At 37.2% G+C, this 144,179-nt stretch overlaps 1 protein-coding gene across 1 annotated transcript; it reads left to right on the plus strand.

The window, feature by feature from the left end:
• The first annotated feature begins 28,452 nt into the window (after positions 1 to 28,452).
• Positions 28,453 to 86,804, plus strand: RFX6 (regulatory factor X6). Its single transcript, XM_049875558.1, has 19 exons — positions 28,453 to 28,672; positions 28,990 to 29,146; positions 32,216 to 32,339; positions 34,041 to 34,102; positions 45,861 to 45,938; positions 47,542 to 47,569; positions 62,540 to 62,647; positions 66,123 to 66,200; positions 66,317 to 66,430; positions 69,671 to 69,720; positions 72,321 to 72,480; positions 73,355 to 73,499; positions 75,418 to 75,527; positions 76,440 to 76,557; positions 78,016 to 78,138; positions 80,153 to 80,359; positions 81,975 to 82,487; positions 83,337 to 83,549; positions 86,623 to 86,804. The coding sequence occupies exons 1-19, from the start codon at positions 28,453 to 28,455 to the stop codon at positions 86,802 to 86,804; spliced, it is 2,790 nt and encodes a 929-aa protein (XP_049731515.1).
• The last annotated feature ends 57,375 nt before the right edge of the window (positions 86,805 to 144,179 follow it).

A 144,179-nucleotide genomic window follows, 5' to 3' on the forward strand; every position in this document is an offset into this window, starting at 1 on the left:
ATTGATACAAAATGAGTCAATTGAATGAATTTCTCTTTTCAATTTTTGATGTGCATAGACACAGCCCAAGTTAACCACTTAGCTCTCTTTTCCCCATAGTAAGTAAGTAAAGCAGAATTTATAAAAGAACTCATTTTTTCTTCAGAAATTTGAAATTGTCTTCCTTATATCCCCATATTCCCTAATAGGACATTCTACACAGAACAGATGCTTAAATTGTTGCGAAATCTATTCCTTCTTACCCATGTTGCTGAGTTGGGCTCAAAGCTGAGGAAACAAAGATTTTCTTTTACTCTGCAAATGTTGATACTAGAGTATTTGAGGTCTTTTTGTATTTGATTTTGGCTTAAATATCACTTCCTCAGAGAACTAACTCATTTCCTTCACAGTTTTTTTTTTATCAATATCTGCTGCTTTAGTTGTTTGTTTACTGCCCATCTCCTCCATTATATTGTAAAGCTCTATAAAGATAAGAGATTATGTGCATATATTTACTAGCATATATCTAGCAGCAGTTATAAAATCAAAAGATGTATTGCATTGGGAAAACCTGCTGCAAAAAACCTCCTTAAAGTTTTAAAATACAAAGATATCACTTTGATGACTACAGTGTGTCTGATCCTAGCCATGGTTTTTTTCAATTGCCTCATATGCATGTGAACACTGGACAGTGAAAAACGGAGACAGAAGAAGAATTAATACATTCTAACTGTGATGATGGAGAAGAATGGTGAATACACTAACTGCCAGAAGGAATAAATCAGCCTTAGAAGAAATACGAACAGAATGCTCCTTAGAAGCGAAGATGATGAGACTTTGGCTCTCTTACTTTGGATGCATTAAAAAAAAAATTGGATGCATTAGGAAAGATCAATTGCTAGAAAAGGATATAATGTGTGGTAGAGTAGAGGGCCAGTGAAAATAATGGAAACCCTCAATGAGATGAATTGACACAATAGCCATAACAATGGACTCAAATATACCAATAACCACAAAGATGGCAGAGGACTGATGTTTCATTCTGCTATACATAAGGTCACCATGAGTCAGAGCCAAGTCAGTGACAACTAACAACAAATCCAGTGTTTTATGCAGTTCCTAGGACACAGTAGACACTCAATAACTTATTGACTAAATGAGTACATTGGAAGATCATGGAAATGGGTAATTACAGCTGAGACTGCCCTTCTTACCTCCGTTATTATGACTTTGATACCTGGAGGAACTCTAAAACCTGAACACTTATGAAGACTACTCAGAAGCTAAAAGCAAAACCCCAAATTCACATAGGTTTTTTTCTGGTTTGTGAAGTCTGAATGAGAACTTGTTTGGGGAATGAATGACACCTACTTCCCTGTTTACTCATTTTCTGGTCTTCTCTTCTAATGAGCAATGTAGTGAGCACCTGGCTGAGTGTAGGCCCAACAGACTGCTCACTACCTCCTTGTTATTTGTTTACCATAGACATACCCCACCAGGTTCACAGTTCATGTTGTGAGTGTGGTATATTTGTGTTTTAAGGATAAATAATTTTTTATATGTGCTACATATGCAGCTCTTAGGCTTAGTTCAGTAGCTAGAAACAGGCCACGGAGAATGATAAGTAATTAGGCAACAAGCTCAGAAACTCTGTCATAGGAATGGGCTATCGGTGAACAGATTGCAAAGAGATTGCTCAGGAATAGGAGTACTTTTTTTTACAGGTTTCTACATCAATATAAGCAAAACTAAGAGGTGGGTAATTTGGAGTGGAAAATAGGACATGTGTGAGAGAGAAGATCAGGCCTTCTTTGAGAGTCTAGACAATCTATGGATTTAATCCCTCAAACAAAGGCAGACAACTATGTTTAGACCAGGTTGGTGAATTATTGCAGATCTGGCTGCTTTGGTTGGCAAGCAATCATTGAGTTGCCCTCAAAAGCTTACTTGTAGAAGAGATAATAGAGCTATTGAAAGCAGAGAAAACCTCTGTCTTTTGAATGAAAAAGACAGTGTAACAGATAACTAATTAAAAAAAAAGATAACAAATCTACCAATGCCAGTTGTATAGAACCCTGACTGGTTAGATTCTTCAATTGACAAGTAGTTTAATAGTTTAATTTAGCACTTTGATCAATTTGTCCTCAAATACTCTACAAGCACACACGCACATACACATCCATATACATACATTTATAATCTTTCAATTTTGTAAAGTAGAAGAGGGGAGCTGGAAACAAGAAATGAGATTGAATCATAAATACACTTGTGGTAAGGTGTTATCAAAATACTACCCATGACATGCTGATTATGGATCACTTCCGTGCTTTGAGGAAGTATAGAGAGAACTCAGATCATTTATATTTACAATTCTATTCAGAGGCTTGTTTTACTAAATTTGCCTCAGAGAATTATCTGACAACTGATAATTTCATTTGCCTGTAGATGTTTTATTTTCTTGGGGAAGAGGAATATTGAATTATGCCTATGTTGTTGTTAAGTGCTGTCCAATTGGTTCCAACTCATAGTGGCCCCAAGCACAAGAGTACTAAACACTGCCTGGTTCTGTACCATCCTCACAATTGTTGCTGTGTTTGAGCCCATTGTTGCAGCCACTATGTCAATCCTTGTTGAGGGTCTTCCTCTTTTTTGTTACCCTCCACTTTACCAAGTATGATGTTCTTCTATAGGGACTCATCCCTCCTGATAACAAGTCCAAAGTCAGTGAGATAAAGTCTTGCCATCCTCACTTCTAAGGAGCATCCTGACTCTACTTCTTCCAAGAGAGTCCATGATATATTCAGTATTCTTCAGCAACACCATAATTCAAAGGCATCAATTCTTCTTCAGTCTTCCTTATTCATTGTCCAGCTTTCCCATGCATATGAAGTGATTGAAAATACCATGGCTTGGGATCAGCTGCACCTTAGTCCCTAAAGTGACATCTATGCTTTTTAATACTTTAAAGAGGCCTTGAAGCAGATTTGCCCAATGCAATGCATCATTTGATTTCTTGACTGCTGCTTCCATGGTCATTGATTGTGGGTCCAAGTAAAATGAAACCCTTGACAATTTCAATCTTTTCTCTGTTTATCATGATGTTGTTTATTGGTTCAGTTGTGAGGATTTTTGTTTTCTTTATGTTAAGGTTAAAATATGCTAATAGTATGTTCATTTCTGTAACAAGTACTCATTGAATATCTGTGGTGTTTCTTGAGGGTATCTTTTTGTATAGCTTTTTTCAGCATTTGCTCTAGGGATTACATTATATATATGTAACTTACCACAGTTTTCTGGTGTCATCATATCAATTCGAGCATAGAAATCTCCCTTGCTGTTACATAATTTTAACCCCCTTTCTAATTGTCTTAAATATTTACTCTATATACATTTAAAATGATACCACATGGTGCTATTTTTGCTTCTATTGTCAACCATAATTTAGGTAACTCTGGGAACAGAAGAAAAAAAAATTTTTTTAACCCATATTTTTACTCTTCCTGTTGTTCTTTCTTCCCTGATATTTCAAGATTCTTTCTTTTAACATTTCCTTTTAACTTAAAGAACTTCCTTTCGGAGGCAAGGCCAAGATGGCAGAGTGGTCGGGTGCTTCCTGTGTTCCCTCTCACAACAAAGACCCCAAAAAACAAGTGAACCAATTATATATGACAGTCTGGGAGCCCTAAACATCAAGGGCAAAGTTGAGGAGTCAGACTGAGTGTCAGGGGGAGGGAGAGATGGCTCAGAAGCAGCAAGGAGTTGCCAGAACCTGACCTGGTGGGAACTGATGCCCCACAGGCTGGATCTGTTAGCACGAGTGTGGTGAAGCAAGGAGTGGCATTTGGAAAGAGCTTTCCACATTGAGAGACTCGAAACAGTGGAGAGTCCACTCAAGACTCCAAAGTCAGCAAAAGACTGCACCCAATCAGCAAAAGATAATTAAGTGTGTCTAATCTACCATGTGGATCAAAAAACACTCCTTTGGGAAAAAACTTTCCCATTTACTTGACCCATTCCGGCTCTGCACTATGTCCTGAGCCAGCTTTAGTGATTGCAGCTTTCCCTGGCTGAAAATAGAACCTGTTGTACACACTGACCCATACTCCCAGCCTTGGAAAAGGATCAAATTAGCAAAAGGGAAAAAATAATCTGCCAGCTCCCCTAAGCTGGGAACTCAGGGCAGAATAATTTCTTGGCCTAGGCACAGGCATAAAGGGTCCACGGGCTTTGAATACCTTTCACCCCTACGTAGACCTGTGTGGGCTCATTTCAACAGCACAGGCCCTCATTAGCACAGTACAACAGGATATGTACCTGAAGCCTAACTTCAACTGTTTCAGCTATATGGTGGAGAGGCAGGTCCGTGACATTTCACACCTCTCTGCCTATTAAGAAGTTTCCTCATCTACCCAGATCAGGGGCCTAAGGACTGGTGGCTCCACCCACACTGCTTAACTACCCATGACAGGGACCAAAGGATAAGCGGTACCTCCAACACAGAATTGGGTGCCCATGGTCCGGCTGCAAAACCCACCCACTTACTCGCTCTAGAGGAGAGGGACACACTTTCCTCACAGACACTCATGGGCAGTTGTCAATCCACTGCCTTGCTCAGCACATGGACACTACTGTAGCCAGATACCTGTGCCTACACCAACCACCCCTGCTCATCAAAGACTTGTACGTGAGAGCCTTCACCACACACTTGGTAACCGACTCCCTGGACACCTGAGCTAAATCCATACAAGAAAAGTAATTGGACTCCTGGGCTCATATACCTAGTAATAGCCCTAACCACCTGGCGACAAGATGTTAGAGCTTCAAAGGCACCAATAATCAAACTAGCTCACTCAAGCAGCCTATTTGGGCATATCAAAACAAAACAACAAAAAAAAAAAGAAGCTAGGACACAGTAAACAAACATAAAATAAATAAATACAATAACTTATTGATGGCTTGGGGACAATAGTCAATATAAAATTGCATAAAAAGGCACACCATGGTGGTTTCAGCAAGCTAAAAACAAAGAATCAAGAAATCTTGATCAGGCAAAATGCAGAACAAGCCAAGGAAAACACAGACAAAGCATTAGAGGAACTTAAGATTAGAAAAGAGCATAATGACAAATTTAATAGGCTTCAAGAATCCATAGAGAGACAGTAAACAGATAATACAGAAGATTAACAATAAAATTTCAGAATTAGACAACTCCGTAGAAAGTCACAGGAGCAGAATTGAGGAAATGGAAGTCAGAATTAGTGAGATTGAAGATAAAGCACTTGCCACCAACATATTTGAGGAAAAATCAGATAAAAAAATTAAAAAAAAATGAAGAAACCCTAAGAATGATGTGGGACTCTATCAAGAAGAATAACCTATGAGTGATTGGAATACCAGAACAGGGAGGGAGAACAGAAAATACAGAGAGAATTGTTGAAGACTTGTTGGCAGAAATCTTCTGTGATATTGTGAAAGATGAGAAGATATCTATCTAAGATGCTTACCGAACCCCACACAAGGTAGATCCCAAAAGAAAGTCACCAAGACATATTATAATCAAACTTGCCAAAACCAAAGATAGAGAAATTTAAGACTGGCTAGGGATAAACAAAAAGTCACCTACAAAGGATTGTCAATAAGACTAAGCTTGTACTACTCAGCAGAAACTATGCAGCCAAAAAGGCAATGGAATGACAAGTATAAAGCCTTGAAGGAAAAAAAATTCCTGCCAAGAATTATATATTCAGCAAAACTGTCTCTCAGATATGACGGTGAAATTAGGACCTTTCCAGACAAACACAAGTTTAGGGAATTTGCAAAAAAAAAAAAAAAAAAAAAACCCAAAATTACAAGAAATACTAAAGGGAGTCCTTCGGTTAGAAAGTCAGAGGACGTTATTGTCTGGTTGCCATTCTTAAGGGAAATGCTTTCAGACTTTCTCCATTTAGGATGATGTTGGCTGTTGGCTTTGTATAAATGCCCTTTATTCTGTTAAGGAATTTCCTTTTTATTCCTATTTTGCTGAGAGTTTTTATTATGAATGGGTGTTGGACTTTTTCAAATGCCTTTTCTGCATTAATTGATAAGATCATGTGGTTGTTGTCTTTTATTTATGTGGTGGATTACATTGGTTGTTTTTCTAATGTTGAACCATCCCTGCATACCTAGTATGAATCCCACTTGGTCATGGTGAATTATTTTTTTGGTATGTTGTTGAATTTTACTGGCTAGAATTCTGTTGAATATTTTTGCGTCTAAACCCATGAGGTTTATTGGTCTGCAATTTTCTTTTTTTTTTGTGGTGTCTTTACCTGGTTTTGGTATCAGGGTTATGCGCTGGCTTCATAGAATCAGTTTGGGAGTATTCCATCCTTTTTTTTCTATGCTTTGAAATGCCTTTCGTAGTGGTGGTGTTAACTCTTCTCTGAAAGTCTGGTAGAATTCTCCAGTGAAGCCATTGGGGCCGAGGTTTTTTTTTTTTTTTTTTTTGGAATATTTAATTACCTTTTCAATCTGTTTTTTTGCTATAGGTTTATTTAGTTGTTCTACCTCTGTTTGTGTTAGTTTGGGTAGGTAGTGTGTTTCTAGAAATTTGTCTATTTCCTCCAGGTTTTAAAATTTGTTGAAGTACAATTTTTCAGAGTATTCTGATTCTTTTAATTTCATTTGGGTCTGCTGTGATATTGCCTGTCTCATTTCTTATTCAGGTTATTTGCTTCCTCTCCTGTTTTTCTTTTGTCACTTTGGCCAATGGTTTATCAGTTTTGTTTATCTTTTCAAAGAACCAGCTCTTAATCTTGTTGACGCTTTCAATAGTTTTTCTGTTTTCTATTTCATTTAATTCTGCTCTAATTTTTATTATTTCTTTCTTCTGGTGCCCAAGGGATTCTTTTGGTGCTCTCTTTCTATTTTTTTTTTTTTCTATTTGTTCAAGGTGAAGGGATAATTTTTTGATTTGGGCCCTTTCTTCTCTTTGGACGTGTGAATTTATTGCTGAGCACTGTTTTTGCTATGTCCCAAAGGTTCTGGTAAAAAGTGTCTTCATTGTCATTTGATTTGTCTCAACCCACCTGGAGCAAAGGAAAATGAAGAACACCAAGAACACAAGGAAAATATTAGCCCAAGAGACAGAAAGGGCTACATAAACCAGAGACTCCCTCCGCCTTAGACTGGAAGAACTAGATGATGCCTGGCTACCACTAATCACTGACTTGATGGGGAACACAACAGAGAATCCCTGATGGAGCAGGAGAAAAGTGGGATGCAGAACTCAAATTCTAGTGAAAACACCAGACTTAATGGTCTGACTGAGACTGGAGTGACCCCAGAGGGCATGGCCCCTGGACTGTCTGTTAGCCCAGAACTAAAACCATTCCCGAAGCCAACTCTTCAGACAAAGCTCAGACTGGACTATGAGACATAAAATGATACTGGTGAGGAGTGTGATTTTAGCTCAAGTAGACACATGAGACTATGTGGCCGGCTCCTGTCCGGAGGCTAGATGAGAAAGCAAAGGGGGCAGGAGCTGGTTGAATGGCCATGGGAAATACAGGGTGGGGAGGAGAAGTGTGCTGTCACATTGTAGGGAGAGCAACTAGGGTCACATAACAATGTGTGTGAGTTTTTGTATGAGAAACTGACTTAGATTGTAAGCTTTCATTTAAAGCATGATTAAAAAAAAAAGTGGGAAGTGGACAAGCATGCTGCCACAGCCATGTCTGTCCGAGTCCAAGGATTACAGAATAGGTAAGAGTGGGAAAATGGACAAGCATACTGCTAGAGCTGAGGAACGTCACAGAATCATCAGTATATATTAACATTACAAATTGGCAAAACCATTGAAAGTTTCACCTTTTCACTGATTGGCAAAAAACTGCTAGATCAAAATGACTCTACATTTTGAATCATCTTTCTTAATAATCATTGGTACATGTTTCAGTAACGACAGTCAGAAGGGTCTTCACTGGTCCAAAAACTTTTCTATTCACTAAATGCAAATAGAAAAAGAAAAAAAGAGCTTCCTTTAGACTTATTATTTTTTTTTTTAGGATAGGTCTGCTGGAGATAAATTTCCTTCAACTAGAATATCTTGATTTTCTTTTCCTACCCAAAAGATATTTTCACTAGTATAGAATTCTGGGTTGACAGTTCTTCTTTTTTTCAGCACTTGGACAATATCGTGCCAGTTCTTGTTCAGAAGTGGAAGCCAGTACTTCTGTTTTAATACATGGTGCATGGTACTGTATCAGTTTCCTATCTCTCTGTGATTTCTACAATACTTGAATTCCTTGAGGTTTTTTTATTCAAGTTTACAGTTCCCAAATGTCATGTACAATGTTTGGCCAATACTAGGTATACCACAATTTTTAGGACAAATTGCTCTTAAATCAATTATATTCTGATACTTAAGTAGTATTCTATTCTTGCTTTGCCCAAAAAATTCATGTTATCAGCCCCCTAGTAATGACCAATTTTGATTCAAAATAACTTTTCTATTGAGAGATGTATTTCTATGAGACAAATACAATTTATACTTTATGAAAGGAAAAGAAGGGTGAATTTTTGTTTCTGCTTTATTCAGTAGAAAAATCACCAACTCTAAAAAATTTTTTTTTTCCTTTATCACTTTCCATCCACAGATTCACCAAGGACGGTGAAGCAGATTCAGGAAGCCAGATAACTAGGTGTTAGAGATTATAATTTGAAGTAGAGAAAAAGTTCAAGAAAATTCTATTTAATTTTTTGATATTTTTTGTACAATATTAAATTTATCTAGTATATTTAGATAAAGTGGGATGAAGATGAAATGCAAGCTGCTTACTTATCTTTTCTCCCACTAAATATGTAAATATTATTTTTAATGAGTGAGGCTGAAATATTTAATTTGAACTTCAAAAGATTTTGGTTCTCTGTCTTTAGCTAACAATAACAGGCTATATACATATTGAGAAATACGAAAGATAAAAGCATTTCCCCATTTGTCTTCAAAGGGAGTAAAAGGAAAAACAGAAAAAGAATAGTAATTGGTATTTTTCAACTTTTGAACCCTGTTACTATCTCTTACTTAGTGTACTTTTACATTTCAATTTTATGACTAGTTTAAAACCACTATAAGAACTAGAAAGAAATTTGCTTTCGTAAATACAAGATGATGAAAGCATTTTCTTGTGATCATGAAGTAAGCAAAAACTTAACTCCACTGTAAAAAATTTGTATATTCCAGGATATACGAGAAGAGCAAAACCGATGAGTTACAATTTCAGTGAATGACAGAATACTATCAGAAAAGAAGCTTCTGAAGACTTCTTAGTTTTGGTGCCAGGAAAATCTGATTAGAACAGTTTATGAGTGCCACTAGAGAAAAGGAGCCCTGGTGGTGCAGTGGTGAAGAACTTGGCTGCTAACCAAAAGGTCAGCGGTTCAAATCTACCAGCCACTCCTGGAAACCCTATGGGGCAGTTCTACGATGCCCTATAGGGTTGCTATGAGTCAGAATCAGCTTGACAAGGGGTTTACTAAAGAAAAGACAAAGAATTAAAATTGCTGGGATTACCCAGGATTGCCCAAACTGTTCTTTAATGTATTATAGCTTCCCTTTGATAAGAAAAGGTTTTTTGTGTTTAAGATGGGAAACACTGGGTTAAACTAAGTTGTCAGATGTGTTCTTTCTGTCTGTCTTTCTCTGTGTCTCTGTCTCTGTCTTTCTGAATCTAGCTTCTCAGCCTTTATTTAACTTTCCGAGAGAGGGATATAGCCTGGAGCATTTTCCAAACCTAGAACGTGAAATATGCTGCCATTGTTTCTCCAATTGTTACTTTCGACTTTATGGGCTGCTGCTTCTCACAGAGGCATAATCATGCTGGGCAAACATTTCACAATCCTATTTTCCAAAGTATCTTTAACTTTTTCAGTGTCCAGGGGACAAAAAGGGTATTTTTTAAAACTAGCTTTTTATTGTGGATTATAATTTAATGGCATTGTGGTTAAGGAATATGATCTATATAGTACTGATTTAAAAAAAATTAGTAAGACTTCCTTTGTGATCTAGTACACGGTTAATTTTTGCAAAAAGCCTACATATTAAAAATGACGTAAACTCTCTTTTTGTCAAGCATAAAGATATATATGATCAGGCTTATAAATATTCTTTATTTTTACCATTGTTTTCGCTTGAGCTATCAGTTTTTGATAGAGGTATGTTAAAATCTCCCATAAGGATCCTTGGTGGAGCAATGGTTAAGTGCTCTGCTGCTAACCAAAAAGTCAGCAATAGGAACCCACCAGCTGCTCCACAGGAGAAAGATGTGGCAGACTGCTTTCATAAAGACTTACAGCCTTGGAAACCCTATGGGGCAGTTCTATTCTGACCTATAGAGTCGCTGTAAGTCAGACCAATTCGATTCGACTGGCAGTGGGTATGCTAAAATCTCCCATAGTTGCCCTGGTCTTACAAAGTACTCATGTCTACATCAAAAAAAACAAAACAAAGCAAACCAAACCACTTGCCATGGAGCTGGTTCTGACTCATGGTGACCTCATGCATTCTGAGTAGAACTGCATTCCGTAGGGTTTTTAAGGCTGTAAACTTTCAGAATCAGATTGCCGGGACTTTCTTCCAAGGTACGTCTGGGTAGGTTCAAAACACCAACCTTTCAGATAGCCATTGAGCACTTAAACATTTGTGACAGGCAGGGCACTCATGTCTAGAATATATTAAAAAAAAAAAAAGAAAGAAAGAAAAAACCTCTTACAAATCAACTAGGAAAAAAAAAAAAAGACAACCCACTAGAAAAATGGACAAAAGGCACTTCACAAAGGAGAATAGTTACAGAATCCCTAAACGTATTAAAAGAGGCATGACTACATTCACAGAAATGTAAATTAAAACCATGAACTCCTCAGAATGGTTAAAATACAAAAAAGTCTTGACAAGGATGTGAAGCAGTGAGAACTCTTATACACTGATGGTGGGAGTATAAATTGCTATAGTACTGGAAAAACTGCCAGGATCTGCTAAAGCTGAACAAGTACATACCACATTACCCAATAATTTCACTCCTGGGAAAATCCCCAAGACAAGTGCACATATAACTTCACTAGATGACATGTACAAGGATATTTATAGCAGCTCTAATTGTAAGAGTAAAAAATTGGGAACAACTCAAATGTCCATCAACAGCAGAATAGAATACGTACTTAAATTGTGGTGTGTCCACCCATGCAAACTACACCTACCTACATGCAACAACTGTTTGCAGCTCATAACATAAAGTTGAGTGAAAGAAACCAGGCACAAAAAAAGCTTAGTATATTATTCTACTTATATGAAGTTTAAAAGCAAGTAAAATGAATCTGTAGTTAGAATTAAGAATAATGTTTTCCCTTGGGTAGGAGTAACTGAAAGGAGTCCTGGTGGTGCAGTGGTTAAGTGTTCAGCTGCTAATCAAGAGGTCGGCAGTTCAAATCCACCAGCTGCTCCTTGGAAACCCTATGGGGCAGCTGGAGCAAAGGGGGCTTCTACAGCGCTGGTGATGTCCTGGGTCTTGATCTGGATAGTGAGTATAGGGTCATGTTCAATATATGAAAACTCACTGACTCATGTACTTATAATTTATTTACCTATATGTGTGTGTGTTATACATGGAAAAATTGTGTTAAAAATAAAACCTTCTACTATCGTGGATTTGTTAATGTCACACTGAACGTATGCCGGTTTTTGGTGTATATATTTCCAGCTACATTACTAGGTGTGCACATAAATGTTCGTGAGAGTAATATATCTTTTGCGGATTTTTCATTTTATCCCTCTTAATGTGTTTTGCCTTAAATTCTATTTTGTTTGACCCTAAAATTTACTAAAATTATACCAGTAGCACAATCAATCATTTTTATAGTAATTCTGAGGCCTTTATAAAGTGATTTATACTTGCTACTTTATTTCTTGGAGACTCTGTCCATCAAAAGTTATGTAGCAAAATAGGGCAGATGTTTATCTACAGGCCTGATTTTTTTTTTTTTTGGAGGTGGGTAGAGGGCAGTCAGGAATAAGGCCTGCAATATCCTAGAAAAATATTATTCAACATCCCCACCTACTGGTAACCCTAAACAATGGTATTATTTAATTAGTGAAAGAGATGGAAGTTCCTTGTTTAAAAGATATAAAGTACTACTAATAATGATAATGACTAATGTGTATTGTATTGAACACTTACTTCATGTTACAGACCCTTCCAAGAGCTTCATGTTATGCTGGATCACAGAACAATAAGTTATATTTTGTTTGAGCCAATATGACCTAAGGAAGAAATAATTTTCAGCATTATCAGTAAGGAAGAGAACAAATGGTTCTCTCAATACAAAGCAGAATCTTGGGTCTACCTTCTCTTATGCCTAGATTATTGCAACAGTCTGCTAAATTGCCTCTATACCTCTAGTTTGTCCCCAGTCCAGTCCATCATGCACTGTGACATTAATCTTCTCAGGGGGATAAAAAGAAATGAGTTTCTGAATAGAATTTTAAAAAATAGGTTTAAAGCTGAAATAATAGTCTTGAAAGCCAAGACTTCCAGTTGCTAGAGTTGGACTCATAAGAGAAAGGATTTAAAAGTGAAGCCCGGAAGGTAGCAGGGCATGACATATAAATGTTAGGTATATGGTAAGTGCTGTTTTTTAAATGCAATAAATTTATTAATTTCTATACTGAGTATTAAGTACTAATTATGATCAAAGTGCTGTATACTATTAATGATTTAGATATTGATAAATGCTTTGCATTTAATCTTTCACACCCAAGGAAATTTGCACCTCAGTTCTAGCTCAGCTACAGGATTGAACGTGCTGTTATTCCACCATGTGTTTTTTCCAATCATGTGAAATTCTACCCTTTCTGTTAATCTTGATTATTTCCTGTAGATCTTGAATCTGTATTCAGGTTATTTCAGACTGCTAGGATTTGCTTCTCTATTTCCTTTTCTCTCATTCTCCCTATTCTCATCAGCATTTGGCACAGGTGAACACGAGGTTCACATCTCTGTGTTTGTCATCAATCCGCTGTGCAGATGAGGCAATTTTGTTATGTCAGACTAACAACAACAACAAAAAAAACAGTGGCGCTCCAGTGGATTCCAACTCATAGTGACCCTATAGGACAATGCAGAACTGCCACATAGGGTTTCCAAGGAGGGATGGTGGATTCGAACTGCCGATCTTTTGGTTAGCAGGGGAGCTCTTAACCACTGCAGTCAGGTTGGCAGCCTGTTTTCTCAGCAAGCCTGGATTTATCCTGTCACTGCCAAGAATTATGTAAATCCCTGACACAGAGGGACTTCACTTCCCGCAGGGTCTTCTACAAAGTTACCTACACACAGAACACTCTGTACCTATTGCTCTCTGAACGAAGCAGTGCAGACATGGTATTCTTCCATCCCCCGATGCAATAAATCTTAATAAAATACAGGAAGGCCATGATTCTGAAAAAGTCATATACAATCTTAACTTTTATGTTAAATGTTTAATTTCATTCTCTCTGGCACAATTTCATCGTCTCTTCCACAATGTTTCATGAGTGCTAATTCTTCTAGCTTAGACAGCTTACACGCATTCACATCAAAGTGGATGATGAAATAATTTGAATGTGAACATATGCCTACTTTTGGCACAATGGAATTACTTTTCTCTCTGTAGGCTTGTAATTATCAATATACCTGAGCGGAGTTAGAACAGAAATCAATCCTTACCATGACACTGATTCTACTAAAATTCTTATTTTTACCTTAATCACTTCCTGCCTCAACTATTGCAATTTCCATTTTTATGGTCTTCCTCAATTCTTTTATTTCTAATATTAAGTGAATGTTGAAAGCAGCTGACAATTCATAGAGTAATTTGATGGAGAATTTTCCATTAGTTTAATTTTCCTTATATAGTCAACCAGCAATTCATATAATGACCTTGATAATTTACCTAATAACTCTGCAGGGACCAGTTGACATTTATGTCTCCCATGCGCTCCTTCAAAATTAAGTCATAGTTATAGACAGATAATCAACTACCCTTTTGATGTGATTTAAGTTATAGATCAGTAGTTGTAATAGCTATGCTGTAAGGATGAAGGCGCTATTTATTCACTTCATAAAATCGAAGCTTAGTTCACATTTACTGCAAGCCTATGAACAGGCTTAATATGGTTTTACATCTGATTTTATATTGCCCTATTTGTCAATGAGTTAAGTTTCTGGAAATATGAGTAAGCAGAAATTCAAATAGATCAGCCCAAAATGTGCAATCATATGTAATTATTTGCTTTCCATGGTAGTACAAATGTTATTACAGTTTACTTTTAGCAGTGTGCCATTTAATTGTCTTAAAAATTGATACAATTTTCAGTTACATGTTTCCTGATTTATTTTGCAATATTTTGAAGTATCCAACTAATGCTGAAAGATAGAATATTGCTGAAATTCAACATAGTTTTATATATTGAATCAATTCAGCAGAGTTTGATACATTGAATTTGATATATATGTATGTATATATGTGTGTGTATATACCTATATACATGTCACACATATATATCCACATTTTAGTACAATCAGAATTTAGGAAAGTGATCAATAGGACTTTTATTTGTAATATTATCATTTGATATTTTTAGTAACACTTTGATTTTATAAAATATGATAGCAAAGCTGTCTTAACTTCTCTGTCTCTGATTTACTCCTCCCCTCCCCTTTGTTCTTTTTAACCTGGAAAGCTTTTTTTTTTTTTTTTTTTGTAAGCTGCCAATGTGATCAACAATTTTCATTTAAAGATAACAGGGAGCTCTTTTTGGCACCTTTCTATACATTTTGCACTTATATCTTTTCTCATTTTATATAGACTAATTCAAATTCTCTTAAAATTTTACTTCCTGACATCATAGACTGCTAACTGAAAAGACAACACAGGAAATTGTAAGTACTTTCTGATATAGTATCTATTAAAATATTTTATTCAAATGTAAATCAAATACAGTGATCAAGAAAAATATTCTACATGAAATGTCATATAATTTAGCAGTATTCACTGACCTACTGTGAAAATAAAGTATCCCTTATCTCTCCTAGTGACTTCCTGGTATTGATCCCCCACTCTGCAAAGTAGGAAAGGCAAAACCAGCACTGAAGAATTGCTAAGAGCGTGTGGTGATGCACACACAAAGAGAGAATGATGGATGTTTTCTGGAGCAGTTTCCCAACGGGATGTCCCCCAGGGGAGTGATTATTATTGATCCACTCAGTAGTTTTTGGGATGTCCAGGGTCTCTGGACTGCTTACAGCTGGCGGTAAGCAGACTCATCTGTTTACCCCGGTATGTTGTATAAAACATTAGCATTTCCTACATGTGCTGTGATATGAAGAACGAGGAAAGCACTTCTGAGACTACTGAGGGAATGTGATCACTCATTCCTCAACCTGCCCCTTCCTGCTCTCTTTCCTCCTTTCCTTTAGCCCACTCTTCCACATTATTCTTATAATAAATTGTAGAAAGAGCCAATAATAAATTGTAACCCTGCTGAAGGCATCCTTTATTTTAATTCAAAGACTCTATACTCTGGTTTAGGCTGGGACACATTCTCCTCCCTCACCTTTTCCAAAAGCCACTTTTCCTTGTCTTGATGTGAGAAATTATGACACTATATTGGTAAAATTCATTTCCTGCATTAATTCCCTAGTTTTGAGGTGGGAATCTGTGTACTTCACAAGGACCCCTAGTAATTCTGTTTCAGATGGTCCAACTTCAAGAAGCACTGTTTTAATCCTTGAATTAGAAATAACCAACCACCTCTTCTTTTGATCTAATCCTGACTTACTTATTACATTATTCTATTGTTATTTATCCTCTACTGGCACCTTAAAGCAATGTATTATTGAAAGAGTAGTGTTTACTCAGCTCCTCCATTTGATAAATGGTTTCATAAGGATGATATATTGGGCTCAAAAGCTTTCGAACAGAATGAGGGATGAGGAATAAATGCATTGTACACACAGCCTTAGAACCACAGCTTGGAGTTAGTAGGCATAGTTGTCCATTTGATGGGGTGACATTTTACAAAACTAGTGATTTAAACAAAACTAATTTTGTTTAGCTTTGAGGAAATTACACAAGTTCTGAAAAGAGTTATTGATTTCAATAATACATTAAAAAGCAATGTATTTCATCAAAACTATTAGAGATTATTATGATATACAACAAAGTGATTACAATCAGCATAGTCACGTCAGTTTTACAAAATACAAAAAATTGGAAGGTTGAGAAAAAAGGAAAGCTACAGTTGTAAATATTCATGGGGCAAAGATTCTAAGTGTAGAATGTGTTTCACACCTGAGCAAAGATATAGAGAAGTACATGGAGAGGAAAACAGATTTATAGCCAGCTATTGGTCACAAGAAATTGATCACAACAATTTTATGACAAATCATGTGGGTTGCCTTACATTTTAGCTGAACTAATTTCTTCTATATTGTCCATGATCATAGATAAAACATGACAAAAATGTATGCTTATAAGATACTTAATTTTCATTACCTGCCTTGTTATTATAGGGATATTTAGACTAAAAATTATTCTGCTTTTTCCGGTTTCTGCTAAATGAGCACCAATATGGCACAAAGCAATTTATTGTCCTCATCTTGCAGATTTCACATTGTGTTTTACAATTAAATGTTTAATAAAATAGCATATCTTGTTATATAAATTATTTCATTGAATAATAGGCACTTCCACCCCGAGGTCACTAGGGAAGCATGTTGTGAATATTATACTGTAACTAAGAAGTTAGAAAGTGAAGAAGTGTTTGTTTAGCTCTCAAATATGCCTAATTAATTACCGGGGATTAGGGTTCATACTTCGAACGTCTTAATCTCTTTACACAGTAAAGTGTGTCTCTGTGTGGGTACCTCATTTCAGAGAAGCAACTGCAGAATTCTCTCGGTTTGGAGGTAGAAGGAGAGCTCTACCTGTGAAAAATTACATTTTACCCACAGTCAGAAACTTCAGGGAGTGTTTTACAGGGTAAAACAACTAGGGTACCCCAGTTGTTTCTCCACAAAATGAGATGTGTATGTCCATATGTGTATAACCACTTACTCACATGTGTTCTATAAAAAAAAATTAAATAGAAGATAAAATATACACAGTCTACATACAGACAAACTTGTAGGGTAACAATTACCTTTTATTTACTGTTTTTGTATGTATTATAGCATTTGATCTTTATATGAAACCTTGGAAGTAAATTTTATTTTTCAAAATCTCCCTCCCCTTTGAGTTTTATTTTTTCTCATCTAAAAAAAAGCAAATAAAAGACAAAAAATTTCCCAGCACTTACTCTCCAAACTGCTTTCCTCACTAGGTATTCCTATCTCTAAAGTACAACCAGTTATTGTGACATGCAAGGTTATAGCCAAATGCATTATCATATTAGTGTTTTCTGCATAACAAATTAAATGTTAGTGACTTACTTCAACTGTCATTTGTTAGCACATGGTTCTATGGGTCAGCAATTTGGGCTGGGTTCAACTGAGCTGGTTTTCACCTGGGTTCACTCATGAGACTACACTCAACTGGCAGGCGAGCTGGAGGCTGGTTATTGTAGAATGACTTCATTCACATCAGTCACGTGTCTGGAAATTTGTTCTGATTATTGATTAGTTCTGGCTGTTACGTGGGGCAATGGGTTTGACATGTCTCCAGCAGGCTAGTCTGGACTTAGTCACAGGATCAGCAAGAGAAGTGCAGACCCAATGCACAAGTGCCTTTCAAAGCACCACTTGCACTTTGTTATTACATGGCCAAGCTCAGAACCAATACAGGACGGGATTACACAAGATCTTGGATGGAGGATGCATGAATTATCAGGGGCTGTGTTAATTTTCTAGAGCAGCTTTAGCAGTTACCACAGATTGGGTAGTTTAAAATAACAGAAACGTATTGTCTCACAGTTCTGAAGACTAGAAGTCTGAATTCAGGGTGTCAGCAGGATGTACTGTTTCTGAAGGCTCCAGAGGATGATTCTCCCTTGTCACTTCGGTTTTTGGTAGCCACAGGCATTCCTTGGCTTGTGGCGGCATGACTCCAACCTCTGCCTTTGTTTTCACATTGTTCTTTTTCTTCTATGCCTGTCTTCTCCTTATAACGACACCAGTCATACTAGAATAAAATCCAGATAACCAAACCCATTGCTGTCGAGTTGATGCTGACTCATAGCGACCCTATAGGACAGAGTAGAACTGCCCCATACGGTTTCCAAGGAGCCCCTGGTGGATTCGAACTGCCAGCCTTTTGGTTAGCAGCCATAGCTCTTAACCACTACACTACCAGGGTTTCCATACTGGATTAAGGCCCACCCTAATGACCTCATTTACTGTATATATTTATTACAACATTCTATAAGAAAGAGTTCTCAAATACACATAAAGCTGCACATTATTTCCTTTTGTGCACTGACCAACCTAATCTATTTTCTTTTCTTCACTATTGCAAGCATACAGTTGATTTTATATTAATAATAAAAAAAAAAAGACCAATAGGTTACCTCTTATTGGAATGGAAAGAAAGGTAAGTAGTTATCTATATATGAAGGATAAAGTTGCTGGAGATGAAGTGGCCATCTATGATGCATCAACTGGTCTCAACCCTCCTGGAGCACAGGAGAATGAAGAACACCAAAGACACAAGGTAAATATGAGCCTAAGAGACAGAAGGGGCCACATAAACCAGAGACTCCATCAGCCTGAGACTGAAAGAACTAGATGGTGCTCGGCTACCACCAATGACTGCCCTGACAGGTAACACAACAGAGAATGCCTGATGGAGTAGGAGAGCAGTGGGATGCAGACCTCAAATTCTAGTAAAAAGACCAGACTTAGTAGTCTAACTGAGAGTGGAAGGACCCCAGAGGCACAGCCCCTGGACCCTCTGTTAGCCCAAGACTGGAACCATTCCCGAAGCCAACTCTTCAGATAGGGATTGGACTGGACTATAAGACAGAAAATGATACTGGTGAGTAGTGAGCTGCTTGGCTCAAGCAGACACATGAGACTATGTGAGGAGCTCCTGCCTGGAGGCGAGATGAGAAGGCAGAGGGGCACAGGAGCTGGTTGAATCGACACAAGGAATACATAGTGGAGAGGAGGAGTATGCTGTCACTTTAGGGGGAGAGCAGCTGGGGTTACACAGCAAGGTGTGTATAAGTTTTTGAATGACAGACTGACTTGAATTGTAAACTTTCACTTAAAACAAAACAAAAAAAAAGTTGCTGGAGATGCTGGATGTTGAGGTTCAATGAAATAATTTTCAATGAAGAGTAGAGTGATTTTATTATAATTTAAGAAAGTAACATTAAAATATTTTAAATGCACTCTTAATTTTTTAACAGTAGCATTATAACGAAACCCTTTATCTTTCAAAGTTTGAAAATAGTTTATGTGTATATATGCACCCCTAAAACCAAAACCAAACCAAATTATTGCAGTTGAGTCGATTCTGACTCATAGCAACTGGACAGAACAGAATAGAACTGCCCCATAGGGTTTCCAAGGAGCAGCTGGAGGATTTGAACTGCAGACCTTTTGGTTAGCGGCCAAGCTCTTAACCACTACGCCACCACAGCTCCACATATGCACCCCTAGAATAATGTAAATCTCTTTCATTAACTAACAACCACTGGTCAACTTTAACTAAAGATAAAAAAACTTATTCTTTTAAAATTTTATTTTGAAACAATTTCAATCTATAGAAAAGAAAACAGAGTAATGCAACAAACACCTCTGTACTCTTTTAAAACAGCACATCAATAAGGAAGGAACATGTTCAAATCAGTCATTCATTTAGGGTTGATAGTATGGAGCGTTACAAGGGAAAAAGAACATCTTCTCAGTGACCTGCAGAAAATCCAATGAGATGTTTAAACCCGGAATGTGTCTCAGCAGCACACTCTGTCTACAGGGACACTTGTGGTTCAGAGCTGAATTCTTAGCTCCATGCCCAATTCAAGCTGAAGCCTGTGCCCTGGATGTAAGACCTGTGTCTGTCTTTGGAATGATAATGCTAAGAGAGGTAGCTGTTCCTGATGGAAGTGTCTGGTAACAACATTTAGTAGTGATTCTGAGTCAGAATCTACCCGAAGGCATACAATAACACAACAAATAGTTGAGTTCTGCAGTCCCTGCGTGGTGCAAATGGTTAAGCACTTGGCTACTAACTGAAAGGTTGGCAGTTCGAGTCCCCAGAAAAGCCTTGGAAGAAAGGCCTATGTCTGAAAAACCAGCAACTGAAAACCCTGTGGAGCACAGTTCTTTTCTGATACACAAGAAGTCTCTGTGAGTCAGAATGGACTCGATGACAATAGGCTTATAGTGAGTTGTGGTACAGAGGTCAGAACAACTAGCTGAGTAATTATTTTATGTAAAAGTATTTATTTCCCTTGAAAATTCCTGAAAACTTCAACCTGGGAGATAACTTATCCCTTCTGTGCAAGACCTACTTGTTTGTCACCAGGCAATGCAGATTTTTTCTTTAAATAATATTCGTATCTGCCACTCACCCCATTACCAAGCACACACACCCTGTGTGGCCCCTGATCACTGCCCAGATGGAGTCTGGCTACAGATTCCTAGAAAACATCTTTCCTGGACGTTTCCCAAAACAATTTACTTTTTACGTTGATTTTCAGTTATGGGAAAAAAGAAGGCTTCTGCCCATGTGGAGCCTGGGGCCATCAACTTGATCTTCTAAGTTCTAACCAAATGGGTAGGATATATTTTCTTTTTTAATTGACTCCCACACCTCTCCCGACCATTTCTTGACTCTTCTTTTTCTTTCTCTCTACTCTTCATTCTGTTTCCCGTTATTTTTATCTCATTCTACATTCAGTGAGGACAGAAAAAATTAACATATGGCACAGCCAAAATTGAGGGAGGAAGAACTTAGACGTGAAGAAGAAATGGAGACATAATTAATTAAAATTTACAGGTCAATAGCAAAACTGATAGCTCATATTTTAAGAAGGACAAACCTAGGAAGTTTATCCAGATTTTGTAAATTTCCTTCACAGCAAAGTCTTAGATTAAGTAGTAATTCTTACTTGGTAAAGGAGTCATAGTGTCATGGTGGTCAAAGTGCTAAGGTGCTAACCAAAAGGTTGGCTGTTTGAACACACCAACCACTCCATGGGAGAAAGATGTGTCAGTCTTCTCCTGTAAAGAGTTACAGCTTTGCAAACACTATGGGGCAGTTCTACTCTGTTCTATAGGGCCACTATGAGTTGGAATCAACTCGATGGCAATGGGTTTTGGGTTTGGTCTTACATGGTAAGAATATAATAGAGGCTTACGTTGTTTCTTTATAACCTGACACATTTATTTATTCTGTGTTTATTTTCATTGAAATAAAGTTCATAGAACATTAATTCTCCAGTGTACAATTTGGTGGTTTTAGTACAGTCACAGTGCAACCATCATCTCCATCTAATTCCAGGACATATTTTTTTATCATTCAAGAGACTGAACAGACAATGGGCATTTGGGTTGTATCTACTTTTTGGCTATTATGAGTAATTTTTCTGTGAACATTTGTGTACACATTTTTGTGTTAACATGTGTTTCTAGTTCTCTTGGGTATATATCTAAAGCCTGTAGTCATCGAGTGGATCCCAACTCATAGAGACTTTATAGGACAGAGAAGAACTTCCCGGTAGGGTTTCCAAGGAGTGACAGGTAGATTCAAACTGCCTACCTTTTGGTTAGCAGCAGTAGCTCTTAACCACTTACCACTAGGGTTCCTGGGTGTGTACTTAGGAGAGCAATTTGCTAGGGTATGTAGTAACTCTAGGTATAACTTTTTAAGAAACTGCCAGTGTTCCGCAGTGGCTGAACTATTTTACATTCCCAGCAGCAATGTACAAGGGTTCCAATTTTCCCACAGCTTCACCAGAGCTTCTTAAATTTAACTGTTTTTTATTTTAGCCATACACATGGGGTCGCCATGAGTCCGAACTAACAAAAACACTGGATGCATAGTGGTATCTCATTGTGATTTTAATTTGGCTTTCCCTAATGATTAACAAAGGAGCATTAGTGGTGCAGTGGTTAAGCTCTTGGCTGTTAATGGAAAGGTTGGTGATTCAAACTCATCAGCCACTCCACAGGAAAAAGATGTGGCAGTCTGCTTCTGTAAAGATTTACAGCCTTGGAAATCCCATGAGGCAGTTCTCCTCTGTCCTATAGGGTCGCTTTGGGTTGGAGTCGACTTGACAGCAACAGTTTTTTTTTTTTTTTTTAAATTACTAATGATATTGAGCACCTTTTCATGTGCTTGTTGGCCATTTGTATATCTTCTTTGAAATAATTTCTATTTTTAGCCTTTTGGCCATTTCTTAATTGGGTTATCTTTTTATTGTTGAATTTAAGAATTTTTTATATATCCCAAATATATGATATGCAAATATTTCTCCCATTCTGTGTGTGGATTGTCTTTTTATTGACAGAGTTTTCTTCTATTGATTTCAGATGTCTCTTCTGTTGAGTGTTTTTTATCATGAAAGTGTAGTAGACTTTATATAGTACTTTTCCTGTGTCTATTGAGATGATTAGGAGATTTTTATTTTTCTCTTCATCCTACTAATATGGGGTACTACTGGGTGCTGGGTACTGGGACACTGATTTTTGTATGTTGACACACCCTTACATTCTTGGAATAAATCCAACTAGTGATGGCGTATAAATATTTTAATGTGCTGCTGGACCTAGTTTGCAAGCATTTTATTGAGGACATTTGCATTTGTATTCATAAGGGGTATTGGTCTGTAGTATTCTTTCTTGTGTTGGCTTTGGTATCAGATTGATACAGGCTTTGTAGAATGAATTAAGAAGTATTCCCTCCTCTTCTATTTTTTGGAAGCATTTGCAAAGGACTAGAGTGTGAATTCTTCTTTAAACATTTGGTAGAATTAACCAGTGAAACTATCTGGTCCTGAACTTTTTTTTGTTGGAAATATTTTGATTACATTAGATTAGATTAGGTGCCATCAAGTGGATTTTGACTCATATTGACCACACGACAGAATAGAGCTGCCCCATAAGGTTTTCTAAGCTCTAATCTTTACAGGAGCAGATTGCCGGGTCTTTCTCCCTCAGAGCCACTGTGTGGGTTTGAACCATCAACCTTTCAGTTAGCAGCTGAGTGCTTAACTGTTTGTGCCACCAGGCTCCTTAGTGTTTTGTGTTTTGATTACTTGGTCAATTTCTTTCTTTTTCATCAGTCTAGTCAGATTTTCTATTTTTTCTTTAGTCAGTTTTGGTAGTTTGTGTGTTTCTAGAAATTTGTTCATTTTTTCCTCATTTTTTCTGGGTTATCTAATTTCATAATATTTGCTTATAATTCTTTTTATTTCTGTCAGGTCAGAAATAATGGCCTTGCTTTCATTCCTGATTTCAGTTGTATCCTCTCGCTCTCTTTTTTTTGTCGCTCTAGCTAAAAGTTTATCAATTTTGTTAATCTTTTCAAAGAATCAACTTTGGGTTTTGTCTGTTGTTTTTCTATTGTCTGTTTCATTCATTTCTGCTCTCATTTTCATTATTTCCTTCCTTTCTACCAGGTAGGGTTTAGTTTGCTCTTCTTTTCTAGTTTCTTAAGGTAGAAGATTAGTTTATTGATTTGTCTTTTTTTTAACGTATGCATTCACAGTTATAAATTTCACTTGAGCTTTAGCTGCATCAAAAAAGTTTTGCTATGTTATGCTTTCATTTTCTTCCATGTCAAAGTATTTTCTAATTTTCTTTATGATTTCTTCATTGTCTCATTGGTTCTTTAGGAAGGTATTGTTTAATTTTCACATAAATTTGTGGATTTTCCAGTTTTTCTTCATTATTGGTTTCTAATTTCATCCTATCACGTTTAGAGGACACACATTGCATGATTTTAATCTTTTTATGTTTATTGAGACTTGTTTTGTGGCCTAACATATGGTGCATCCTAGAGAATGTTCCATGTGTCCTTGAGAAGAATGTGCGTTCTATTGATGCTGGGTGGTATACTGGGTTGAATAGTGTCCCCCCAAATTATGTGCACTTATAACCTCAGAATATAACCTTATTTGGAAATAAGGTCTTTGTAGTTGTACCCTGTTTTACGCAAATGATGCACACCTTCTAAGTTTTTTTGCCAACGATACCCCTCCCCCCAGCTATTTTTGTAAGTGTCGCTAGGCTAATTTTTTTTTAACATGTTGTTGTAAAAAACATTAACATAGTGTGCTTTCAAAATACCTCACAGCAGGAGGGTGAGTTGGCAAACAATTGTAGAAGGTTTGCTTTATTTATGTAAAAACATGTCAATTAGTTAAGATGAGGAAATAGTGGGTTAGGACAGACTGAAATCCAATGACCAGTGTTCTTATAAAAAAAGAGACATATTGACACAGCTGTCACACAGAATGGAGACGGCCATGTGAACACCAGGGGTAGAAATTGGACTGATGCAGCTACAACCCAAGGAATGCCAAGGATTGCTGGCAACTGCCAGAAGCTAGAAAGAGGCAAGGAAGGATTCTTCCCCAGCAACCCTCAAAGGGTGTATGGCCCTGCCAACACCTCCAGAACTGTGAGAGAATGAATTCCTGTTGTTTTAAGTACCCGTTTTGTGGTAATTTGTTACAGCGGCCCTAGAAAACTAATAAAAGTGGAGTGTTCTAGAAATGTCTATTAGGTCTAGTTGGTTTATAGTGTTTAGGTCTATTTCCTTGCTGATCTTCAGTCTAATTGCTCCATCCATTATTGAAAGTGGAATATTGACATCTCCAATTATTATTATTGAATTATTTATTTCTCTCTTCAAGTCTGTCAGTATTTGCTTCATATATTTTGGGGCTTTGTTGTTAGTTGTGAAACCTGACTTTACTTTTATTTGGAAGGAGAGGCAACATGAAAACTATTAACAGAAGGCAGAATATGAAGAACTTGTATTAGCAAAGTAAACTTAATGAGCAGAAAAAGCAATCAGGGGAAATATTCACTTCCATAGCAGAAAATTTCCTAGTATATGATCACTCCAGATCATGCCAATCCCAGAAATAGCCTAGGCAGGAGAAAAATGTTTCTCAGAACCCTTTTGCAGTGAAAGAGAGAAAATTTCTTTACTTGCTTATAAGAACTAAAAGGGACCTAAAGAGTCGGAATAAAAATATTAGTCACTTTCTGAGGGTTTACTCTTTTCCAGGTACTGCGCTAGATTTTTCCTTATAACGTTTCATTTAATCCTCACATCAACCCTATAAGGTGGTGTCTCATGTTAGAAGAATTTAAATTAAGTATTCGTATACAAGGGTGATTTTCAAAGTAAAATTTCCCAGAAGAAACAGGTAAGGGGTTAGCAGGACAGGGAAGGAAAAGAAACCAAGTGAGAATGAGATTTTAGGAATGGTCCAGCAAAGGAAGATTTCAGCCTAGTCATACAGAGCCGCCCTGAAGATTTACCTACCATGAAGCCAGGGAGATGAGTTTTTATTCGCCCTAACCATTAGTTATTGGATAATGGCTACTCAGGGAATATATAAACTCTTAAACACTAGAGGTGTCTTTGCTTATGAGCAAAGGTGGTCTGGTAGCCAATGACACTTCCTCCAAAGGTTCAGGTGCTCTCAGGTAGTGGTGTTGGGCTGGTTACTGGAAACAAAACGAGACAGAGGTAGGGGGAGGGGTACTCAGAAAAGGTGTGAGGGATCAAGGGGATCTGGGTAGAGCACCCACAAAGTCTTCTACAGCTAGGTACTTTTTTTTTTTCTTTCCTGTTTAAAAGGAAACTTAGGCACAGAAAGGCTAAATACGAAGAGTCACACAGCATGAATTCACGTGTATCTGACATCAAAGTCTTTTTCCTTTCCCCTTTAATGTGGTGACTTTAGTCATCAAGATACTATCATTTAGGAACTTCCGAGAATCTCCTTTTTCAGATGGCATTGTGCTTTGTTTCTTAAAACAGAATCGACTTAGTCAGATGTTCTTTACTTGGGATCTGTCAAACTGTATGCTGATTTTTTTATGGATGTACATGGATGAGAGGATTCATGCTTACACTAATTTCTCAAAAGGAATACACACACACACGCTTAAATAGGGCCACTATACATATAAAGGACTACTATTTTAAAAGACCAATGTCCATATTTACCTACTCAGCACTTTATCACTGTAATTTCTCTACAAAATATTTGAGCACAATTTGAGCAAAATATTTGAGCACAAATTCATTATAGTAATCACAAATGGCAATTTGGAATTATGATAGTACCACCCTCCCCCTGCCCAGTACTGCTTTCGCTGCATTCCGTAAGTTTGAAAGTTGGCATTAATTCTTCTTTAAACATTTGGTAGAATTCACCAGTGGGGTCATCTTGCCCTGGGCTTTTTTTATGCCAGAAGCCTTTTTTTTTTCTTTTTACTAGCATAATTATTTTACTTGTTATAGGTCTAGTCAGATTTTGTGTTACATAATAGAAGCATGAAGAACTTTACATGTCATTTTGTTAGGCACATGGTTCACTTAAAATTAAGGCAAAAATATTCACTTACAGACTTAAATAATCTTGTTTGTGTTTCCATTGATCAATTCAGTTGGATAATGGCCAGATATGCACTTAGTGTCTGTATGACTTACACACACACACACACACACACACACACACACACACGGTCAAACTGGGTGGGTATCAAGTGGTCAGTATTTTTAAAAATTGAAAAAGAGATCCCAGTAATTTGTCTGACTTCTTTCTTCTGGCTGTGTGATGTAAAAATACAGTCCTCTGTGTGCACACAGTTAATCAACAGGACTTCTATTATTGAAGAGTCTGGGGGGGAATATTCTAGACTTTGGTATTGTAGAGCTAAGCCATATGGACTGGGAAGGCTTGGAGGCTTTCAGGGGACAGGTATGCAAAGTTGTCCTAGTGGGGTATAGCCTCAGAGTTTGCCGTGTGTGCTGGAGGTACCAGTTAAGGAGGAAACTGATGACAGAGAAGTGATACCTTTCCCAATGAGTGGTGCTAAAAAAAATGGGAGAGATTCAGATACACCTATAATTTTCATTGCTTAGGCAAGGTAATGGAGCCCTGGTGACAAAGTGGTAAGCATCTGGCTGCTAACGGAAAGGCAGCTCACTGGAAACCCTACAGGGCAATTCTACTCTGTCCTACAGGGTTGCTTTAAGTAGGATTTCTCCAGCATTCTTTTTTTTTAAGGCAAGATAACCCTTTTTGACTGTATTACTCCTACCAGTAACTCACCCTCAGCTACCCTTGGGTCGCATTTGGTTTTCCCAGATTAAGTTTCAGTGTAATCTAACTTAATATTAAATTCAAGAGTGATTTCTCCCAATAGAGAATGACAACGTGGTTGTAGTGAGGCAGTGTGAACAAAAGCAGGGTTTTTGCTTTTCCTGGAAAGCCACTGTGCATATAGTAAGCACAGGGCATATTTGACAAAGGAACAAAGGATGAAAGGAAGAGATTTTGTAGCAGTTAGTCAACACCAACTCCAAGTCTGTCCACTGCTCTCCCTTAGAGACCACAAGTTATCACATGACTCTTGCCATTATGGCTTGGAAATTCATTGAGATTTCATTTCAACAAACGTCCGTTGCACTACACGTTTTAATCAGAGAACACTGTAAATGGGAGCCAGTGCAAGTTTTCCTCCAAGCCCAGGGCCAGACGCCCAAGGACTGCAAGGTCCATGTGTACCAGGAAACTGTACCCTGTGCCTGCGACTAGGGCAGTCTTGCAGGTGTGTGATGCAATGGGGTCTGTCCTCAAGCCACTGGGAAGAGGTCCAACCAGACCTTAGGCTTATTTTGGGAATAAAATAAACCTGTCCATGCTGCTCAAAATGTGAGCGGTAGTCTGGGGGCTCAACGCCCGCTTCCCCGGAGGCTCACGGTGCCAAGTTTGCCAGCCGAATGCGTCATTTCTGTCTCAAGAGTAGAGATGGGGACAGGTGCATCTGTCCTTCCCCGAAAGGAGAGTGGAGTTGTCTGGGAAACAAGGACCTTGGATGTGAAAAGTGTCCTCGGTCCCAGCGCAAGATGAGAGAAAGAGGAAGGAGAGGAAAGGGGTGTGGGATATGGGGCTCCATTGCTCGGGGCGTGACTGGGGCGCAGGTGAGGAAGTGAGTTCTGAGTTGAGCATCTGCCGGGACAGTGGGCTGGTGGAGAGAGGCAGTTGGTCCCTTCTCGGCCCACCTCGGCCCCGGGCCGTTCTGAGTCGTAGCTGCACTCGGCGTACCTGCGCGACGCCCCCGGCTCGGGAGCCTCCAGCCTCCTCCCTCGCCCCGGCTGCAACAGGTCCCCAGCCCCGCCCCGCCCCGCCCCACCCGGGGCTCGGGGCTCCCGGCTCCCGGGGAGCCGGCCCAGCGGCGGGTGCGGAGGTCTCTGGCGGCCAGAAGGATGGCCAAGGTCCCGGAGCTGGAATGTTCTTTCCTGCAGACGCAGCCTTCGCCCCAAGTTTCCCCTGAGATCCAGGAGTGTTGTGTGCAGCTACTGAGCAAGGGCTTGCTCGCCTACCCGGAGCAAAGGGTGTACCTGACGGCTGGGGCGCAGCCTGGGGGCCCGCTGGGCGGCGAGGAGAAAGAGGAAGATCCAGAGTTGCTGGTAGGAGTTAAATCAGGTGAGTGCTCCGCTCCCTCCGGGGATGTGATCGAGACAGGAATATACCCTAAGAAGAGCGTCCAGTAAGAAAAATAAACACACCTCAAACACACACATATATGTAGAATGTCCAGAGCTTTGTGTTTCCCTGGGAAAATGTCAACTAGAAGCTGTGAAATTTAGGGGATTTCGCAGAGCTGTTTCCACATCCCTTGGCCACCCTGTTTGACCCAAACTCAAAAAACACTTTTTTTTTTTTACCCAAAGGTATATTAAAGTTTACTTAACTGATTTTATATTCTGCTTTTCTTTATCATCCTTTTAACTTGCAAACAGAAATGCATTTAAGCAATGGTAACTTTTCCTCTGAAGAAGAGGATGCGGACAGTCACGACAGCAAACCCAACGAAGCCGATCAACACCTCTCTCAGAAGAAAACCATTACTCAGATTATGAAGGATAAAAAGAAGCAGACTCAGCTCACGCTGCAGTGGTAAGACTCTCCCCGCGGAAGGCTACGGGGATACATTTAAGCACCTGCTGAGCTTTAAAAGCCACTGTCTCTCAGTTGCTTTTCCTAATTCGCTTCTCCCTCAAACTTTTTTGGAAATTATACACATTTTTTTTCACTGAATATTTGGTATACAGACAGATTCTGGTATTGGTCAAAAATGATATGCACTGTAAATAAACGTGTTACTTTGTTCATTAGTGACTGAAGCCACGATTTCTTCAAATATAAGCAATAATGAATGTTTTTATCATCACTTTTTTGCTTAACATGTAATCATTTGGTCCTTGTATGTTTGATATTTGGCAGCTTGTGTGTTTATAGAACATGGTTTTTAAAATAACTCTAAAGGAGGGTTGATCTTAACTTTAACATTGCCTTTATTATAAGAGGGCAAATTAAAAATAGTGTATTGGCCATAAGATGAAATATATTTGAATTAGAAGACATAGAGAAATCATGTAAGATATCACTATTAACTAGATAAATGTTCAACTGTTTTGTAGCACATGTCATATATGTTTTTTTTTTAATAGTAAATATCACAAATTGGATTTTGTGGCAAATTCTTGAAAACCAAGAATTTATCAATAGGCTCTGTACATATAGAGAACGTTTTAAAGGATTGATCTAAAAGTAACAAGGACTTAAAAAAATAACATTAAGCTTCCCTCAATGTGTGAAGAAACAGGAGTATAAATGTCCTCCTAAATTCCAAATAGTAAACAAATCAATAAAAAGCGTTATTTACTTAGTTATAATCTGCTTGTATGTAAAATATGATCTAAATCTTAGAAAATACAATAGAAATAAAAAGTAGTATCCAAAAAACTAGTAAATTTTATTTTTATGTATTTAAACATTGAATTATAATTTACATAATCTAAATTTTTATGATTTTATAATTCAACTCTTTCAAATATTTGAACTATAAACTATTCCTCTATAGCTATAGCTTATCTGTTGAAGTTGGTAACATGCTTACTAGTTAAAAATACATGACAGCAGTAAATTAACTAACTATCTGAAATATTTAGGACACAACTCTCTATAGGATAATGGGATAAAAGTGTTTTGATTTCAGATATATTACAAAGGTGTTTCAAAATGATCACTTCCATTTTTTCAGTTCAAACTGAGTGAGTGGAAACAATCTTGAGTGTTTATTTTATAAATATGCATACATTAAGATTAAAGAAAAACTGCCATACCCAACATTAAAGTTCTACCTATGTCTAGGATTACTCAGTATTTTGAAGGTAAAGACAGTGCCTACTACAATACCAGAAAAGCCAAGTGAAAAGTGGGTGTTATGTGTGTGCCATTAAAATATAAGTTTTAAGTAGTTCACAGTTTTTAGTGATTTTTATGCTTTTTGAAACTATACAATTCTGTCAGTTTTGTTTGAATTTTCTACACTCTTAAAAATATGTGTTTAACATTAAAAAAAACATAAAGTGAATTATTTGTATTTTGAGAATTTTCTTAAATCCCTTGAGGTAATAGATTATCTCTGGGATGTTAAAAGTTAGAAATGAAAATCAGAATGAAAAATCTGATTGATTAACCCTAATTTTCAGTATCAGTTATAGGTTTAGTTTCATGTATGCAAACTGATTTTATGTTTTAAAATACTAGATGGTACTGGTTTCTAATGCTTTACCTGCTCAGAGAACATTTTCTTCAGCTTTTATCTCATGCACATTGGAAACATGTTAAATCAGAATTCTTGTGGGTTCCACCCAATTTTAATGAATGTGTACTCTATATGTCATTGTTTCTGTATTTTATTCATTTTGATTTTACTATACATAAGCTATAAGTAAGTTTTATCCCAAATTAACTACTGAATTATTAGAAAAGCGGGGAATAGAATCTAGGAGTTCTGATTTCTAGGTTGATTGCTGTTCAGGTACTTGTAATACGTCAATATATATTTATTGCATTTATATAAAGTGCATTTAATTGCAGTTGCAGACATCTAGATTAAATGGAGTTATCTTTAAATGTTCAAATTCTTTGATATTCATAACAGAGTTGAAGATATATACGTCATGTTTGGAGGTATCTATGAAGCATTACATGTATGTTTCAAATATGCAAGATGTCTTAGATAATTATAGTATTGATCACAGTAAAAATGTGAAGGGATAGAAGCAGACCAAAATGAGTTTACCATATGTATTTTGAAAATAATGGAACGTCAGTAGGACAGTAGTTAAGCATTGGGCTGCTAACCAAAAGGTTGGCAGTTTGAATCCACCAGCCGCTCCTTGGAAAGCCTGTGGGGGATCGACTCAACAGCAATGGGTTTTTTGTTGAAAATAAATACATCAATACCTTTCCTAACTACTTGGGGCTCAGTACTTGTTTGTGAATGAAAGAGAGTGTAGGCAGTTGATAGTCTGAAGCCTGGCAGCCCTTTTGTGTTGACGATATTGAGTTCTTTAGAAACACTAAAAAAACACTATCATCTTTAATTTCATCATTCACGGTTCTGTATTACAGAGCAAACCATGATGAAGAGTGAGGACTTACACAGAAGTAAGCCCTAATATTTGGGATGCTGACCAGGCAGAAGTGATTTTATGTGAGCCACAATATTTTAACTTCACTAATTGAAATTCAGGTGGTCCTGGGTGGTGCAAACAGTTAAGCACTTGACTGCTAACCTAAAGGTCAGCAGTTTGAACTCACCCAGAGGCACCTCGAAAGAAAAGCCCACCATTCTGCTTCTAAAAGGTCACAGCCTTGAAAACCCTATGGAATGAAGTTCAACAGTACAACATGGGTTCTCTGAGTTGGGATCAACTCAATAGTAACTAGTTTAGTTTTGGTTTTTGCTTTAGTAGAAATTCATTGTGAGTTCTTGTGCTTCTAATATTAATGCTTGTGATCCAATTTGTAGTAATATCCAGAATAGAGGAAGTTTATTCATGAACTCATTTGTATAGAGTCTGGATTCAAAATGGGCATTAAATCAATATGAAAGGAGAAAGGGAAGGAGAAACAAAGAAAAGGTTAGACTTAATTTTTTGCCTTTTTTCTTAGGCTTGAAGAGAATTATATTGTATGTGAAGGAGTTTGCTTACCACGGTGCATCCTTTATGCACATTATTTAGATTTCTGCAGGAAAGAGAAATTGGAGCCAGCCTGTGCGGCCACTTTTGGAAAGGTAAATGACACATAGTGGTTATGCCATCTTATAACCAAAGTCATGTGAGGCAAACAGTATAGAAACAGACCCATCCATTCATGTTCTCTTACATAATATTAAAATATTTGTTTCTCAAGAATAAATGAAATCTCTTAAGAGCTGTGCTTGGAGCTGCTAAATGTTTATACCTAGATTTTGAATATTACAAACCCAGCTATCAGAAGATTTAACATGATCTTAAAGCAAACCTCACTTGAGTAGTGGCATGTCCCTTCAAAGAGAGATGCATTAAAAGGCATAGTATGGCCTCGTGTTAGGAAGCAAATTAAGTGGAGGCAATGTACCTTGTTAATGCAATTAGCGATTACCTTTATTTAGCTAGTCTAAGTGTATGAGTGTATGAGATTTTCGATCAATTTTTAGTCTATTATTTAAAGAATTCTCTTAATTCTCCATTTCACTCTAAGTATCCTTACACCTCAAACTTCCAAGATTTTGTAATGGGATTGATTAAATTTCTCCTATTGAAAAACACTCCATTATACCCAACCTGTATGGTTAGGATGTAAATCTATAGAATTGACTATACTATACTTGTACATATTGATTTCATTTGAGAATCAGAAAAGAATATAAATTTCCTGGAGAAGTCTTGTTCATGTGAGATTCTGGTCAATATTCTGTTGTCTGAGGACATCCTAGGGACAGCCTAGAAAAACTGTAGAAGCTTGGGTCTCAAATACTGCATCTCATGTAGACTGAAATCCAAATTCTAACCTGTAGAGGGACTCATTGTCCAGAAGATAATGAATGCTATGGTCCAGATTTCAATTTTTTTTTTCTTTAATTAAATAACTAAGAAAATCTGACTGTCTATGGGAGGCAGTATAATATGGTTCATGGCAGTCAAGCAATCTAGGTTCTAGCCTAGACTGTTACTAATATGTTGTGAGCCCTTTTGAGAAGCACTTAACCTCTTTGAAACTCAGTTCACTCACTCTATAAAATGAGGAGGTTGAAATTAAGGAAGTCGAGCTTCTAATGCCCATATTAGCATTATCATTTTATGAGAACATCTTATGGTTGTAATTCTTAATTGAGGGGGTCAAGAGATACCCTGAGACTCTAATAAAAATTGTAGATAGAGCCAGTCTCCAGGAAATTAACACGTACATTAGGTTTTCCATGAACTCCTTTGAAGTTCATGTATAGATCTCCCCAGGTCTGAATATAAAACTCCTGTTTTATATAGAAGACATTTTTGTCCTTTAATCAGATCCTAATTTTTAAAAAAATTACAGAAGGGATAATACCAAAGAAAAAAATTTATATCATTATTGTGGAGATCCAGTAAAGCAGAGAAAGGGCTAGGAAAGGATTGTGGATGAATCTCTGGATGGTATTATTAAAAAGAAGCTCAAATCTTCTCACTAAGTGCACAAATAATGTAATAACTGCTTTGGTAGCAAAATCAAGCAATGCACATAGTATTACTATCTGCCCTGGAAATTGAGACAAGGGTAATAGAACATACCAATCAAAAAAGGACTTCCTTGCCTCCGCTGAGGCATCACCTGTCAATATGTACATGATATTACTTTTTCCAGACTAAATGTTTGCCGGCAGTTCAACCTTCACTTTCCTGAAGTATTGATTATGAGTGGATTGCAATAGAATGACATCTTTTTCAAAAACTGAAGTAATTGACTTTCTTTTTAGACAATTCGCCAGAAATTTCCCCTCCTAACTACAAGACGACTTGGAACAAGAGGCCATTCAAAGTAAGACCCATTGATGAACACATAATCAAATCTGTCCTTACACATGAGAATTGACACAAATGTAAAACACGCATTGACTTTATCAGTAAAAGATCAGTTGGATAAAACCAGGTATTATCTTCTCGATGAGCCAGACTTCTACCAACTGTAAGAACAAAAAAGAAAAGTGGATTTTAGAGCAATGATGAGAAAGCAAAATTTATACAGAAAAATCATAATCATAAAACATTATTTTTTCTGCTGAAATACCCTAAATAAATCGTTTTTATAATCATAAAGCCACTACCAAAGTCACCATCATCATGAAAGGAAAATATATATGGCTAATTAAGTGACAAAACAGAATCCACAATATTCCTAAGGAGCTGGGCCAAAGCCATGGAGTTGAAGAGCTATGAGTTGAAAGGAAGTGCCTTAGCACAGTTCAGGTTCTTGCTGTAGTTTCCTTTCCTAGGTAATAATTTCTTAATATTACCTTCTTTTCCGTTAAAGAAAATGACCTTTTATCTTTGGTCCTGTCAATGTAAATATAAGCATAAACTATCATATATTCTCTCTTGCTATCTTTAGTTTCTCTTTTGTGGCAATCTCTGTACAATGCCCAGTTTATAGGTTCTTGTCCATCAATTATTTCCCCTGTCCACTGCCTCTTCAGTTCCTCTTTTCCCTCTGCCTACAAGCATACTCTTCTATATCAAAAAAAAAACAAAAAACAAAAAAACCTCAAACCCACTTGAAAAAGTAGCTATTTGCTCAATCCCCCGACCACTGACCACTTTGCTCTTTCCTGGTCCATTTCTTTACCTGAGCAAAACTACTATAGCTCATTTTTACTGTTCCTCTTCCTTGGCACCTGTCTAGCATTTGAACCTGTTGATAATACCCTCTTAAAGTAATTAAATGAATAAAATTTCCCCTATGGCTTCTCTGTCCCAGCACTGTCCAGGTTCTCTTCCCTCTTCTAGTTCCTTTGCTAGTTTTTTCACTGTCTCCTTCTGCCCTGATATCTAGTCCAGCACTGTCCAATTGAAATATAATGCAGCCACATGTTTAAATCAGAATTTTTCTGCTGTTGGGTCGATTCTGACTCATAGTGACCCAATAGGACAAAGTAGAACTGCCCCATAGGTTTCCCAAGGCTGAAACCTTTACTGAAGCAGGCTGCCATATCTTTTTCCTGCAGAGCAGCTGGTGGGTTCAAACTGCTGACTTCTTAGCAGCCGAACTTTTTAACCACTGCACCAACAGGGCTCCTTAGTAGCTATATTAAGGAAGTAAAAAGAAACAGGTGAAATTAATTTTAATACTATGTTTTATTTAACCAAGCATATCTAAAATATTATTTTACCATGTAACCAATATATAAATTATTAATGAGATATTTTACATTCTTTTTTCATACTAAGTTTTTGAGATCCAGTGTACATTTTACATTTATAGCACATCTCAATTCAGATTAACCACGTTTCAAGTGTCCAGTACCTACGAGTGGGTAGTAGCTACCCTCCTGGATAGCACAACTCTAGTTCCTTGCCAATAAATAGGTCCTACTTTTTGAATTCTGTTGAATGTATCTCTTCTCATTCCTATCTTCATAACCTAGCCTTGACTTTCTTTTCATTCCATTCTACGGAAGTTTTCCAAGTTGATCTTCTAAGGTTCAGATTCAATCATATCTCGCTCCTGCTTAGTTACTTTCACTGGCTCATAATTTCTAGTAATTAAAGACAAACTTTTCTCACCTTGACATTCAAGGTCACTATGATTTAAAAAAAAAAAAAAAATTTTTTTTCCTTATGATTTAGTCCCAATCCATTTCCTATCTTATCATTTACTCCTCCTCATTAATCAGCATGTAGCATATGCTCTTGCCAAATTATTCCCCCAGGACCCTTTGTTTCATTCTCAACTGTCATTCTTTTGCTCTGTCTGTCTCCCTCCTATATAACATTGAAATCTTAGCCATTTGACAAGAATGTTTTATGAAATTCCTCTTCTTTTAAGTCTTTTCCTAGTCTCTTGATTTATTGTAGGCTCTTTCTTTGTACCCTCATAGTAGTTTGTTGGTACCTGTCTTAATGTGAAATTAACTTATCTCCTGCCCCCTAGAGATAATAAGCATTTTGAGGATAGAGGCTGTCTTGTGCATTTTCATGTCCTTTCTCTTGTCTGGTATATATAAGATTATCAATCGCTACTTACTTAGTTGATTTTGATGCTAACAGAATTGTGGCCAGGGAGGAAGAAATAAAATGCTAGATTGAAAAAGACAAAATTAGTCCTTGCCTTCCAAATCAGCTTTGTTTCAAAATTGACTCATCTTAACTGACTGATTTCTACTGAGTTTGATTCCCACTGAATTGTGTAGGTAGAGAAGAGAGCAGATAGGGTTCGAGGTAAACAGATAGTGGAAAAAGAGGCAAAGCAATGGAGGGAAATCCTCTTCACAGGATCAACAAAGGGGCGGTGGGCAGACTGCAGGGAAAGTCATTTAATCCTTGAAGGAGCCTTTAGGATTACAGATGAATCATTAACCCTGTCCATTGTGACACACTGAGGATCTAGTGTTCAGGCTTATGTGAGAACATGTGGTGACTTCAGGCAATTTGATATCTAAGAGCCATAGATATGCCCAAAAGTGAAACATTAATAATTCTTTGAATTTTTTCTGCCTTAATGATATGCTATTTTCTTTTTATTACTTGACTATTAGATTTTTGGTATTTTGATATTATGGGGGAAAAGACATCCTCCATATGTAAACTAAGTATGTTGTAGGATATAGTAAGATATAGAATTTGTGTTTCTTATAATGGATAATATTTTGATGTAAATATTAATAGCAAGGTGGCTTTCCTGCTTTTATCTTGAAAGATAATATATCAAAAGGCATCATAGCTTCATGATTAAGAGCATGGGATTTGAAGCTGAACAAATTTGAACTTGAATTCCATACTTCCCTATAAAGCCCTATGACACTGGACGAATCACCCAGCTTCACATCAGTAAAGTGGATATGTAATACCTATCTCACAGGATTATTGTGAGAATTAAGTGAGATAAAACATGAGAATGAATGGAGAGATGAATATGTTTTCAACTTCACTACCTTAATAATATGAACTTAATCATTCAACACATCAAGATTTATCTGGCTGTAAAGCTTGTACGTTATGAGCTAGTAAAACCTAATTCTTCCTGGTATCAGTCATATCAACAAAATAATTATTTAATTGAAAAATATTTTTGAGGTACACGTTTTAGATTGAACTGATTAAACAATTTTTAAAATTATTACTATATCATATTTTTCTTCAAAAAGCTAATACCATTTCTCAACCCTCAAGCATATTTTTAATTATTTTATATTTATTTAAAGATACTTATATTTTATGTAAAAGTAAATTTGCAACACAAACACAATTGTGCTTTCTGTCTTTTCAATTTTTCTCCTAACCATTTCTCTATGTTGGTGTATCATCTGTATAATGATCATTTATACTGGCTGTTTAATATTTTCAAAAATTTATATTTTATGAAATGTACTTTTATGTATGTAGAAATAAAAAAGGAACAATTAAATGAGACAAATAATAAATGAAGAAGCAACATATCTTGGAGAATCAGGAATTCACAACTTCTCCCAATTTTACTAGTAATTTTGCAAAACTTGTTTTATTGCCCTTGGAGTATTTAGTACAGTACCCTAAACATACTGTTGCTAAGTATTTACTGAATTGTTTAAAAAAAAAATGAATTTGTATTAATGTATTTTAACTTCATTGGATGGTATATTAAGATATATTAGTATTCTATAACTGTTCAGATGAAGGTTAAAGAATGAGTTCTCAATTTTTGCAAAATTCTCATAGAATAGTTATTACACGTCCAATCATTTCAGTTGGGGCTCTCAGATAGAATTTCCTTTTAGATTATGATTGACTCAAAAAGTTCTTCCATATTCTGGGCACAAGATTGCACCACTCTTTCTAAAACTATTGTTAGATGCCTTGGGGCTCATGGAAGAATTAAAAAAAAAAAAAAAAACCCATTGCCGCAGAGTGATTCCAACTCATAGCAACCCTGTAGGACAGAGTAGAACTGCCCCATAGAGTTTCCAAGGAGTGCCTGGTGGATTTGAACTGCCAACCTTTTGGTTAGCAGCTGTAGCTCTTAACCACTACACCACCAGTGTTTCCAATAGCATGCTCCAAATTTTACTTGTTCATGTACGAAATCCAGAAGATTGGAAAACAGTGATCTATAGGACAAAGATATGGTCATTTGGGTCTAAAGGTTATGAATGGATTCTGTGTGTGTTATCAAGTTCTGTTTCCCTAAGCTCTGATCCATCCGGGCATTGTAATGATCAATCCTCACAGCATTCACCTTGTGCAGGCGTCAATTCTTTTCCTTGTTAAAAAGTGGAAAGTGAAAAAAATTTAACTAAATAAAATGAGCCAAAAAGTGTATTCATCCGAAAGGAAGAGATAAAATATTTAAAACAAACAGACGTACTAAAAGCATAAAAATCTAAATGGTTAGACCCACCACCTAGGACCAGATATCATCCACTGTCAAAACTAAAAACAATTAAAAATGAAATAATTTGTTTCCAGTGGCTAGCCCAGTGTTTCACATAGGAAGCCACTGCCGCTGATGGTTACAGATGAAAGTCTCTGAAGGTTACCATGTTGGGTCAGAACACCTCACCCTAGAGGGCCTAACCTAAGTGTGTTTTGGGTACATTCAGTTTGCAGGTGGCATTGACAGCTCAGCTCCCCATCCCTTCTCTCACTTTTACCTTCTCCTTCCTGCCAAAAAAACCAACAGTCCCAATGGCAGACTTCGTACATTCTCATAACCAAGCTAAAAACTGGCTTTGCTTTTGTGTTTCTTCTTTTTCCCCCCTTTAATTTAGCACCAATGCCAAAATATACATTTAAATTTTTTTCTGCATAATATTTTTTAAATTTAGGTTTTGAGTAAATAAAAATGAAACATTTAATAGTAAAACAGTATATCTAATAAAAAGTAAATCTTACATATTTCATGGTTACAGATGATGTTAAGTATAATCAACCCATTCAGATTTATATTGATGTACAAAGTATGGTGCTAAACAGTGTCTAAGATGCCAGGAACTGCAAGGTAGGGTAGCTGCTATTAAAAAACAGTCACTGTTAATTGTCATTTATTTAACAAGCATTTTACTGAGTGTCCAGGTGCTGGTGAGATCCTAGGGATACAATAGTGAGAAAAAAAGCCTGTATCCCGTTCATGCTCAGAATAGCTCAGCAGAATAAGAGAGAACACAATTCAGCCCACCTAGTAGAGTTCATGTACATGGAAGACTGATTTGAAGTTACATTTTAATTTCTTGTAGACTTTGATCAGTTAAATCTTAGTTTTTAAACATGATGGACAAAAGCTATTATCTTATTTATTAGTAGTGATTTAGTGGGTTAATAAAACTGATATGGCAGCTGCTCTTATCATAGCAAGTTATTGCAAGTCCCTGAGCAGCTTAATCCCATCATTTCCTTATCAGTTATCATTCGTGTAGTGTAAACTAACATCAGGGCTACTAGCTCAGTGGAACATATGTTTCAGGAATTCTGTATGGTGCCTGAAATGGAAAAGAAGAAATATAGGTGCAGGTATAAATTGGTCAGCAAATGAAGAAAAGTATTAGACACAAGGTAAATATTTTAGTTGTAAAAAAGAGCAGCAATAATTTCATTTGTCCTATTAAAAGTCTCGTATTTTATAACATATTCACTTTAAAATGTTGACACACATTAATTATTCCACTTTGTTCCAAAATCATAAATGATATCTGTCACTTGACATAGGCTCAGGACTGTCGATGCTAATGAATAAACACAGTTGTGTTAGGTAATCGCAAAGGCTACTATCATGAGGCAAATAATATCTTAGAGAAATTAGCTACTAACACCCAGGATTTTTGAGCATTTATCATACATCTTATTTAATAAAAATGGGTGACTAATCAAATAGGAAGAAAGAACTGTGATGTGTTTGGGAATCTTTATTCAGATTAACCTACGAGGTAGGCATTAGGTAATGGTATATGAGTTAAACAATTGGCCATCCCACATAAGGCAAACCTTACTTTTTATTTAACATGTACCAGCATTTGTCCTTATTATAACATAATATTTTTGGAAAATATTTCCTAGCAAGACTTACAGTAGGGAAATATATTAGCAATAAAAAATACAACGAAATATTCCAAGTCAGATGAAAAATAAATGTGTATGTTGCATGAAATCACTCTCCCCAGTTTTATGAGGTGTGTCTTTAGCTGCCAGGAAGGCAGAGAGCTGCTCATTTATTAACTCTTCTCTGTTCTCAAAGACACTAATTCATCACTCAGATGATAACATGTATCTAGTAAGACTAACAGAAGGATTAAGGGGAAAGATGATTTCATTGGTTTTAGGAGAAACTGGATATGAAATGTGCTAACTTAGTACAGTCGTCATCACAAATCATTAAATTTGTATTCCTAGGAACAGTCTTTCTGCCTAAATACACTGACTTCATGCCCTTTATATGCATTGTTTTTATGTACATGGAATTTTGTAACCAAAAGATCTGCAGTTTGAGCCCACCAGCCACTCCTTGGAAACCGTATGGGGCAGTTCTACTCTGTCCTATAGGGTCGCTATGAGTCAGAATGGATTCAACTGCAACAAAAAATTTTTTTTTCTAATCTTTTATTTACAGCCTGTGGTGGTCACTGAAAATATTTGGCTTTAAGAGGATTTTTATCAGTTTCTGAATTCCTAGCAGAAGAACACATTGAATCCTCCAATAAAAGCTTGAGGACTTTTTCTTTACAGTAATTTTAAGGGGGAATACAATGAAGAAAAAGATAAAATCCCGTTCCTCCAAATCTTATAGTTTAGTAGGGGAGGCAAGCTAGGTCCACACATTCCAATGATACAAGGGATAAAACTACAGAGGTAAATGACCAAGAGAGAAGTGAAGGGACAGAGAGATTAGTTTTCCTGGAGAGACCAGGCAGAACGTCATGCATTAAAGCTATGCTTTGAGAGGTGGGTAAGAAATTAGGACATGAAAGAACAAGGGCATTCTCAATGGAGAGTTCAACAAGATAAACAAGCACCCGGGTGAGAAAGCCCAAGTTATTTACGGAGAGTGAGTAATCCTAATAGTAATAGATAAGGTGATACAGTGCTTGTAGTAGATTTCTTTGCATCATGTTAAGCAAGAGATACTTTATCATCTACCAGATTTAAAATTGGGTTGATATGTTTATGAAGACTACGTGCATGCCCTTAATTGACAACTTCTTGTTTATAAAGTTTTTTTTAGGGCACATTGTTATTTTTAACTTCTTTTCATGTTGTTCATTCATTTTTTCATGCTTATGGATTTCCAGTTATAGAAAGCACATAGTCTAGAGGGAGGAATGTCAGATATGAAACGTCCAGATCAGTGGCGTAGTACATCTTAATGATTTATGTCAATTGTTAATGCTTACTGTGATTCATGCTGAACTAGAAGAGAGAGTGTATGTGCGTGAGTGCAAACGTATTTTAACTGTATTTCACTTGAGGGTTCCTAATTGTAAAAAATTGAGAAATAACATTGCATATATATACACATAAATATATATGTACATATTTGCATCTTGAGTATGGAGGCAACATGGTCTGTTGAAATAAAGAGTGCTCTGCAGAGCTTGCAGGTCTGGGTTTGAATCTTACCTCTGCCATTTACTAGCTGGGTGGTCTTTGGCAAATCACATGACCTCTTTGACCCTCTGCTTTGATTGAAGCAGAGATGAAACTTGTAGGCTGCTGTAGAAATTTGAGATCATATAAAAATAAAGTTCTTGGCATATAATAGGTGCTCAATGAATGTAACTATTTCTATCTGTTATTACCTGCTTCAATTATAAAAAAAAAAGCACATATTAATTTAGTATTGCAATTTTTTCTCTGCATGCTTTCCTCTCCCACAAGACAGTCAACTCCTCGAAGGCAGAGACCCTCTCCTACCTCTCTCTGAATCCTTAGCACTTAGTACAGAGTAAGCACTGAATAGATATTTGAAAAAACAAAAGAGAGGATGCCCTTCCACTGGTTCCCTATAGGTTAGGATTGGTTTGTAAGACTGAATTGATAGAATATGCTCAACTACACTGACATATCTGTATTAAGAGATATTGCCAATGGTATTTCTGATTTGTAGTGCCTAATGTAGCTGCCCTGGTCACTTTCCTTGAGTGTCAGTGTGTTTCTGGGTTGACAGTGTCATTTACATTTGACCTATGAATGAAACACATACATTGCTGAATGTAGATATAAGAGTTTGAATGTAGGTAAAGGCACTAAATACTTTTATTTTAAAAGATATTCTACCCTAATGATTTAAAAATAAACAAAAAAAAAACCAAACCCATTGCCGTTGAGTCAGTTCCGACTCATAACAACCCTATAGGACAGAGAAGAACTGCCCATAGGGTTTCCAATGAGCTGCTGGTGGATTTGAACTGGAAACCTTTTGGTTAGCAGCTGAATGCTTAACCACTGTGCTACCAGGGTTCCAATGATTTAGAGGGAGAGGGCAAAACAACAGTCATTTTATAAAAATAAGGAACAAATGAATTGTGTAATAAAAAATAGCCTCTTTAAAAGCCATGAGAAGTACATATTAAAAAAAAAAAAAATTAGCCAATCCACATTAACCATTATTTCCTGAGTCCTAAAGAATGGTGCATTTAAAAATGTTATCATTAGGTGGTTTTAAAACTAGAAGTAAAAGTGTATCAGCGCTGGATACACATTTAATGTGGTTGCTGCTTTATTATTAGTAGGTGGCCTTTTTTGGTTCATGAGACCATAAAGTAGGGTGGAATTCAGAACACATGTTCTTGACTTGATTTTCCATGTCTGTTTTGTTCATCATTGTATTGACACCTAGCAGAGTGCTTAAGACATAGCATACACCCTAGTTAATATTTGTTGGGTTCATGGTCTTCTTTTTGATCTACTTCATGATTTTTGTCTACCACCTGTCAAGGCAATGTAGCATCTTCTCAGTCTGAATGGCAAATCACTTTACCATGTATACCATATTATTTAAATATTAAAAAAAGGATTCGGGATGAGAAACAAGAAAAGTTATTATAAATGATTATCAACTTTTAAAGCAATACGGAACATATATTGATTCAGCAAATGGCTAAAATGCCGTTACATAAACTATAAAATCTATAGAACAAACAAAAAACTTTACAAAAGGACATTAAATTGCAATATCTTTTTATTGCAATACATCCCTCCTATTCTCAAACATCACTTGTTTTACTTCTGCTAATAAAAAAAATTCCTTTGGTATCTTAGTTCTAAAAGCTAATAAAGGGAATATTAATAATTATTTCAGACTCTAAGGTTCATTAACTAATTCTTCTAATATACTTGTTTGAATATCATCTAAAGCTGCTAATTTTTTTCATGGTTTTTAGGTATTTTCCTTATCTATTTCTTTACTATAGCTGTTTTTGATAAGATCTTTATGGCTTAAATAAGCTTTCCTCTTTTACTTTGTAATTAGAGACATAAATCAGTTCAATATTTTGGAGTTTCCATAGGTTTTATATTTCCTTCATTTCTTATTTTGTTTCTCTACATCTTAGAGGTTCTTCTTCCTCATTTACCACAGGATTTTTTTTCTGTAATATAAAAATGGAGGAAGCCCTGGTGTAGTGGTTAAGTGCTACAGCTGCTAACCAAGAAGTCAGCAGTTTGAATCCACCAGGTGCTCCTTGGAAACCCTATGGCGGCACTTTTACTCTGTCCTATAGGGTCGCTATGAGCCAGAATCAACTCGATGGCAATGGGTCAATGGGTATAAAAATGGAGCAGTTATGAGGCTCATCTGTTCAGGTTAATAGACTATTGTTATCTTTCTACCAAAGTTGAGTATATGAAAACTTGTTCCCAGTCTGCCACAATCATAAAACATCTTCATTTATCTTGATCAGCCCCATTACTGTTTCTCACATGTAAGGACTCTTTCTGAAAACGTTCCTTGTTATGATAGGTATTTTTTTAATATTTAAAAATATGTGTATATCAAATATATCCCTCTCCATCTTGAATGTCTTAGGGTCATTAGAGGCACTTCTCTGCCACATTATTGCGCTTAGAACCTGGCAGAAGAGAGCCAGTGTCTGGGCCTTGTACTTAGAGGGTTCTGTCCCAGCTGCTAACCTCTCTGTGAGGCAAGGAGATCATAACCTGAGTGAATGCGTCCACCCAAAGCCCACATCTTCCTTTTAGACCACTTCCCAGTTCCAGGCCTGTGGGGCCCTGGAATTCCCTGTCCAAACAGCCCCAGGCTTGCTCCAACAGCCCTGTGATGCTTAGAAATGAAAATTTAAAATATAGCTAGACTGGAAACTCCATCAGTAACTTTTATTTCATTCCCTTCTTAAAAAACAAACAAATAAACTGTTGCTGCCAAGTTGATTCCGACTCATAGTCATAGGACAGAGTAGAACTACCCCACAGAGTTTCCAAGGAGCTGTTGATAGATTTGAACTGCCAACCTTTTTGGTTAACAGCCAAGCTCTTAACCACTGAGGATCTTAGATGAGTGTAAATTAAAGGGTAGGTAGGTAGTGGTATGATTACGGTGGGTGGGAGAGTGGGGACTGACCACTGAAAGCAGATGTTAGCAGGCTTTGGCTCCGCTCTCCAAACACCCACTATTTGACTAGCTTTTGTACATTTGCAGCGTTTGTATTTGGGTGTTCAATATGTTAGGAGTCTGCGGTTTAGGAGAATAAGCCAGAATTTGAGAATTGATGAGATGTTACGTTTGTCTTGTGGCTCATGATCATTGGTACATTTATAGCAAATTATTTATAACACTTACTTTCCATGTGTCATATTTCTGTTTATTCATGACACGAATACATTGTTTTTTCCATTGTTCCAAAAAGTTTAACGTGAAAATGTCAGTAACTTGGGCTTCTCATACCTCCTAAGAAACATATCTCTTAAAAGGTTACATGCTTCATACCTATTCCTATGCATGACATCAGTGTTTTCCTCACACATAATGCCATATTCTTCCTCCATCCAATAGAATATACTATAAAGGAGACCATAACATTTTCTTGTTCAGTTGACTAAATTCAAGTTGAACCAAGCAGTTTGCAAATAGACATTGTAAGAGCCAGTGCCTATATTTGCTTTTTGTGTGTGTGTGTGGAGCCGAATATTTTAAGCTGGAGCCCTGGTGGTACAATGGTTAAGCACCTGGCTGCTAAGTGAAAGGTCAGTGGCTTGACCTCACCAGTGGCCTGTGGGAGAAAAGACCTGGTGATCTGCTCCTGTAAAGACTGCAGCCTAGGAACCCCTATGTGTAAGTTCTACTCTGTCCTATAGGATAACTATGAGTCAGAATCGATTTGAAGGCAAACAACAACAACTCTTTAGGGTCCAGGGGATTACAGGTAGATGGCTCTTTTATCTTTCTTGAGACTAGAGCCAGAAATATGACCATAAATAAGATTAGTGATGGTCAGAGAAGGGATTCAGCATGTTTATATGCTATTTGAAAAAATTAGGAAAGGAAGATAAGGAAGAGATTACAGTTTGTACTTGTGGTTTACTTCAAATATACATTAGTCTCTTTTCTTCTTCAAATATACCCCTTAGTAACACAGATCTGGTTCCTGTCCTTGCTATAGGTATCATTATTATGGGATTGGCATCAAAGAGAGCAGTGCATATTACCACTCCGTGTATTCTGGAAAAGGCCTGACAAGGTAGAGTTCCATCATGATCAAGACAGTTTCTCTGCATTTCTTTAAATATGCATGATATCTATTGAATAAATTTACTTATTAATTTTGCTTTTTGAAATGTTTTCTTTTAATTGTCAGACTTTAATTTCGACTGTGTACGAACACTTACAATTATATGCTCCAGATTAATGAGTAATTTAGATGACTTGCAATCATTTATGAGAAATTAATGGTAAACTAGGTGTCCCAGAGAGATGAAAAGTGGAAATCGGGGAAGCAGAATTGCTTTTAAATTAGTATTTACTCATAAGTCTGTGTCCATTTTCAGGCTAGATTCAATAAAACAAAAGTAAAAAATATAAAAGCCTCATTTTTTTCCTCAGAGAAAAACTGTTTTAAAGATCTATGTACTTGACCAGAAGTTTACAAAGATAAAAAATTCATTGTAATCATCTCTAATCACATACGCTTTGACTATCAGCTCACCTTAGTCACGTAAATTTATTGGCCTGTCTAAGTGTCTGTGAAAGGAAAAGCACAGACGAGTATAAAGAACACATTGCTCTAAGTTGGTATGAAATATTGGGAAGAGGTTATGGACAAATAAGATGACACCCAATAAAATAAATGATAATATACTATACATATATTTATATATATTTTTAAAATACTGGAACTCTAAATAACTAAATCCGTATCTGAGATTTGTATAATTTACCAAGAACTGATTTTAGCTCTCAAAAATTAAAAAAAAAAAAAAGCTATCTTGGGGAAAAGATAACTTGTTATCTGAACTGCACTAAAATGAGCTCAGATACTACAAGGAGAGGAAGCCACTGCCCACTGTAAAGGATAAGCATACGTTGATGTCTGAGAAGCCAGATTAATGCGACAGGCTCAGACTAAGCTGGAGCCCAGGTCTGCTGCTGCCTGAGCTTGGACTTCAACGACTTAACCCTGTTGTGATCCATGAGCTTATCAGTAAAGGACAGAGTGAAGGCTGTCTCATAATGGAGGGTGTGTTAATATACGGAGTAATATAAATCTCATATGGAGGGTGTGTTAAGACATGGAGTAATATAGGTGAATGTTTCTGAGCCCTACACAGGAAAAAAAAAAAAAATAACCTAAATTCTATGCATTGATATTATCATTTTAAACAAAATCCTGCTGCATTCAAAATAGGGTTAAGAATTGAATATGGAGCAGTATGTCATGCAAAACTGTTACGGAGAGTTAAAAAAAATATTATGAATATGGCTCTGTCATGATCTCATTATCACATTATTTTTATGAATTTTAGAAAATTACTATTATTTAGTAAGCTAAACAAAATTTCTTTCGGGAATATAGTAGACAAATGTTTAATATCAAGTGTTCTTTGCCTGCTTCAATTCTTACTTAACTTCCTAAAATATCTCCCATTTTACTTTCCTCTAAAGAACATTTTTCGAGTAAGTTGAGAAAGATGCTTGAGTCCCTTTGAAAAACCGAACATATTTATCAAGATTTATTTCACTAATCACAGTATGCAGTCACTACTTTTTTTAGGTCCTCTGCACTTCTTTGAATGCTATAACTGTAATCTTTTTTTGAACTAATGGAAAATGTAATGATTTTTAAGGTTTTCTGGAAGCAAGCTGAAGAATGAGGTAAGAATTATTTCCATCTCTATTTTACATTTGCTTTAATGTGTCTTATAAGCTAAACAATCACTCTTAACCATCCTCTTTGACAAATTTAGAAATAAGTGTTATTTGCTAGGAGTACCTGGAATGAGTGAGAACTTTAGATACAGCTAAGTTAGATTCGATGGTAAATATTGATTCTTTACATGGACCTACTGCACAACTTCCAATTAGCCGATGAGTGATAATTTTCCAATTATCCGGAATCAACTCGACGGCAGTGGGTGGGTGGAATATTAAATACTTAGGAGATTGCAAAAAAGACTATGATTGAGCTAAGAAGTTCCCAAGCTTACTTAAAGATATAGAAATCGTTGCTATTTGGAATATAGCCATTTTAACAAAACCTTTAATAGTTACCAAGAAGCCCAAAGCCCAAATGCTATGGTCTATTTTACCACTTTTTGAACATATATAATCTTTAATGATATCTTCATAGTGACCCCTGCCCCTAGCACCTTAGTCGAGAACAGATCAGTAAACTGACTTTATCTAAATGAGTTAGGCTCCCATTAGAGACTGCATGGCTAATTAGACACATGATAAGGCCTTCATTATCCTAAAGTGAACTAATCATTAAAAAGAGGTGCCATCAAGCTAAGGGCACATAACAGTGTGTTGTGTGGTAAATCTGTACCTGAGATAAATTGTAGCTCCATTAGTTTGGTGAAATGATGCAAGCATATTATCCAACCCTCCAACGTCTGAAATAATATAAAACCCCCAACCCTCTGAAATGACCAGTTTCTTTCCACCAGTGCTTTTAATACAGTTAATGGCTAATTATATAATAAAGTCCACCAGATTGCTCTTCTTATCAATGAAATAATAGCTCTTTATTAGATAAACAATTGTGAAACTGCAAAAATATTGACTCAGAAATAGCATTTCGGTTGACTAAAGTTTATGTCAATAGAGAATTCAAGTAATTTCTCTCAGGTATTCTTTCTATCAGTTTGATGAAGCTGTTGGTACGAGTGAACCAACAGCTGAAGTATCATGCATGTGACAAACCTCTTTTATAGAATAAAAGAAAAAATGCTTCTTAAGTCTACTTGTTTCTCATGAGAAGAGTATACAACAAATTCAGGTGTAAATTTTACTTGTAAAGTGAAAATAAAATATTTTGAGTTAAATTATATAACTTACAGATTTTCCAAAGATACCTGAAGCAATGAGAGAATACCATCATCATCATCATCATCATCATCTTTATTATCGTAATAGAAATTAACACAATTAAGGGCTTTATAAAGGCTCAGCTCTACTCTAAATACTTTTTTTTTAATGATAAAATATTTGTATAACAAACTTTAATATTTATTTTTTCATATTTAGGGTGACCAACTGTCTCTGTTTGCTCAGAACTGGAGTTTCCTAGGACATGAGACTGTCAGTGCAAACCAGGATGGTTGGTCACTCTACATGTACTTCAGGTCATTGGAACATTGATAACAGTGAGGTAGGGAAAGTAGGTGTTAACATTGCTAATTTACAGTTAAGGAAACTGAGGTCTAGAGATGTATTTGGTTTTTTGAAAATTCAAAGTAAAGTTCTATTTTTCTTAAACCCAAGGTCAAGATATTAATCAAGAGATATATACAGGTACTGGGGGACACAATAGTGAGTGGATAGGTACGGCTGTGCCCTCACAGAGCTTTATAGGAAAACATATCTTGAACAAGTAATTATAAAGGGTATCATGGAAATTAACCTTGTTTATTGGGTTAGGAGCATTTCCCATAGAAAGTGACATTTAAAGTAAGAATTGCAGATAAGTGGGAGTTTGGCAGAGGAGTGGAGTAGGGGAAGAGAGGATTAGTCCAGACAGAGGGGACAGCATAGGTCAGTCTTTCTCAGCCTCACCACTATTGATATTTTGGGTCAGATAATTCTGTATTGTGGGTGATGTCCTGTGCATTGTAGGATGTTTAGGAGCATTGTAGTATCCGTAGCCTCTACCCACTAGATTCCAGTAGCACTGCCTTTCCCACTGGTTGTGATAACCGAAAATGTTTCTAACATTGCCAACTGTCACATGGGGGGTAAAACCGCTCCCCACTGGCATATGTGAAAGCAAACAAGAGAAACATAATTTTGTAGAAAAATATAAAAGAAGTTTAGGATAGCTTAACATAGAATGAGGTGGAGAATAGAGCTGCGCAGTAGGCATGACTGGATCGTCCACAGTCTTATTAGGTTAAGGATTCTGGAATGAGTAGCCATGGTAGGAGAATGGTGTGATCAGACTTGTGCTTTGTAAAACTCAAATGGAGAATCAGTTAAAAGGGTATAAGAAAAGAAGCTAGTAGATCCAGTGGATTGTTTAGTCTGGGTATGAGAAGATCCTGTCTAGTATAATAGCTCTGTGGATGAAGACAAGTAACTTTTCTAGCTGTATCTTCAAAGTAGAGTCAACATCCAGGACTGACTTAAAAAACTAACTGATATGATTTGCCATAACTGGCATAGGAAACCTTGGAGGAGGAGCAGGTAGAAAGACAATGGGTTCTCTTTGGGACCTGTCACATTTGATGTGTTTGTGAAGTGTCCAGAGTAGATTCGATGTAACTGGAACAGAGGACTTAAATAGAGATATAGTTTGATGGTGACTAAAACAATGGTAATGAGTAAAAGCCCAAATGTCTTAGGCTGGGTTCTCAGAGAAACAAAACCTGTGAAGGGTATATACATAGATATAGAGAGATTTATCTCAAGGAAATGGCTCATGCAGTTGTAGAGGCTGGCAAGCCCCAAATCCATGGGTTAGGTGTTAGGCTGGGGGCTTTTCCTGACTCACAGGGGCTGCAGGGGCTGACGAACCCAAGATCAGCAGGTCAGACGGCAGGCCACTGGCTTAGAGGCTGCGGAGGCTGACAAATCTGAAGATCAGCAGACAGTGTGGAAGGCCACTGGCTCAAGTTCCAAAACTGGAGGTCAGATAATGACAAAACAGATACAGGATCCAGAGCAACCCACCACTCGCCTGTCAGTTTGTCACACAGAAGTGTCTTTCATGTTGCTGTGATCCTGGAAGCTACGCCACCAGTATTTCAAATACCAGCAAAAGGACCTGTGATGGACAGGTTTCAGAGGAGTTTGCAGACTAAGACAGACTATGAAGGAGGGAGCTGAAAGTTTACTTCTAAAAAGCTTGGCTAGTGAAAACTTTATGAATAGTAGTGGAATATTGTCTGATATATGCCAGAAGATGAGTCCCTGAGGTTGGGAGGCACTCAAAATACCACTAGGTAAGAGCTGCCTGCTCAAAGTAGAGTAGACCTTAATGATGTGGATGGAGTAAAGCTTTCAAGATCTTCATATGCTGATGTGGCACTATTCAAAATGAGAAGAAACACCTGCAAACATCCATTAATAAATTGAAACATAGAATGTCTGAAGTACAAATCTAGGAAAACTGGAAACTGTCAAAATGAAATAGAAAGGCATTCAAACAGGAGCTTTTTTTGGTTAGCAGCTCGGTTCTTAGGAATTAGTGAGCTGAAGGCGACAGGTATTGAACATTTTCAGTCAGATAATCATATGGTCAATTTTGCTGTGAATAACAAATTGAAGAGGAATGGCATCACATTCATTGTTAAAAAGAACATTTCGAAATCTATCCTGAAGTACAATGCTGTCTGTGGTAGTATAATATCCACACACCTGTGAGGAAGATCAGCTATTACAACTATTATTCAAATCACACACCAACCACTAATGCCAAAGATAAAGAAAGTGAAGATTTTTACCAATTTCTGCAGTCTGAAATTTATCAAACATGCAATCAAGATGCATCGATAACTATTGGTGATTGGAATGCAAAAGATGGAAACAAAGAAGGATCAGTAGTTGGAAAATATGGCCTTGAAGATACAAAAGACGCCAGAGATTGCATGATAGAATTTGGCAAGACCAATGATCTGTTCATTGGAAATAATTTTTCAACAACATAAACAGCAACTATACACATGGACTTTACCAAAAGGAATACACAAGAATCAAAATGAATATGTCTGTGGAAAGAGTTGATGAAGAAGCTCAATATCATCAGTCAGAACAAGGCCAGGGGCTGACTGTGGAACAGACCATCAATTGCTCATATGCAAGTTCAAGTTGAAGCTGAAGAAAATTAAAACAAATCCACAAGACCCAAAACATGACCTTGAGTTTGGAAATCATCTCAAGAATAGATTTGATGCATTGAACACTAATGACCAAAGACCAGACTAGTTGTGGGATGACATCAAGGACATCATACATGAAGAAAGTAAAAGGTTATTAAAAAGACAAAAAAGAAAAGACCAAAATGGATGTTAGAAGAGACTCTGAAACTTGCTTTTAAAATGTAGAGTAACTAAAGCGAATGGGAGAAATGATGAAGTAAAAAGCTGAACAGAAGATTTCAAAGGATGGCCTGAGAAGACAAAGTAAAGTATTATAATGTAAAATGCAAAGACCTGGAGTTAGGAGACCAAAAGGGAAGAACATGCTCTGCATTTCTCAAGCTGAAAGAACTGAAGAAAAAATTCAAACATCGAGTTGCAGTGTTGAAGGATTCAATGGACAAAATATTGTATGACACGGGAAGCATCAAAAGAAGATGGAGGGAATACACAGTCACAGTAGCAAAAAAAAAATAGTTGATGTTCAATCATTTCAGGAGGTAGCATATGATCAAGAATGAATGGTACTGAAGAAAGAAGTCCAAGCTGCACAGAAGACATTGGTGAAAAACAAGGCTCCAGGAACTGATGGAATGCCAATTGAGATGTTTCAGCAAACAGATGCAGTGCTGGAGGTTTTCACTCGTGTATGCCAAGAAATTTGGAAGACAGCTACCTGGCCAACCAATGGAAAAAAAATCCATGTTTGTGCCCATTCCAAAGAAAGGTGATCCAACCAAATGCAGAAATTATAAAAAATATCAATATCACAGACAAGTAAAATTTTGCTGAAGATAATTCAAAAACGGTTGCAGCAGTACATCGACAGGGAACTGCCAGAAATTCAAGCCAGATTCAGAAGAGACGTGGAACCAGGGATATCAGTGCTGATGCCAGATGAATCCTGGCTGAAAGTAGAGAATACAGAAAGATGTCTATCTGTGTCTTATTGACCATGCAAAGGCATCCTAACAAATTATGAATAACATTGTGAAGAATGAGAGTTCGACAACATTTAATTGTACTCATGGGGAATCTGTACATGGACCAAGAGGCAGCTGTTCCAACAGAACAAGGGAGTACTCTGGGGTTTAAAATCAGGAAAGATGTGTGTCAGGGTTGTATTCTTTCACCATATTTATTCAGCCTGTATGCTGAACAGATAACTTGAGAAGGAGGACTATATGTAGAAGAACGAGACATCAGGATTGGAGGAAAACTCATTAATAACCTGTGATATGCAGATGACACAACCTTGCTTGCTGAAAGTGAAGAGGACTTGAAGCACTTACTGATGGAGATCAAAGACTACAGCCTTCAGTATGGATTGCACCTCAACATAAAGAAAACAGAAATCCTCAAAACTGGACCAATAAGCAGCATCCTGATAAACCAAGGAAAGAATGAAGTATTCAAAGATTTCATTTTACTTGGATCCACAGTCAATGCCCATGGAAGCAGCAGTCAAGAAATCAAACGACATATTGCATTGGACTAATCTGCTGCAAAAGACCTCTTAAACTGTTAAAAAGCAAAGAAGTCGCTTTGAGGACTAATGTGTGCCTGATCCAAGCCATTGTATTTTCAGATGTCTCATATGCATGAGAAAGCTGGACAATGAATAAGGAAGGCCGAAGAACAATTGATGCCTTTGAATTATAATGTTGGCAAAGAATATTGAATATACCATGGAGTGCCAGAAGAATTCACAAATCTGCCTTGGAAGACCTACAGCCAGAATGTTCCTTAGAAGAGAGGGACTTTGTCTCTCTTACTTTGGACATGTTATCAGGAATGCCCAGTCTTTGGAGAAGGACATCATGCTTGGCAAAGTAGAGAGCCAGCAAAAAAGAGAAGACTCTTAATGAGATGGATTGACACAGTGGCCACAACAATGGGCTCAAACATAGCAAGGATTGTGAGGTTGGCATAGGACTGGGCAGTGTTTCATTCCATTGTACACAGGGTCACTGTAGGTTGGAACCAACTTGATACCACCTAGCAACAACAACATCAATGAATAAAAATGCTTAGGGAGAAAAATGAATTGGAAGAAAGAGTGAGGAAGAGAAAGAGGATCAGTAATGTAACTGTGAACAACCCAAAGAGGTAAGAAGAAAAGGGGGAGAATGTGGTGTCACAGAAGCCAACGGAAGAGAATGCTTCCTATAAAGGAAATGGTCACTACTATTGAATAATGCTGAGAGGTTATCAAGATAATGACAGGGAAACCTATGGAAATAGTTTTTAAAAAAAAAAATTGCCATCGAGTCAATTCCCAATCATAGTGACCCTATAGGACAGAGCCGCACTGCCCCATAGGGTTTCCAAGGCTATAATCTTTATTGAAGTTGACTAGCAGCAGAGTGGCTAGTGGGTTTGAACTGCTAACCTTTTGGTTAATAGTGACAGGCTTAACCACTGGGCCACTAGGGGTTCTTATGGAAATATTTAACTGGAGATAATTAATTACTTTGGGGAGGGCATTTTCAGTGAAGGGTTGGGGCTGGGTTGGTTTGTAACATGAGTGGGGACTGGCATTCAGTAAAGAAAATTTAATGAAGTTCAGGATAACAGCTGGTGGAAAATGTGAAATTTAATTTTGAAGGACAATTAGACTGATGTTAAAATGTTTTTGAAACAGAACCAATAAATAGTAGAGACTGGAGATATGAAAGAGAGGGGGAAGTTGAGAATACAAAGTCACTGAGCAAGCAGGAAACATAAAGCTTCAGCTTGTAGGTGGAGGAAGTGACCCTAGAGAGAAGGGGCAATTCTTTCATTAAAACTGGAAAGAAGAAAGGTTAAGTTCAGGTGCATGTCAATTTGTAGATTTTGTGGGAGAAAACTTCTGTTTGGTGGTTTCAGATTTCTCTCTGAGGTAGGAGTTTAGGTCATCTGTTGTGACTGGAAGTAAAGGGAGAAAAGTAGCTCTTCTCAACCAAGATGCCCAGGGAGAATGAAGCCCTAATGCCCTAAGGCACCTGTTGTGTATAAGGAATGAACTTGTCTGTACATCTAGATTGGTAGTAGCTAAGTAATGTCCTTAGGAGACTTGATAAAGTGGTCACTCAGTTCCTTTTCTGTAGAGCTTAACTGTCTTTGTGGAAGCTTAGAAAGGTAGGAAAGTACAGTAAATATTAAATGACAGGAATCAGTGAAAAATGCAGAATATTTAAGAGCAATCATAGTTTGAGAAGCATAGGACCTGCTTGAAAAAAAAATACAGGTTTAAAAGAAAAAGATGTACCTCATGCTTGAATAGGAGTGCTAGATATTACAAATATGGCAATTCTCCCTAAATTAGACACTCAGTACCCTAGTAAATATTTGAGTGGGCAATTCATTTTTGGAATAGAATAGCTATAAGCTCAATCTAGATGCATAGACAAAATGTAATAAGAGAGATGTAAACAAGAAGAGTCAAAAGGAAACTTGTCTGGCAGATATCAAAATATTATGATATGCTGCCGACTCAACTGTAGATAAAACAAATCAACAGCAGAGATTAGATACTTGAAAAAAGACCCTAGCATATATATAAGAATTTAGCATATAATCTAGCAGATTTTCCCACCAGTGAAGAAAGAAAATATTTTTCGATAAATGTCTTAAATCCTTTCCAAAAGAAATGGAGCACAGAATAAATAAATAAAAATTCTTCAGAGCATAATGTTAAAATTTTTTTTTGGAAAAAATAAATTTTGATACTTCATACCTTATGTCAACTTTATCTAAATTATTAAATGAAAAATAATACTTAGAATGAAATACATGTATCTCATTTCTTGATAGAGAATGACTTTCTAAGCATGCAAATAGTTTGATACATCTCAAGGAGAAAGGTAAATACAGGAATTTAAAATGCCTTTTTTGTTTGTTTCAAAAGCATCATGTACAAAATTAGAAGTCAAAGAAAAAACTAGGAAAAATATTTTCAGCAAATATGACAGTGGGATAATGTCTCTACTTATGAAGAAATTCTAACAATTTATAAGTGATATATGAAGACCGCAATAGATACATGGTGAAAAATAGAGACGATTCACATAAGGAAAAAAGGCGAACGGCTACTACATGCATGAAAAATGTGCTATCACAGAAATAAAAGTTAAAATAACATCTTAAAATATAAAATAATCAAATATTAATAAATTATTGTGAAGCTGATGAAGGTGTGATGGGATAAGTTCTTTCACATTCTGCTGGTGAAAGGAGGACAGACTTTCTGGAAAATAGTTGAAAGATCTGTGTCAAGAATCTTTAAAATGTTCATCGCCTTTTTCCCATTAACTACACTTTTTATGAATCTTACATAAAGAAATCACAGGAAACGCAGGCAAAATTTTATGGACAAAAAGTTATTAACTGCAGAGAAAAACTGCACACAATGTAAATGACCAATAATAAGGAAATATTTATATAACTTATAGTACTTTTATGAAAGGGAATATTATTTCATTTATTAAGAGGCTGTTTTAATAACATAGAAATGTTTATTAGAAAGAAAAAAGGACAAAAATAAATATATCTCTCATATATACAAATATGAATATATATATAAAAAGAGCCTTGGTGGCACAGTGGTTAAGAGCTCAGCTGCTAACCAAAAGATTGGAGATTCGAAGCCACCAGCTGCTCTGCAGGAAAAAGACGTGGCAGTCTGCTTCCATAAAGATTACAGCCTTGGAAACCCTATGGGGCAGTTCTACTCCGTCCTGTAGGGTCATTATGAATCGGAATCAACTCCACAGCACCGGGGAGCTATGTGTATAAACATCAGTTTACTCATCTTTCCAAATTAAATTTCAAGTCTTCCTTTAGCTATCACCCTCAACTTAACTGAATATTCTGTAAGAGTAAAGCAAATAACAAAAACTAATTCCAATGCTTTGTTCTGCCTGATCGGAGAAAGCTTTTTTTTACCCCCTATGTATCGTCTACTGTGGGGCCAAATATTATATTAAATAGCTGTAGGAAGCTGCCATCATTTCTTAGGGATAAAGTCCTTGATTTTATTCAACCAGGAAGTTTCCCTGATAGCCTGAGTTTCCTTCTCCTTAACGTCAATCCTCCATGGCCAACTTTGTACCAAGATAAATGACAAATCCCCCTCCTTCGTATATGCTTTTCAAATATTTGTAGACTGTTATCATACTCTCCTTTAGTAATCACCTAGCCAAGCCGTGCAACTTAACTCCTTTAATCTTTTCTCATAAATCAGACCCTCTTGCCTTCTAATCATATTTGTTTCTTTTCTATAGGTTCCTTCTTGTTTTCTTTTGAAAATAAGATTCTTAATAGTTCACCCAGGAATATTGAAGCCATTTCACCAGTTGAGAGAGAGAAAGAAAAAAATAGAAAAACCTCTTAGCTGGCCATTGAGTTGGTACCTTCTTTAGTACAATAAAAATAGCAAACATATTATTGCAATTAAAATTATCATATTTTACTTTTTTTCCAGCTGATCAGTCCCTCCTTTTTTTGTGTTAAACATTACGGACATTATATCCTCATTTGATTTATGCAACTTGTATCATCTTTGTACACAACTGTTAACACATTCAAAGAAATTTAATATGTTAAAATTTTCTTTGGGTTGTTTTGTCTCTTGGCGATGTTCCACACATACTGCGAGCTTCTATTACACAAAATTTTATTTATTCATATGAGTATTTTAAGTAACCATTAAAATAAAAGACATATACTTTGTTCCTTAGGAGCCCTGGTGGCACAACAGTTAAGTTCTTGAGCTGCTAACCAAATGGTTGGCGGTTCAAATCCAACCAGCAGCTCCATGGAGAAAGACCTGGCGACGTGCTCCTATAGAGATTACAGCCAAGAAAACCCTATGGGAGCAGTTCTACTCTGTCACATGGGGTTGTTATGAGTTGAAAATCAATTCCATGGGCTCTAACAACATTTTTTTTTGGCACGCCAAGATTTACCTGGAAGCATATTATTTATAACACACACAGTTTAAAAAATAATCAGGAGATGAAAACTTGAATACCTAATACATAGAAATCCTCTTTGTGCCCCACCCCAATCACTTCCCCTTCCCTCTCTACCTCCATCCAGATTTTAGTGTTAATCACTCCTTTTCCTTTCCTTAAAATTTTATCACTTATGAATGTATCCCTAAACAATGTATTGTTTAATGTCGCCTGGTTTTGCCCTACATGTAATTGGATTCATCTGTGTGCATTTTTCTGTGACTTTAAGTTTTCATTCAGCATTTGATTTGTGATGCAACTGTATTGATACGTGTAGCTCTAGTTCTTTTGTTTGTACTGCTTTATAATATTCCATTGTATGGAAATATCACAGTGCATTTTTCATTCCACTGATAGTTGGATTTTATCTTCAGCCTATGAACAATGTCTAGATGCACGTGTGCAGAAGTTTCTCCAAGTTATATATTCAGGGGTGGAATTCTAGCTCCTAGGATATGTGTATGAATCAGAATTGACTTAATGGCAATTGGTTTGGTTTTTTGGTTCTAGTTTTGGGCCAAAGCTGTTTCCCAAAGTGGTTGTATCAACTTATATTCCCTCTAGCAGAGTGCAAGAATTCTTTTGTTCATATCCCACAAACACTTGGTGTTGAATGTTTTCATTTTTGCCAATCCTGTGGCTTTAAGATTGTATCTGTGGTTTTATTTGAAAAATTGTTTGATTGTTTGATAATGAACTTCAATATCTTTTTTTGTATGTTTATTGACCACTTGTATTTTTTCTTCTGTGACACCCTTGTTTAGATAACACTATTTTTCTATTTATAAAATTTGATACTTAGAAATTCTTTATGTATTCTAAACACTAATATCCTATAGGTTATGTGTTATAAATAACTTCTCCAAGTTGGTGGCATGGCTCAACACTTTGCAGTGTCTTTTGCTGAAGGTGAATTTTTTAGTTTTTGGTTAGTGCTTTTTGTATCTCCTTTTAAAAAACTGTGTATTCCAAAATCATAAAGATATTATCTTATGTATTTGTCTAAAAATTTTAAAGTTGCTCTTAACATTTAGGTTCTTATTTCATCCATAATTTATTTTTGAGTGTGATATGTGGTAGGGAGCTATTTTTTTCTCTGCTAATCTGCCATGCCAATTCATGTATGTAAGGGCCCTTTTCTGGGCTATTTCATTCCAGTATTCTTTTGGTCTATCCCTGTGTCGATATCACTCTGTCAATTTATTAAAGCTTTATAATATTCTTTTTTTTCTTTTTAAAAATAAATAGTAGTTTATTATTATTTTTATTGCAATATTTTATTGTGGTTTTGGCAACATTTACACAGCAAATTAAGTTCCCATTTAACAATTTCTTTACATATTGTTCTGTGACATTTGTTACATTTTTCACAATGAGTCAACATTCTCATTATTTCCCTTCTAGTTGTTTTGTTTCCATTAATTTAGCTTCCACATCCCCTCCCACCCCTCTTACTTTCTCATCTTTGTTTTAAGATAAATGTTGACTATTTGGTCCCAGATAGATGTTTTTTTAAAGGAGGACAGGCACTGGTGATATTGCTTATTTTATGAGCCAATCTATTATTTATCTAAAAGGTGACCTTCAGGTGTGGTTCCAGTACAAAGTTTAAAAGGTGTCTGAGACGAATCTTGGGGGTTCCTATAACCTCTACCGGTTCAGTAAGTCTGGACTTTATTAAGAATTTGAATCTTGTTCTACATTGCCTCCAGTTCTATCCAGGACCATCTATTATGTCGGAACAGTGGGTAGTGGTAGCCGGTCGCCATCTACTTCTTTTGGTCTCAGGGTAGATGAGGCCATGGTTCGTGTACGCTATTAGCCCTATAGACCAGTTTCTTCTTTGGGTCCGCTTTACTTCTTTCTCTTTTGCTCTAGACAAGTAGAGACCAATAGTTTTATCTTAGATAGCTGCTCTCAAGTAAAGCTTTACAATATTTTTTACGGCTAATCATGTAAATTCTACTGTCAGGTTCTTTTTATCAGGAGTGTCTTGTCTATCCTTGATCCTTTGCATTTTCACATAGATTTTAGAATCAGCCTATTAAATTTCACAGAAAACCTTGTTGGGATTTTGATTGAAATTCATTGAAGAAACAGATCAATTTGTATTGAACTGACATTTTCACAATATTGAATATTCTTATTCATAACTTCTTGAATACCTTTTGATAAAGTTGAATCATTTTTTTAAAAGTTTTGTGCATCTTTTGTTACCCCTATTTTTAGACATCCTCTAATATTTGTTGCTATTTGCAAAGTTTTTTTTTTTTTTTTCCATTGAATGTCCTTTGTGTTTGGTACTTGGTATTGGAAATTCAATCGATTTTTAAACTGACCTTATATCTAGCAACTTTACTAAAATACTCTTTTGTTAATTGTAAATGTTGCTATGCATTTTAGTTTTCTAATGTAATCAACCACATTGGTTGCAAATAATGCTAATTTTGTTTCTTCCTTTTCAATCCTTAATATTTCATTACATTTTCTTGTCTTACTTCTCTGGCTAGGAACTCTAGTACAATGTTGAATAAAATGGTGAAAGTGAGCAACTTGATCTTGTTCATGATTTTTAAGCGAATGTTTATCATGTTTTACCATTGAGTATGATATTTTCGTAGCTGTTTTTGATATTATTAGTCAAATGATTAAGAAAGTTTTCCTCTATTTCTATTTTACCCAAAGTGTGTGTATATGTACAGAAAATGGTGGTTGGATTTTTAATAAATGCTTTTCTGCATCAGTAGAAATATTTATGTAATACATGATATTCTCCTTTTTCTGTTAATGTGGTAAATTTAAACTCAGCTTGGCTATGATCATTCTTATACACTGCTGGGTTTGATTTGCTCATGTTTTGTTTGGCAGTCTTACAAATCTGGTCATAAGTGAGACTGATCTATAATTTTTCTTTCCGTTTCTGTACTTGTCTGGTTTGGGCATAGATCTTGTAAAATGAATTGTGAAGTAGTCTACTTTTATTTTCTGAAAGGCATAAGTTTGAAATTATCTGCTGAATGCTTGATAAAATTCACCTGTTAAATCTTCTGGGTCCTTTTTTTTTTCTTTCTTTTGTTCCTTCTCTTTGTGGAAAGGTTTTTGGTTACTAATTATATTTCTTTAATGGAAATGAGATTATACCCATATTCTTTAAATTTAATACAGTATTATATATTCCCCCCCCTTTTTTTTGGTTTCTATTTCTCTGTCTCTCTTTCCCCATCTCACCAAATTACATATTGGGATGAATAAAAATGAGTTTACATCCAAAAGAAAGGTATAAGAAAATGTGTAAACTTTTCTAAAATTAGAATTTAGGTGCATTTTTTGCATCTTCATCAAATGTTAGTTTTGTATTTTGCCATTCTTTTTTCATTCTTTAAGATTAAATTCTCTTCTCTCTTGCACTCTATATTATATAATTTTTCTATATATTGATAGTATCATCCTTTGACAGTGAAATAATAATGAGTGTTCATAAATGGCAAACCCAAAGCTTTGAAAGTCTTTGAAGCACATCTTAAATTATTAAGACAGATTAAATCGAGTAGGCTGAAATCAGCTGTGCTGTTATATCATTCTTATGAAACTTAATTATTTATGTAGTTGTTTATTAATTTTAAAAAGTTATTTAATCAGAATAACTCATTTTCTATCCATACTTAAAACCTAACCTGAAAGAAATGGATTTCTACTACATTTTTAATATAAAATTTGTTTAAACGCTTATATGGAATCAGTCAGTAAGAAATCAGTGCTTGTAAATTTACCTCCAGACTCCTTCCCCATTTACCACACAAGGCTACAAGGATCAACACATAAAGCTTGGGAATAAGACAGGATGTGTAGTAAGCTTCTTCAATATGACAGAAACAAACTAACAAGAACAAAAATTCTAAAAACAAATGTGGCAAAACTATTGGAAAAAATGGAATTCGGTCCCTGGCATGAAGGCTTCATTCTCTTTACCATATTCACAATTTCATTCTTTGCCCAAACTTTTCATGACAGTTTGTCAAAATTTTATTTGTGGAGCAGGAACAATCATTTATGCCCAGGGAGACTGATTTGCTGAGATTCCGGTTGTGTCATGAATATGCATTCTCTCTCTCTCTGCTTCTTGGAGCCACCTAAGCACTATAATATTATGTATTGTTATATGTCACTTTCTCTAATTTTCTGAAAACTGCTAAAGTGGTGCCTTCCTCAAGAGAATAGAAAGGTCCACAAATATCTGAAGTTAGGCTAGGGGAAGGTTGAGTAGGAGAGAGAATTAGTTTGGGAATTAGAACACTTTGACAACAGTCACCATTCTGCCACTGATTATCTTTGAGACCAAATAAATTACTTAACTTCTCAGCATCTCATTTATTTAATCCATAAATGAGGGGGTTGAATTTGGCAATTTCTGAATCTTTATAGTTCAGATCATTTCAATGGTTCTCAAGGTAGATTTTCAGAAACCTACACCATTAATAAATATGAACTTAAATTCCTAAAAGTTGTGAAAACTAACAAAAGTTTAAAATGAAAACCTGAAGTTATATGAAAGTTTCCTGACTATGGAACTATTTATGATTTGTAAATTATAGTTCTACTGACATGTCCAGTTTATTCAGTTACACAATCTAAATAGTTTACTCCAATGTCCTCATTTCTCATGGTTTGTGGGATGAAGAAGAATGAAATTTTGTGGGTTTCTATTTTATTAAAATTGTGTTTGAGAGCCATATAGTTGATAATGATTTATTTCTTTTCATTTTTTTTCTAAGGGTGGCTTTACTCGGAAATACTCACTTAGCTCAAAAACTGGAACACTTCTTCCAGAATTCCCGAGTGCACAACACCTTGTGTACCAAGGATGCATTTCTAAAGACAAGGTATCAATTAAAGATACTTCTCTATTGATTTTCTGATATGTTGGTTCCATATCTCAGTTTCCTGGGAATATCATAGCCCTTGGAGGAAGCAGTCAGAAATCTGCATAAACAAACATAATTGACTGATTTATATGAGGACAAACGTTTACTAACATTGATTAAACACTTTCCTATTAATTATTTACCATCTCCATGATAGTACATAATCAGAAGGTGGTAAAATAAACCTCAAAAGATTAAAGGCTGTTTTTATTTAAAACTCCTTTATATTGAGGAAGACAATACCAGCATGAGTTTATCACATCCATTTTCTTCAGTTATAAACTTTATGTGTTGAATTAGCTCTATTTTATTTTAGTAGGTAGCTGTCAAGCACTTCTCTAAGACAGGCTCTGTGTCTGGTACTGGGGGAAGATACCTAGGTAAAAGCCAGGACTATACTAGATGATTGCAAATTTCCTTTCAATTCTAAAACTCAGTGCTTTCTTATACTTGCAATTTTTTTTTAAGTTAACAAAGAGATATTTCCATAGGATCCAATTTATAAATAATTCGAAAGAAAACTTTTTGATGCTGATGTAATAAAGTCTAAGGTTAAATTCTCCTAATTATTTCTGTACCTTTAGAGCTGTTTTGGGGAGGCCTATTGGCTGACTAATAGCAGGGTCTATTATTAAATCACAGCCTAACTGATTTATACATTTTTCTTTCAACTAAAGTTCATATCTCATTAGCATTTGAGGAAAATACTTTTCATAGCTCACATTTTTGAGGTGCAAAGACAGATTAATCAATGCCCAGCTGTTAACATGGGCTCTGTATCAAAACAGAAAATAAATATAGCACATTGATTTAAAAAAAAAAAAAAGATCTACTGATGGGTAAGTAGGGATGGACAGTAACTTCCAGGTTTCATTCCGAAGAGAGACGTACCCTCCAGTTAAGAATAGGCAGAGTATTGAAAATAATTCTCAGATGCCTATTCCAAATAAGCCTTCTGAAATATTTCCACTTCCTACTATTCTCCCCCATCGCATTTCTCAAGCTTATCAAAAAACATATTTACCTTATAGATGCAATGTGTAATATTATGACTTCAGATTTGAAACACTGGCAATAAACTTCAATGTGTAGCAGCTTGTGGGAAACCTGTGTAAATCAGAGGGAGATCAGGGAACACAGGATTTTGGGAGAAGGTATTTTTTGGTTCACCTTTGTGGAGAAAGTTGCTTACATGCAAATATATTATGTAGATGTTTACATGGTGAGAATAGGAAAGAGAGAGAGTAGCAAAAAAAAAAAAAAAAAAAAAGCTGAGGAACTTGTTCCAATAATTCATTTCAGTTTCTCTGCTAGCCTCCAAGGAATTTCTTACCTATCAACTTAAAAAACTAGCCTGTAGATCATTTTTCACTCAGGTACCAAGGTGCTTATATAAAACCCTTGGTTTCTAAGTTCATTGCCAGTGGAACCCATTATGAACACCAACGACTGACATACCTCTTTGTCTCTTGAAGACAGCTGGGCCCTGTGTTTCACCTTCTTGGCCAGTAACCAATTTCCCCAAATAACTTGTCAGTACTAGAAAGAGGGGTGAGCTGAAGCTAAGCACTTTAAGCACCTCCTTTTTGAGGCAGAAAGGATGCAGAATGCCTGATGGGGTGCTAACTCCAGTGAAGGGTGTTAGCTAAAGCTGGGGGACCTACTTTCTGCCTCCTCATGGTGTCAGCCAAGGCAGCTGCCACGCCTACTACTTGCTCACTGATTTTAAAGAAGGTAAGCCTTGCCTGTGTTCTCGAGTAAAATTCTTGTTAAAGAATACAAAATACTGTAATTAAAATTCATTGTTCTAAGACTGTATAAATACTAAATAAACAAAGGCAGTACCAAGAGTAAGATTACACCTTTTTGATGATTTGTGTATAAAGAAATAAATCTTGACATAAAAAAAGGAGAAATACCTGTGACAATAAAACCTTACTTGTATTTTAGTAAATTTCAGGGCTCAAAGGTTTAATTTTTAACAACAGTTATGAACTTTGACACCAGTTTTGAAGGCATGACTCACACCTTCCATCTTTCCTGTTGTCCTAATCCTCAACTAAGAAGTGTATGTTGGTGACCCACCTGAGAACATAACGATGTTGCCCAAAGAACAGAGCAAGTCTCATTTGCATTGATGGTGACACATCCTGTTAGAGGTGTCCTGTAGTCAGCATACCTTCTTGGAGGTAGATTGGTCATTTGCATGTCATCAGTGTACAACTGTGAGCTAGATCACAAAGACTTGTGATCTTACTGGGCTGCAGGAATATAGGGAGGAGAGCAAAAATTATGGTAGGACGCCTCCATCACTCCCACCACCCTAGATGCCATTGGGAATAAAAATACTAACATCTGTTGATTTCCTAATATGTACCAAGGATTATTCTAACTGCTTTACATGTGTTGATCCATGTAATCCTCATAACAACCTTATTAGTTACTGTTATTATCAGCTCTGTCTTAGAAGTGATGAAATGAACTAACACAAATGTTATCTTGCCAGGCGTCACACCGCTAGTAAGTGGCAGATCTGAGCTGGGATTAAATCCAGGTGGTCAAAGAGCAAAGCTCACACTTTTAACCTATACACTATGCACCTTTCACATAGTGCACAAAACAAGTACTAATAGATATAAATATTTCAAGTATATAAAGTGAAGATTTATTTTGCATATTATTAAATTGCTGGAGTATTAATCTAGTTCTAATCCATGGCAAATTAAGGATGTTTAAAACTTCTTAAACTATATAATTTGCATATTTACAGTAAATCAGAAACAGATATTTCATAATAGACACTCAATGTTGAATCTTTTTCAAGTAAATGAGTCATTTGATATTATTAGTAATTCTAGGTAATATTTAGTGAGGTCTTACTGTGTGGCAGGCACTGTACTATGTATACCACATCTTATTTTATTTAATCTTCTTAACATGATATGAGCAATGTGTTATTCCCCTCCTTAAAGATGAAAAACCTGAGGTTCAGAGACAAAGCAACTTGTTCAAAGCCACACCTGGTAAGCAGAGCAATGGAGCTAGTGCTCATGCTTAGACAACTCCAGAACCAAAACTGGAAACCACCGTGCCACACTGTTCCAAGCATTCATTTAATAAAACCGTGTGAAGGGTTAACATATTTTACCATTTTCTGTTGATTTCCCCAATCACAGGTAATTTTATTAGGCAGAAAATTACAATGTTGCTTTTGCACACAGCTTCCTGCTACCTTTTTCACTGTTCTTGTCCTACTACACTGCAATTGTGGATTTACTGAGAACCGTACCTTTATCTTGGATTTCTCAGCATCAAGCACAATGCCTGATACCAAGCAGGAGCTTGAAATGCATGTTGAATGAATGAACAAAAGAACAAGTGAAGGAAGTGTTAAAAGGACACTTTGGTTAAACTTTTTTCTTCCTTGAAATAGGTTGATACTCTCATAATGATGTACAAAACCCATTGCCAATGTATCCTGGACAATGCAATTAATGGAAACTTTGAAGAGGTAAGAGTGACAAAGAATGCTTTGTTGACCAGGTTATATAAACTTTCATGTCCTGTTCTTTATCTGCATTCGTGTTAAGGGAAAAATCTTAATGCCACACTTTGTTCTGCAACTAGATCCAGCATTTCTTATTACACTTTTGGCAAGGAATGCCTGATCATCTTCTTCCCCTGCTTGAAAACCCTGTTATCATTGACATTTTCTGTGTTTGCGACTCAATTCTTTATAAGGTAAGCTCTTCTTGCATGTCTTAAAGGTGAGCCCTGTATTTCTTTAAATAGTATTCTATTTAAATTCTTACAAAATATTTTCAATTAATTTGTTGTTTCTGGCTGGAGATACAGTATCATTTTTATTTTTGATGAGAAAATAATCAGTTTAAATTTACATTAAATAAAACAAAATCAGTTTCTGTTTACAACTAAAAAAAAAGATGATTCTAAATGTGACATAGTTACTAATACATGAAAACTTAGCTAACTTTTATTAACTGTTTAAGGTGTTTCAGATTAAATAACACAATGGCTTTTTCACAATATTTTGGGCAAAAACAGAATTAGGCATCCTCATGGGATTAATAATTTGGAGATCTTGAGCATCTCTAGCTTTAATCCGGTAGTGTCCAGTTCTGATCCCAAACTGAATTAACAGTCCCCAAGTGTCTACAGAAGGATCATGATGACATCCTGAACAAAGACAAACTATCTGGCCTCTAGCCAAATACCTTATGGAAAAGGTGGTGAGACTAAAACACTTATGGTCTCTTCCCTGTTAGAGTGGCAAAAAAGTCCAAGGTGAGGGAGAAAACTAAATTGCAGTCTGAGTACTTTAAAGTGAGTTTGTCTACATTTATCTGTTAAATTAAAATAGAAAAAAAATCTTTCATTTTAAAAAACATTCTGAGCAAGAGAATCTAGGCTGGAACTCTATTAAGCATTTAGGAAATAAAAACCTAAATGAATTACCACTCTCAGTTTCTCAGTTTTGCAGAGAAACGAGGCAGAAGCTAGGCAGTCTCAGTCCAGAGGTACTTTTTCAGACCAAGAATTGAGAGACCTCAGCCAGAATGAGGGAACTCATATTTTCATCTGCTGTTCAGTCCTTGCTCATTACACGATAAGAGAGTGAAGTAGCCAATACAATATATTCTCTGTCATCAGTTCAGGTTAGAGCTTAATAAGGACAAAAGAGGTGGAACATTGTCTCATTTGTCTGGGTCAAATAAAAAAGCCATTATTTAGGGAGAAAAGATTCAGTTACGCTAACAGAATGAATATCTGTGATACTTACCAGCTGAGGAAGCAACTAGAATCGAGAAAGGGAGTGGCTCTAAGAGGTGATAAGAAAAGTCCTGGGTTCATGCACCCACCTGAACCACCACCAAGGCAAAGTCATTGGGATTATTATTCAGCTCCTTCAAGGAATACCCATACAGCATACTTTTTTTTTCAAATAATCTGTTTCTACCACTCCCCGCCCCCCCCCCCCCCACCTTTTTGGAGTCCAACACGAAATTCCTGCATTTAAGTGTTTTAGTTTCCTAGCGTTGCTGTAACAGAAATACCACAAGTGGGTGGCTTTAAAGAACAGAAATTTATGTTCTCACAGTTCTGGAAGGTAAAAGTCCAAATCTGGGTCTCAGTCCTATTGATTCCTTCCAAGGTGGTAGCTCTAGGCATTCAGGTTCCTCGGCAATCCGCCTATGAATTCCTCTGTGTGTGTGTGTCTCTGTGTCAAATCTCTTTTCGTAACTCAGAAATGGTTAGATTTAGAACCTTTCCTAATGTTAAATGATCTAATTAATATAATGAAGAAAATCCTCTTTCCACACAGGCTTATAACCACAGGTATAGGGATTAGGACCCCAACACATATTTTAAGGGGACACAGTTTAATCCATAATATCAAGGATCTTTAAATGAACCTGGTTTCTCCTCCTCAAAGTGGCCCAAGGAGGCACAGTGAACACTGTAAGTAGAATAGCTTCTGTTGTAAAATGAGCAAGATCTTCATCATCCTCCCGTAGGGAGTGGCCAGCTTTTGTCCATAAAACAGTTGTTTTTATTGTGTGCAGTGGATTCCAACTGACAGCAATCCTATATAACAGAGTAGAACTGCCTCACAGGGTTTTTTCTCCTACAGAGTGGCTGGTGGGTTCGAACTGCTGACCTTTTGATTAGCAGCTGAGTGCTTAATCATTGTGCAACCAGGGTTCCGTCCATAAAACAGTACTGTATTTTTATGCAAATAATGTGCATTTTCTGTGTTTGTCTGCCCTCAGGGCCTTCCTCCTCCCCTTGAGGGGCACCCTCACAAATGCCTCCATACCAACCGTCTTCCACATGTTGCTGTAAAAAAAAAAAAATTAGCATACCACGTTTATGGAAATACCTGGCAGGGGGAAGGCACAGCCGGCTAACAAGGGCAGGGAAAAAAAAAAAAAAAAAAAAAAAACCTTGCTATCCAGTCAATTCTGAGTCATAACACGACCCTAGAGGACTAAGTAGAACTGCCCCATAGGCTTTCCAAGGAGCAGCTGGTGGATTCAAACTCCCAACCTATTGGCTAAGAGGCAAACACTTAACTACTGTGCCACCAGGGCTCCAACCTCCAAAAAACGCAAAAGGCATTCATTAAACCAAAAAAAAAAAACCAAACCCAGTGCTGTCGAGTCAGTTCTGACTCATAGCGACCCTACAGGACAGAGTAGGACTGCCCCACAGAGTTTCCAAGGAGCTCCTGGAAGATTCAAACTGCCAACCCTTTGGTTAGCAGCCATAGCACTTAACCACTACGCCACCAGGGTTTGTGTAAAAATACAGTACATGATAATTAAAGGTTAATCCCTTGGTAATCAGCATACTGGGCATATTTGATACTCTCTCATACATATGGAGCACACATGCATTTTGCTGGTAGGCTACAAGGATCTTGTAGATTAGTGTCTATCTACATTTTGAAATCTCTTCTCCCCTAGATCTCTGGGTCCTCTTCCCCAGTTTATTAGCCAGCCTAGGGGATCTTCGATGCTCTTGTCCTATCCAGCTTCCCACCTCTTTTATTAATCATAGTTTTTCCTGAGCTGGAATCAGTCAACATTTCCTAATTTGTCCTTTCTATTAGTTCTCATCAAAGACCTACCCACCATCTCAACCGCTTTCAGGGCTCAGTCAGTCTAGCCCTTTCATTTCAATGCCCTTTCTGTTCTGATAATCAGCTTTCTGTACCAGGTACATTAATGTCACCTGCTTAATTGCCCGTGTTTTTAGATCCCTTATCCCACTGACTTTTACACACATACGACTCATACAAATATTCATTCTAGCAACAAAATTATAACTTTCAGAAAGGAGTTAACATGTTAGACTCTAGGAAACTGGTAAGAAAAAGTAATTGACAAAAAATAAGTGTCTTTTTATAGGAATACAAACAGTAAAGATTTACACTAACTTTCTTGTGCTGTAATTAAGGTTCTTACAGAGGTACTCATTCCTGCCACAATGCAAGAAATGCCTGAAAGGTAAGTTCAGTCAATAAAACGTGTTAGTGTCTTAGTGTAAGGTTTAACCTTGTACATTATAGTAAAGGAAAATGTTAGAAAGTAATTCCTTTGTTTACCAAGAAGATTGCTTTCTTTTTCTTGTCCCTTTGTGTTAGCTGGGAGAGATGTGCCTCCATCCGTATATTTAAACCTCGTTGTACAAAATTTGTGGAACAATCCTGAAATCTCTTTAATTTGAAAGCTGCCAATTGAAAAATGGGTATTTAAGTGAGATTGACCATCACAATACTGAGAAAATTCTTCACTGGAAACTGGCTTCAGGAAGATAAATAGTAATGATAGAAGGAAAATAGCCGCAATAATAAAGACTATACTGAAATTCTTATATTTTTGTTATTAACTTTAGTCTTAATTGCAAACATCAGAAAATAGCATTCCCAAGAGACAGAAAGGGCCACATAAATCAGACTGCATCAGCCTGAGACCAGAAGAACTCTAGCTACAACCCATGACTGCCCTGACAGGAAACACAACAGAGAATCCCTGATGGAACAGAACAGTGGGATGCAGATCTCTAATTCTCATAAAAAGACCAGACTTAATGGTCTGACTGAGACTGGAAGGACCCCGGAGGTTATGGTCCTTAGACCTTCTGTTAGCCCAAGACTGGAACCATTCCCAAAGTCAACTTTTCAGACAGGGATTGGACTGGACTATAAGATAGAAAATAATACCAATGAGGAGTGAGCTTCGTGGCTCAAGTAGACACGTGAAACTATGTGGGCAGCTCCTGTCTGGAGGGGAGATGAGAAGGCACATGGGGACAGAAGCTGGCTGAATGGACTCGGGGAATACAGGGTGGAAAGGAGTATGCCGGTCCCATTAGGGGGAGAGCCACTAGAAGTACATAGCAAGGTGCACATAAATTTTTGTATGAGAGGCTGACTTGATTTGTAAACTTTCACTTAAAACCAGAAACCCAGTGCCCTCGATTAAAAAAAAAAAAGCATTAATGGAGTTACTACCTTTTAACAAAAGAATAAGATCTCAAATAGTTTATTGAAGTGTTACCTGAAGACCTTTTACAAAGCCTTTTCCAATGGGAGAACAATAGAAATTTGAAAAAAGAATCAAATTTTCTTTTGAAAACAAAATCTGATGAAATAATAAAATTTATTTTAGGATTTGGGGGCAAAAATACGTGTAGGACTGGACATAGTTGTTGTTCAGTAAATATATGCTGATCAATAAAATAAATTTTATGTTTTACTTACCTTTTCTTCCAAATTGTTTTATGTATTTGTGTAATAGTTGGTGTTGGCCTTGACAATAGTTCTTTTTAATCATCAGTTTGAATCCTTTAAACCCCTAACCCGTGCTCTGAATCAGATAAGCTTACATTTCTATGTCACAGACGAATGGCTATGCTTACTTAGTGTCAGATATCCAGCTTCGTGACTATTTATAGTAATGATGATTAAAAAAAAAAATTGCCGTTGAGTCAATTCCAACTCATAGCAACCCTATAAGATCAAGTAGAACTGCCCGCTAGTTTCCAAGGTGTGCCTGGTGAATTCAACCTTTTGGTTAGCAGCCGTAGCTTTTAACCACTATACCACCAGGGCTTCCAATAATGGTGATAGCGAACCTTTATTAAACACAACATGGGCTTTGAGATTTTACATAAATTATTTCATTTAATTCCTACAATGACCCTGAAAGGGATTATTTATATATGTATTTATCTTTTAAATACACAAGCATTTCATGTTCATTGTAGAAAAATGAAAACATTAGTAAGTGCAATTAAAAAAATCACTTCTAATCTCATGACATTGTTAAAGCTTTAGATTATTATCTCACAGAATTTTTCAGGGAATATCTCTAAATATACTATACACGTTTTAGCAAATAGAATCATAATACACATACTACAATACTGTATTGTGAAAATCTTTCCATATCAATAAATATAGATTAACATTTTTTTTAATGGTTGTATAGATTTCCGGTATATGGAAAATACTGTATTTAATAAAGTCCTCATCGTTGAACAGCTATGTATAGATTTTTTATGTTGAGGTAATGCATGTAGATTGATTTTTTTTTTCTTTTTATACATTCTCACAACCAACTGTTGGAATTTTCTAAGTAGAATCCTAACTAATTCAGCATGAAAAATTAATTTGGAGTATAAAAAATATGGTCTCTTAATGTCTCAAAAAGCTGAGAGTTGTAAAGTCTAGTGCACACTTACATTGTCATTGAAATGTTTTGTAGAAAATGATTGAATCATGAGTTAATAATAATAATGGTATAGTTAATTGGGCACTGACTGCATGCCAGACTTGAAGCACCTTCCATGAATTCTTTAATCTCATCCTCACTATAATTCTATGAGATAGATACTATCCTTAGCTCCATCTAACAGATGGGGAAACTGGAACTTCAGGAGGTTGAGTATTTTGACCAAAACGATAAATGGCAAAACTAGGTTCAATCTGACTTCAAAAGTCATGCTTCTGGAAACATAGAATAAATAGCATACCTCTGTTAAACTACATTTGTTAAATGCATTTTTGAACAATTTGGTATTTAACACATAGTTTTCTTTATAGCCTCCTAGCGGACATAAGAAACTTCGCTAAAAATTGGGAACAGTGGGTTGTTTCATCCTTGGAGAACTTGCCAGAAGCCCTAACTGACAAGAAAATACCTATTGTGAGAAGATTTGTATCTTCTCTGAAACGACAAACATCTTTCTTACATCTTGTTCAGGTAAGTTGGTAAGCCTAGGGTTTTTAAGTCACCAAATGAAGAATGAATCTACTGGTGAGGAAAACAGAAACTTTCGTAGATTGTTCGGAGACCCTAGATTGAATCGGAGAACAGAAAAATGATATTAGTGGGAAAATTGGTGAAATTTGAATTGGGTCTGAGGTTAATAATATTGTACCAATGTTTTCTTAATGTTTATTTCCTGATTTTGTTAATATACTATGGTTATATAAGATGACAACATGGGGAAGTTGGGTGAAAGGTATATTGAAACTCTGCACTATTTTCACAATTTTCTATAAATTTAAAATTATTTCAAAATAAAAATTAAAAAGAAAAAAATCCCCTGAATGCAATCGAAAAGTGAAACACTTATTTGCCATATGAATCCAATTGGTAGAAATTAAGTCTGTGATGAATGAGACCATGTGATATTTAACATTGTGAAACACACAAACTCAACACATTTTAAACTGCCTACTAATTATGACTGTCTTAGGTAGGGAGGAAAAAGTAATTCTTAACTTAGGAATACCATGTTAAAATGTAATACCCCTGTCCATGATCATTTGCTTTATGAAGGCTTCTAGCCCCCTAAATTTTTAAGGACTAACGAGATAATTCCAGATAAGAAATATAACATTTAAAAATCCTAATTATGTGACTGTGGGTGAAAAGATTCTAAGTTCAAAAATATTTTTCAAACCTTAGCATATATGATCATGAGCCTCAACTATTTGTTTTAGTTTTAAAATAAGGGGAAAAAAAGTTATTTGTGATATTTTTCCCTCTAGGAACTATTATTCTAGAAGCTAAAATTTTAAATAGGATATAAATGATATAGTTTAGTGCCTTTTTTACTTTCTTTATGCAGATTGCCAGACCAGCTCTCTTTGACCAGCACGTGGTGAATTCTATGGTATCTGATATTGAAAAGGTTGACTTAAATAGTATTGGATCTCAGGCCCTTCTCACCATTTCAGGCAGCACAGACACTGAATCTGATATCTACACTGAACGTAAGTCTGGTCTCTTTGTTTGGAGCAGGGTTTCTCCCCCTTGGTACTGTTGGCATTTTGCAACAGGTAATTCTTTGTTATGAGGGGCTGTCCTGTACTTTATGGAATTCTTGGTAGCATCCTTGACCTCTACCCACTAGATGCCAATAGCAGTCTCCCGCCAGCTGTCACAGCCAAAAATTCTTCAGACATTGCGGATGACCCCCAGGACACAGAATTGCCACCTATTTGAAAACCCCTCACTTATAGAAACATTTAAAATAAAAATTTTATAAAATTGTTTTCTTAAAACAGTTTATTTACTGTGAAAACCTAGAAAATACTGAAATATTAAGAGTGAAATAAAAGTCATCCATAATCTCATTGCCTAGAAATCACCCTGGCTTTGAGCTTTGTGAGTTTTCTTACACTATGTATACACACATTCATATACATTTTAAGGAATCCTGGTGGTGCAGTGGTTACAGTATTTTTAGGCAAATAACATGCACCTTCTACGTTTTTTGCCAACAGCTCTCTCTCCCTGCGAGGTATTTTTATAAGTGCACTAAACCGACTTTTTAAGCAGCAATGGCTAAAAAAAAAAAAAAGGCATAGCAATGTTTAATAAAATACCTCACTGGGGAGGGAGTGGTTGGCAAACAAATGTAGAAGGTGCTTGTTTTTTTCGTTAAAATATGGCAAGTGCTCAGTTGCTAACTGAAAACTCGGCAGTTCGAACCAACAGTTGCTCCACAGCAGAAAGATGTGGCAGACTGCTTCCATAAAGATTATAGACTTGGAAACCCGGTGGGGCAAGTTCTACTCTGTTGTATAGGATCTCTGTGAGTCGGAATTGACTCAATGGCGACGGGTTTATGTGTGTTATACTATTAGTATCATGTGGTGTATGATGCATATCAAAATTATATCTCAACACAAAATTGTTTTTCAAAGCAGAGGCCCTCTGCTAAAGTTTGGATTATCTGATAAAACTTAGCAAAGCCAGGACATGTGATTAAACAACTAGGCTTGATTTCCAAGGGATAATAGTCCAGTCTTTCTCCCTTGGAGTCCCTGGGTGGTGCAAAGGGCTAATGCTTGGCTGGTGGTTGGGCTGGAATCTGCCCAGAGACTACTTGGAGGAAAGGCTTGACAATCGACTTCCAAAAAATCAGCCACTGAAAACCCAGTGGAACACACTTCTACTCTGATGCACATGGGGACGCCATGAGTAGGAATCCATTCAGTGGCAACTGCTCTTTTTTTTTTTACATTTCTCCCTGTCTTCTGAAAATATAAAAACCGCAGCCTCTTATAGGCTATAGCAGAAATAACAGACTACTGTCAGGCAACAGTCCAACCTCAACTCCACTTTGTGTTCCCTAGCATAAAATTATATTACCCTGATTCAGTAACCCTCAAAGACTTTAATAAAATGATAGTTCTAAATTGCTCCTTTACATTTTACATGATTAAATATTATTCATGTAACTGGCGCAATCCTGCAGTGCAAAATTTAATTTCTGCTTAAATGAAATGACATTTCAGAAGGCAGGAAACCAAAAAGCTTAGCTCAGTTTATTTATTAGCTTTTAACTAATCTTTTCCATTTAATGAAAGCATAGAATTCAAAGTGAACATTTAACTATACTGACAGCTTCACTATTCTTGCCTAGTATATTCCTACATAAATACCTATATTTCTATATATGCCAAGATTCATACACTTATGATTAAAATTTTGACTGGTAAAGGACTAAAGTTTTTTTGTTATTGTAGTTATTCTCAGGATATGAAGTTAATTCCTTTCCCCCATTTAATTTAATCTGCCTAACTTTCCCTTTTATGCTATAAAATTACTAATCATTCCTAGTTATAGGTGTTCTCTTGAGTCCAAAGTAGAGTGCAATATTCTGTTTTCTTTTTTTCATGACAGATGACTCTATCACAGTGTTCCAAGAACTGAAGGATCTCCTTAAGAAAAATGCCACTGTGGAGGCTTTTATTGAATGGTTGGATGCAGTGGTAGAGCAGAGAGTTATTAAGGTACCTTTCAATGACATATTCAGAAAACAAATACTTTTGTTAAGACTGGTGAAGGAGGGATGGCAGGTTGTGTATAAAAAGGCTTCACAAAGCTTTTGTAGTCTTACAAATAAGGCAGCCCAAAAACCAAAATCAGGAATAGGTGCCAGATTTGAGAACTTTGGGCATGGATTCAATTCTCTTCCTCCTTTGTTGACCAGGGGATGCACTATGCCCTTGCTATAGGTCGATAAAGTCACGACTGAGTAATATCAATAGTGAAAGGTAAACTTAGAAACTGGAACGATATAGATCTTTTATATATATTACCGATAAATATTGATAGAAAATATGGTTTTAAGTACTTGCCGCTCTGAATTCCGAGAGTTCAGTATTTTGCGTCTCCTACATGGTTTCTTCAACTTTTTCAGTTAACCTTCAAGTCATTCATCATGAAGCAAGGCAATAAGAACAAATATATCCATCACTAGTTGGTGTTAGTCACTCCATACAAGGAAACTAGTTATAGTTTAGGGACTTGCTTTCTTCTGGAGGGAGAAGAGATTATCATTCAGGACCTGAGAAGGTGGGTTAATAATTCACAGAAACATATAACCCTTCCTTCACACTTCACATTCTGTTCTCTTTAAAGTTCTGTCACAGGAAAATTAAAACTATTTTATAAACTATTTCATTTTGTTGTCTAATTCTATCAGGTAACAAAATCATATAAAGACCTATTAGTCTTAAAATTATAGTAAAGAGGGGCCAAAATTAAAATCCCAGGCCAGGTAATTTTACTTGATGATATAAATGGTATGGCACACCATCTGCCCATTTGTCAGTTTATCTACCTCTTGATCTAACTTAGGATGCATGTAACAATGAGATGACAGGTTTTATAGTTTTGTTTTTTACTCCCTTTACTTTTAGACCAGCAAACAAAATGGAAGATCATTAAAGAAGAGAGCTCAAGACTTTCTGCTGAAGTGGAGCTTTTTTGGTGCTCGAGTAATGCATAATCTCACCTTGAACAATGCATCCAGTTTTGGTATCCTATGTGCTTTATAAAACTCTTCTTAGGTGGATTATATCATTTGTCCTGTTAATTTTTAAATACGTGGCACCTTCATTTGTCAAACCATATCTGAATATTGAGCAAGTAGATCATGGCTTTTGGAGCCAGACCACATGCAGGGTTGAATCCTAACGCTGTTTCTTGCTGGCTGTGGGCTTTACCCAAGTTAATCTTCTTATCATAGAAAGCGGAGACTATACCCTTTACAAGATTGTCTAAGCACTTTAGTGAGATGTCGTATATATAACCGGATTGCCTAGAACCCTGTAAACCCTTAATGAATAGTGGCTATTATTCTTACATTCTACCAGTCCTTGGGTAAATTGTCCTTGTTAAACAAACAAATAAGCGGTAATTAAGACATTATTTTTCAAAGGCCTTACTCATTGCAATATGGCAAATTTCTGCATCTTTTCTGGGCAACCACATAGCTGCACTCCAGGAGTCAAAGAGCAGCTTAGAAGATATACTCTCATATATGTATCTGAACCATCTTTCTTGATCTGTATGACCTGTGAAACAAATTGAGTCAAGCTAGCTTTTTTTAAAAAACATTGCTACCTTCTTTTCCATAAAATTTCTATGATTCTTATTATTCTGCAGATAGAATGTTAAAGTCATGGACAATACCTTAATATTTAAAAGTTGTGCTTTGAGAAATCTTCACATCACAAGATAAATAAAAATTTAACTAAATTGTTTTTATTTAATTTTCAGTGGAGTTAATAAAATCAGTGAATTTATGTTGAAGGATGAATAATATGTGCTGAATCTATTACTGGAAATATCATAGTTAAGGTTTCTTAAATCATACAGCAGTGAAGCCTAACTTCATCATGAAAAAAAGGCTTTTGTTGGGAAATCTGTTGAATAGTTAAAACAAGTTTACATTTTTTTTTCCAGTACATCTTTCACATAAAAATTATTCTTTTTTTTTTTGTTTTTTAAATCAAAGAGTATTTTGTTTCAGGCTAAAAAAACATCTCCTTACATGATTTTTTTTTTCCCCCCAGATCATGTTGGCCATTGTCTAATTATTTAGTACAAAGTAAACGAAATAGAGCAGAGTAGAGCTTGTTCTCCCCAGGTTAAAGCTTATCACACTCCAGTGTGTGCCCTCTTAAAGCATAAAGCATGTCTCACTTTCATCCGTATTTTCCTTTGATGTAATTAGTGGCCAAAGAGCTGGCAAGACAGTGCACACAGTGAGCTGGGCAGGCGGTACACAGAAAGATTAGAGACTCAAGTTAAGCATATTGGTCTTAGCAGGTCATTTAAAGTCCAACAAGTATTTGTTTATTTCAGTTGCTCCTTGTAAAGTGTTGCGAGATGGTCACAGAGATAACTTGACTTCTCTTTCTCCTTTCCTCTCTGTCTCTCCCTGGTTTTCATCTTAAAATGTCCTCTTCTCGTTTCTGAACCACAAACAAGGTTCTTTCCATTTGATCCGAATGCTCCTCGATGAATACATTCTTCTGGCCATGGAGACCCAGTTTAATAATGACAAAGAGCAGGAGTTGCAAAATTTATTGGACAAGTATATGAAGAATTCAGGTAATTTAACATATCTGTCTTTTTTATCTTGTTATTGGAGCCCTGGTGGCACAGTGGTTAAGTGTTAGGCTGCTAAACAAAAGGTTAGCAGTTCAAATCCACCAGCTGCTCCTCGGAAAGCCTATGGGTCAGTTCTACTCCGTCTTACAGGATCACTGAGTCAGAATCAACTGGATGGCAACAGGTTTGGCTTTTTGGTTTATCTTCTTATTCATACATCTTTGTTTAAACCTAGGAATTTGTGACTGTATGTGTTAGTGGGTTTATAATAGTCTCAGAGTCCCCTCCAACACATCGCTATTTACAGTATGCTGAGACTACTGGAGCACTTATTTTTCTTTCTTGAATTTATTCATAAAATAGTCAAAGTACAAGAGCCCTGGTACTTGGCTGGAACCGAAATTTCAGCTGTTTGAACCCACCAGCACTCTGTGGGAAAAAGACTTGGTGATTTCCAAGACCACAGTCTTGGAAACCCTATGAGGCAGTTCTATTATAGGGCTGCTATAAATTGTAATCAACTTGACGGCAACAGGTAACCAATAGTCAAAATACTGAAAACTCTTAAGGGTATATATTGGTGTACTTAACTTCTGGGAATTGTTTTTTTCTTTTTTTATTGAACTTTAGATGAAGGTTTACAGAACAAACTAGCTTCTCATTAAATAGTTAGTACTCATATTGTTTTATGATATTGGTTAACCCCACAACATGTCAACACTCTCTGTTCTCAAACTTGGGTTCCCTATTACCAGCTTTCCTGTTCCTTCTGCCTTCTAGTCCTTGCCCCTGGACTGGCGTGTCCCTTTAGTCTCATTTTGTTTTATGGGTCTGTCTAATCTTTGGATGAAGAGTAAGCTTCAAGTGTGACTTCATTACTGAGTGTCCAGGTGTCCAGGGGCCATACTCTCAGGATTTCTCCAGTTTCTGTCAGGCCAGCAAGTCTGGTCTTTTTTTGTGAGTTAGAATTTTGTTCTACATTTTTGTCCAGCTCTGTCCAGGACCCTGTATTATGACCGTGTCAGAGCAGTTAATGGTGATAGCCGGCCACCATCTAGTTGTACTGGATTCAGTCTGGCGGAGGCCATGGTAGTTGTGGTCCATTAGTCCTTTGGACTAATCTTTCCCTTGTGTCTTTGGTTTTCTTCATTCTCCCTTGCCCCTGAAGGGGTGAGACCAGTAGCATATCTTAGATGGCCCCTCACAGGCTTTTAAGACCCCAGATGCTACTCACCAAAGTACAATGTAGAACATTTTCTTTATTAATTATGTCATTCCAACTGAACTAGATGTTCCCAGAGACCATGGTCCTCACAGCTCTCAACCCAGCAATTCAGTCCCTCAGGGAGTTTGGATGTGTCCATGGAGCATCTATGGCCTTGCCTTGTACAAGTTGTGCTGGCTTCCCCAGTATTGTGTACTGTCTTACAACTTCTGGGAATTTTGATGCAGTTGGAGAGGTGACTATAATAGAAGAAGTAAATATAATTCAAAGTAACACATGTGGTATACTGCCTTATAAATGTTTAAAAATAAGATCTATAGCCCTGGTGGCACAGCAGTTAAGAGCTACAGCTGCTAACCAAAAGATCAGCAGTTTGAATCCACCAGCCGATCCTTGAAAACCCTATGGGGCATTGTATTCTGTCCTATAGGGTCACTATGAGTTGGAATCAACTTGACAGCAATGAGTTTTTCAACGGGTTATATGAATTAAAGAAGGCAGGGCACATATCCATTTGGGGTATGATGACTTGCATTTTGATGACTGTTCATTCCAGAGTGGATTATTTAGTGCCCATCAGAACACACCTATTCCCAGGATCACACAGTTAACAAAACCACCATTGCCAAGACCAAAGGTCTGCCAGCCTTATTTCCCACAGAAAACATTTCTCAGGAGTTTCCAGATTAATTACTCAATCGTGAAATATTTTCGGTTTCTTTTATTTGGGCTAATCTACTGGGAACATGGGAATGATTTTAGCTTTTCCATTTAAAAAAATCTTTCCAGATGCAACTAAAGCTACTTTCACTGCTTCTCCAAGTTCATGCTTTCTGGCTAACCGTAATAAAGGGAGCACAGTTACCAATGACACGGTGAAGAATGAAAGCCACGTAGAGACAGCCTATCTTCCTCTGTCATCCAGTCAACCTGGAGGTTTAACCCCTGCTCTGCATCCATTCCCAGCTGGGAATACAGACAATCTGCCACTCGCAGGTATGCTGTGAAATAACCAAGAGAACCGCTTATACTTCGACAAATCTTAGGGAAGCCTATTCCTTTGTGTTTCTAATAATTAGATTCCAATAATAAAAAAGCTTATCTTAACTGGCTTCATAATAAGTTGTGATTTTCAGCAATTGTCATTCACATCTTTATTAATACCATTATTAACATAGGTATACATCTTGCTAAGTTATATCATAAGTATGAACAATTAGTTATCTTCATTTAATGGCAAAAGAAAATAGGACAAATTTACAAAAAATCCTTAAGATGTTGAAGACTAAAAAGAAATAGATTGCTTAGTTATTTTTGACTTTAGAGGAAACTTTATTCTCTTCCATTAAAAAGTTAATTTGGCCAAGTTAAGATAACCATTACAATAATTTTTCCCATTTGACCTAGGGTCCCCTTTGTGCCAAACTAAATGTATAGTGTCTTGAACTAGTTAATAGGTAATACTTTAAATCTAATTATTGCCTTGTGTCTTTTTTGAAGTCCTTCTATATATATTGGAGTCCCTGGGTGGTGCAAATGTTTAATGTGCTTGGCTGCTAACTGAAATATTAGAGGTTCAATTCTACCCAAAGGTGCCTTGGAAGAAAGGCCTGCTGATCTACTTCTGAAAAATCAGCCACTGAAAAACTCTATGGAGCACAGTTTACTCATGGGGTGGCCCTCAGTCAGACTTGACTCAATGGCAAATGGTTGGTGTATATACGTTACTTCATTGAAAGCATAGACTTTAAACCTCGAAGAGCTTTATAGTTGAGGTCGCTAATTGCACCAATGGAAAATTGGAGCCCAGGGAGTTAACGGCATTCCTAAGTCACATTGCTCATCAGTGGTACTTGCTGATGTTTCAAATTGGCTGCTTTGAAGTCATAGCCATTTTGACATTATAGGTGGTCCCAAACTTATGATGCATTTGAGTCATGATGAACTGCACTTATGACAGTCTTTTTTGTACATCTTATCGTTAGTAATATGTACTACCTGCAATGTTGCATGGCATAATTTGCTGATGTTATCATTCTTATGCCAACCCACAAAGACAAATAAAGATGGGATTTACAAAGATACCAATGATAATAGGCAATAATAATGAAAACTAAAAAAAAAGAAATATTAGACTTACGTCAGAGCTGACTTTCAATGGAGTTGTTGGAACAGAACCCGGACATAAGTTGGGAACTACCTGTACTGCATTTTTTTTTTTTACCATAAAAATCAAACCATCAGGTTGTTTTTTAATCATGGAGAAATGTGAACAGCAGACCCCCTTGCTCTCACCAAGCTTGAACTCTAGCCATTCTCATTCCTGTGGGAGCATGAGCCATCACAGACTTTCCTCAGTAGCTGCAAACTCCAGAAATCTCCACCATTGTGAAATATACACGTATAGTGGTGGTATTTTTAAAATTGGGATTTTTGGTATTCCTCGGTTCTGTTACTTTTGGAGGGTGGGGTGAACCAAGTTGGAAAAAAGATATATTAATAACCAATTCAAATATGTATTTTAAATGTGAGCCAGTCTACTTTAATAACTAATTAAAATGCCACTAAGTAAATGGCCACTAAGTGAATGCTCTGGTAATTTTTTTTCCAGGTCAAATGGAGCTTTCCCAGAGTGCTGGTCATTTGATGACACCACCCATTTCTCCAGCCATGGCAAGCCGAGGAAGCGTCATTAATCAGGGGCCAATGGCAGGGAGACCCCCAAGTGTGGGCCCAGTACTTTCAGCCCCATCACACTGCTCAGCATACCCAGAGCCCGTTTATCCTACTCTTCCTCAAGCCAATCAGGACTTTTATGGGACCAACTCTACCTATCAGACTGTGTTTAGATCACAGCCCCATGTCCCATCAGGACTCTATTCTCACCGCACCGAACATGGTCGATGTATGGCCTGGAGTGAACAGCAGCTTTCTAGAGACTTCTTCAGTGGCAGTTGTGTGGGGTCTCCCTATAGTTCCCGGCCACCTTCTACCTATGGACCATCCTCACATGCCCAAGATTCACACAGTATGCAGTTTCTAAATACAGGAAGTTTCAATTTCCTGAGCAATGCAGGAGCTGCCAGCTGCCAAGGAGCAGCATTGCCTCCTAATTCACCAAATGGTATTGACATTTTTGAAGCAATTTTCCTGGCTTTTGAGATGGTAATAATGCAAAATTAGACATTGAAATCCACCCCTGCTGAGTAGCATGGGATCCCATGTAAGACTTCTAAAGATCATGGTATTTAGACATTTGGAGCTGATATTTGCCACACAGAAACACGTCCCCTAATTCTTGTGGCTTCATTAAAGTTGTTCTTCTAAATATTATATCAAATCTTATGCCTGAGACCAAGCTTGATAGCCAAAAAGAAGAATGTTCTGTCAGTTGAAAATATTTTTAATGAGTAATGTTTGTTCTAGAAAACTAAAACAAATTTTTAAAGATCAGGTCTGAAACGGTGCCCCTTGTTAGGCAATAAAACAAAGGAAGTTAAAGGAGGTTGTGAAGACCTGCTGACTCCTTCAACCACCAAAATAGGCTCTATGTATAGGCTGCTCTGATGCCTCTCTCCTAAGCGTAGGTCAGTCTTTCTCCCACAGTCATGAATCTGTAAATAAAAATGATTTTGAAAAGTAGAGTAATCTCTGTGAGAGGCTAATAGTGTTTTTTTCTTCATAGGCAGATCTTGCTAATTTAGATAAGGGAGACATGAGAGGGGCATAGTCTATATCTCAAAATGAGTACTAGGACAGTGCCTCTGATTTTTTTTTTTTAACAAGATACCAGCATGGTGAACCATATTCTATATAAGCCTAACTTCAACCGTATAGTAAATGTAGATACAAATGTAATATTTACAATTTGATATCACTTTAAGGCTCTACCCAATTACCTTGACCCTTTTTCCCTCCCTGGAATGTTCTTTAGAGTAAGTTAACAGCACATTCTCCATGCTTTCTGTTGTAGGATACTATGGAAGCAATGTAAACTACCCAGAGTCACATAGACTTGGATCAATGGTGAATCAACATGTTTCCGTCATCAGCAGTGTTCGCTCACTGCCTCCCTACAGTGACATCCATGATCCACTTAACATTTTAGATGACAGTAGCAGAAAGCAGACCAGCTCATTTTATGCAGACACATCACCTTCGGTTGCCTGTCGGACTCCAGTAGTAGGTAAATTATTTTAGTAGTTCTTGAAAACATTTTAAAAAGTCATTAAGCTCAGGTATGCAACATTACTCTGGAGGGAGAAGTGTTGAGGTGAACTGGGCACTCCTGTTGCCACAGATAGTTTATCACTTTGGATCTGAAGTTATATTTTTGTATCTGAATATACAGTGGTAGCAGCTAGCTGCCTGCAAATCGACCTCCAACTCATGGAGATCCCATACACAAAGAAGTGAAACACTGCTGGGTCCTCCACTATCCACACCATCAATTGCAGATCACGCTGTTGTGATCCATAGGGTTTTTACTGGCTGATTTTCAGAAGCAGCTTGCCAAACCCTTCTTCCTAGCAGTTTTACTATCTCTCAGTATATACCACTGTGCAACCTGCTACTAGATCTGTTATTCATCCAAAAAGAATAGCTGGAATCTGTTAGGCTTTCAAAAATTAATACAACCTGTCAAATACAGTCCAAAAGCTTTACCAGGGCAGTATTGCTGTCTTTCTCTCACTGTCTCTTGTTCACTGTTGGACCCAGGGACAGTGCTAAGATGTGTCTGTGGACTCTATCCGTACCCCAAAGCCAGTCCGGGTTAAAAATAATAATAATGATAAATTATGTCCTGTCACAGAGGCTACTAGCATTTTGTCAGTCTTACGTAATGTGCGATTGGCCACTTCAGTAGAAAATGTTGCTATTTTTATTGTTCTATAACATACAATTGAAGTAACAGTGGGCAAAACAGTGTTATTGTCAAAAAGTTCCCTAACATCTTCTTCTAATCAGGTTGCTGTCTTTAAACAACTATAAAGAAATTCTTCAACTTGTACTAAATACATCAGCAACACCTATCAAAGTGGCTATAATAACAGGAACTCAATAAATCAGTGAGTTTAAAAAAGGGTAAAACCATACGTATAGAGCATCTCTAAAATTACTGTGTTACAACCTAAGTATATTCATGTAAGTATGAAGGTAGAGTGTTACGATTTATATATGGTTGAACTTCCACTGGAATTGATTTCAGACTAGCGTAAGTAAAGGCCATTGACACCCAACAGAAGCATTAGGAAAAATGAGATCAATTCCATCTCTCCTCACTTGGTGTGTTTTTTCAATAATTCAATAGGAAGTACTTCTTCCCTTCCTGTGACTGTTGCAGATGCCCCCTGAACAGAGTCTAGCAGCTCATTGCCTACTGTCCGCAAATAGTCATTGCTTCTAGGTTGCTCTAATGAAGCAGAAAATTCCACTTCAGGAAGTCTCCTCACCATAAGACTAAAATGTACTGTGTTGCTCTTGTTACTATTGGTTCTATTTACTCGTAGAGATAGTGAAAGCTTTGATGGAGCAGAGGTTGGATGTAGAGTAGATTCTAAGTTTAAGTTGTCAGAACTGTCTTGTAAGTAAATTGCAAAAAGGGCTTCAGGGTGAAAAGAGGGACTAGAGTTAAGTGGGTTAATAGTGCAAAGATAATTGGGACCCACTACGGAAACCCTGGCGGCATACTGGTTAAGACCTGCGGCTGCTAACCAAAAGGCTGGCATTTTGAATCCACCAGGTGCTCCTTGGAAACCTAATGGGGCAGCTCTGTTCTCTTCTATAGGGTCACTGTGAGTTGAAATCGACTCAGTGGCAACAATTTGGTTTTGGTTTTGGTTATAGATTTCCTGGAGTCCCTGGGAGGTGCAAATAGTTAATGCACTTGGCTGCGAACCGAAAGATTGGAGGTTCAGAGCCACTTGGAAGCCACTGGGAAGAAAGTCCTGGTGATCTGTTTCCAAAAAATCAGCCATTAAAAACCCTGTGGAGCACAGTTCTACACTGACACGCATGGTGTCTCTGTGAATTAGAGTCGACTCGATGGCAACTAGTGGTTTTATAGCTTTCCTTAGTTATAAAGCCTGGTTCTTAATGACAGAGAAGATGGTAGTTAGAAAAATGAGAAAAACAGCCATGAGATGAAAACAACCATAAAAAAAGGAAAAGAAGAGTTAGAGAGCCAGTTTGTCAATTTCTTTTGAGAGCTAAACTGTGAGGAGGATATGGTGGTGAGTAGGACAGAGTTCCTGCCTGTAAGAAGTTTACATCCTGGTGTAGGGAGAGCAAGGCAATGAATATGTAAACAAATGCATTATAAAGATAGTTTCAGGTACTTTGGAGATCATTAAATAGGGTAAAATGGCAGAAAGTAATGAAGGAGTAGCTTTAGGTATGGTCATTGGGAAAGAAACCCTAAGGCTGAAACATTTGAGTTGAAAGTTGAGTGGTAAGGAGATAACCATGTGAAAGTCTGACGGTGGAGTTCTAGGCAGAAGAAACAGCAAGTGTCCAGCCTTTGAAATGGACACGTTTGGAAAGTTCAACAGGCAGAAAGGCTAGTGTGAGTTGAGCATGGTGAGTGAAGGAGAGAATGGAACAAAACAAAGCAGAGAATAATTAACGTAGGGTGTTATGGACCATGACAAGTGGTTTATGTTTTATTCTAAGAGTAATGGGAAGCCATTGCAATGTTTGATCAGAAGAGTGACAATCTCATTTACACTTTTGCAAGATCATTCTGGCTGCTTTCTGGAGGTGGATGGTGAGAAAGAGATGAGTGTCATGAGACCAGTTAGGAGGCTTATGTGTTCATCCAGGTTGGAGAAGATGGTGGGTTTGGGCTAAGATTGTGGCGTTGCAGATGGAAAGAAATGGTAGGTTGGGGACATATTTTGGTTGTAGAGCTGTCTGAATTTAAGTTGAAACTGAGTTTGCTTTCCGAAGGGTGTGGAAGAAATAACAATTCTTAGCAATTTGAACCCACCCAGCAGCTCTGTGAGAGAAAAGACCTGGCAATCTGCTCCCGTAAAAATTACACCCTAGGAAACCCTAAGGGGCAATTCTACTCTGTCAGTTAGGGTCACTATGAGCAGGAATCAACTCAAAGTATATACAACAACAACAACAGGAAACTACTAAGTGAGAAAAATGGAAGAAAAGATTAGGGTTACTTGACAAATCACAAACACTCAAATTCAGTAAAGAAAAGAAAATGTCAGTCAATTTTCAATTACTAATTATATTTTCTATTTCAGCATCCAGCTTGCAAACCCCAATTCCTTCCTCTTCTTCCCAATGTATGTATGGAACTTCTAATCAGTATCCAGCTCAAGAAACTCTGGATTCCCATGGTGCAAATAGTAGAGAAATGGTGTCCTCTCTGCCACCTATCAACACAGTGTTCATGGGAACAGCAGCTGGAGCTGGAGGGACTTAAACCAACAGTGTTGGGAAGGGGTTAAAACTTGCAAAATTTCCACTGCCAAACATTGTTATTCACTCAGACTACCAGGAGAGTAAAGAAAATGGACTATGCATTGATGGACTTTTTTTTCAAGTCACTGGCCCAAAACTATGGACAACCCCATAGACAAAGGAGATACTTGCATAGTTTGTGCTGTACACAAATTTCTTAAAATGTGATCTCATTATTAATCATAGTTTCAAACATTATGAAATGGAATCAGTGAAGATTTGAAGATGCAAATATCTCAACTATGACGATTTAATATTTCACTTTGTAATTTATTGACAAATTGTGTGCTGGTTCATCTACAGTTTCTAAAAAAGAGAAGAGTTTATTTAACGCCTTTATAATACCCTTAATTTATTAGGATCTCAGAATCATTGTTTACTATCCCTTATTTGACAAAAAGTCAAATGTGTATGTTCTACCTCCTATGGAAATGTTTACAAGGTCAAGACTTAATGCAATTCAACCTAGACCAAAGTTGCTTGACTTTCAACTCCTCTGTATTAGTGTGATGATTTCTGTTACATAGCAGTATCCTGTTTCTGTGTAACTGGACAGAGATGATAAATGATTTCACTTCTTTATTTAAAAAAGATAAGAAAAAATAAAATAATGTATGGAAATATTTTTAAAGGCTTGATTGCTCTGAGGGTTGGTGCAGTTTCCAAAGAATGCTGGGGGTTTGTGAGCAGAACTCCTTTGGATATCAGATTCAAGAGTAGAGCTGTTTGGTCAAAACACCATAATTCAAGAATATTTGCATATCCTATCCAAATGCATGTAAATCTAAAGAAATTGGTAGATGTTTGAACTTCTGCAAAGATTTGGTAGTGGTCTTTAATCCACTACCTTGCTTACAAATTGAGAGTAAATGAGTATTCAGGGATCGTCTGGAGGCAAAGGCCAATGTAGAAGTGAAGAATTCATTGCTTATAAAATGGTACAATTTGATACGACATCATTCTAGCTCTGTTTCTTTTTCATATGTCTTGGCTGACAAATCTAAGATTCATGGTTGACAATATGAAACTTCATTAACTTTGCAGGCTCCTCCTGTAGTTTTATGACAGGCCTCATATTATTTGTATTAAGGATTCAATTATACTGTAAACCCAGGTACATCATAAAAGAGTCTGCAAACCTCCAAATCCCTATTACACATGATGGTGTAATTTGATAAAGACAAACTGTAGAATTGTTTTCAGCAAGCAATAAACAGTGATCCATGGGTTTGTGGGTGTGCCGCTACCATTTTCTAAGTAGTGTTCCCAGTAGTACGTCGCTTATGATCTAATAATTGCACAGAAAAAAAACTTCAACAGTAGCAAGTCATGAAGAATAGCAAAGTAAATATTCTCTTCTTTGATCTAGTAATATTGTAGGAGTATAAAGGAAGGTGAAATCAATAGGACTTGGATTGAAATAGTAAACAAAACAACCTTAAGAAATGTTTGGACATTAAGTCTTGAAAGCTAAAAACAAAATTTTTATTGTACTGTAATTAAATATATGTTCCACATCTCATGTGTGTCAGATACTGTGCTAGTGGAGAATGCAAAGATGAAAAGGACACTTCTCTCACCTTTAATATGTTTTGATATAATGATGAGGGGTAATGTGATAGGAAAGCGAGGCTCACTGAAGATTTTGGAGTAGAAATGTGGTGCGGGGAAAGTGATATGTAGGGAACATCTAGCAGCAGTTGGAGGGAGGCGGTGGATTGGATAGGGGAGGAATTAGCCTGAGAAAGGGCTGTTTCTCTCACCCATATGTCTAGCAGATAAGCATGGAGACTACACTGTGACAACCAAAAACACCACCCGTATTTCCAAATGCCACCAGAGTGGCAGTGCGCTACTGCATGAATTCAAGGTGACAGGATATTTAATTTTATCAAGAAGGAGCATGAGAAGAATTAATACCTCTCCGCCCTGTAGCTATACTCATTCTCGAAGAATAGTTTTCTGCGGGGAACTAAGTCTGGACACTCAAGGAGTTTTTTGCTATTCTTTTTGTTAATTTTAATTTAGGCAAAATAACTTGCCTAGCTTTTTAGTGTGTTTTTATTATGGCTCTTCCAAAAGTAAATATATTATCCTTCAAGTGATTTTTGGAAGTATGGAGTATCAATTATAAAAGATTTGACCTGCTTAAGATAACGTTTCTGTGAAATGCAAAATTAAGGTCAGAGATCAGAGTTCAAAAATGCAAGGTTTATAACGCAGTTCTTAGGGTACTATTTTTCAAATCTTGTTATGGTGGTTATATAAATAAAAGACATAATGACAAATGAATGCAGCCATTAATTCAGAGGATTCTGAACAAAATTCAGAGATCAAAAGCCTCTTTTGTCACAACTTCAAGAATAAAATCCAGTACATCATTAATAGAGAATCACAGATCAGAAGGTACCCGATTTGTTTTTCTAAGGTTAGAAACAGAGCTAGAAAGAAATTGAGTCATGAGAGTGGCTCCAGTAGGCAGCAATGGATTAAAAGCCAGTTACCTTCGAGTGAATTCCATCTCATGGCAACCCCACGTGTGCCAGAGTAAAGCTGTGCTCCGTAGGGTTTTGTTTTGTTTGTTTGTTTAAATAATATTTTATTGTGTTTTCAGTGAAGGCTTACACAGCAGTTTAGGCTCCCATTCAACAGTCTCTACACAAGTTGTTCAGTGACATTGGTTACATTCTTCACAATACGTGAACATTCTCATTTCCATTCTGGTTGTTCCTTTTCCATTAATCTAGTTTCCTTGCCCCCTTACATTCTCATCTTTGTTTTAAAGTCATTAATGAACATTTGGTCTCATATAGGTGATTTTTTTTTTAAAAGAGCACAGTATTTACAGGAGATATTTGTTAATTTTTGAGCCAATTTGTTAGCCAGAATGCTTCTTATAAGCAAGGAAGGCAAGACTTTGGCTCACTTACTCTGGGCACATCACCAGGAGAGACCACTCTGTAGAAAAGGTCATTGTGGTTGATAAAGTAGAAGATCTACAACAATGAGGCCCATAATGAGATAAGTTGACGCAGTAGCCACAACAACGGGCTCAAACAACCAATGATTGTGGAGATGTTGTAGGACAGGTCAATGTTTCATTCTGTTGTACATAATGTTGCCATGAGTCAGAGACAACTCAGCGGCAGCGAACACCAGCACCAGGATTTGATTTATTTCAGACCTTTGTAACCCCACAAGATATACCATTCAGAATAGAGGGGCTCTTTTTTGGGGGTGAGCTCCTGTATATGTTGACCATACTGTAAGCTGAATATGGTAGTCCCCTTCATCTGCAGGGGGATACTTTCCAAGACCCTCAGTAGTTGCCTGAAACCATGGATAGTACCGAATCCTCTATATACCATGTTTTGTCCTATACCTACATACCTATGATAAAGTTTAATTTATAAATTAGGCACGATAAGACATCAACGACAATAACTTATAATAAAATACAACAGTTATAACATTAAAACTTAATAAAAGTTATGTGAATGTGGTCTGCTTTGGGTGATCCTGGATCATTGAGCCAGTTGGACCTCGGTTGACCACAAGTAACTGAAACTGAAGAAATTCAAACTGCAGGTAAGTGGGTGTTACTGTACAGTTGTGGAGGGACTTTCATTGATCTCCATGCTGGACCTAGGTCTACACATTCCCAACTGGGATATAGATAAAGGACTCTCTGGACTTTGTTCTTTTCATCAAGCCCACAGGCCTCTTTAATGCCCTGGGATTATGACCTAAACTGAATCAGAAAGCGTGAGCTTTGGTATACCAGGCGTTGCAAATGCAAATACCTAGGCATTCAGGTAGGTGAGATGAGTAAACAGTGGAATGAGTGATGGGGTCCAAGAGTACTGGAGTTGTTATGCATCTTCCAGAGTGGTGGCCACTGATAATCCCTCCTGACCAACACCCTGCAGGGATGCAGGCAGGGCTGCAGAATTCCCAACCTTACAGGGAAATCAGGAACTCCTATTTTTATGGCTGATCCAGGTATGTCAGAGGACTGTGCTCCACAGACTTTTCACTGGCTGATTTTTCAGTAGATTGCAAGCCTTTCTTCTAAGAGCCTCTGGATGGATTCAAACCTCCAACTTTTCTACTAGCAGCTGAGTGCATTAATCCTTCATACCACCCAGAGACTCCAGGAATGGGTAGGCCTCTCTATGGGACTCTGAGATGCTAGGTTCCCAGGCCTGCAGTGGAACACCAGCGCTGCAGCTAGGCTGTCCTGCCCAGTGGGAAACAGTGCCCATGTCTCCACTGCCCACTTGAATTTGCCCTTAGAGCTCTTGATAGACTTAATCTTTATTTAGTCCCTTGGAGTACAGCTGCTTTGACAACACTCCCAGGCCCACAACTGTGTTTCCTTTTCTGCAGAAAAACTTGAGAAACGGTGAGTTAGAGAATCATTGATTATATTTTTGAATCACTGAATTTGTGCTCAGACAAGTGCAGGTGATAAAAATAAGACAAAGAACATTGCCCATTCTTGAAAGCCAACTTAGGCAGTGCATTATCCTCTCATACCCAGCCCCCTTAAAAAAACCATTGAGATAAACGGATTCTGAAACCAGAACCCCAAACTCTAACTCTTCAAAGAAGCACAAGGCAAATGAGAGAACTGAAATGAGAGTCTGAACCCCCTGGAAAGGGATATTACAGGGACTCAGATTTCTACACAACAGGGAGTGAGATTAATTCTCACACAAGTGTCAAAATAACAGTTACAAGGCCTGGAATAGTAAACTGCTCACATTGTATTTTGAAGGCAAATTTACAATCTGGGGTGAGTTATAGAAACCTAAATAAAAACCATCTAGAAAAGTAAACAATAGTGATTATGGCATACAGGACATTTTGTTCTTTGGGAAAGATAAGAAATGATGAATTTATATAAAGGGTTATTGTACCATCTCATTCAGTTATTGAATTCTAAATTAAATTCTTTAGCTTGAAAATGGCAAAGAACACAGCCTGTCTATTCCAATAACACGCTGATTAAATGAAAAGAGGATAAATTTCAGTTAGTCCTTGATTATAGGCATTAGCAGTGGGTGGAAAGGATTGAAAGCTGTGAATGGACTCTGAGGAATAATACATTCACTAATTTTAAGGTATACTTAATCACAAAATGAGGTCACATTTCTGTTCTGATAGATACAAAAATTTTCAAGTAGTTTTCCAATATCAAAATTCTCTAAATAGCACTTAATTTTTATTGATTTTGGGGTACATAGTACTATGGTTTAGTACTATGGTGTAAATGTTCCGCGTTACAGCAATAACCCATTTTCCAGAATGAACAGAATAATTTTTATTTAGCTCTTTGTAGAATTAATCCACCTGGGGCAATCTTTGATTTATTCTCAAAATACCTCTTTTAATATCTATAATTTCAGTCACATTCATGCAGATGTTTATGAGGATAAAATTTACCATTTATTAGTTTGACCGTCTTACTGGTCATATCATAAGATTCTAGTAAAAGCCTCTCTATCCATTCAATATTGTGGAAAGCTTTGGACATATAATTGTATTATACTTCTAGGCTCCCGGTCTTACTGAAAGCTTTTATCTCATTCTTGACAAATATTTCACTTAATCTCAATGAATTTAACATTTATTTATCGCTTGAGTAGTCTTGGTAATGTTCTTATGCCTGGTGTGGTTTTGGTAAGGAATGAATGTGTCTCAGGTCCCAGGAGATATTTCCTTTCATCTCACATGCTAACAGCTTATGTCTGCTTACATCAATGATAAGAAGAACAGACAAGTTTCCTCCGCTCACGGAGCTTATACTTTACAAAGGGAGACAGAACTTAGGCCAAAAATTTGTGAAATTGATTGCAATTAAGAAACAATTAATTGAAACTGTGAAAAGAAGTGAAGGTTGTGCAGAGAAATTATAAACTGAAGACATGAAGGTGTGTGAGGGGTTATGGGGGTGAGGTGGGGAGAGCTGGTCAGGGAAGCTTCTTAGACAGCTGAGACCTGAAGACTGGGTAGGGAGTAGGTGGTGGTAGGGAATGAGGTTGGGGGTGAGGTGGGGTGATCAGGCAGACAGTGTTCACAGCAGCAATCCAACATGTGAAGAATCTATGGCTGGGAGTAAAAGATGAAAGGTATGGTGAAGCATGGAGAACTAGGAAGAGTTACCAGAGTGAGTGCAAAGAGATATTCCTGGGACTTTCAAGGTTTAACAATCTTACTTATTGATAACTCCCTACTTCAAAAAAAAAAAAAAAAAAATTTCCATCGAGTTGGTTCTGACTTACAGTGACTCTGTAAGATGGAGTAGAACTGCCCCATAGGGTTTCCAAGAAGCAGCTGGTGGATTCAAACTGCTGACCTTTTGGTTAGCAGCTGAGCTCTTAACCACTGTGCCATGAGGGCTCTATTTATTAGTAAAGCATGATAACATTGTAAGATTGTGAAAGTCTGTAAAGAATCAGATGAGCCTGGTAAAAATGTCAAGCTGAGATTTTTATAAATTGAAATGCCGAAACATCTTCAAGATGAAAACAGCATTGCTTTCCTAGATTTCAAAATTGAAAATAGCTTCTAAACCTTTTTTCTATAAACTGACAACACATATTTAAGGAAACTTAATCTCAGGGAATTCTCCATGAGGGTTTTGAGTCTTAAAAAAAAAAATTGATGATTTCAGCTGATAAAACATGTTTTAATAGAATTCTCTATTCATCTTCCATAAATTCAATTCCAAATTTTCTCTATTGAAAAATACATTTAAGTAGAAGGTTAAGGACAAGTGTGTACATTACTTTTAAGTGGCATTTTTCTGTATTGCTGGTATGATTGGTTTTAACCCTAAAGTTGAAAGGAACTAAGGGTGAAGAGAAGGTCAGAACCAGGGTTTCTCAGTGTGATGTGGTGACTTTACCTCTTTTCTTAATATAGATGTTTTAGCGCCTCTAAGTAAGAATTGGGTGAGGAACACATTTACAAAAGTGAAAAATTAACTACTCAATATGATACCTCCTCTAAAGTAAAGAGAAACCATTGTTTTTATTAGTTAAAGACAAGGGTGATGATCTTACCAATCAATAGTCAGAATGAGAGTCAGAGATTTACAGCCTTCAAGCATCTTTAAACACACTGAGACAAATATGAGCTTCGTGGGTTTGTCATTTGGCTTTGCGTACTTTAGCTTATTAATGCTTTACACATGATCTCGTGAAAAACGAAACCGTTTCCATATCTTATATTAAAAACTGGAAAGTTTTCTTGCCTTGTAATTTGGGGGAGCAGGTATGTATAAAGAGCCCTGGTGGCTAAGTGGTTAAGTGTTGGACTAGTAACTGAAAGTCTGGTGGTTTGAACCCAGCAGTCACTCTACAGGAGAAAGATGTGGCAGCCTTCTTCCATAAATATTACAGCTTTGGAAACCCTATGAGGCAGTTCTACCCTGTCCTATAGGGTCACTATGAGCCGGAATCAACTTCATGGCAATGCGTTTGGTTTGGGTTTTTAATATGTTTGTACTATTTGATTTGCTGTTTTCCCCTCATTATTTTTTGGAGTATTACACATAGTCTGGCTTCTGCACAATTCATATGTTCTTGTCAGTTCTTGGCTACCCAAAGAAACTTCACCTAGAAAATGTACCTGATGCATTTTCACAGAAACCTGAGTATCCAATTGTCTGGGGCATCAAGCTAGTAGAAAAATCCTCCGAGGTTACATTGGACCTCTTGGTTTATTAGCGGTTCTTTCACATTCTGATGCCTCTCAGGGAGTGAAAGGGAAAAGGGGCCAAGTACTGACTAATGATCTCTAGAAAAGAAAAGGAATAACTTGTCTTTGGCACATGTTTCAGTGCTAAGTGGCTCAACCTAGTGATACTCCCGTGTAGGCTTTTCCTGAATGCCCTGTGTTTGAGACCATGAGGTCTTAAACCAATCACAAATTTTTGTTAAGTAACTCTAAGTGTGGAAAGATTCAGATAGGGTGTGTGAGGAGTAGGAAAGACATCTCCCCAAGAATCCCAGATTCAGTTCTGTCTAACAGGTCTAACTCATGGTGACATTATGAGTACAACAGAATGAAAAAAGCATTGCCTGTTCCTGCACCTTCTTCATGATCGTTGGTATGTTTTAGCTCATTGTTTTGGCTGTTGTGTATATATATATATATACTAAAAAAAAAAAAAAAAAGTCCCAGGAACATCTCTTTGCACTCACTCTGGTAACTCTTCCTAGTTCTCCATGCTTCACCATACCTTTCATCTTTTACTCCCAGCCATAGATTCTTCACATGTTGGATTGCTGCTGTGAACACTGTCTGCCCGATCACCCCACCTCACCCCCAACTTCATTCCCTACCACCACCTACTCCCTACCCAGTCTTCAGGTCTCAGCTGTCTAAGAAGCTTCCCTGACCAGCTCTCCCCACCTCACCCCCATAACCCCTCACACACCTTCATGTCTTCAATTTATAATTTCTCTGCACAGCCTTCACTTCTTTTCACAGTTTCAATTAATTGTTTCTTAATTGCAATCAATTTCACAAATTTTGTTGGACTTCTACTTTCCTAAACATGATGTTCTTTTCCAGTGAGTGGTCTTTTGGTGATGATGTGTCCAAAGTAAGCCAATCATATATAAAAACATCTGTTTTCATCTGTAAAATGGCCTTAATAATATTATCACAGAAGGATGAGGATTAATGAGCTAAGGCTTAAAAACTAATTTAAGGCATGGTTCTTGACTTATTGCATAGGCCCAATAAATGGTAACTTACAAATTATCATTGTAATTATTATTCAAACCCTATTGAATAAGTAGTATTATTGAAGCAATGTAACATTGACAGCCCTATTCCTAGAGTTGTCTAATAAAATAACCTAAACCAGCCTCATTAAATAAGAATTTGTAATGTAAAAGCAAATGAAAAAAGCAAAATGTAGTAAATCATTAACTACTCCAATATGGTTTCATAGAGGCAACACTCAAGGGGCACAATATGGTCTGATTGTTAGATATTAAAACAAGATTACAAACAATATTTGAAAATAATTTATACTTAGGCATATTTTACTTGTTTCATATAATAAGGCAAATTTTCCCACTATTAATCAATAATTCTAGTAGGGGAAATGTCAGTGCTTCAGTCTGATTATCTTTATTTTCACAGACCTTAATGAATAACCATAAAAATATGAGACTTTTTCTATGAAAATATCTACTAGGAATAAATTATCCTTTGTTGATTAATTTTCTTCCCTCTGAAATGTCAATTAAATTAGTATCTTTTAAAATACAAATGGTTAAGTTTACAACAGGAAATCATTGGCTACAGAATATTTGACACTTGAATATTTGCTAATTTGCAAACCGAAGAAATATGTATTAAACATTTTTAAGCCTTCAAAACTGCATAAAGGACAAGGTGCTTCCTGTTCTCTTTATTATTATTATTATTATTATTATTTTAAGGAAAATCTTCCCCCCAGCCAAGAGCACTCTCCCAAACTACGAAGCCGATTATCCAAATGTCAGTTATTGAACATCTCCCCCAAGGTGTTCCACAGGCATCTGAAGCTCTGTGCTTACAGACCTGGAACCATTTCCTATGTTCTCAGACTCCATTCTCATCATATGTTCCCTCTTCTAAGGAAACCAGAAATCCAGGAGTCATCCTAAACTCTTCCTCACTGGTCCTTCTTCTAGTCACTTGATTACCCCCTCTAATTATCTTTCTGAGCTCTCGTCTTTTTCACCCTCATGTACAATGCCCTGCAGCAAAGTTAGGTCTTTTGTCAGGAGTATGGTATTTTTTTTTTTTTTATGGTATTAGCCCCACCCAACCCACCCTCTGCATCGTAGGTCCTGGAGGATCTTTCTTAAACGCATACTGCACCTTTGCTCAAGATCCTTCTCTGGGTTCTCTTCGATTTCAGAATAAGGCCGGAACCCTTTCCCACAGGCCTAGGGTTTTTTTACTTTTTCTCCTTAAGACTCATTTTCCTCATCTGTTAATCTTGTGTCCAATACCAATCAATATAATTTGTATGCTATTTGAAATTTTATCTGCAATTGGAAGGTTTACACAATTTTTAGATGACAAAAGTAATCACTACAGAGGTATTGGAATTTACATTACGTTTTGTGGCCAGAATATAAAGTGTAGGAATATGAATGATAAATGGTCAATGAAGATGAAAATGCTTACTTAAATCAATAGCTTTAATGACTCTAAAATATCCCAGGACATTAACATTTGACACAAACAATCTTGAAAGAAGCCTTACTTAATGGGCATTTTTGGCTCAGTTCTCAGTCTTTTAAATTGTGTGACGAAGTGATATTGAAAGCCTGAGGAAATAGACCTTGATGAACCTCCATGATATATAGGCAGATAGAGGCCCGACTGAGGTGAAGTTAAGATAAAACAACTCAGATAAGGAGGGTAAGAATGGTTGCACAACTTGAAGAATATAATCAGTGTCACTGAATTGTATGTGCAGAAACTGTTCAGTCAGTGTATGTTTTGCTGTGTATGTTCTCAACAACAAAAATAAGTTTTTTAAAAAATTAATACATAAGAATAAGTACAATGAACTTTGTCTTCTGCCTCTCTGTGCTTGGCTGATTCTTACACAGTCTTCCAGTGTAGATGGAACTTTCCCTAAGAAGCCTCTCCTGAAACCCCAAAGTCTGGATTAGTGTCCCTTCTATATGCCCCTTTCAGGTCCTATACTTCTCCAACATAACACTTGCCATGTTATTTTTTGTCTCCTAAACTAGACTGAAGGATCTCTATTGGCACAAATGGTTACGCACTTGGCTGCTAACCAAAGGGTTGGCCATTTGAACACACCCAGCAGCTCTGTGGGAGAATGACCTGGCAATATGCTTCTGTAAAGATCACAGCTGAGAAAACTCTATGGGGCAGTTCTTATATGTAACATAGGGTCCCTGTGAGTCAAAATCATATTGTGGCACCTTACAACAACAACAAACTAGATTCTAGGCTCCGAGATGCCTGAGGCAATTGTCAGGTTTATTGATGTAATCTCACAATAAATACATGCTTAATTAAAATTGGATGTAAGGAATAAAGTAGTTTTAAATTCAGAACAAGAACCTTTGGATCCATTGCTCAAGATGCTATGTACCAAATAACAGGGAGCCAGAACTGCACATAAAACCCAAAAAACAGGGAACCAGAACTGCACATAGTATGGAAATTCACTGAGGCCCATCTTGCCTTGGGATAGGCACCAATCTGAAACATTCCTTGGGGAAAGGTTGTGCTGTTTTTTCATTTTTCATTTTGTCTTTAGACTTTCCTTAGTTTTGAATAATAGACAGGGTTGAAACACAAGGGGACTCTAAGAACTATAGTTATTTATTTTAGTAGACTAGGCCCTCAACAAATATTGATTGATGCGTGGATTGATTGATTAGGGAGGTCTGGAAGATGCCTTTGTAAGTCATGGGATCAAGGTATACATCTTAAATAAATGCTTGCGCTTTTGCTCAAGAAGACAAAAGGTAGGATGTTCATTGCAGCATTATTTTTAATAGCAAATTAAAAACTAGAGCCAACTTAAATTACTGTCAGTAGGTCAATGGATAAATAAGTCAATGAATAAATGGATAAGTTCATGCAATGGAATACTATACTTCAGGCAAAATCAATTAATTAAATCTACATTTATCAATAGGGATAAATCTTGAAAAGATGATGTTGAAAAAAGCAAACTCAAAAGAATAAATATATTTATGTAAATTAGAAACCATAAAAAACACTAATTGTTTATGGACACATATGTTGTAAAAGTATAAAAAAGTATAAATTCAATAAAAGCATAATAAATAAATACCATCTTTGGTATAGTGATTATCGCTGGTGCAGAAGGCAGGGGAATGAGATGAGATTGGAGAAGGCATGAGGTTTGATTATCTGTTCAGAAACACTTTGTTTCTTAAAAAAAGATATCAAGTTAATATGACAAAATGTTTTATATTTGCAAAAGTGTGGCATCATTCTGTGCATACTGATTCACACTTAGTATTAAATGATAAACATTTTTTATTCAATTTTCTTTGACAGAAGATCTTCAGTAGCTGCAAAGAATTTCATCATATGGATATGTTGTAACTTAAGCAGTTCCCTCCTGTTGGATATTTAAGTAGCTTCTAAGCTTAAAAAAGGATAATGAATTTCTAATTTACTTAAAATAATGTGGCCCAGCATATTTTCTAACCACAGCATTGTTTTCATTAAAACTCAACATATACAAACAAACAATTTGATATTTTTTAAATATAAGGAATCATTCAGATGACGGACTAAATTCCTCAGTTATCTTCAGCAAGTCTGATGTCCAGGAGATAAAACCACTATAACATTCAGTTCAGCTATCCTAGCATCTTTTGGGGTGGGCATGCCTAGGGTCTGAATACGTTCCCACATTGATCATTACCTGCCTACTGTGAAGATGGGGAATAGGGATGTCACACATTCAAAATACAATTCTGAGGAAATTACTCAATTGTTTAAATATCCTTAAATGAGAAATTCTTCCAAAATATTAATAATCCTTATCAGTGGGCATTGTCTGTATGTCAGTTTTGGGTTTTACAAATATGATCTCATTTAATCCTCACGATAACTTCATGCAATATATTAACGTGTCTATTCATGCTGAGTGTTAGGAGACACTGCTTTATAATATGTTTAAGACAGAGTAAAAAGGCTCTCACAAAATATCTTTGTTGGCCTAAAAATACCTTTGTTGGCCTAAAAATCAAAAAGGCCTTCTGAAACCATGAACTCCCATTGGCGTTAAGATTAACTATGGGTGTGTCTTGGTGTGTCTTTGTAGACAGGGAGAGCGGTGAGGATATGGTCATAATCTAGGTAAGAGATGATGAAGGTCTGTACAACGAAGAACACAAACAAGGAAAATTTAAGTTGGAGTAAATATTAAGCAGCCATGCTTAATAAATGTCAGGTACTATAGAGGTCCTGATTTGATCCACTATCAATGGCAAAGTCACAATTCATTTTCTCAAGTTCAGTTAATATTGATGAGGTTATAAACACATGGCTTCCTCCCTTGAAATTATTTCTCCATGCAAACACACCTCTCAATAGCCTAGCAACTCATCTGCCTTCTGCTTTCATGGCTAGATATATCACACATTCCCTTAGTTAAAAGGAATGATTCAGACACATCTTCCCTTATCCCTTCCCAAGGGATAAAACCCAATTCCTGTCCAAGAGTCAGTACAGGCAACAATGCTCAGCAATTGAGGACTTTTCCAAGTTATATTAAGGAGATTAGCTCCTGCTTGAACTGGTTTCTCTGAGGCAGGTCTTGGTGTTTCTGTTTCTGCGGAAGTACCGTAACTCATGGGCAGAAGCCTCATGTATCATAGAAAAACAGTATTTAGTCCTTGGTGTACTACAGTTTGTATCATCAGTGAGGAAGATACTGCAATACTGCAATAGTGTAGCGCACTTAACCACTACACAACCAGGGTTTCCTAAATTTGATAGGTTTTAAAAAAAAGTGACTAGATTAATTAGATGTAAAGAATGGAGTTGGAGGTAAGAAGGATAGGAGGAAGTATAGTGTTTATGTGAAAGATATAAGGGTGAAGAGTGACAAGAGGCATAAAATTTTACCCAAATTAATTTTGAGGTACATTTGGGGGATTGGTTTATTTCCAGTTTGAAACTTGGAAGAGCTATAAGGTTGGAAACATGCACTTGATGGTCGTTAACATAAAGTGTTGGTTAAAACTCTAAAAGTCTTACCCAGGGAGACTACACAGATTGGGCAGAGCAACTGGCCAAAAGCAGAGCCCTGGGAAACACCTATGTTTAAAGAGAAGACACAAGAGAAGGCAACCTTGAAGGAAATTGATGAGCGGAACTGGAAGCAGAGAAAAGGGATAGTTGCAACTTGAAATAGAAGTAAAGTTTCAAGAATAAGTGAGGGTCAATAGGGGTGAAGTGGAGCCCTGGTGGCACAGTGGTTAAGAGCTCATTTGCTAACCAAAAGGTCTGCAGTTCAAATCCAGCAGCCACTCCTTGGAAACCCTATGGGGGCAGTTCTACTCTGTTCTATAGGGTAGCTATGAGTTGGAATCGCCCCGATGGCAATGGGTTTAGGTTTTTTTTTTTTTTTTTATAGATTATGAAGAAACGCCTGGCAAAAAGGAAGGTATTGGTGGTATAGGAGACATGGCAATAATGGATGCTGTAGCATACCAGAAGAGGGGTCTTTATCCAGGTTTGGCTGCATTAGCGGGACCTGTTATTGTTTCTTTTCTCACTTCGCTACCATGACCCTCTATTCACGCACCCTTCACTATGTATTTACCTGCTTTGGCAAGATCCGTAACACAATCCATCATTTTTGAGCTGTTCTCTCCTAAGCTCTCCTTCAAAATCCTGGCAGAAGCAAAATGGGATGGCCTTGGTGAATGGTGAGTGAAAGCAGAATCCACACCAGAAAGGTTTCTCTATTTGGTTGTGCCTTTCTTTCTTAATTGTATCCCCCTTGTGATTTGATATTCCTCACAAAAAAAAGCAAGTTTAATTATCAAAGCAATGCAGCCACAAAATCTTCATGCTAAGGAGATTTCTGCAAAGTGCACATGTCATGGAATACCCTTGCTTCCTGAATTGAATTAGGGTAGGTTGTATACAACTGCATTACACCTGTGCACACAGACAACACATAAAGATATATTATTTTCTTGGTCCTTAGGTGAAGCAGGAAGTTCTGATACAGCAATAACAGGCCACAGACACATTTACACTAGTCTAAATGCACATATTAAACTCGTTTATTATCTAGTAAAATGTACAGTAAATATCCTTACTCCGTTCCTGATCTCCAACCCACGCCTCAGACTCACTCATCCATCCCATGTGTGATGTGGAAGATATCATGAAGGTCAGAAATGCAGTAAAATTGTCCTGCTGTGCTTATTATGTGGTAGTTCTTACAAGCTGAAAACTTAATGATATGTCTCTTGATTTCATGTATGTGTATAAAATTAATGGCCAAAATGTGAAAATAGCAATATCAAAAAGAGCTCTGTTAGAATGACAAGCGACTTCTATTAAAGGCTAAGCCTGTTTCTCTTGTCCTACCTTTCCCTTCTGATGTTCATAGCTGATATAGCAATTCTTTATCTGCTGACCCTATGCCACAACGAGCCATCACTACCTTCCAACAGCAGCCCTAGAAAACTTTTTTTGAAGTAATATATAAACCAAGAACGTAGTTAAGCACCTGAGTGGTGGGAATATTGGGTTTTGGGAGTCAGCAGCCATTGGCTAGTGGTCTCATTTTATTTTCTGGTGCTTGTCTGTACAGAGAGCTCTACTACCAATGAAAGTCTGAGCCTTGAGCCCTAGAAACAGCACAAAGAATCAGCCACTGGCAAGAAAGGGGCTTGCAGCTTCAGAATAACCTGGAAGCTCAGCAGTGTTCAGTAGTTTGTTATATCAGAAACTCCAGAGATCTAATGTACTGACATCAGGTGAATGACTTGTATCTTAAAAATCATCAGGATCCATAGAAAATTCTAAATTACTGTATGAATTTCCCTTATAGTGCTGGAAGAAACATATTAGGGTAGCAAATACCTAGGGAGCCCTGGAATGAATTTCTCTTTTTGCAGTTCTTCTTCGCAGAGAACATTTGTTTTGGAAAATATTACTAACAAACATATATTACAGAGTACATATGCATGTTTTGCCATTCTTGATATAACCCTTAGAATTATGCCCCCTGTTTAAAATCTAAAGAAGAAAAAGACAAATAGGAAGACAAAAATGATGATGTAGGAGGAGAAAATAAAAAATTAAAATTAAAAAGTGAAGTGAACAACAAAAAAACAAGTAACCAATCTATGACTATTTAGATTCACAGATATGCGTCCAGGAAATATTTGCATTCATAGAGTGGCAGTCCCTATGAATGTGTATTTGAAGCAACATTAAATGTTCTGTTCTTGTTGTGTTTAGTGCCTCGATTTCTGTAATGGGCGTAGATGGACTCACACTTGGAGAGCACGTAAAAAAGATTTTATTTAGCAGGTGAACTGGGAAAGCTGGCCTGCCTTCCTCTGGGCTTGGTTGATCATTACCCTTGATCAAATAAAAAGCCACATGTTCCAGCTGCCCTTATGCCCTGGTTACCACAATGGGAAAAAGAAGGGAGAGAAAGAGAAAGAAGACTTGAGACAAGATAGCTTTTCTTGCTAAATTTTTATGTCATCTAAATACAAGCATGTTCTATGTATTCAAGTTCCTCGTTATTTAAAAGAACATTTAAATGGGATGAAATGTAATAAATCATATACTGTTGCTGTACTTAAGAAGATAATCTCTTGCAAAGACTTTAAACTTTTAAAATGAGAAATGTCATGTAACTTGTACATAGAAAAATAATCTGGATGCTGTGTCAGGAATGTAGAAGGGAAGGGTGATGGGGTGAAAAGAAGGGATAGGAAAAGAGAGCAAAGAGCAATTATTCCTCACAACTTTGTGTTGAATCCTTGTGGAGTGCTCATACGTGTGAATTCTTACAGCCACCTCTGTGGTCTGCCTATTTGCCATAATGATGAGAGAATTCATTATTTTCTCTGAGCGTTTGAAACGCTATCATTTAAGGAGGATTAGATACTCACTGAGCAATATATTCAAATTTTCTGTTTGAGTTGCCATGTTTGGTAGGTATTCGGATTTACCGTAGATATTTCTGAAAGGAAACACTTTATGAGATGAATTTTTTTTTTTTTCCCCAGATTGAGGTTTAAAAACCTACTGTTCTTCTGAAGAGTATGGAAGGATGTTTTGGTGTGGTGGAGGGTGGGAGAACAGATAACAAAGCAGTATAGCTGTTATCCCATTTCTGGAAATATACGTATATATTTTAGTATAAGAATAAACAAGAAAATGCAAGGGAGAGGATTAGGTCTCAAATTGTTGATGGTGATTTTCCTGGGTAGGAAAGAATGTTTAATGATTTCCTGTAGTAATTCAATTTTGTTAACTAATTTTGAAATTATAAAAAATCTAAAACATGTACTATAATGTGCACAGTATCAAAATATAAGAGTTGGTAAATAAATTGTAGTTATAGTGGATATTCTAAAAGTGGTGTGCTTTCCTGTGAATTCTGCTACTGAGCAGATGCTGTTTGAACTTGCTTAGCCAGATTAGTGGACAGATCTAATCCTGAATAAAATTACCTGTTTATAAGGAACTTCTTTTTATTTTCCCATTATTTTGGTCCCAAATCAACAGGAAATGAGAGGCATTATAAAGGCTGATGACAAACATGCACACAGTAAATTTTAGAAAAATTGTAATTGTCCAAGGCAAGATGAAAACCAAAAGATAGCAGACCATTTGTATCCCTCCAATTTAGATCAGAATTAAAACAAGAGTTGCTTAATTTGTACGAGAAAAAGGTTTTGGACAATGTGTTGATTGGAGGTAAATAAATGAATTCGACATTTGGGAAACTGTCACGTCTGAATGACAAGAGGAGTGGCTGGAATGATGAAAGGGAGTGAAAATCATCAGAACAGTCTTAGAGTGACATCTCTGAACGTGAGATTGTGCGAGTCTTAGAGATAAGTATATCTTCTTTCAATTTTTAAAGGAAAGCGGAGCTAAGAAAGGACTTCAGTTTTATTCATTAACTTTAAAAGACCAAAGGCTAAGATTTTCAAGCATAGGCATGAGAGACATGTCATTGGAAAGCAATGTCATTTTATTTGATGTTGCTACTGCTACCGAAACAGGGAGGGACGTGCCCACTGTGCAGTCCACCGACCTAAACATAAAGGTAAAAATAAAAGTCTATTCTTTTGACGTCATTAACAAAGTCATTTGCTAAATTCTGATAGTATAATTTTAAATCACCAAGAAAAGGACTTTGTGCTTTATGGCAACATGAAACCACAAATTTTGTAATGAAGATCACTTTAAGCTAAATTTTTTAATTGACATTTTTCCTTGTGTAGTTATTGGCCAAAGTGAAAAAGGAATCTCTTTATTAAGTAACAGGGATTTCCAAGATCAAAATGGGTTTTCTATATTTGTATCATGTCCTTACAAGTTAACTCTCAACCATGTGATTGTATTATTGTAGCTCACTTCCAACAGTGGAAGGCAGATCTGTTTTAGGGACAATGGAGCATCTTCAGCTGCCTAAGTTCATCATCAGTCTTTCTAACTACTTCTTGAAAATGAATCCATATGAATTTATGTTATATCCAATTGTTACTTAGTTGTCGCTGCTAGTTTTCTTTATAACTCAGTCAAACAGATGGTTTCCATTCCACAATCACCTTATTTCTGGGACTCCCTGAAACAAGCATGTCCCAGAATAGAGAGAGCTTTCAGAGTATACATGGCTAGAAGATAGCATTTCTTTAGCATGGTGTTGTCTGTAATCTGCTGTCTCCATGCAGAGCATCTGAAACTGGCTTTGTCAAACAGAGTCAGATTGAGATCAAAGGTGAGGCCTTTGTGGATGGGATACCTGGCAAGATGAGCAGAGCCAGAGGAGAACAATTGGGCGGCTGATGACCAGATGATGGGTTCCCGTGCTTTCTCACATATCTGATTTCCCTCATTTTCTCTATGCTGATAAGAATGAGAAAAATATCTAAACTAGACAAAGGCTAATGATAGTGTATTATTATATATTCACATAAAAATCTAAGGGAATAATTGTAACTCCTAGGCAATATCAGGTTGACCCTTAAGCTATGATTTGTGTTGGCCACAATTTTGTCTCCAGAGAGAATTAAGACTTTTCGTCCCACAAAGAGAGAGATTTCATCCATAGCTCAAGGATGCACTATCAAGCCACCACTTTTATTGCCAAATAATGGTAGTGGGTAGATGCTGCTTCATAAAAAAGCAGCTCTAGCTCACCCAACAGCAATTTCTTAACCCCATGAAGTTTGTAAATCAGATTAAGTTTTAAGTAAGATAGGAACTTCCCTATGATATTCAGGTTTCTAGAAAGTATTGCCTTTTGAACTGGTTATGAAATGTGAAATAGGAGTATTTGTTCTGTAAAATGCCTAAGCAGTGAATAAGAAGCCCTGCAGTTGCCAAAAATAATTTCCGTTTCTTTGAAATTCTTATCTTCATGTTAACTTTAGTTCCTTTTCAAGTCTGCATACTTCATATTTTTTTCATAGATATAAATTTTCTATATACTTTCTCAGAGGCAAGGAAGGCGAGATTGCGTCTTACATACTTTGGACATGTTGTCAGGAGGGATCAGTCCCTGGAGAAGGACATCATGCTTGGCAGAGTACAGGGTCAGTGGAAAAGAGGAAGACCCTCAACGAGGTGGACTGACACAGTGGCTGCAACAATGAGCTCAAGCAAAACAACAATTGTAAGGATGGCTCAGGACTGGGCAGTGTTTCGTTCTGTTGTGCACAGGGTCGCTATGAGTCAGAACCGACTTGACAGCACCTAACAACAACAACATATACTTTCCACCAGTTAGAACAGTTACATATGCTTAAGTGTCCTTGGATTATGAGTTTACGTTATACTTTCTATGGGTACCCGGATTTTTTGAAATCATAAGTATTTATTATAAGCGTGCTATAACAAATTAAAAATAGGAAATGCACATCTTATTTTCTTAAATATACATAAGACAAAATTTTGTGAAACTTTTGTTTGTCTTTTTTATCATTTCTAATAAGAACCACTGTATAAATATTCTCTAACCTGGTTTCAGGGTAGTCTACGTCATTGATGTAACTCAATTGAATGCATGCATACCCACTTGTTTAAATAACTTTTAGGTGCCTAGCACAGTGCCCTGCTAAAGGTATAATACTCTTCATTTCCCATCACAAGGTCAAAAGATTTGTTTACCTACTGGTTGTCCTTCATGAGCATGGTTGCAGTAACAGCTCATATTAATATATTCACAATTTCATTAAAAACGAACAAAAACTTTGAGTATGGCAGAGGATGAGTAAACTTGTAAGAGAAACTGGAGGCACTTTACTACTATTGAACTTTCATGATGTTAACGGCAACTCTCCGATCTTGAAATCCAATGTTTAAAAGGCAGCCTTTACATATTAATTATAATACCCTTATTAATAAAAATTAATCTACTGAGGGTCTGCTATGTGCCAGGCACTGTGCTAAATGTGTTATATGGATTACCTTAGTAAACCTTCATATCAACCCTATGAGGTAGGTAGCACTGTTATCTGCATGTTACAGGTGAACCCTGTACCAGAGATATTAAGTGGTTTCCAAAGTAACATATCTAGTAAGCAGTAGATGCTGACTAAATGTTAAAGCTAGGCACCTTGAGGTTAAATTTTGCATTCTGTGCCATTCCAGTTCTGCCTAGGATTGACATCATACCCTGCTCCTGCCCACCCTTCCTTCTTCTCACCCCTTATACCCCTGTCCCTCACTACAGTCAGCTATTGCTGGCTTGCCATGAGCTATTCAGGAGGAATCTCCTAATTGGGCCTTCTGGTCAGTCTTCAAGCTATTTGAAAAAGTAAAGAAAGAAAGCTTTCATTTAATAATGAATTTTATGGAACTTGGCAATTATTTCTTCGTTTTGTTTCTTCCCCCAAAGGGAAGTATATAATAGATGCCAGTCAAAAAAAGGGAACTATAAAATTGCTTTACGAGTCCACCACTAAGCCCCATATCCAGTTAGGCTTCTTGACGAGCAAAGCTGAAATTTAAAGGTGAAATGCTTTAAGAAGTTGCTTTTAGATATATCAATCAGTCATGATAGAGGTATCATTTTTGTTATGTTTCCTACTTCCTGGACACTATACCAAGTGCATTAATACATCATCTCAGAAAAACTCCACAACTGTCCCATGACAGAGATACTTTTATTTTCACTATTTCATAGATGAAGAGACCTCAGCTTAGGGGGTTAAGTGAGTTGCCCAAGTCCATGAGCTAAAAGGGACAGGGCCAAGACTTGAGCCCTGATCTGACCCCCAAGTCTTTATTTTCTAACTCTGCTATGTCTCTCAGATGCAAAAGGTGCAATTTACAGTAGTTTAGACTTTCTCAAGTCTATGGTGCAGGGGTGGAGGATGGGATTAATTTCATGCTCTTTACAACTGTTTAGGCCACTCTTCTGCCTCTTCTTTCTGAGAACAGAAAGGCAGGACCTACACCTTTACATCACTGCAGAGCCAATACATTTCAGAAAGCACTTATTTAAAAAATAACTTCCCCTTCCCTGAACATCTGTTTGTGTTCCTCACAATAATAAGCACCACCACACATGTGGCAAATGCATACTCAACGGCGTAACGATATCGTGGCAAGTTAGCAAGTTTCCAATATTGTGAACTTATAAACACTGGTCTTTAATATCACCCACTCATCCTCTAATAAATAGACGATAACTCTGCACGTCAAGGGAAACAAAGCACCTTTGGAAATGAGCAGCAAGAAAGAAGGCATTCGATCTGTATTTACTCTAAATTCTATGATGGGCTTTCTTTTCTATTTCTCAGAGAGAGAATTTCCTCCTTTCTTCTACTAATATGTTAGCAAATCAGCACCCTAAAATTAAAAAAATAAAAATTAGGACTCTGAAATTAAAAAAAAAAAAAGAAGCCACTGTAGTTTTTTTTTTCCTGTACCTTGAGGGGAAAAAGGGTTTACTCTTTCACCATAACAGATGGTTTTAAATGCAGTGATTACAAAATTCTGAAGGTAAAATGGCTTAATTACAAAGTCAATACTGCCTCCAACCTGGGCTGAGTCTTTAGCGTAAAAACAACAGACGGAGCAGTGCAAACGCTAGGACAATGTTTAACCAGAACTTTGCATAGCTCCTGCAGTAGGGCTTTCCACTGGGCCTTAGTAAACTACAGAGCACATGATTCTGGGTTCCTATTCGTTGAATGTCCTCTCAGGGCAAAGAGGATATATATAAATACATGTATAAATTTCCACTTGCGGTAAATGCACATATAACAAGCAAGCCGGGTGAGGTCTACCAGCATTATGAGACAGGTTTTGATCTGAGCAAAAATGAGCAATCAGGAAGAGTTAAGGATATACAAAGAAAGGGTATGTCACAGGAATGAATTTGCAGTTAATTAAAGGACATTATTCTGGAATTATGCTTTAGTAAGCTCTGGTTTCTAAACGTTAAATCATCAGTTTTGGCTTTTAAAACCCAAAGGAAAAGCAATGACATATTAAGAAATTATTCAATTGATAGATGTTTTAAAGTGTTTTTTTTTTTTTTTTTTAATCACACACAAAGGCAAAATCTAAGTTGGCTTCTTTTGTACAAATCATCACCCTTTTTCCAAAACAGAAATGATGGAAAATACATAAAACAATTCATGAATTAAATTAAATTGATAGCACTGAAAAATAAAACTAGTGTGCCTGGTGAAAACTTCCCCATATGCCTAATAATACACTGATATAAAAAAAACTCAGTTAATAAAATTCTCTTTACTTTGCCCACTAAATGGAATTAAAACCATCCATGAAAACCAATGTAAAAGAAAACCACATGCGTTTTCCTTCAGCTGGTGTATTCTTGCTTTCTGTACATTAAACATTTAACACAGGCAATTACAAGATAGGGTCACTGAGCTAAGCAGGTGTGGGAGGATCTAAATAGTTAAGTAAAGTAAATATTTCTGACTGTCTTATCTCTGGTCCTTCTGATCTTAATAAATGTCACCGGGATAACCTAAAACAACTCTTCTAGATTCCCTCTGAAGGGAATTGAATCAGAAGCATTTTGAGATTTCTAATCTGTTTAGGTTGCTCTGAAGGGAAAAATGCCTCATTCCAGCAAGAAGCATTCAATAAAACTTGGAAAGGTTAATGCTGAGATTAAAATGTGGAGGAAAGAAAAAGTAAAAAGTATATAAATACTATGTTCTAGAATTGAAAATGATTTAGTGTGATTTTTAAAACATTACAGTAAGGCAACTAAGCAAGCTTCTATTATCATAATTGTTGTTGTTAGTTGCTATCAAGTTGGCTCCAACTCCTGGTGACCTTATGTGTAACAGAATGAAATGTTGCCCAGTTCTGTGCCATCTTCATAACCGTTTGGTATGTTTGAGTCCATTGTTTCAGTCACTGTGTCCATCCATCTCACTGAGGGAATTCCTCGATTTCACTGACCTTCCCCTTCAACCATGATATTCTTTTCTAGGCTCTGATCGTTCCTGAAAACGTGTTCAATGTCTGTGAGCTGAAGTCTCACCATCCTCACTTCTAAGGAGCATTCTGGTTGTATTTCTTCTAAGACTTATTTATTCATTCTTCTGACATATTCAATACTTAGTTCTTTACAGCAAATTCAATATTCTTCACCAACACCACAGTTCATACGCATCAATTCTTGTCTTATTTTTCATTGTCCAGCTTTTACATGCATATGAGGCGAATGAAAAGGCTATGGGTTGGGTTGGGCTCACCTTAGTCATCAATGCCATAATTATCATGTTAATATTACTTTTATAGAATTATTAAAACTTAATTTCTCAAGTCCTGAAACCCTCTTACTCTTCTAAAAATCAAAATAGAATTAAGAAATTCATTCTTTCATTCTTTCATTTCCCACTGTCTTGCCCCCCTTATAGGCTATCATTCTAATGTATTTAATACATTACTTTAAAATATATACTGAAATATAATAGACATACAGACAATTTCACTTATCTTAAGAGTACAGCCTAATGAATTTTCACAAACTGAAACTGCGTAACTAGTACCAAGATTAAGAAGCAGACATTGCCAGCTCCCCACAAATCCTTCTTGTGCCCCACCTCTAGTCACTATCAGCTCAGGGGAAAAACTGTCCTCACTTTTAAGGGAATAGATTCATTTTGCTTGCTTTGTGCATTACATAAACGGAAGCATACCATCTGCACACTTATGTGCCTGGCTTCTTTAGTCAACATTGTGTTTCTGAGAGTCATCCAAGTTTTTGTGTGCAGTTAAAGATTGCTCATTCTTATTTTATTTTTTACTGTGCTTTAGGTGAAGGTGTACAGAGCAAATTATTTTCTCATTAAACAATAAATACACATATTGTTTTGTAACATTGGTTGCCAACCCCACGACATGGCAACACTCTCCCTTTCTTGACCTTGTGTTACCCATTTCCGCTAGTCAAGTTTTCCTCTCCTTCCTGCCTTCTCATCCTTGCCCCTAGGCTGGTGTGCCTATTTAGTCTCGTATACATGGTTGAGCTATATGTATTATTGTTTGTTTTATAACCTGTCTAATCTTTAGCTGAAGGGTGAATCTCAGGAGGGACTCCTGAATTGTGTTAAAGGGGAGTCTGGTAGCCACGAAGATTGCTCATTCTTATTGCAGCAAGGTAATGCATTTTGTGAATACACCGCAGTTTATTTTTATTCCACTGGGCATTTGGGTAGTTTCCAGTTTTAGACTTACTAATAGGGTTGCTAAAAACCTTCCAGTTCGTCTTTTGGTGAAGACCTGTCCATATTTTTTCAGGCATATGCCTAGGAGTAGAACTGTTAAGTCATGGTATATATATATATATATATGTATATATATATATGTTTGGCTTGAGTCAATATAGACAAAGCTACATGTACAATTATATTATTTGTATTATTATTATATTTATAAATGGTGTGAGGACAATGAGGGCTGCTTTGTTATCCTCATTGGTATGGAATTGAGAATGGGGTAAAGCCATAGATAAATCAAACCACAGCCCTCTTTTTTCCTTCTCTTCCTTCCACTCTTGAATATCCTCATATTCACATGAAATATGAAACCACTGAGGGTAAGAAAAGTCAGAAAACAAAAGGTAGAAGCCTGAAAGGTGTGCAGGGAAGGAAGAAGCCTATCGGTTCATGCAGTTAGGGTGATTTCCGGCTTTCTCTCAGGGCTTGTCCCAGCTCCTAAGAGACAAGAGCAGGCCTTGAGCAAGTGATAAATGAGGTGTATGTTTCTCCCTCCTCGCTCTCTAACAAGCTTCCATTTTCTCGTGTATCTCTTTCCCGACATTTTAAAAGAACATTGGGAGAACTGTATGTTCTTTTTTTTCTTAACTATTTGATTTATAAAAGGCATATAGTGTAGCACTGACTTGTAGTTTCTCTTTTCTCTCTCATTTCTATTCTTTTCACACTTGATTCAATGAACAAATATTTATTAAGTGACTATATGTTTCAGGCACTGTTTGGGGTGTCAGCGACAAGACTCTCCCTAAAGCTCCTCTTTCTACTGAAAGCTTGTGTCTACCCAGAGGTGCTTTGGAAGAAAGGCCTGGCAGTCTACTTCCAAAAAATCAGCCACCAAAAACGCTATACACAGTTCTACTCTCACATCCATGCGGTCACCATGACTTGGAATCAACTTAATGGCAACTGGCTTTCTCCTTCACACCTTCTACAGTCTCACCTTTCTCCATAGTCTCCTGTGTCCATCCTTCTCTTCCATTCAACAGTCCTCCTCCTCCTCCTTTCTGATTTGTGTGGACAAATGGAGGGGCAGACAGAGAGGAAGGCAGGCGAGAAGAAAACAGACAGAGAAAAGCGGAGAAAAAGACATAAAGAAAAAAACATGAGCAAAGAGAAAACTCTAGGGAAAAGCCTTGGCTGCTTTTGTATGAATTCAACAGACATGCTGCAAGACCCATCTTGCTTAGTTTCTGTCTTTGATTTAAATTTCATAGCCTTTGAATAAGCTTTTTGCAGATTAGGATGATTAGACTCAGCCACCCCTCTAAGTTTGTTGAAATAACTTTTCATTTACTTCCCTAAATGTACTTTAAGTTTTCTATTTCTCCCTTTTGAAAATCAGATCAGGTAGGGAAAAGGGATAGGATAAGGCCATAGACAAATCACACAACCTTCTCCTTCATTTCTCTTCCTTCCACACGACGTGTAAGACCATGTAGGGTAAGAAAAGTCAGAAAATGAAAGGCAAGAAATGGAGGAAGGAGGTACAAGAGCGTTTTTACCATGTAGCTGGTTGGATTGGACCCTCATCCCATGGGCTGGCCCACATTTATTCACTCTCTCACATTTATTCACTCTCTCCCTCTCCCTGGGTGGTGCAAATGGCTAACACCCTCAGCTGCTAACCAAAAGGCTGGAAGTTTGAGTCCACCCAGAGGGGCTTCAGAAGAAAGGCCTGGGGATCTACTGAAAAACTCAGCTACTGAGAACCTTACAGAGTACAGTTCTACTCTTGACACACATGGGGTCGCCATGAGTTGGAACTGACTCAGTGGCAACTGGCCTGGTTTTTTCCCTTGCTATATCCCTGTGTATGTTATATCCCTGTAGAGTTGCCCTGGAAGCCCTTAGAAGGCCACAACCACTACGCTACCAAACCTTCCTATCCACGTATCTTTCCCTTTCACAGAACCTTTTCTGCCCTGCAGCATGTTCCCTCAGGCCCCTGTTATTTGTATCCAGCAACCTACTGGCTGGATAATCATATAAATGAATCTCCTGATATGTTCATTGGGGAAGGTGCTGCTCCCCTGATGTTGTGAAAAAAAAATTCCCTGATGTTTCCTGATGATTCTCTAGAATTGTCTAATCCTCCTTGGTTGTGGCTGACTCAATGGGAGGAAAGCTGGAGCTGTAGCTGGCAGGCCAACATCCTTTCCTCACACACAGTGAGGCAGCCTGCTTGCTTCACCTGCACCCAAGGCTAGATTCACTACATAGTGTCCCAATATCCTCAACCCATTAAAAAATAACTTCAAAGTAGTATGTAATTCAAGGGTAAATAGAGGAGAAGACTCATACATTTTAAAGCCTTCTGTTGTTAACGACTTTTACTGATGATGGCAACAAAATTATTGGAGCCTACAATAAGCCATCCAGTGGTCAAAGAGGTCAGCTTATGACCAGTATTACGATTTAAATATCCTTTAAAATTAAACACTTTGGGGTTATTAATGTTTCCTTTCCTCTCAAAATTTTTGTGTTGAGAGGAGGTATGGGAGGAAATGTATTAGCAACAGTAGGATGTGGGGAATAACTCTAAGTACATTAAACATCTGTTGATGGAGCCATTAGCACAGTTTGTAGATACCGCCACCTGGCCCTTATTCCATTTTGCCCGAACTTTAGTGCCTGAAAATACACTGTAGCAGTAGTGTTCCACTTCTATTAAATCTTTTACTACTGCATTAGGTGCAACGTTAGAGCCAATCAGTCCTCACTGAGACAAAAAAGACCTGCTTACGGCAAAAATCAAATGCCAATAAGAAAGTGCCAAGGGTTAAACATCACTTAGCATCTCAAACTGGCTGTGCTCCTTTCTGTATAGAGGAAGTCCTTAAAACAGCAAACGGAGGTGAAGGCAGCTAGAGTTGATATAATCCTATCACTCAGCTGAGAGAATTTCAGCTCCTTCCACTATCCCTTCTATAGATTCTTTTCAAGGGCAACATCAGATTTATCATGGACAGGGAGCTAAACAAAATGAGACCTTTAAAAAAGTCCCCATCTTCCCCAAATGCTAAGCCTAAATTGGTTGTTTTTTTCTTGGAAAAGGCATGTGAACAAGTACTTGTTCTGAAGTCTCACCTTTGTTTACAGAGTTCAAATAAAGGCACAAAACGTTCTCTCCTGAAAGGGTGATTGATTTTACTGACTTATAGCCAACTCAACCCTGGTCTTATAGAGAAGATGGTCCACATCCAGAAATGCTCGTCCTGGTCCTGTCACAAAACTGGGCTGCCTTTTTTGTTGGCGTCTGGTCCCTTCCTACATTACTATTTTCTTGGTACACAAAGAAACCTTACTAAAGAGGTTCACCACGTTTCCAGAGGTACTTCAAGGGAACAAGGGGAGCAGAATTTCATTTTTCAGCATGTCTATGAATTGCTCCTGTTTTTAGCTGGGTCATTTGAGATTTGAGGCCTGAGTCTCTTAATGTTTATGGAATGAATGGATAGATTCAATGATGCACTTCTTTTAAACGGGACTGGCCTTGGTCATCCTCACTCATATTAAACTGGTCTATGCAACTGCTTCTGTAGTCTCATATACTCTGGGTATACAGCGTTCCTTGACATTGTTCTTCTCAGTTCCAAAAATAAATGTCCTCCATCAGTTCCCTCTATAGGTTTTCTGTATTATCCATTAGATACTTTGGAACTCTGTGATCAGACAGCCGTCCCACTTTATGACTCAAAGATGTGTGTTGCGCCTAGGTTGGATGAAGCTGAACTGGTTTGCCAGTCATCATCATATCAAAGGCCTCTGCTTTCCATCCTACTGAAGATTGAAGGTGTACGTTACAGTAGCATTTAAGTCTTCAGCATTCCTGGAAATTTAATTTAGTTAATGCTAAATTGTTTTTCTTAGATAATCTATGCTTTAGTTTTCTTATCTGTAAAATGAGGAAAATGAAGCCTGGGCTACATATTTCATGGACTGTAGGTATTAAAGGGAAAAAATGTGTTTTGAAGCATGAGAACAAAGAACAGGTATTAATAGTATTATCTCTCATCTCTTCCTGTCCTCCCCATTCTCAATATCACTGCTCTAATTTAGGAATTTGTATGCCTTGTCCTCATTAGGAGCCCTGGTGGCACAGTGGTTAAGAGATACAGCTGCTAACCAAAACATCAGCAGTTCAAATCTACCTTGGAAACTACAGTTCTACTCTGTCCTACAGGGTCACTATGAGTTGGAATCAGTGGGCTTGGGGTTTGTCCCCATTATCTCTATTTTGTCAATCTGAAATAAAACTCACCTCTCTTTTCACTAGCTGAAATACTACTAATTCTTCAGAACACAACTGGAATACTTTTTTCCTCTTTGGAGATTTACAAGATCTCTCGGTTCTTTCCTCTCAGAATTAATTGTTCACCTGCCTTGCTTTATACTATGTTGTTAGCTTCTAATAAGCCTGTCTCCTCAATTAAGGTATAAATTTCTTGAGAATAGAAGTTAAGTTTATTTTAATAACTCTGAGAATTTCAAAGACTTGTTTCCTTGAGAACGTATATATATATATATATATATATATACACACACGTATGTATATGGAGCCTAGTGGTGTAGTGATTAATAACTCAGCTGCTAACCAAAAGGTCAGCAGTTGGAATCCACCAGATGCTCCTTGGAAACCCTATGAGGCAGTTCTACTCTGTCCTATAGCGTCATTATGAGTTGGAATTGACTCAATGGCAATGGGTTTGTTATTTTTGGTTTTGTGTATATATATACACACACTGTGCATATGTATAATATACACATATATGCATACAATGTATACATATAGTATTTGTTAGTTGTCATCAAGTGGATTTCAACTCATGGCACCCTGTGTGTGCAGAGTAGACCTGCTCCATAGGGTTTTCAAGGCTGTGACTTTTCAGAAGCAGCTCTCCAGGCCTTACTTCCAAGTCACCTCTGGGCGGATTTGAACTGCCAACCCTTTGGTTAGTAATCCAGTGCTTAACGCTTTGTGCCACACAGGGACTCTAATATACATATATGCATGTATATATACATTATACCCGTATTTATATTTCTTCCCATTCTACACGAAAGATAGCAAGCTATGCGCTCTGCTCTATACCGTTTTTTTTTTTTTTTTTTCTCCCCTTAACAATGTCTTGGAAATTGCTCCATAGAAGTATTTATACGTATTCCTTATTTTTTTATACAGCTGCATAGGACTCCATTATATGTATGTACATAGTCTGTTCAACCAGTTCCTTATTGATGGATATTTAGGTTATTCCCAGCTTTTTGTCATTAAAAATAAACCTTGTGCCTGTATAATTTTGTATTTTCTCAGTATACTTTTGGAATAGATTCTTAGAAGTGGGATTATTACATCGAAAGGTAAAAGCTTATGTAGTTTTGTTAGATATTGCCAAGTTCCTGTCAGGGATTGCATCTCACCAACACTTGTTATCCCCGCACCTTTTTTTTTTTTTTTAATAATAGTCATCCTAGTGAGTGTGAAGTGGTATCTCATTGAGATTTTGATTTGCATTGCCCTAATGACTAATGATGTTGAATATCTCTTTCATGTATTTATTGGCCATTTAGTTATGTTCTTTAGAGAAATGTCTACTAAAGTTCTTTGCTCATTTTTTAAGTGGATTGTTAATCTTTTTATTAAACACTTATCTGATAAATGTTTTCCAAACATTTTCTCCCATTATGTAGATTGTTTTTTCACTTTCTTGATAATGTTCTTCGATGCACAAAAGTTTAAATTTTTAATAAAGTCAAGTTTATCTATTTTTGTTGTTGTTGTTGCTTGAGTTTTTGGTGTCATCTCTAAGAATCTATTACCTGAGGAAGATCCTAAAGCTTTACAGCTACGTTTTCTTCTAAGAGTTTTATGATTTTCGCTCTTACATTTAGGCTATTGATCCATCATAGAAACCTTTTTATATATGGCATGAGGTATCTCTCCAGCTTCATTCTTTTGCATATGGAGATCCAATTGTCCCAGCACTATTTATTAAAGATATTATTTCCCCATTGTATGAATTTAGTGCCTTCATCAAAAATATATGGATCTATTTCTGAATTCTTAGTTCTAGTCCATTAGTCTGCATGTCTGTCCTTATATCAGTACCACACTCTTTTGATTACTGTAGCTTTGTAATACATTTTGAAATTGGAACGTGTGAGTCCTCTTACTTTGTTCTTTTTTTTTTTTTTCGTGATTGTTTTGGCTAGTCCAAATGAATTTGAAGATCAGCTTTTCCACTCCTGCCAAAGGCTGTTGGAATTTTAAAAGGAATTGTGTTTGTATATCACCTTGGGTAGAATTGACATCTCAACAATATGAAGTCCTGCAATCTATGAACACTAGATGCCTTTCCCTTTCCATTTATTGAGATATACTTTATTTCATCAGTATTTTATAATTTTCAATGTAAAGTTCTTTCACCTCCTTGATTAAATTTATTCCTAGTTATTTTAGATGTTATTGTAAAATAATGATTTTCTTAATTTCCTTTACAGATTGTCCATTGCTGGTGTAAAAGATACAACTGATTACTGTGTGTTGATCTTGTATCCTACAACTTTACTGAATTTTTTTTATCAGCTCTAGTAGCTTTCTTGTGGATTCTTTCTGTTTTTCTATATATAGTATCCTGCCATCTGTGACTAGAGATAGTTTTTCTTTTTTTCCTCTTATCTGATCTGGACTCCTTTCATTTCTTTTTCTTGCCTAACTGCTCTGACTAAGACTCCCAGTACCCTGTTGAATAGCAGTAATAAAAGCAGCCATCCTTGTCTCGTTCCTTATCTTAGGAGAGAAACTTTCAGTCTTCTACCATTTACTATAATGTTCACTGTGGGTTTTTCATAAAGGTCCTTTGTCATCCTAAAGAATTTCCCTTTTGTTCCTAGTTTGCTGAGTACTTTTATCATGAAAGAGTATTGGATTTTGTCTAATGTCTTTTCTGCATCAATTGAGATGATCTGGTGTTCTTTTCCTTCATTTTATTAATGTGATGCATTACGTTGATGATTTTCTTAGGTTGAACATCCTTGCACTCGTAGAATAAATCCTGCTTGGTCACAGTATATAATCCTTTTAATATGGTGTTGGATTCAGTTTGCAAGAATTTTTTTTTTTGAGGATTTATTCATCTATATTTATAAGGGTTATTAGTATGTAGTTTATCTGGTTTTGGTATGAGGGTAATGCTGGCCTGATAGAATAAGTTAGGAAGTATTCCCTCCTCCTCTATAGAAATCTAGTGTTGATCTCCTTTTTCTCCTCTTTAGTACCCAGCACAGTACTTTAAAACACTAAATGTTCTTGAATTGAATTGAGTAAATGAGGCTACTGAAGAGATCTGGTTGAGAACACCATTATATTAAAACACACACATACAATTATTGACCGCTTAGGAGCCTTGGTGGCACAGTGGTTTTAAGAGCTCAGGCACTAACCAAAAGTTCAGCAGTTCAAATCCACCAGCCAGTTTTTGGAAACTCTACGGGGCAGTTCTACTTTGTTCTGTAGGGCTGCTATGAGTCAGAACTGACTGGACATTACCTAACAACAACAATAACAATTGACCTCTTGCCAAATTGTGTGGTCCATTCCTTTTAACCCTCTTCATTAGGACCTTTTGGCAGCATTTGACACAGCTGTTGACTCTCCTTCCTGAAACTTTTTTTGTTTATTTAGACTTAGGAGACACCATAATGTCCTTTTCCTCACGCTTTACCAATTACTTCTCAGTCTTATTCTCTGACTCCCCGTCTCTGTTCACCTCTAAATTGCTAGGACATTCCAGGTTTCTGTCCCTAACCTTCTACCCTACTAACTCTCCGCAGATGATATCATCCTGTCTTTTGGCATTAAATGACATCTATATGCAGACAATCCCAAGTTTACTTCTCTAGATCAAATGTTCCACTGAATTCTGGACCCATATGTCCATTTGCCTATGAGGTTTCTACTAGGATGACCAATTTTCATTTCAAATTTAACAAGGCAAGTACAATTTTTTTTTTTTTACTCTCCTTCATTACTTCTGAAACCTGGATACTCCTTCAGTTTTCCCATCAAATTGATTAGGCCAAAAATTTAGGGGTTGTCTCCCATTTCTCTCAATTGCTCATCAACAAGGCTGGTCACCTCTATCTGCAAATCATTTCACTCCTGATCCCTTCTCTTCATCTCCACTACTAAAACCCTAGTCACTTCTTGCTTAAACTGAGTGGCTTCTTGTTTCCAACCTTTCTTCACCCAGCCAGCAGAGTAAACTTAAAAAGCATCCGATCATGCCAATTATCTGTTAAACTCCTCAAAGGCTTCTCATTGGATTATAACTTTTTTTCCCATACTTTACATGGTCTTACATGCTCTGAACCCTGCCTGAGTCTCTAAGCTCCTTTCCTGTCATTTTTTTCCTCATACACTCCACTTCTGCAGGGTGCTCTCGAGGGCTTCCTTACTAGCTACCTGGATCTCTCTTGCCTAAGGTCATTGCATGGCTGCCTCGTTCTCATCATTTAGGTCTCATTTATTTATTTTCATATTTAACCGTCCAAATTGTCTTTGTATCTGAGACTTTTTCTTCTTCACTGTTGTAACTCTAGCATTTAAGATAATGCCTGGCCCATTGCAGGTGCTCAACAGATATCAGTTCAATGAATTGAACTTTTACTTTACTTATTCGTTTAGGAAACTATCATTGACACCATCTGTGTGTAGGCTCTGTGTATGTGTTGATGATACAAACCTGATGCAATATGGCCCCTTACTTTCAGAGCACTCAAAATGTAGTGAAGGAGGCAGCCAAGTAAACAGAAAAGTACAGCATAGTGGGCTAAGTCCTTGATGAGGAGTGTGCAGGAGTCATAGCAGCATGTAGGCAGGACTGTAGGAGATTTGGGAAAAGACTATCTGAAGAGGATGCATTAAGTTTCTATTGCTGCTATAACAAATTACCACAAGATTTGCATATTAAAACAGCATCCATATATTATCTCACAGTTCTGTTGGTCAGAAGTCCCACAGGGCTCAGCTGGTTCTCAGTTTAGTCTTACAGGCTTAAATGTCCTCAAGGTAGAAGCAATGAGGTAATCAGATAGGGAACTTCAGAGTGTTTGAATCTAGGCCAGAAGTTGGTAGAGTCCTAGTATAATCAAGAATCAGAGAACATGGCAGCCAGAAGTAATCATACAGACCTGCAAGTCCAGGTTTGTCAAAATGAGTTCCAGCGACCAATTTTCATCAGAATTTTTTGTGCATATTTAAAAACATCTAGATCTGGAGCTGGAGAATTTTTACTAGCCTGGAATAATTATTATGACCTGGACCTGTCCTAGTTCTTCTCATTAACAAGTGAGAAACAGGACCTAGAAAAGTTTTGTGCCTTGTCAGCATCACCAAACCAGTGAGTGAGAGAACCATGGCTACGACCTTGGACTCAGGTCTTCCCACCAGGTGTTCTAGCCATTGCCCCACCCTACATGCTGGCCAGAACTAGAATCAACAGGAAAACCTGGTCAGAGTCCAGGGGACTTAATTAGGAGCCACAAACTGAGCTGAGGTGGTACTAGGGATTCAAAATTGTCCTTGAAGCATAAACCAGGTTTGAAGGTGATAGAAATCACCAAGAAGTCAAAGTCAGAATTGTAGGCTATATCAGAACAGGCCAGGGGTCCTAGCTCCTCTCAGAAACCCCAAGGAAGCTGGGCTTGAGGCTCAGCCTAGCCAGGTATGGTGCCCCCATGTGATTAGGGGGTTATGACAGCATTGATGGGGACAGCAGTGTAGAGATAAAGAAGAAAATCACCATGATACACGCACTAGACCCTGTGGAGGGACAGAGTCCTGGTTGGGACACAGAAAAAGAAGCTTGGGTCAGAAAATCACTGGAAGGCAAAAGAGCAGGGCTTCCCAAGTTAACATTCAAAATTATAGAGCTCATGTTCTTACCGCTGTCTTATACTTCATAGAGTCCTACACCAGAAATGACGTATAATGGAAATCCTGACCATAGTACTTCTCCATCATCTACCAAAGAATGGACGATTTGGGTAGTGTTCATGGGTGTAGGAGCTTACTGTTCTCTTATAATTATATCTGGTGGTGTTATTATGAAACCTATCCCTGTCTTAAAAAAATAGACTTGCAAATACTTTGAGATCCTGTATAGAAGAACTGAAAGAAAATGAAAACATCCTTTTGTTTCTGCTGATACCAATCGGTTGATTTTGTCTCAAGTTTGGAGTAAAAGAATTCTGAATTGAAACTCTGCCTCAGCTACATTTCTCCAGCAAAAGCTGACTCATGGGGGTAGGTGGGGGAGGGCTGCCCATACTTTTTGAGTGGCTACTCTGTGTCAAATGATTAATATATGTGCTCTTACTGAATCCTCAGTGCACTCTGACCAGGTGTTGCCTCCATTTTATGGATGAGGAAATTGAGACACAAGGGGGAGAAGTGAGATCTGGCACCAAATCCTGTGGTTTTTCCAGTCTCAATGAGGTGAGACTACATGGTAGTGATGACTTGTAACAATCTGAAGTGAGCTTAAAACTTCTTAAAGCACTGGAGATGATTCATTAAAGCAACTCCACTGTACACCCATTTTACAACAGAAAGGATATGTCAATGCAAAAAAAAAAAAAAATTAGAAAGAAAAAATAAAGAATAAAGTGCTTTCCATGACAAAAAAAAAGGATAGCTGGTCATTCTGACTGAAACATATCTTTACAGCAGTCTTTTTTCTAATTTGTTTTTATCCATTAGGATCTCTTTACACTGGGTTTTATGAATCATTGGCTGATCACATCTTCCAATGCCTTCTACAGCTGCTTTTTTCAAACTGACAATTTCAGACATAGTTTCAAGCATCAGCAAGCTCTTTTATATATTTATCTGTGTGCGTGTGTGTGTGTGTGTGTGTGTGTGTATACACACACACCAAAGATTGCCAGAAGAATGAACAAGTCTGTCTTGGAAAAAATACAGCCAGAGTGCTCTTTGGAAGTGAGGATGACGAGACTTCATCTCAAGTACTTTGGACATATCATCAGGATGGACGAGTCCCTGGAGAAGAATATCATGCTTGGTAAAGTGGAGGGTCAGCAAAAAAGAGGAGACCCTCAATGAGATGGATTGACACAGTGGCTGCAACAATGGGCTCAAATATAACCATGATTGTGAGGATGGCGCAGGACGGCACTGTTCTGCTTCGTTGTGCATCAGGTCACTCTGAGTCAGAACCAATTCAACAGCACCTAACAACAGCAACATATATACATATATGTATATATACTTACGTGTATGTGTGTATACAGATTTTGATAAATATCTTTAAAATATAATGAGAAATTATCCTGAATCATCTGAATGTTGACTTTATAATGAAGAATTGCCATTAGATTTTGGTGCTTATGGCTGAGTTTTGTCTATGAGTTCATAGTTTATATCTTAATGAGAATAGAATGAAAGCAGACCTGAATGATTAATTCACGCCAAAGTGAAGATCAAATGACATGCAAGCTGTATGAATGACAACATCGCAGTCGAACAAAAACTGAAAAGTGGTGGGAAACTGAGTTATCATGCTGCACTCAATAGTGAGGGCACGCCCAACTCAAAACATACACCCCAGCGGGCAGCATTATTCTCATTTTTCAAATAGACACTTGGTCTCAGCAAAACAATACCATCTGTCACATTAAATTAAATGTTATTATGAATGGTGTTGGTTTTGTAGTTTTGTTTATATATAATTTGAAATTTCATTTTGTTTAATAAGGTTTATATCTAGTTTTGTGGTTCTGCGTATATTAAAAAAAAAGTTGCTGTCTAATTGACTCCAGCTCATGGCGAACCCCATGTGTGTCAGAGTAAAACTGTCCTCCACAGGGTTTTTAGTGGCTGATTTTTTGGAAGCAAATTCCCGGGCCTTTCTTCTGAAGTGCCTCGGGATGAGTTGGAACCACCAGCCTTTCAGTAAGTAGCTGAGCATTTAACTGTTTGCACCACCCAGGAACTCTTTTTACAGGAATGGGTAATATTTTCTCTTCCTTAATTCAATTTTGGAAATGCAATTCTATTGTTTTAGTTAGACTACTACCTTTTGCAGGCGATTACATTTCAGTCTTGAAATTGAGGGGATGGTGGAAGAAAGCAGAGTCATTTAAAGAATTGTAGTAACATAATATTTCTGAATTTGAAGGAAACTAGAAGACAAATTAGTCTCTTAGTGGCTTTCTCTATTCTGAGGAGTTCTATGCTAAAAGCATGCATATTTTTCTCTATTTTATATGTTAATTGTATCTTTGTATGTGAATTAAAACATATTTTTTCTTTATAGTAAACAATCTATATCTATTGTTACGCTAAAGGTCTTGTGTAAAATATTAGAACGTTAGGAGTTAAAAGAACTGTTGAGCCTAACTCTAAAACACACACAAACACATCTATTTTTACAGATTAAAAGTTTCTCTGATTCAGAGAAATTGAATCACTTGTCCAAGGTTACACAACTTGCTGATAGCATAATCAAGACTAATCTTTCTCTACATATTAGATCCAGGCTAAGTCAAGCCTGCTTATAACATATGCCTGTGGTATCTTGCACTTCTCCTTCATCCAGCTCGGGGCAACTGGAATGACCAATGTCTGATTTCTACACCGAACTCAGACCTCTTTTGCCTGATTCCTGCTATACCCCCAGTGTTGAGCACATATTTGATGAGATGATAGATAGGATAGATGGATGGATGGACGGACAGATGGACAGACAGACAGGCAGATAGTGATAGAGAGAAGAGAGAAGGTGTGGGACAAGAAAGGAAGGGAAGGGAAGGAAGAAGGAAAGGAAGGAAGAGAGAGAGAGGTAGGCCAGGTCTTTACACTTCCAATCTAACTCATTACCATACTATAGTACATGCAAAAACTTTTGTGTACTGTATTTTTCAAGCTTTACACTGGAGATTCTAATTCTGCTGTCATACAGAAAGGCACACGAGAATAGAAACCAGCTTTCTATAATACCAGAATTGAAGAAAGTTCCACGGAGGCAAGGACAATGTGTATTTCACTAAAATTATATTGCCAGGCTGAGCGCAATGCCTGGCATGTAGAATGTGCTGAAAACTTATTTATTCAATTAATGAATGTAGGCATTTGGCGGTGGACTAGGGAAAGTATTGCAGCTGACCCACAAGAGCCTAACTCTTTAGCCAACAATTCATCTGTCTGTTTTCACAAGAAAGTCAAAACACTTTCTCAGCAAATGGGTTACAGGAAAGCTGTCTTGAATCTGACTATGAGAATTTCCATTTATAAAGGAGAATCCAAACACAGGAAAATGAATGTGAAAGAAAAGAAAATTAAATGCTTTAGTAAAACACTAGAGAAAGAAATGTGTTTTCTCTAAAATAAAGATTAAACAGTTGGTAAATCATTCCGGAGGACACAACGATCTCTTCCAATGGAGCCAAGTAGAGAACGAAATCGCTCTTAGGATGAATGACACTCTTAACTGACTGGGTTGCACAAGGTCTGGCTGCAGGCAGAGGAAGAAGTAAAATGAAAAAAAAAAAAAAATCAGTGAGAAGAACAAGCTGTGAGTGAGGCTGGAGAAGCATAGTCAGGGAATCTTCTGGGTGGTCAGTGGTGGAATAAAGGATCTCAGTTATTGTAGTGGGGAGCGGCAAAAGAGTCTGGGCTTTGAAATTCAATAGGCCTGGATGTAGCACTTACTGGCTATTTGACTTTGTACAAGTTACTTATTCTCTTTGAGCTTCAGTTTTATGTGCAAAATGAGAATAATAATATCTGCATTGGAGTTAATATGTGTTATCATTGCTGGCATGCAATAAGCACCCAATGAATGGTATTTATTATTATTATCGCTATTATTCCAGTATCAGGGATCTATGGACCTACAAAGGGAAAAAATGGTAATATTTCCATTTGCATTGCTAACTACTCCTGGGTGAAGCTGATAGGGCTGGTCCATGGACTATACTTTGAGAAGCCAGGCTGACCCTCTCGGGATCTCTGGCCCTCCTCTGGAATCACACCTCCACAAGATCTTCAGGTGTGATTTCTATGTTTGCTAAAGTCTGAGAAGCACTAATCTATAATACAGGCAGCCCCTGGGTAATGAACTTTCAACTTACAGACAACTCCTACTTGCTCTTTAGTGTTACATAAATTTGCCCTCTCAATCACCTTCACTTGCTGCACATGCAACTTTTAAATCATTGAAAGGCTTCAAGCCTTTTCTTGCACTAAAGTAAGAACCGTAGGCACCTGTCTGACTTACCTACAAATTCGACTTAAAGACCTAAGACACAGTTGGGAACGGATCTCACTGGTATCCTGAGAGCTGCCTGAACAGATTTCTGATGTGAAGAGGGTCTTTCTACAAGATAGACCATGAGGGGATGAATATAGGTTGCTTTAAACAAAAACAAAATGTTTTTAGCGGGCTGAGTTGTCTTGAGTTTTTTCGTGATGTGTTCTGTGGGAAGCTGGTCAGTTAAAGAGGCACTGCTGCCGAACCCTGCACGTACTCCCACCGAGGCAGCTAAGCTAGTGCCGGTCTTCCCTGCTTTTTATAAACTGAGGATTTGATACAGCTGGGCTGGTGTGTTCTTAGAGTGTTACTAGCTAGGCCAAAGTGGATCAGCTGTTACCAAGGTCCATTAAGCCTTTGGTTCATGTTCAAAGGCAGCATGTGGCTCAATGCCTCATCTTCTCCAATCTACCTAACTGTCCCTCAGCTTTGTGCAAAAAGAACCCTTGTCTTCACTGCCTAAAAGTTCGTGAAAAAGCAAATGGCTCACCTGTCCCCGGGCCTCTCTGGGAAAGTTTTATACCACCAGTTTTTATCATGGGGCCACGTAAAGGGCACCTAAAATTGGAACGTCAAGGGACATGCAGAGGCTGTGTTCCTGTCTGAGCGTCCATCCTTAACTAAAGTTGTTGTTGTTGTCGTTGTTAGGTGCTGTCAAGTCAGTTCCGACGCATAGCAACCCTATGTACAACAGAACAAAACACTGCCCAGTACTGCACCATCCTCACAATCATTGGTATGCTTGAGCCCATTGTTGCAGCCACTGTGTCAGTCCATCTCACTGAGGGTCTTTCTCTTTTTCGCTGACCCTCTACTTTACCAAGCATGATGTCCCTCTCCAGGAACTGATCCCTCCTGATAACATGTCCAAAGTATGTGAGAGGATGTCTCACCATCCTTGCTTTTAAGGAGCATTCTGGCTGTACGTCTTCCAGGACAGATTTTGTTCATTGTTTTGGCATTCCACACTATATTAAATATTATTCACAAACACCATAATTCAAAGGTGTCAGTTCTTCTTTGGTCTTCCTTATTCATTGTCCAGCTCTCACACACAAATGAGGCAATTGAAAATACCATGGCTTGGATCGGGCTCACCTTAATCCTTAAAGTGACAGCTTTAGTTTTTAACCCTTTAAAGAGATCTTTTGACAATGAACCTAAAGCAGGCAGCTCAAAAAAGCAGGGTGGCTTCCACCTCACTATTTGTCAGGCTTTGAAGAAATGAAAATAAAGAAGAAAAGGAGGGCATGAGAGAATAAAATAAAAGGAATAGTAAAAGGAAATTTCTAGTTCTGAAGAGGAATTAAAAATCACAAACAGGAGAACCTTGGTTTCATGGCCCCCCAGCTCCACATTCCCGTAAGAATCTTCATATTACTGTGGAATGAGGACTAATTGGAGTCCCTGGATGCTGCAAAGAGTTAACACGCTTGCTGCTAATCCAAAGGCTGGTGACTCCACCCAGAGGCACTTTGGAAGAAAGGTTTGGAAATCCACTTCTGAAAAATCAGCCTTTGAAAACCTTATGAAGCACAGTTTTACTCTGACACACAGTGAGTCACCATAAGTTGGAGCTGACTCAATGTCAAAATTTAGTCCTACTTTAAGGACTAAATAAGATCTACTTATGGATACTCACTTACCAACCCGGGGCTCTAGGATCTATATAATGTTATTGTTGCTGTTGTTGCCATGGAGTCAGCTCCAATTTAGGGTGACCTTAGAACAAAATCTTGTCCAGTCCTGCACCATCTTCATGATCATTGATATATTTGAACCCATTGTTGTGGCTATTGTGTATTGCCTTCTAACCTAAAGGACTCATCTTCTAGCATTGTATTCCTCAATTTTCTGTTGCTACCACTTATCCATAAGGTTGGAAACCCTGGTGGCCTAGTGGTTAAGTGCTACGGCTGCTAACCAAGAGGTCAGCAGTTAGAATCCGCCAGGCCCTCTTTGGAAACTCTCTGGGGCAGTTCTACTCTGTCCTATAGGGTCGCTATGAGGCAGAATTGACTCGCAGGCAGCGGGCTTGGTTTGGTTTTTGCGTATCCATAAGGTTTTCATTGGTTTATTTCAGATCTATACAATAGAGAGGAAGTATGAACCAGCCAGGCTCTTAAAGGAACAATGTCTCTAAATACAATCTATGTGATTGATACAGTCTCATTCTCCATTAGGCATGAAAATCCATTCTAAGTGCTCCCTCTGCTGGATCTACCAGAGTAGATCCAGTAGTCAGCCATTCCCTATGTAGCACCTCCTGGCACGTGTAAAATAACATTTTTTGGAACGGGGAGAGCAAAGCCAACTTAGATTTTTCCAACAGGTTATGACACTGGAAGAAAACCAGCACAGTTGATTTTCCACAGAAAAGAAAAATATAAACAAAGAAACCCAAATGGGGACATATTCTAAATAGACAGAAAAGTATTGGTAGAAAGACTCGTGATAAAGCCGCAATACTTCTTTGATGCGTCTGCACCTCCTCTTTTATGCCCCCATAAACCCCATTTAAACCCCATAGCCAGGGCACAGAGGGCTTCCTCCTTCTCATTGCAAATGGAAATGCTCCTGGCATGCTGGCTTCAAGGGCAAATGCTGCATCACTGAAGAGGACATTCAGAGAAAAACGACACCATGGACCCAGCACAATCAAACACTTTTTACTCTTTTTACCTCCTTCCTTCCTTTTTTCTCCTTTTCTGAAATAGTCCTGCTGAACATTCCTCCCCAGTTCTCCCATTTTAGTGAGTAAGCTTTTTATTCAAAGCTATTTTTTAAAACTTTTTATTATGGAGAATTTCAAACCTATACAAAAGTAAAAAGAAGAGTGCCCCCCTCCATGTACCTACCACCCAGCTTCAACAATTATCAACACGGGGCCAATCCAATGTGTCTACAGCCCCATCAACTTCCACCTGTTATATTTTTTTAAGTAAATCTCACACACGCTATTTCATTCATAAATATTTCAGTATTTACTCCAGAACATAAGGATTATTTTTGAACATAACTACATGTCATAATTACACATAAGATAAGCAATAAATCCTTACTATCAAACATCCAGTCAGTATTAAAATTTCACTTGTTCCATAAATGTCATTAATTTTTTTATAGTTCGTTTGTTTGAATTAAGTTCCAAATAAGGCCTACACATTGGAATTTTTTTTTAAACATTTTAATTCGTAAATTTCTCCTCCAACTCTCCTTTCTCTTGCACTTTATTTTTTGAAGAAACCAGGTTGCTTGCCTTATAGAATTTTCTCCAGACTTCGGTTTGCTGATTGCATCTCTATGGTGTAATAAGTGTTTTGTTCTCTTTATTTCTGTATATTGGTGCTTGGGCCTAGATGCTTGTCCGATTTTGATTCAATTTTTTTTTTAGCAAGATTACTTCACGGTGGCATACTCTTCTAACAAAAGACATATAATGTTGGATATCATTTCTTTTGTCATGTTAGCAGTTGTTGATGTTCAATGCCTAAATCATTAAGTTAAAAAAAATGATATTCTGATTCTATAATTTCTTATTCATTTATTAATCAGAATACACTTAAAGAATATTGTATTTGGTTACCCAGTGATACAGTTAATGTAGGAAAGGCAAGATAAATGACTGATTATTTCCCTTTATTTACCTGTTATCAAAATAACGAGTTGGTTCTCTAGAATCCTCCAAAAACTGGCTGGTTAGTTTTGTTTCTGGTCATGTGTTTTTAGGTAATATCTAAGGTCAATCTTGGAATGGCTGGGTTTTGAAATAATTCACAGTTTTCCAGAAATTAATTATAGATTTTCTCTTTTCATTACTCTCACTCTATCATTTTGAACAATGATATATAATTTCAACGTTTCATTTAGATAGGACTCTTCTTTCGTGTAACTTGGGTTTGTTTGCCTGTTCTTTCTTTACAAACTTGAATATTGATTTGTAATCAGACTCTTTCTTACCCAGTCACACAGATAAGCCCACTCATTCAGACATATATTCATTCATTTGTTCATCCATGAAACAATATCTACTGAGTGTCAACTATGTTCCAGGCATTGCCCTAAAACACATAAAAAGTTCTTCCTTCTTTGAGTTATATTCCAGTGGGGAAGATGGAAAACACACACACACAACAAGGTAAATGGCCTCACACTCCTGCTTTTGAGGCCATTCTTCCATTTTTGTTCCTCTTCTTCCAGTAGGCCTGACGTAAGTTTTGAAGCCCTTTGAATTAAGTGGTGAAACTGTTGGTTGGAAGCTGGCAGGAGTATGAGGTGCAGAGGAAGTAAGGGGAATAGGTGCTTTCAGAGACCATGAATGTATATGTGTTCCTGCATGTGTCTTTATACATGTCGCTGTGTATATGTGGTAACCAGACCAATAGTTAATCAGGGAAATCTTGGGTCCAGAAGCTGTGTACCTCACATTGAAGAACAGATGACAGAGACTAGTGATTGCTGGTGTGCTAAACGTGCTGGGAACTGGGATACAACTTTTTGGTGTTGTTAAAGTTTTATTTCTGTACCTCAACTAGCAATTCTTTACATGAGGCATATTTGAATGTCCAGGGAAGCTTATAGAAAATCCTGGTGCCCAAGCCACAGATGAATGAATCAGAATCTTTGTGGGCATGGGAAATGGGGAATTTTTTTTTTAAAGCTGCCTAGGCGATTCTCATTTGCAGCCAGAAGATGAGCTGAAATTAAACAGGCTTTGCCTTTTACTTGCCTTAAAAAATAATGATCAAATAAAACAAGTTCTCCATTACTATCAGTAGAGGGCAGCACGGCCTCAAAAATTCAAACTACTGCCATGGCTGTTATTGTAGAGCCTGACAAGATTTTTCTGCATTTTTAATATCCTACTTTTGTGAAGCAGAACATTAAATTACAAAGGTAGATCTTGACTCCTGAATTTCAAAAGCTTGAACTCTATTTTATAATTCTATAAATTTTAAATTAAAATTTAAACTTCTTATATAGATTCTGGATCCCTGCTAACTCGGTGGTTAGGAGCTCTGCTACTAACCTAAACCTTGGCAGTTCAAATTCACCAGCCACTCCTTGGAAACCCTAGGGGGCAGTTCCACTCTATCCTATAGGGTCGCTATGAGTTGGAATCAACAGTTTCAGTTTTTTGGTTTTCGATATAGATTCTAGAAGTCCCTGGGTGGTAAAAATGGTTAATGTGCTTAGCTGCTAACTGAAAGGTTGGAGATTGGAGTCCACCCAGAGGTACCTCAGAAGAAAGGCCCAGAGACCTACTTCTGAAAAATCAACCACTGAAGACCCTATGGAGCACAGTTCTACTCCAAAACACGTGGGTTGCCATGAGTCGTCGAAATCTTCTCTAAGGCAGCTAGCGGTACATACATCCTATTATAATGCAGTAATTTTAACAATAGCAAGAGGGTAACATTATTTTAAACTACAGATGAACAAGCCCCAAAATGTTACCATAAGAACTAAAATTTCATTTTTAGTGAAAGTTGAAAATATGCCTGGATTTGGTAAACTATCTAAAATTTCAGGTTTTTTTTTTTTTTTATGTATGAGTTGTCAGCGGGATTGATTTTCACCACTAGAAGCTCAAAGTACAAAATCTGGATGGAAGATCTGGAAAGAATTCCTAGGAAAGTGTTCCACAAAGCTGCATCCATGTCTTAGAATAACCACTGAATGTTTGCTTCACTGATTAAATTCGGCAGACAGGAATATTCTTCAGCCAATAACGAAGATTCTCACTTATTTAGAACACATGAGAATACACGACATTTAAAAAATGTCATTACCTCCAGTCTCTGTTTAATGGGTGTGGCTCTGTAATAATATGGCAGAGAGTGCAGTTGATCTGATAAAGGTTAGTTTGAAAATTATTATTCCCTAAATCTTCTCAGGGAAGAGGGAGTGCGGGGTCAACTTGGTGGGACACTGTTTGAGAAGTTGCATTAAGCTTGCTTACCTAGATTTTCTGACTCCAAGAGGATCTTCCTTCCCTCTTACCTTCACTCGTTCGTTGTGAATATGTAACAATTTAAAAAGTAGGATCACTTCTGAGAACTAAAAATCCAACAACAGAAGTCTAAAAATCAAAGGCCACATTTTACAAGGTGACCTGTGATCTGCTTCATTGCTCTGTGCTTTGTCCCATTTTGGCCCCATTTCAGGTGACTGTAGAGTAAATCTAGTCTGAAGAATTAATACAGTTAAGTCTAGAAAAATTAATATTTTATTATACTCATATATGTATGGAGTCCCTGGGTGGCGTTCATGGTTAACGTGCTCGGCTGTTAACTGAAAGGTTGGAAGCTGGAGTCCACCCACAGGTGCCTTGAAAGAAAAGCCTGGCAATCTAGTTCTGAAAAATCCGCCATTGAAGACCCTGTGGTGCACGGTTCTACCCTTGGTGACGCACACACCGGGTCACCAAGAGTCAGAATCAACTCAACAGCAACTCGAAACATACAGTCATTTGAATATAGAAACCACCCTCATTCACACACCCTTTATCCATCGGCATTAGACTTTAATAAAGTAGTGTTTCTAGTGAAAAGGCCTCATTAATGTAAAACCCATTCGACAAAACCTCTAAATTCACTTAAATTGCTTTTATTACTCCAGAGGTCCTGGCTTAGGCAAGCTCAACTTAAGATGTTTTGCTATATCTTTACAGCAGTTGAAGTCCATAGATAGAAGGCTATTAATGTCGTATCCACCCATCTATATTTGGTAGAAAGTTTTTTAAGCCCAGTAAGACAACCAGCAAAGGTCAAAGAAAGCTCCCCATCTCACAAACAATATCTCTCTTCTTTGGCAAAATACTTCTATACCTGAAATAATTCTCTTCTATAAAGATGCCACATCGCCTTTCCGGGTGCATGCGAAATCCACATTTTAGAATTGTACAAATGAAAGTAAGAGAAAACACAGTGTTAAGAGACAGCAGAAGGGACTTCCACAAAAGGTTACAGGGACAATGAGCATTCCTAATCCCCCGTTTGGAACACTCCACTGCTCCCAAGCTGGCTGGTCTCCTTTCTTATAGTCACGGGAGCTATTTGGTCATTTTTGCTTTAGCACACAAGAGTCAACTGACTCTCCAGTACCTTTGCCACAGGACTGAGAGCTTAGGATGGAAAACGATTTCGACATTCGCCGCTTGGACTCTTGCCCTTAGCAAGCACATTTGTTGTTCATACATGGTCTTTTGGCTGCCTTCTCTCCCGGCCATCTGTCAAGAGGGGCATTGTGCCTGCTCAGATGGGATGGTGCCACTGCTTCTAAGACACTCTAGCAAAATGTATGTGTCTTAACTGTCTGGACGTCACACATTTCAAAGCACATTTACCAATAAGAATCGCATTTTAAAAACTATACAGATAGATTCTGTACAATTTTCATGTATGTAATCTTGTTGACCGTAAATAAAGACAGCATTACTTCTTTCCAAAAAAAAAAAAAAAAACTATGCAGAACTGAGAAATAATTAAGGACTGAATTCTGTGTCCAGAAAACTAGAGAGAGATCCTTCAAAAGAATCATTCCATGCTTTCTTTCAATGGGGTGGACAATGAAATTGAATGCTGCATTTTCCATGATTGAATGCAGGGTATAAATACAGCTGCACACATCATGGCTTTCTCCTTTCATGTGACCAGCTCTGAGAAAACAGTTACTATACACCTGTCAGCCCCTCATCCTCAGGCTCACACATGTCTCATCAATTCACAGAGATTGTTTATACACTTGGAATATTTGATTTGCATGTAATTGATTATGGCTCAGTCCACTGAGCCCATATTGTCAATAGCAAAGCAGCAGCAGTGCTGAGGTTTCATGTGTGTCTTGGTCATCTAGTGCTGCTATAACAGAAATACCACAAGTGGATGGCTTTAACAAAGAGAAGTTTATTCTCTTATAGTCCAGTAGGCTAGAAGTCCGAATTCAGGGTGCCGACTCCAGGGGAAGGCTTTCTCTCTCTGTCAGCTCTGGAGGAAGGTTCTGGTCATCAGTCTTCCCTTCGTCTGGGAGCAACTCAGTACAGGAACCTCAGGTCCAAAGGACGTGCTCTGCTCTGGGCACTGCTTTCTTAGTGGTATGAAGTCTCCTGTCTCTCTGTTCACTTCCTTCTTTTATGTCTCAAAAGAGATTGGCTTAAGACACTACCTAATCTTGTAGACCTTATCAACATAACTGCTGATAACCCATCTTCTTACATCATAGTGATGGGATTTACAACACATTGGGAAACCACATCAGAAGAAAAAATGGTAGACAATCATACAAGGGAATCATGATCTAGTGAAGTCGACAAATATTTTTGGAGGACACAATTCAATCCATGACAATATGTGTGATAATGGATTTGCTATATGAAATCACTCAGGACTGGGATTGCCTTTCCAAGGAAGGTAAGACTCAACCTTTTGTACCTTTCAGCTCATATATTTTCAAGTTCACCATTTTCTCTTTAAAGGTATGATTACACTTCTTACCTATTCCTCAGCATCCAAGGCTGGAGTTGGAACTGGTCTCCAGGTCTCTATCAGGCTTCATCTTTCCATTGGATAGATCATGCTGTTTTGTAGCCAACTTGCATATCCTTCTGCTTTTGGCTGAAGACCATATCACATATTTACATCTGGATAGGAGAGCAAAGCTAATTTGGGAAGCAAGCTTAACAAAGCAGCTAAATACCACCTGAATGAGCGCTTGCTCTGAATCATAAAATAACTTTTTTTTGCCGTGTATGAATACCACCAGATTTTATCATTTCTAAGTCTTTTCCCACCAAAATTCCAGTTAGAAAAGTAATTATTTCTTAACTGAGAGCTGAAATTGAAAGAATTACCTAAAATCCTGCATTTTTTTTCCCCAAAGGATTACCAAAATTAAAGATTCATGCTTGTCTTAGTTTCCTAGTGCAGCTATAACAGAAACACCAAAAGTGGATGGCTTTAAAGAATGGAAAGGTATTTATTTACTCACAGTTCAGGAGGGTAGAAGTCCAAATTCAGGGTGTGGCTCTAGGGGGCGGTCCTTCTTTGTCTATTTCAACTTTGAGTAGCCTTGGAGTTCCCAGACTTGTAGATTCACCTGCCTCCCTCATCCTCAGATAGCATCTGTCCTCCCCTGTGTCTCCATGCATGTCTCTGTGTTTATGCTGTTCTCTATATAACTCAGAAGTGACTAGGGTTTAGGATCCACCCTATACTGGTATGACATCAACTGATTGATGACACTGGATTACAGCAACAGGTATAGGAAATAGGATTCCAACACATATGTTTGGAGGACACAGTTCAATCCATAGCAATACTCATGCTCAGGACTAAATGAATATTAGTAATTTCATTTTATGTAGAAAATGGAATTTACAATCTTTTCCCCCAGAAAGAACCGAAAACCAAACCCACTGCCACTGAGTCGGTTCTGACTCATAGTGACCCTGTAGGACAGAGAACTGCCCCATAGGGTTTCCAAGGCTATAAATCTTTAAGGAAGCAGACTGCTGTATCTTTCTGCCTCAAAGTGGATGGTGGATTTGAACGGACAAGCTTTCAGTTATCAGCTGAGCACTTAACCATTGTGCCACCAGGGCTCCCTTTTTCCCCCAGAGGATGTGGTAAATGATAAAGACAACCTATCTCACTTGACCAAGGGAGGATTTTGTGAATGTGATGTGGAGCTTGGACCGAAGTGATTATGTGTGCATAAGGAGCAGCCTGTGTACAGAGTGGCAGGTGGGGGAATGAAGACCTAGAAGAGGGGTAACTGGGGAAAAAGGCCAAATAGAAGAGGGAGGTTCTTAAGAGCTGAACAGCATTAATGGGATAGGAAAGTCAGTGATATGAGTTCACTGAATGGTTCAGGAGAGTGTAATAGAGGCCTTGCAGTTAATGATAAGGAATCAGACTTTAAGACACAGTATGGTGGGAAGCCACGACTCCTTCTGCGAACTGGGCTGTGGTGTGGAGATCCAGGCCAATGAAGAATTAACCACAGCAGGAAAGGGCTCAGGGACACTGACAGTGTATTGTAGACATTGTATCTCCAGGGCTGAATGCAGAAACTGGTATACAGTAGGTGCTTAGTAAATGTGGTTGCTAGAATAAGGGAGTAACAGAAAACAGTTTTAAGTGTGATGGTTTGAAGAAAGGAGTACTAAGATTTGGCAATGAAATGTCTTTTATATGTGGATGGCATTTATGATTTCAAAGCCTCTTGGATTAGGGCCAGAGGAGGATTTACTACAAGTTGTATAAACTTAAATTTCCGGCCTCTCATTTACACAGGCTCCTTCTAGTATTCTGGGAGTGACCCTAGCAACTTACAAGGTCATATACTATTATTTTTTTGATTAGCAAAAGAAAATTATTTAGACAACAATGAATAAGTGTACTGTCTTTTTCTACTCTGACTTTCCATCTGACACTTTTACCTTCATGCTCAGGGTAGCACTGGAATAGCTATGAGCCTTTGTGGAATCCAGATAAAAAGAAGTTAAACTGAAGATATCCATAGGTTCAGTTTAACCAAACCAAAAAACCAAACCTGTTGCTGTCAAGTTGATCCCGACTTAGACTGACCCTATAGGACAGAGTAGAGCTGCCCCACAGGGTTTCCAAGGAGTGACTGGTGGATTCAAACTACTGACCTTATAGGTTAGCAGCTGAGTGCTTAGTTGTTGCACCACCAGGGCTCCTTGAAAAGCACTATAGAATATAAAAATGAGTTGTACATATATTATCTATTAATAAAGGCAATTTAAGATGCAGTTTTTCTTTAATAATACTTGATATTAATACTGATTAATATTAGTACTGATAACCTCTATAATAATCTAGTAATAATAGCATCTATTCAGAAGGTTTTTGTGAGGATTTTTTAAAATGCATTCAAAGCACTACCACAGTGCCTGACACAGAGCCAGTTCAAAAATTATGTATTTGGACTATATATTATTACAGTAAGTAAAAATGTGATCAGTTGAAATCTGCAAGAAATAAAGAAAACAGACACTTCTGATAGAGCAAGTTTAACAAGCATTAAAAACGTCATTGGTTGTAAATCATCATGCAAAGTAAATATGTGAACATATTTAATAGTTCATTGCTCTATGGGAATGTTTATCCTTGAGAAAAGTTTTAAAAGAATGGCAGGAGTAAAAGGTTATTAAAAGTATTGATTTAACAGTATTAGCTGTTTGAAGGAGCCCTGGTGATGCAGTGGTTAAGAGCTCAATCTGCTAACTAAAAGGTTGGCGGTTCAAATCCAGCAGCCACTCTTTGGAAACCCTATGGGACAATTCTACTCTGTCCTATAGAGTGCTATGAGTCAGAATCGACTCGATAGCAACAAGTTTGATTTGGTTTTTTGGTTTAGCTATTTGAAAGAGCAAGGTTTTATTTCCATTAATAAGATACCATTTAGTGATGTGACAAATCCATGAAGCCTAGATTCATTTTACCGGTCCTTTCTACTCCTAGGCAATGTCTCAGTTATACCAAGGACAAACCTTTACACATAAATTGTAGGAAGCCCAAAGCAAATCTCACACACAGACAACTTACAAAAATTTTCCACCATGTATCTTTTCAATATGCTACAGCTGTAGTTAAGAGAGTGTGCAGAGAGGTAGATCCCAGGTTTTCTTCACTCTAATTTTTCATATTAGAATTTTGGAACTTATGGAGGGTTCCAAGACAATGTGTAACACATTAAGAACTGGATAACCAGATAACATACACACGAACACACACAAACAACCAAACCTGTTGCTGTCGAGTTGATTCCAACTCATGGAGACCCCATGTGTTAACAGAGTAGAACTGAGCTCCATAGGGTTTTCTTGCCTATAACCTTTATGGAAGCAGATCATCAGGCATTTCTACCATGGATCCTCTGGGTGGTTTCAAATTGCTAACCTTTTGGTTAGCAGTCAAGAACAAACCATTTGCACCACCCAGGGACTTACAGCTAACTACACAGGGCTATCTAATTTTTATTGCTTAATTATAACTATTTTTTCTTAGCTATCTAGTGCTGCTATAACAGAAATACCACAAGTGGATGGCTTTAACAAAGAGAAACGTATTCTCTCACAGCCTAGGAGGCTGGAAGTCCAAACTCAGGGCCCCAGCTCCAAGGGAAGGCTTTCTGTCTCTGTCGGCTCTGGGAAAGGTCCGTGTTATCAATCTTCCCCTGGTCAAGGCACTTCTCAGTACAGGGACCTCAGGTCTGTAGGAAATGCTATGCTCCCTCTGTGCTTCTTTCTTGGTGGTATGATGACCCTCAGTATCTCTGCTCACTTCTCTCTTTTATATCTCCAAAGGGATTGACTAAGGACACAACCTAATCTAGTAGGTTAAGTCCTGCCTCATTAACATCATAAAACCAAAAAAAAACCCAAACCCATTGCCATCGAAAGGATTCCAACTCATAGCGACCCTACAGGACAGTGTAGAACTGAACCATAGGGTTTCCAAGGAGTGCCTGGTGGATTCAAAATGCTGACCTTTTGGTTAGCAGCCATAGCTCTTAACCACTACACCACGAGGGTTTTCATTAACATCTTAGAGGTAGGATTTACAACATATATGAAAATCACATCAGATGACAAAATGGTGGACAATACTGGGAATCATGCCCTAGCCAAGAGGACACATATTTTGGGGGGACACAATTCAATCCATGACTTCTCAGGGACTTTATTTCCAGAGCTTTATTCAATTGAAGCTGTCTCCATATTTATCCTTTATGATGTAGCTTTAAATTGCCTGTTGCAATATTTTATTTACTTATTTACAGTTGGCAGTGTATGAAGTGGAATTTATGGATTCAAATAAAATGCAAATTGAAACCATAAAGAGATACCCTTGCATATCAGTTAGAATGTCTAACATTAAAATGAATGACCGTAGAAAGTGCTGGCAAGGATGTTGAATAGCTGGAAATTTCATACACTGCTGGTGTCAAAACAAAATGATACAATTGACTTGGAAAAAATTGTCAGTTTCTTAAAAAGTTGAATAGTTACCTATCATATGACTAGCTTTCTATTCCTGGTATTTATCCAAGAGAAATGAAAACTTATGACCATATAAGCACTTGCATGACACAAATGTCCATAGCAGCTTTATTTGTCAAACCTTGGAAATTTAATTGCCTAAAATTGGAAACTACCCAAATATCCTTTAACAGGGGAATGGATAATCAAATTATGGTATATCCATGCAATAGAATACTTCAACAATAAAGAAAATGAACTCTTGATACATGCAACAACATAGATGAATCTCAAAATAATTATGCTGAGTGAAAGAAGCTGGATGACAAAGAAAGCAAGTATGTTATTTCATTTATGTAAAATTCTGGAACATGCAGACAAATTTATTAACAAAAAAAATCAGTTCTTTTATGGAAATGCACTGGCAGGGAAGAGCAGAAGAAAGGGACAACAAATGGGCATGAAAAAAGTATTTGGGGTGATGGATATGTTCATTATCTTGATTTTTCGTGGATGTATAAAAATGTCAGGACTAATCAAATTGTACACTTTAAATATGTTCAATTTATTGTATGTCGGTTACAACTCAACAAAGCTGTTAAAAAATAGATTAAATTAAATTTTAATTTCTCAGTCACTCTAGCCATATTTCAAGTGCTGAATAGCCACATGAGGCTGTTAGGTGCGGTCAAGTCGGTTCCGACTCATAGCAACAATGTGTACAACAGAACAAAACACTGCCTGGTCCTCCGCCATCCTCAAAATTGTGGTTATGCTTGAGCCCATTGTTGCAGCCACTGTGTCAATCCATCTCGTTGAGGATCTTCCTCTTTTTCACTAACGCTCTACTTTACCAAGCATGATGTTCTTCTCCAGGGACTGATCTCTCCTGATAACATGTCCAAAGTATGTGAGATGCAGTCTCGCCATCCTTGCTTCTAAGGAGCATTCTGACTGTACTTCTTCCAAGACAGATTTGTGCGTTCTTTTGGCAGTCCATGGTATATTCGATATTCTCCGCCAACACAACAATTCAAAGGTGTCAATTCTTCTGTCTCCCTTGTTCATTGTCCAGCTTTCACATGCATATGAGGCAATTGAAAACACTACGGCTTGGATCAGGTGCACCTTAGTCTTCAAGGTGACATCTTTGCTTTTTAACACTTTAAAAATGTTTTCTGCAGCAGATTTGACCAATGCAATGCATTTTTTGATTTCTTGACTTGCTGCTTCCATGGATGTTGATTGTGGCTCTAAATAAAGTGAAATCCTTGACATTTTCAATCTTTCCTCCGTTTATCCTGATGTTGTTTATTGGTTCAGTTGTGAGGATTTTTATTTTCTTTATATTGGTGTATAATCCATACTGAAGGCTGTTGACTTTGATCTTCATCAGTAAGTGCTTCAAGTCTGCTTCACTTTCAGTGAGCAAGGTTGTGTAATCTGCATGAGGCAGGTTGTTAAATGAGTCTTCAATCCTGATGCTGAGTTCTTCTTCATATAACCCAGCTTCTCAGACTATTTGCTCAGCATACAGGTTGAATAGGTATAATGAAAGGATACAACCCTGACGCACGTCTTTCTTGACTTTAAACCATGCAGTATCCCCTTGTTCTGTTTGAACGACCACCTCTTGATCTATGTACAGGTTCCTCATGAGCAGAGCTAAGTGCTCTGGAATTCCCATTCTTCACAATGTTATCCATAATTTATTATGATCAGTACATAATCAATAAAACAGTGGTAAACGTCTTTTGGTATTCTCTGCTTTCAGCCACTATCCATCTGACATCAGCTATGATCTGGTTCCACATGTGGTTAGTGGCTGCCATATTAGAAAGTGCAGATATCAATGCTGGATGCATGTCCGAATTTGTGCATATGTAAAAAATATTAACCTTTTCTAATATATGCTCTTTAGAGTCTACCAGAAGTCACAAAGTGGCAAATACTGTATGATCTCACTTATATGAAATAAGCAAATATATAGAAACCAGAGATTATTAGTGGTTATCAAGGGTGGGAGAGAAAGGGAAAAGGAGAGTTTTTGCTTAGGGGGCATTAAGTTTTGTTAAGTGTGGTGGAGTGATTTGAAAAAGGATAGTAAGAATGGTTGTGGCTGTACAACTTGAAGAACGTAATCAGCGTCGCTGAGTTGTACCTGTAGAAATTGTTGAGATGACATGTTTTGTTATGCATAATTTCACCACAATAAAAAGTAATCAAATAAAAAAAATTAAACCAGAAATGAATGAGACTAGATTTCTATTGAAGTAATCCCAAAAAATAACCTACTGTATGACAATTCTAAATAACATTTCTAAATTTCAAAATGGAAAATAAAAACCTTATTAAAAAATTGTTCTAAGACAATCATTAATCTAAAATCACATGAGACTGAAGTGAAAACAACACTGGGGGATAAATAACACTGCCTTGGCACATATGTGTGTGTGTAAAATATACATATACATTTACGCCTGTACGTGAAGATGTTAAGAAATTTTTAGAGAAAGGACCATGTCTCAGAACTAAAAAGTTTGTAGTAGAGGCCATAAAAATTTTTAACTGAAGAAAATTTCTTGAAGCTTATGTTAAAAAAAAAAAAATCAGAAGGGTTCCCTGTGTGCCACACCCATCCAGACAACTCTGGTGAAATTTAGAACGATGAAGTTGAAAATAGTCTACAAGCTTCTAGTCAGGAAACCAAACAAACAAACCAAAACATGTTGAGGGAAGGAACAAGGCTGGCGTAAGTCATATCTCTGAGACAAAATGCCAGAACATATTTGAAAAATATCCATGAAATTTTAAGGAGAAAATAACATGAGGTTGTATTTTAAACATATCTGAATTATACATGCCTTGTGAGTACATATGTATGTATGTATCTATCTATCTATCCAACCACACACATACAGAAGCACAAAACAATTAAATATAATTCTAGACTTCAGGTAATTAAGACCCAAAATGAGTAATACAGACAATTATGATTAAATTTGTCAGATACTCATTTGTTGTTGTTGTTTGGTGCCGCCAAGACTCCAACTCATAGCAACCCCATGTGCAACAGAAGGAAACATTGCCCTGTAGTGTGCCATCCTGACAATTGTTGCTATGTCTGAGCCTATGTTGCAGACACTGTGTCAATCTTTCTCTTTGAGGGTCTTCCTCTCTTTTGCTGACCCTCTACTTTACCAAGCATAATGTTCTCCAGTGACTGGTCCCACCTGATAACACATCCAAAGTACATAAGACGAAGTCTTACCATCCTTGCTTCCAAGGAGCACTCTGCTGCATTTCTTCCAAGACAAACTTGTTAATTCTTCTGGTATTATTCACCAACACCATAATTCAAAGTCATCAATTCTTCTTTGGTCTTCCTTACTCATTGTCCAGCTCTTGGATGCTTACAAGGCAATTGAAAATATGGCTTGGGTCAGGCACACTGTAGTCCTCAAAGTGACGTCTTTGCTTTTCAACACTTTAAAGAGGTTTTTTGTAGCAGATTTGCCCAATGTAATATGTCATTTGATTTCTTGACAGCTGCTTCCATGGGCTTTTATTGTGGATCCAAGTAAGATGAAATCCTTGACGTAAATTTTTTCTTCATTTATCATGATGTCGCTTATTGGTCCAGTTGCGAGGATTTTTGTGTCTTCACGTTGAGATGCAATCCATACCGAAGGCTATACTCTTTGACCTTTATCAGTAAGGGCAAGTCCTCTTTGTTTTCAGCGAGCTAGTTTGTGTCATCTACATATTACAGGTTGTTAAGGTATCTTCCACCAATCCCGATGCCACATTCTTCTTCATATAGTCCAGATACTCATTAGAATACTTAAAATGTAACTTGGAATAATTGTAGATATGAAATACGTCTGCTACCTACCAAACATCATTTTCTCATTTGTCTTCTTTTTTAAGATCTCTTTTTCCTTTTTTGCATATTTAAAATAGAGACCTGTGTACCCAGCAGGCAAACAGTCATGTCTGTCAGATTATGGCCTTTACAATCACTGAGGCATTGCATTCCACAAGGATGTGGCTCTGAACCTCTAATGAGCAGCAGGTTACTGTTATTCTACGTGTGAATTTCTGGGACAGACGTGACATGCATTTCTCTCATGGGTGATAAATACCTAGGAAATCTCACTCTAATCTTGGCGTAGTAAATCTTAAATCCAATTAAATCCTAGAGTTACCCAGGTGTTAGATTTAAATTAGGTAAACTGTTTTGCTTTCATCATAGTGTTCTAAGACACTGTCCTATGGTACTAAAGTGTCCTTAGATGAATTGGCTAATCCTACAACATTCTGCTAATCTGTTATAAAAGTGATTTATGGCTTAAATTGTTAAACTAGACTTTGAGCATGATAGATAAGAAACACTACTTTTAGTGATAATGAAGTTGTTTTTAAGGATTAAGAAGAATGAGATGAATGGAGATACACAAATAAATTAAGCCTAAAATAAATGAATTAAGCCCAGTATCTTTATTATTTCATCAGAGTAAAATTTTCTCTTTGAATAAAGTCACAACCATAATTCCACAGAAGTGGCATTATGATGATATGCTGTTAATTGTAAGTCCTGTGTACATTTCTACATAATTAAAATGGCATTGTTAAAATTCATGGTGTTGACTTTTGTATCCGTGCTAGGTTTTAATGTTAACAATCACAGAGGAAAAGAACACTAGGCTGCAATTGTAGAGCCCAGAGAGAATGTTTGCAACTTACTAGTGGCATGACTAGTTATTTAACCCATCTGAGTCTCAATTTTCTCATCTGCAAACTTGGGATAATAACTCCTACTTGGCATATAATAAATGCTTATTAAATATTTTCTAATCTCAGCTTTAATGGGATGGTAGCATCATATTTATGCACAAAAAGTCAGCAGGGGGTCAGTGTGATGATCCTCACCATTCTAGCAGGATATAGCAATGGGGATAACCCTGTCCTAGACATTTTTGAGCACATAGAAGATACCCATGTATTCAGACACACAACAATTCAGGCCTAAATTTTAAAGGACAGATTAAAGACTTAGGAGAGCGATTCCTTTTCCTAACTATAATAAAAAAAAGACAAATATCTGTGTCTTAAGTAAATAAACATTAATCTAAGCATGATGTAAGGTTAGGATAAAAATGGTAGGACTTTTTGGCTCATTTAGTTTTGTAGTGCCCCTCACACCAGTCCATGTAGCATGAATTTTGGCTTTGCTTTTTGGTACTCAGGATGATATTTAAAAAAAAAAAAAAATCATAAATTCATTTGAACAAGTGGCTGTGGCACAGATCAAGTTTTGGCTAGTAGCGCCAAGTCATGCACTTCCCTCTGCTTTTCCTTGGCTCCCTCTCTAATGTTCCCACTGCTGTTCCCACAAAGGACAGTGACTTGCTTAACTTCCAACCCACAGGGAACAAGGGCTTATTAAAGCCTAGATCCAGCCT

The sequence above is a fragment of the Elephas maximus genome, chromosome 1, assembly GCF_024166365.1.
Source record: "Elephas maximus indicus isolate mEleMax1 chromosome 1, mEleMax1 primary haplotype, whole genome shotgun sequence".
In the NCBI taxonomy this organism is placed as follows: domain Eukaryota; kingdom Metazoa; phylum Chordata; class Mammalia; order Proboscidea; family Elephantidae; genus Elephas; species Elephas maximus.

Coding starts and splice junctions, on each gene's coding strand:
- RFX6 (XM_049875558.1), top strand. CDS start 28,453: ATGGCCAAGGTCCCGGAGCTGGAATGTTCTTTCCTGCAGACGCAGCCT. Junction 29,147..32,215: donor ACTCAGCTCACGCTGCAGTG/GTAAGACTCTCC, acceptor CTTTTTTCTTAG/GCTTGAAGAGAATTATATTG. Junction 45,939..47,541: donor TCTGGAAAAGGCCTGACAAG/GTAGAGTTCCAT, acceptor ATGATTTTTAAG/GTTTTCTGGAAGCAAGCTGA.